The 141,310-nt window shown below is 46.3% G+C and overlaps 9 protein-coding genes and 2 long non-coding RNA genes across 25 annotated transcripts in view; 6 read left to right on the forward strand and 5 right to left on the reverse strand.

The window, feature by feature from the left end:
- The first annotated feature begins 5,770 nt into the window (after positions 1–5,770).
- Positions 5,771–16,256, forward strand: agtr1b (angiotensin II receptor, type 1b). Of its 2 annotated transcripts, XM_035530400.2 has the most exons (3): positions 5,771–6,252; positions 12,992–14,226; positions 14,380–16,256. In XM_035530400.2, the coding sequence occupies exon 2, from the start codon at positions 13,113–13,115 to the stop codon at positions 14,220–14,222; it is 1,110 nt and encodes a 369-aa protein (XP_035386293.1). In that variant the 5' UTR covers positions 5,771–6,252; positions 12,992–13,112; the 3' UTR covers positions 14,223–14,226; positions 14,380–16,256. The 2 variants fall into 2 exon arrangements, with proteins under 2 accessions (XP_035386293.1, XP_081552315.1); XM_081696189.1 differs by having other exon boundaries at positions 5,772–6,252; positions 12,992–16,256.
- Positions 16,257–16,391: 135 nt separating this feature from the next.
- On the forward strand, positions 16,392–21,938 carry cpb1 (carboxypeptidase B1 (tissue)). The gene is made up of 11 exons (XM_027021914.3): positions 16,392–16,780; positions 16,906–16,981; positions 17,421–17,545; positions 17,880–17,979; positions 18,084–18,185; positions 18,414–18,518; positions 18,750–18,860; positions 19,297–19,387; positions 19,761–19,963; positions 20,155–20,239; positions 21,636–21,938. Exons 1-11 carry the CDS (start codon positions 16,608–16,610, stop codon positions 21,821–21,823), a joined length of 1,359 nt encoding a protein of 452 aa, XP_026877715.2. The 5' UTR covers positions 16,392–16,607; the 3' UTR covers positions 21,824–21,938.
- Positions 16,708–37,049, reverse strand: LOC145651142 (uncharacterized). Its single transcript, XR_014116887.1, has 3 exons — positions 36,954–37,049; positions 17,412–17,519; positions 16,708–16,846 (listed from the first exon to the last, which is right to left on the reverse strand). It is a non-coding gene; the product is annotated as an uncharacterized LOC145651142 (long non-coding RNA).
- gyg1b (glycogenin 1b) lies at positions 23,725–39,252 on the forward strand. 3 transcript variants are annotated; one of them, XM_081696190.1, is made up of 9 exons: positions 23,725–23,883; positions 24,903–25,038; positions 28,051–28,225; positions 29,503–29,665; positions 31,883–31,981; positions 36,684–36,810; positions 37,944–38,175; positions 38,418–38,569; positions 38,982–39,252. In XM_081696190.1, the coding sequence occupies exons 1-9, from the start codon at positions 23,877–23,879 to the stop codon at positions 38,989–38,991; spliced, it is 1,101 nt and encodes a 366-aa protein (XP_081552316.1). In that variant the 5' UTR covers positions 23,725–23,876; the 3' UTR covers positions 38,992–39,252. The 3 variants fall into 3 exon arrangements, with proteins under 3 accessions (XP_081552316.1, XP_035386620.1, XP_035386621.1); XM_035530727.2 differs by lacking the exon at positions 31,883–31,981; XM_035530728.2 differs by lacking the exon at positions 31,883–31,981 and having other exon boundaries at positions 38,418–39,252.
- Positions 39,253–39,738: 486 nt separating this feature from the next.
- On the forward strand, positions 39,739–44,391 carry bdh1 (3-hydroxybutyrate dehydrogenase, type 1). Its single transcript, XM_027021908.3, has 5 exons — positions 39,739–40,024; positions 40,393–40,503; positions 41,086–41,221; positions 42,232–42,384; positions 42,841–44,391. The coding sequence occupies exons 1-5, from the start codon at positions 39,812–39,814 to the stop codon at positions 43,305–43,307; spliced, it is 1,080 nt and encodes a 359-aa protein (XP_026877709.1). The 5' UTR covers positions 39,739–39,811; the 3' UTR covers positions 43,308–44,391.
- Positions 44,392–45,374: 983 nt separating this feature from the next.
- nck1b (NCK adaptor protein 1b) lies at positions 45,375–76,061 on the reverse strand. Of its 6 annotated transcripts, none has more exons than XM_035530723.2 (5): positions 75,887–76,061; positions 60,640–60,691; positions 59,119–59,362; positions 49,101–49,813; positions 45,375–48,603 (listed from the first exon to the last, which is right to left on the reverse strand). In XM_035530723.2, the coding sequence occupies exons 3-5, from the start codon at positions 59,342–59,344 to the stop codon at positions 48,403–48,405; spliced, it is 1,140 nt and encodes a 379-aa protein (XP_035386616.1). In that variant the 5' UTR covers positions 59,345–59,362; positions 60,640–60,691; positions 75,887–76,061; the 3' UTR covers positions 45,375–48,402. The 6 variants fall into 6 exon arrangements, with proteins under 6 accessions (XP_035386616.1, XP_026877712.2, XP_035386617.1 ...); XM_027021911.3 differs by lacking the exon at positions 75,887–76,061 and adding an exon at positions 75,440–75,713; XM_035530724.2 differs by lacking the exon at positions 75,887–76,061 and adding an exon at positions 66,307–66,964.
- Positions 76,062–78,178: 2,117 nt separating this feature from the next.
- slc35g2b (solute carrier family 35 member G2b) lies at positions 78,179–81,473 on the reverse strand. The gene is made up of 2 exons (XM_027021923.3): positions 81,185–81,473; positions 78,179–79,702 (listed from the first exon to the last, which is right to left on the reverse strand). Exon 2 carries the CDS (start codon positions 79,678–79,680, stop codon positions 78,430–78,432), a length of 1,251 nt encoding a protein of 416 aa, XP_026877724.1. The 5' UTR covers positions 79,681–79,702; positions 81,185–81,473; the 3' UTR covers positions 78,179–78,429.
- Positions 81,474–93,078: 11,605 nt separating this feature from the next.
- Positions 93,079–107,009, forward strand: LOC145651238 (uncharacterized). Its single transcript, XR_014117064.1, has 3 exons — positions 93,079–93,216; positions 95,461–98,415; positions 106,299–107,009. It is a non-coding gene; the product is annotated as an uncharacterized LOC145651238 (long non-coding RNA).
- A 3,899-nt stretch (positions 107,010–110,908) lies between these two features.
- On the reverse strand, positions 110,909–115,052 carry idi1 (isopentenyl-diphosphate delta isomerase 1). Its single transcript, XM_027021924.3, has 5 exons — positions 114,606–115,052; positions 114,296–114,468; positions 114,112–114,204; positions 112,432–112,562; positions 110,909–111,736 (listed from the first exon to the last, which is right to left on the reverse strand). Exons 1-5 carry the CDS (start codon positions 114,743–114,745, stop codon positions 111,419–111,421), a joined length of 855 nt encoding a protein of 284 aa, XP_026877725.2. The 5' UTR covers positions 114,746–115,052; the 3' UTR covers positions 110,909–111,418.
- Positions 115,053–115,115: 63 nt separating this feature from the next.
- wdr37 (WD repeat domain 37) lies at positions 115,116–134,297 on the forward strand. Of its 6 annotated transcripts, XM_027021918.3 has the most exons (17): positions 115,116–115,280; positions 115,973–116,132; positions 118,453–118,562; positions 119,043–119,223; positions 121,471–121,567; positions 121,945–122,040; positions 122,365–122,429; positions 123,502–123,585; positions 125,697–125,832; positions 126,151–126,222; positions 126,418–126,462; positions 126,781–126,857; positions 127,120–127,354; positions 127,612–127,753; positions 131,745–131,879; positions 132,494–132,608; positions 132,760–134,297. In XM_027021918.3, the coding sequence occupies exons 4-17, from the start codon at positions 119,086–119,088 to the stop codon at positions 132,889–132,891; spliced, it is 1,569 nt and encodes a 522-aa protein (XP_026877719.1). In that variant the 5' UTR covers positions 115,116–115,280; positions 115,973–116,132; positions 118,453–118,562; positions 119,043–119,085; the 3' UTR covers positions 132,892–134,297. The 6 variants fall into 6 exon arrangements, with proteins under 6 accessions (XP_026877719.1, XP_026877720.1, XP_081552094.1 ...); XM_027021919.3 differs by lacking the exon at positions 118,453–118,562; XM_027021921.3 differs by lacking the exon at positions 123,502–123,585 and having other exon boundaries at positions 115,121–115,280.
- Positions 134,298–138,134: 3,837 nt separating this feature from the next.
- adarb2 (adenosine deaminase RNA specific B2 (inactive)) overlaps positions 138,135–141,310 on the reverse strand; it is a 117,354-nt gene continuing 114,178 nt past the window's right edge. For both annotated transcript variants that reach the window (XM_035531203.2, XM_081696437.1), the window contains exon 10: positions 138,135–140,801. In XM_035531203.2, coding sequence (XP_035387096.1) covers positions 140,625–140,801 — 177 coding nt within the window. In that variant the 3' untranslated portion in view covers positions 138,135–140,624. The remainder of the gene's footprint in view (positions 140,802–141,310) is intronic.

Below are 141,310 nucleotides of genomic sequence, written 5' to 3' on the forward strand. Positions count from 1 at the left end.
TCCCTGTTCCCCCTGAGCTGTCATTTTCTCTGAGGCCCTCTGGTTCTTTGGCCTCAGCTGGGCAGAGAGCCTAGCCCAAGCACTATAAGGGACGGCGGTGAGCAATGGGGCGGATATTTATTCACAGCCCCCAGCTGAGCGGTGGATTGTAGGACCAGACTGGTTTGAACAGAACATTTGCTGATAGTTCTGTACCTCAGTATAAGTGTACAGACTGCCTCATCGTGCTAAGTCAGACTGCACATTATTGTTCATCCCCTCATGACATGGGTATGTGACTCTACTGGGTCAAGGAACAGTTGACATGAAGGGAAACAGATTTGAGAAGTGATTCATTAAATGAATCTCCCCGTGTCAGAGGTAAGCTCCAGCTGAAACGTGCATGTGCAACTTCACTGACACGTTGAGTCCATTTCATAAAGTGAAAGAGGGCTAACAACATTTAGATATGTACAGGCTGCAGCTGACCACCCAAATGAAGCCAGTCAGCCTTGACACACTAAGTTTGCTTTTACAGTACACATGACGTTCTGGTAATGTGTCCATTTTGGATGAACATCAACGTTAATCGTCGTTGCAACCACAGCTAACAGGAAATGTTCATATAAACCTTGCCTACGTGATTCTCACAAAGAAATCTCTTTCTATTTGCAGTGGAATTTGAATATCTTTGTTAAATTTAGGGTTTTTTTCATAGATCACTTCACTGTGAATGTTCCCAGAATATTTTAACTGTAATGTTCTGAACACATTTTGTACAGTGTTATAATAACGCTGAAAAAAAAAACATTCAGTGAATATTACTGTGCTTATTTGCAGAATATTTGACCCGTGATCCTCTGAAAATGATGCATGACGCATTATTAATCAGGAATAAACATCCCATGAATGTTTAAAAAAAAAAGAAGAAAAAAAAACTAGCTACAAGGAATGTTTACAGATCATTTATAAGTGTTCCCATAATGTTAAAGGAACATAAAATCTTTAGCTAAGACCACAGTCATCATCGTTATTCAATCAGCCTTGTTTACAAAGGTCAAGAATTTCCCGGCAGTGTGCAAACAGCCAGAACATCACCAGGAGATCCGTTCTGCACAAAACACCACTGCAACACATTATATTTTGTTGGTAAAAAAAAGAAAAACTATTCACCAAAATTAGCCTTATGTCCCCAAAGGAACATGAAGTAGCTGTACTGCCAAACAACTGGTGACTGAGTTCCATAATCGAAATTAATTCCACATTTCGTCATAAACTGCAGAATTATTTCCATTTCGACACTCATGCCATACAAGGATAAAGCACACTGACAAAGAGGCCCAGTGGTGTCTGAAACCTGCTGTCAGGGACAGACGGACACGGAACAATATCTGATAAAAAAACGAAAACTCTGGCTTCCAAACTCAATGGTGCCTCCAGGGCCTGAAGGTAAAAGTGCTCCCTTAGGAGTTTGCTCCAGGTTCCTGGATGTTCTACATAGTGCATGCCGGCAGGTAGAATTAGTTAGTGAAATCGGCTCTGTGATTGTTACGAACACCAGGAACCACACTCATCCCCACACTGCGTATGGGATTAACTATGAAACACTGCATATGGGATTAACTATGAGACCCTGCATATGGGATTAACTATGAGACCTTGCATATGGGATTAACTATGAGACCTTGCATATGGGATTAATTATGAGACCCTGCATATAGGATTAACTATGAGACCTTGCATATGGGATTAACTATGAGACTTTACATATAGGATTAACTATGAGACCCTGCGTATAGGATTAACTATGAACTTTTGCAATCCTAACACTGTGTGATTGTTATTTGAGTTACAAACTGGAAATGCTTCTCTGTACATCTTTGAGCACGAAACCTGTAGGATTTGAGTTTGATTTGTGAGATTCAGTAAAAAATGAAGCAGCCGTGTGTCCTGTGTTTGGCGTGGACTCAGTCGTCATGTGTCTGTGGGTTTAGGAGGAAGTTCTGAGAGCTGCTCTGCTAAACATTCACATAGTGTTCTGTGTCCATGTGCTTTATCTACAACCAGATTTACTGCAGTCATTTCTACCCTCTCAGAACCCAGCAAGATGACTGGATCAGAACAGGGTGATGCTCCGATCTGTGATTCCCTTCAGAACAGGGTGATGCTCCGATCCCTGATTCCCTTCAGAACAGGGTGATGCTCCGATCCCTGATTCCCTTCAGAACAGGGTGATGCTCTGATCCGTGATTCCCTTCGGGACAGGGTGATGCTCCGATCTGTGACTCCCTTCAGAACAGGGTGATGCTCCGATCTATGACTCCCTTCGGAACAGGGTGATGCTCCGATCTGTGACTCCCTTCAGAACAGGGTGATGCTCCGATCTGTGACTCCCTTCAGAACAGGGTGATGCTCTGATCTGTGACTCCCTTCAGAACAGGGTGATACTCTGATCCGTGATTCCCTTCAGAACAGGGTGATGCTCTAATCTGTGACTCCCTTCAGAACAGGGTGATGCTCTGATCCGTGATTCCCTTCAGAACAGGGTGATGCTCTAATCTGTGACTCCCTTCAGAACAGGGTGATGCTCCGATCTGTGATTCCCTTCAGAATTCCCTTCACCCAGTTCCCCCCCCCCCCACTCCCACATCTCTCCAATAACTGTGTCCCCCTCCCCCTTCCTGATGAATCTTTTTTTAACATCTGGGGTCTGTAGTTAATTCAGAGATGAGGAGGTGCTTTTAGTACACAGAGCCAAACGTGCACTGTTCCGATCTGTGCCACAGTTGCATTAAGGGAAGCAACATAAGTCTTCCTGTCCACTGTCCACCCTTTAGACACCTTGCAGTGCCAATCTGTGACACTGATGGCCTTTTATATTGGATCATAACACTCCGAGGATGACATGATAGAAACCAGCTAAAGTAAACAGAATACGGTGACGCTGTCTCTCTGAGGATGATCACAAAATACTCCCAGAGGCAAAGTGAACAGTGTCTTACTGGCCCTGTATGAAACCGAAGACACTGTAAATATTTGGGGAACCTTGACACCAGCGTCATTACGGAGATAATGAACTGTCCTTGGTGTCTTCTGTGGCACCACTCACACGCAGCCAATAAATAATAAACCCTTCGCTCCCTGTGGAAGATTCTCACCATGGGTGTGTGAGGGCTGCAAAAAAAGGCTGATCCATCCAATCTAATCCAATCCAATCTATCCATTCCATGCATTTTAATCCATGTGATCCATAAAATTAATACAATCCATGCAATCTGAGCCATCCAATCCTGAGCATAGAGTGACAGCGATTAGTTTCGCTGTCCATACATAGTACCAGTCCCAGAACTGTGGTTCCTAGAGCTTTTCCCGGTGTCGTAGAAAATGTCACTGAAGTCTTCCATCAAGCACTTAAACCCTCCGTGTTGCTTCCGGGAGACTGTTTGAAAGACTCAGCTAAATGTGCCTGAAAGATTGAGAACACCAGTTCACAGTATCTGCTTCAAACGCAACGTTAATGGGTGCGCCAGATATCTGCCTGCATTCCTGCAGAAAGTACAAAAAGCATTTAGGGACAGACGTATTTTGATATGGAAATGTGGTATAGAGACATTCCCATTTGAAACAATACATATATATAATATTTAAAAAAGCAATATAGCAACAATACATGCAGAAGCTACAGTACACACATATAAATACAGATACATACATAGGGTAATCTTGAATGTAATAACAATACCTCTGCTTAGCCAAAGGAATTTGGTCACTGGCCCAGTGATAGGTCCAGTTGAAGGCCCAGTGGCGGGTCCACTGGAAGGCCCAGCAGAGCCTTTCCTGCTTCAAGGCAGTGATCTGCATGTGGGTTTACCTGTGCTTTGTCCTATGGATGCATACCTCTCCCACAGGTTGTGCGAAAGCGTCATGGCACCGGATGTGGCAGAGCAGTGACACGGGGCTGTTCAGAAAGATGACAAACCCTCCTCCACTTTCACTTCACGTCTCCTTATATAGTGAGCCATCCAGAGTGCTTCATGCAGTAATTGCAGAACACTGCCTTCCCTAGTTCCTGAAAAAGAGGTATGGACCTTTTAGCTTCGTACCAGCCACTTCCCACAAACTCAATAAAAGGGTATCGTAATCCTCTGTAAGGGTCTGAGATACTGACCTCAAAAACTTCTTTTCTTCATGGGAACCAAGAGAGTGGTCACACACACACGCGCGTGCGTGCACACACACATACACATGCACGCACATACGCACAACATACACATACTGCTTGGTTTCTTTGCTCGGCACGCACAAACCATCCTAAATTATCCACTTAGCCGTAGCCAGATGTGAGTGTAACCACCTTCAAGAAACTTCTTGAGCCAACCAGGAACATGAATACTGGCAAGGTAGCGCTGAACTCTGCTGAACTCTCTGTGCAGAGGTTTGACTTGGGTTTCTGAGAAGGTTCAGAAGCACATTCATGTGGAAGTTATTTCAACTGAAGCAATGAAATAAATTCATCTCAGTTAATCAACAATAGCCCAGGAAACAACTTCAAGTCTGTGAGGGGAAGACCTTCGTGTTCCAGCCTCCTATGGAAGGAAATGGACAGTGAAAGATGGAGATAGAGAAGACCTTACACTGTTTAGGATTTTGCTCAAAGATGTTTAATGAGAAAACAGGGGCGGTGTGGTCTTCTGCTGCTGTAGCCCGCGTGCTTCACAGTCTGACGTGTTTGTGATCAGAGATGTTCTTCTGCATACCTCGGTTGTAACGAGCGGTTATTTGACTTACTGTTGCCTTTCTATCAGCTCAAACCAGTCTGGTCATTCTCCTCTGACCTCTGGCATCAACAAGCCGTTTTCACCCAGAAATCTGCTGCTCACTGGATAGTTTCTCTTTTTCAGAACATTCTCTGTATACCCTCGAGATGGTTGTGTGTGAAAATCTCAGTAGATTAGCAGTTTCTGAAATACTCAGACAATTTGTTATTGTTTGGTAATGAATTTAATTTATAATTAGATAATAATTTATTTACTAATTGATAAAAAAATCTAAATATGTTTTGTGAGTGTTAGAGCTTTTTTAATCAAAGTGTGTTATTTTGGACAAAAATAATAACAACAACAACAAAAGGAAGACTTATTAAACTGTGTGTGTGTGTGTGTGTGTGTGTGTGTGTGTCTGTGTGTGTGTGTGTGTGTGTATATGTGTGTGTATATGTATGTGTGTGTGTGTGTGTGTGTGTGTGTGTGTGTGTGTGTGTGTGTGTGTGTGTGTATATGTGTGTAAATGTGTGTGTGTGCGTGTGTATATGTGTGTATATGTGTGTATATGTGTGTGTGTGTATGTGTGTGTGTGTGTGAGAGAGAGAGAGAGAGAGAGAGAGAGAGAGAGAGAACATCTTGTCCTCAGTTCTGTACTGTTCATTAAGCTTGTGTTTGTCTCGGCAGCTGTAACACAGTAGAAAAGGTCATATGTGATCCATCCCAGCACAGCAGCCTAACCCAGTGATGGTGTCAGTTCCTCAGGGGGCGAGATCATCGGAACATGATGCACCAGTGATCTAAATTCAGTTCTTCTCTTTATTCGGAAAGGAGGAGCAAGTTTAAAAATTCAATCATTTTGTTCCAGCAAATCAAGTACCCACAGATGACTGAGAGGTAGTGGCTTACTGCTATAGGCCAAGCCTACTTCCTGCGGCCATTGTGAATGCCACCAATCAGATTCACGTCAGTGGATTCCGAAGTGATTGCTCTAGATCCAGACTTCCTGGCTGAACTTCACTAGTTTCCTCTCTGTACCCCCATAGACAAAAGTTGACAATGGCAGGACTATTAATAACACCTGAGAGACAGAGGACAGTTAGAGCATGTCCTCTGTTCCAGCATTTCAGGAAGGGTGCACGAAAGAAACAAGTGACCACTGAGAGAGAAAGAGAGCGAGAGAGAGGGAGAGAGAGCAGCTGTGATGGGAGGGGTGAGTTTGTAGAGTGTGTATGATCCTTAACAGTCTGATGCCTCTGGGGAAAGTAGACTACAGTGTCTGTATGGGGTCACTGAGCTGGAGTTTCTGACTGTGTGTGTGTGTGTGTGTGTGTGTGTGTGTGTGTGTGTGTGTGTGTGTGTGTGTGTGTGTGTATATATATGTGCAAGCGTGCGTTTGTATTAAAAGTCAAACTGTGTATGTGAGTGTGACTGGTGTGTCTGTCAGCTCTAACCGCTGGACACCCACCCATCTGAGGTCCTTCCAGACGGATTCCGTAACCCTGTGCATCAGGTAGGATTTCTTCACCTTCTCAACTGTTACTTTTCACGTCAAAATATCCGATATTACCGCATTAAAATATGCAACATTACCTTATCAAAGGGTACCTGTGGATATGTTTACATTTGGTGTGGATTCGGGGGAGGGTTGTGTCATGTTAGCTCTAAGTGCCTTCCTGTAAACAAACTATATACCCTTTGTTTATTTTGATACTGAGCATCAGAACAATGACTGAACTACATGGGCGCCGGGCACATTCCCCAAACCATAAGAATACAAGAGTGAAAAAAGATGTTACAACAATGTAATATTAGACTCGACAGAACTCTCTACTCTGAACTCAATGTGATTTGTATTTTTCAGTATAACTTAGTATATTGTATATAGATGTTATTTCATAATTCAACAGGTCATTCTATCAGGATATCAAACTTTAGTTTTTGTCCTGGTAGTTGTGTGTGTGTGTGTGTGTGTGTGTGTGTGTGTGTGTGTGTGTGTGTGTGTGTGTGTGTGTGTGTGTGTGTGTGTGTATGTGTGTACACCAGCATAACATTCATGATATGCTTCATTCTAAATGCTTTCACAAACCAATATGTTCACACTAGATTCTCCCATGATTAGAATTAACGGTGTACTGGCCTTCAAACTTGGAGTGTGCGTGTGTGTGTGCGTGCGTGCGTGCGTGCGTATGCGTGCGTGCGTGCGTGCGTGTGCGTGCGTGCGTGTGTGAACGTGCGTGCGTGCGTGCGTGCGTGTGTGGGCGTGCGTGCGTGCGTGCGAGCGAGCGAGCGTGCGTGCGTGCGTGCGTGCGTGTGTGTGTGTGCGTGTGTGTGCGTGTGTGTGCGTGTGTGTGTGTGTGTGCGTGTGTGTGGGCGTGTGTGTGTGTGTGTGTGTGTGTGTGTGTGTGTGTGTGTGTGTGTGTGTGTGTGTGTGTGTGTGTGTGTAAAACACATGCTGCTGTGCTGAGCCAGTATGTTATCATCTGCGGGTTTTCATTGCTGTATAGATTAGGGTGTGTGTAAGGTATCTTTTGCCAAACTGCTGTTCCTGTAAGACTTTGTCTTCACACCTTTCATCCATCTGAGGCTCTTCCAGTGGTGTTTAAGGGAGTGAGTGTGAGAGCAAGGGAGAGAGACAGGCAGAGAGAGAGACAGGCAGAGAGAGAGACAGGCACCAGGGAGTGGACCTCATTGTTTTGAGCATATCTGAAACATGCTTGTTGCCACATTCCACAAGCTGATGCCTGTGTCTCCCTCAGAGTGCCAAAAGAGACTCCTCACTACTGAGACCAATACACACAGTAGGTTTCTCATATAGTGAGCGTCAATGTTTGTGTTGAACTCCAGTTGGCCGCTTTTATTATTTATTTCTCAGATTTCAGCAGGTCACTTGCGTGGCCTGCGGTTGATTGTTTGGGAAGAGACTGCAGAAACGCACAGTATACTGGTGCCTCTCTCTCTCTCTCTCTTTCTCTCTCGCTCTCTCTCTCTCTCTCTCTCTCTCTCTCTCTCTCTCTCTCTCCCTCCCCCCCCCCCCCCCCCCCCCCCCCTCAACTGTATATTCATGAAGCTGAGCTCTAAACTGCACCGTGGGCTTTTGCTCTGAGCTTAACGGGACATATCCCAGCTGCTCGGGAGAGAGAGCACGCATTATTTTAGCCATGGCAGAGGCGGCCTGGACGCAGCGCGTCTGCCGTCGCCGCGGGACACGCCCGTGCATAATCGCTTTTACTGCAGCCTTAGTTGTGCTGATGCCATGGGTTTCCTGCCCGCCTCTCTCACTCTGGAGCCACAGATAGGGAATTTAATGAATCATTAACTCAATCGCTGAGCACTTTTGGGTGGCTGGGCCCTTACACTGCCAGATGGTGGTGCTAGTTTTAACAACTGCTGCCCTTTGAGAGGGGAACAGATAGCTTGGTCACTGGGGAGCGAGTTTCAGAGCATCGCAACAAATTCACTCGGTGCGTCACAAGAAATCCACTGCCTCAGCTGAGGGTTCACAGTAAGGCTCTGTGGTGTTATCAGGTCCCAGAGCTGAACTGTGGAGCTGAAAGTGTGAGATTAAAGTGTTAAATATGCATTCAGGCATTTTTTGCAGCAGCAAAGATGAATTACAGAGCTTTAATGTAAGTTGACATCTGCATTAAAAACAGATTACTATGTGCTGGGGTTCGGTAGGCTACTAATTAGAATTAGACTACCTTAGGTGAGACCATAACTACTAACAGTATTTCTCAGGTGCTTAGCAACGTTGTTCATAACAGTTTCCACATTCTCTTTTGACCAGCACAGACTGCAAAACACTAACATGTCCTGTAAAACTCCTTATCCTCTCTGTAAAACTCTATACTTCAGTCAAAACAATAAATGCATGCTACAAAACTGTATAACTCACTCATACAGTAATGCAGCATTTCATTAGCAAACACATACGAGCATTCAGGAATCATTCACAGGCCAAACTTTAACTACATGCCATCAGGGATGCAGATACAAGCCTGGGCTTGGTCCCACTGTGCTATGGCTGTTTGGTTAACGTTCTTGACTAGGAAACGGAAGGTTGCCGGTTCAAGTTGCCACTGCTGGGCTCTTGAGCAAGCCCCTTAACCCTCAAATGGTATTCAGTCATAATTGTATATCTTTTGGATAAAAGTGTCATGTAAATGTAAAGGACACCTGCTGTAATTCACAATGGCTCACTACAATTACAGTTAAATTGCACAGATGCTTCAATAAAATAAAGTGAAATGTAGGAATGAAAAATAAACTTCACTGAGGGTGCAGGAATTTTACTGGGCTTCATACAATATAGTCCTGTAAAACAGGTGCATGCTCAAATGCAAAATAACCAAAATGACAAAGGTTTGCCATTAGCATTACTCTGCCTGGTCTACTCCATCTCTGACATTGGGTCCCATGTGTCAGGTTGCAGAGAACATTTTCCCTGGCAATGCAGTATGTGAGAAAGCTCCAAGCATACCTGACCCTGCCCTGGCAGTCTGGAGACATGGTTGTCTACATTGGCATTTGGTCATAGCGACGGTAATCCTGAACTTTCCATTACCAGGCAGGAAAGAATTCCTCACTAGGTTTGAGGAATGTGGAATATGGAAGTATAAAAATTCTAGACACGCGTAAACAAGCCTTAAACCAGACCCTCACTGCAGATGTGTGAAGGAATGAAACATTGTCCCGTGTGACTCCAGGATGCTGGCCGTTGCCCTGAAGAGCTCTGTTGATTGGTTCGGAGTTAGACGCATGCAGGCTGTCATAAAGCATTAAGTCAGGCCCATTCTGAGCTGCAGTCACGGTGTTGTGGTTTGAGCATGTGAATTTTGTGTCTGTTTTGGGAAAATTCATCTCAGTTAATTAAGAATGGAGACTGATGTGCGAACAATGAGAAAGTGTTCAAAGTGAGACTAGGCCGACATGAAACCATGATGGCAGACACTAGGTGGCAGCAGAGAGACGAGAAAAATCCAAGTTCAGACAATAAATCTGAATTCAAGTCGCAGCTAAAATGTTCAATGACTAAACCATTTTATAAATATTTTTCACAACCAAGAAAAAGATTATGTATCAAAAACAGAGGTCACAAGAAAAACATACTTTCATTATATTTTATCATTTCAGCAATACTAGAAAAAAAACAAACATTTTTACACTGTTAACTTTAGTACTAGTTCAAATGTTCTGTGGTCCTGGCTGGACTTTTATATTTTTACCAGTTCAGTTCTTGAGCCCTTGCAATGAGAAACCACACATTTCCAATTACTGTTTTTCTGCATTCTACAAAATAAAAAATAACAATATAAACATTATTTATTTTTAAATGCCCACATGAATTAAGGTATGTCTAATTAAATCACCTTTAGCATTTTAATGTAATTTTAATGTAAAAATTGTATAAAATCAAAAACTAAAATAACTGATTACACAAAAAGGGGAAATGGCTGATGTGTTGTTTTTCACTGCAAGGGTTTACTTAGTAAAAATGATAATAACAGTTCTGTTTATTACCATTTTTACAGTTTAAGAGAGACACTCCTATCTTAACAACACTTATAATAGTAAATTAGGCAGACATATACTAGTTGAGTTATTAAAATGTTATCAGGAACTCAGACACACCACATCAACCTATAAAATAGGTTCCTGTGTGTCATGGCCCCACCCCCACTGGGCGTGTAACTGCCAGACTGTCAATCATCCACATCAGGCCTTGAACTCCACCCCCTATACCACAGCAGGCCTTTAACCACACCCACTAAATCACAGCACCCCTTAAATCACCATACTAAACTTATTAGGTTTGAAAACATAATTGAAACATTTGAAACATTTTGGAAAAATATGAAATATGAGAGAAACTGTTGCACTGGCGTTTGCACTGCTTAGTTTTACAGTGTATGCAGTTTCGTTTTCTGGCAGTGAAAATCAAGGCACTGCTTTCTTCATTACCAAGAGTAAACAGTCTGTAGATGTCTGTAGGTCAGGTGTGAGCCCTGGACGTCTGTAGGTCAGCAGTGAGCCCTGGACGTCTGTAGGTCAGCAGTGAGCCCTGGACGTCTGACCTGGAACTCTGTAGGGCTGCTTTTCCTGAAGTCGGGATGATATTTTATCACTGGTGCTGGCACCCCAATGTTCAGCTCCTGCAACAAACAACACATCTGCAACATCTGTAACTAATACGGCTGTTTCTACTAGGCTGAGAGGCCATCTTAAAGGAATGCCTCGGCCATAAAACCAGAGAAAACAAGTTTTATTTAAAACACACACGAAACCGCTCTGCTGGAGGAAACAAGAACACACCACTGGTTAAGAGTCAAGCCCCACCACTCCCAAGTTGCCACTTAACCCACAAGTTGTGTTCAGTCATAATTGTAAGTTGCTTTGGATAAAAGTGTCAGATAAATGCCAAAAACGTAAATAAATGTAAATGTACTACTGAAGGCTAATGGTAAGAACAAGCTAAAATATAGACACCTTATACATGGCCATAGGCATAGACATTTGAATGCGACATAGACAGATGAATGATTCTGTGTCATAAGGCTCTTTGTTGTGAAATGTCTTACACTTACGTTTATGAAATGCTCTAGTTTGCCCTCGTGTGGTCAGCTGTTAATTTGAAAACAAGCACTTTTGTGTTGTGTCGGTAAGCTTACACAGTTTTCTATTGATGTGTGTGCAAAACAGCGTTTTAATTATTGCATGAATTTAATTTTACAGGAATTAAAAAGGTTTTTTGTGGTTTTGACAATAGGTAATAATAGTAATATTAATACTACTACTAAGACTAATACACCTACTGCTATTACTAGTAGTAGTAGTATTAGTAGTAGTAGTAGTAACATTTGTAAAATTTTAGAATGATAAAAATGACAGAAAACAGCAAGTATGGGAGAATGAAAGAATGAAAAACACCAAACAAAGACAAAATTTGGCAGCCAATAAATAAAGCCAAATTCAGTAAAGAAAAAGAACATTAAGACTTCACAAAACAGAGACATTTTGCGGTCATAGCAGTTAAACGTTTACTCCAGAGTTTTATGGACGAGCAAAACAATACTGTAATGGTCTTCTGGCGTCCCGATACTTTTTAATGATCTGAGAGGTAACTGGAGCCAGGCTGGCATAAAACCACAAGCACAGTTGAGCAACACACACCTTGAATGGAGCTGTTGCACTGAGTTTTAGGGGTAAGTTTTACCAGACCAGTAAATTGCTGTTTGATGATCTGAGTGATTTATTTGGAACATGTGAAACTAAATCACTCAGATCAGAGCAGGGCTAAGACAATGAAGACGTTTTAATGATGAGGGCCTTGTTTTAGTAACTTGCGGAAACCTGAAGTGACTGCTGCTGCTGTGCTAAATTTTCCACATTTCACATGACGACCTTTAGCAGGCGTCTCTGGAGCTGCGGGGCCATTTTGCGCTGCACACATGTTGGACGTTCTCACAAGTTTCCATGGCCTGCCTGAACCCCTGCTGGCCTGTTTGCTTAGGTGTGTGCTGATTACAAGTTCACATACTGCGTCCCAGCTTCCACAGAGCATGATGCGTGAAAATACTGCCTCACTCTCTTTCTCTCTCTCTCGCTCTCTCTCTCTCTCTCAGCTCAATTCTGTCTCTCTGTCTCTCTCTCTCGCTCTCTCTCTCTCTCTCTCAGCTCAATTCTGTCTCCCTCTCTCTCACTCTTTTGCTCTCTCTTAACTCAACTGTCTGTCTCTCTCTCTCTCTCTGTGTGTGTCTATGTCACCTCTGTCTAACCTCTCTCTCTCTCTCTCTCTCTCTCTCTTTCACCATGCTGAGTGCCCCCTGTAGTATGTCCTCCTCATTAGAACAGTTCATAACACTGGAAGTAAAAACCTCTCCCTCAGGCCTTTACTGCCATCTCTGCGAGGACAGCCCCTTCCGCAAGGACGCCATGTTTTTACTATTACCCCACAGTAGCTGACAGAGACATGGAAGAGCTTGGCCACGGGTTCCGGACTGCCAATCTATGATTCTTTCAAAAGGCCATTTTCAATAACGGCTGTTATGGATGCCATATCATTTTACAGACATGACATAAATGGTGGGGGCAGATGTGGAGTTGAACGTAAGGTTTTTAATGAGGAACTGCAGTCTGAGCTGCTTCCTGCCAGGGCACCGCGGGGTCGGGCTTCGTGGGCCATGACTCCAGGAACGTCATCTCCTCACCTCCGTGGCTTGACATTTATGTCGTGCTTTTTGTTTTTACAGCAGACGGTGGGGCCTCCGGATCACGGTGGGGGTCAGTCAGTCTGGAAGCCCCCCACAGATGCAGCTCATAAGATCCGATAATCCTTGAGAGGAGAGGCGGGATCTTGGACGAGGGGTTGAGATGGAGAACCTGACCACAGAGGTGAGCGAGGGCGTGCACATCACGTGTAACGCATCCGGCCGACACGACTTCATCTTCACGTTTGTGCCCGTCATCTACGCCTGCAACTTCCTGGTGGGCGTGGTGGGCAACAGCATCGTGGTGGCCGTCATCTTCCGCTTTATGAAGCTGAAGACGGTGGCCAGCGTGCTCGTGCTCAACCTGGCTGTGTCAGATCTGACCTTCCTGTTCACTTTGCCTTTGTGGGCCACGTTCACGGCCACGGGCTACCACTGGCCGTTCGGCAGCTTCCTGTGCAAGGCCAGCGGCGGCCTGGCCGTCTTCAACTTCTATGCCAGCATCTTCTTCCTCACGGCGCTGAGCGTGGACCGCTACCTGGCCGTGGTCCACCCCGTGGGCTCCAGGCGCCACCGCACGCCCCTGTGTGCCCGCGTGTCCTGTGCGCTGGTGTGGGTGGCGGCCCTGCTGCTCAGCGCGCCCGCCGCCCTCAACCGCGATGCGCACCAGGTGAAGGGCGGCGCCAACACTCTGTGCGGCGTGCTGCACGGCGGGCAGAGGCGCCACGTGCTGGTGACCTTCGCCGTGCTGAAGAGCGTGCTCGGCTTCCTCGCACCCTTCCTCATCATCGTCACCTGCTACTGCCGGATGGGCCGCGCCCTACTCGGAGCCCGGGGCGTGCCCAGGAAGAGCACCCGCGCACGGGGGGACGAGACGCTACGCATGCTGGCCGCCGCCGTGCTGGCTTTCTTTGTGTGCTGGGCCCCTCACCAGGTGGTGTACTCCATGGACCTCCTGGCCATGCTGGAGGTGGTGACAGACTGCCGCACACTTGACATCATCGACACCGCCATGCCCTTCAGCATATGCCTGGCATACTTCAACAGCTGCGTCAACCCCGTCCTCTACGGCTTCGTGGGACGCAACTTCCGGAAGAACGTCCAGCGACTGCTACGATGCGGCCCGGTGTCAGGCAGGCTTCACCCCCACACCAGCAGCAGGACCAACACTCTCTCTCAGCGAGCCTCCAAGCTCCTGCATCTGCCCAGCAGTAAGAAGAACTCCGAGCGTCGTACCAACCCACTGGAAGAGCCAAAGACCTTGCAGATTTAAACCAGTGAGATGGGTTTTGTTTTGGTTTTTTTCTGATTTTTATTTATTGGGGTCTTTTGGAAAGGATGTAGTTAAGATTGTTGTTGTTGTTGTGGTTGTTCTTGTTCTTTGCGCACTGAGTCCATTATCCAAAAAAACAAAATGTCATTTCAAACAGGACATGCAGTGTCTGCCATGTGCCGCAAACCATGGGACTACACAGAATTGCAGGACTACAAAGAACTGCGGGACTACACAGAACTGTGGGACCACACAGAACTCCTTTGGATGAAGCTGTACATGTGCTATTTCTGATGTAGATTCATGCACTTACAGTCAAACATTAGTCTTGCTGTACCTTCTCTTATCAACATTAGCACTAACAAAACGTGCTTGGCTAGCTTGTTTGCTAAAGGCCACTTTTAGCCAGCCAATGAGAAAGGCAATGTTTCTGCTACTTTCACACTTTATCCCACAGAAACAGCAAGAGCATTTTTCTCAGTTCGTGAACAGGAGCATGACAGCTGATACACACCTTCCCAAACTTTGATCTCTTGTGATCGGCTTCAAAGAGTTCAGCACCAGTGTGAATGAGCCGTTGAATTCATGACTGTCCAGAATTATCTCTGAATTTAGACCCAGTGTGTCCCTCAGAGCACAGCACATGTGTCACAGTGATCCTGTAGATCACCTGGTGTAGCTAGGACAGCAATGTGTCTGCAAACCCCACAGAACTGTCATACTGATAAATACGTTGATCTGGATAAGAGTGCCTACCAAACGATGTAAAAATGAATTATTATGACAAAAGCATTTATGGAAGTTGTGGTTAAATCATTCCTGTTCCTCCCTTAAACATGACTTAATGAAATCATTATGTGTTTTAGAACTGGATGTAGCTGACTGATCCACCAGAAGAGATTTATACGAATAGACCCAAAAGTCATTCCCAGGTCGAGAGATGTTTAGCTATGTATAGATACATTGAACATAGAGGGCAGTGGGACACATTGGCACCTTCATACAGATGACCTTGACACTCAGAATGTCCGCCATAGGTCAGAGATGTCCTCGCAAAAACACACATGCTTTCAAGACTCTGTTTACCTGACATTTAGCTTCCTTAGAGGCTAACGCACTTAAAAAGACAGCGACAGGAATTACAAACATGATAGCAGTGTAGTGGATATAGCATAAAGGTTGGTAATCTGGATATAGCATAAAGGCTGGTAACCTGGATATAGCATAAAGGCTGGTAATCCGGATAAAGCATAAAGGCTGGTAATCCGGATATAACATAAAGGCTGGTAATCCGGATATAGCATAAAGGCTGGTAATCCAGATATAGCATAAAGGTTGGTAATCTGGGTATAACATAAAGGCTGGTAATCCGGATATAGCATAAAGGCTGGTAATCCAGATATAGCATAAAGGCTGGTAACCCGGATATAGCATAAAGGCTGGTAATCCGGATATAGCATAAAGGCTGGTAATCCGGATATAGCATAAAGGCTGGTAATCCGGATATATCATAAAGGCAGGTAGTGTCTTCTCTGAAGGCTTAAAGTAGATTCTAGATATTTAATGTTCATAGAAACAGTGTAATATTTGTGATAATATGCCATAACAGTGGTCTGTAATAATTTATATCTCTGTTGTAGTAATTCATATGGGTTATTCTGCAGTTGGAGTTCCTGAACAACTTGTTCAAGAAAATTTGTTGTACACCTTTGTTTTTTAAAAGGCTATGTAAACAAAAATATAGCATTTGTATTTTGACTTTTGGAACGAACAGTTCTCCTAACATGGTTGCTATTTTTAAGAAATGTCAGAACTAATATATTTTGTGCAGGTTTGTAAAGCATTCTTAATGCTTGTTGAGCCCAACAATACCTCTGAGAAATAAATGTGGGAAAATTCATGCACATTTTATATGTATTTGAATAGAGACAAATAAATGAAGTCTCTATAAATGGATGTTTTATTATGCGGGTGGAGAGATCTGATGTTGTCCTGTTGTATTGTTATTTAATAAACGTGGAAAACTCTCATCAAGTCACAACCAGAACAGGTTGGGTTGTTCGCTCACTCACTCACTCACTCACTCACTCCTCTCTCTCTCTCTCTCTCTCTCTCTCTCTCTCTCTCTCTCTCTCTCTCTCTCTCTCTCTCTCTCTCTCTCTCTCTCTCTCTCTCTCTCTCTCTGACACATGGCCTTGGATCAAATCTCTCTCTCTCTCTCTCTCTCCCTCTCTCTCTCCCTCTCTCTCCCGCCATACCTGAATCCTCTATAATGAGAAACCTTCCTTCCTACGTTAATCATTTAAAGAGCATCATACCAATCTTTTTTTTTATTTTTTATCACAACCAGCCTGCAAACATGCACCTAAAATTGCGTTATGCCCAATGGCTGTAGCACGTGTCTGTAGAAAGACCCCCGGTGATTGGGTGAGGCCCGAGGGCCCCACGGGTTATAAAGGAGGCCCTCGGAAAGCAGCCGGTCACACTGGCACCATGAAGCTCCTTCTGTTCTTGGGACTGGCAACAGTAGCTCTCTGTGAGCTGAAGAAGTTTGAGGGGTAATTTCTCCGAATTGTCTTCTGCACCTCAAAGACACAAGTTGACATTGCCTTGAAGTAACAGTCCTGAGGGACAGAAAGCAGAGACATTATCTCTCACTGTTTGTATGTTTTTTCTCTTTCAGGGACAAAGTTTTGCGTCTGAAACCTGTGGTTGCTATGCATGTGTCATTTATTGAGGAGCTGGCTAACAGCATGGAGGTACAGTTGTCTTGCGATGGAGAACCATTTTAACGAGCTATTACTATATGCAACAGGTGTATATTTCATTACAAGGTGCTGATCTCATATCAGTTTAAAATATTCCATTTTTATTGGAGTATGTTTGAAGTGTAGGAAAACTTACAGTCACTGCTCTAAAGTCAGCAGGGAGTCATACCTCTGTCATAGAGGTAATACAAAATCTTATTACTACTAATAATAAAAAATAACTTAATTAAAGAAGACACCAGGCAAGTTCTTTTGAAATCTAAAACAACCCATATGTATTTTCTGTAGATATGTGTAACAGTTAAATAAGGTTTAACAATTACCATATAGCTTTAATCGTGTGTGTGTGTGTGTGTGTGTGTGTGTGTGTGTGTGTGTATGTGTGTGTGTGTGTGTGTGTGTGTGTGTGTGTGTCTGCTACCCATTGCAGGTAGATTTCTGGAGCCCTGACAGTGCTGACATGGTCACCGTTGGCATGGACGTTGACATTCATATTCCTGCCTCCCACGCTGACATGGCCTTCATCATGCTACAACAGAGCGACATGAAGTACAAGTAGGAGACTCTTCTACGACATCATCATCATCACCATCTTCGTCATCATAATATCGGGCAGGGTGGCTTAATAAATGTGGTAAACAGGAAAGAAACATATCACATTTATTCAAATCAACATTTATAATCGCAGAATTCTGAACATTGGCTTTCCTCTAATATCACCATGAGCAATATCACAACCATATGAAAGTTTATTTATGATGGGCTTCGTAGTTCAGTGCAGGAGGGTAACGAGCCTTCGCTGTGAGGACAGCATACCAAACGTAACGTGTCTTCTCTTTGGAACCCTACGGATGAGTTCACGGTCTGTCCTTTTTGTCCTGCACTGCAGGGTGCTGATTGACGACGTGCAGGTGGCGGTGGACACCCAGCTGGACAGTGGGATGAAGACCAGGTCCCACTCCCTCACAAAGTACAACAACTGGGACACGGTGCGGCAGCCCTGGCGTTCCCTCCGCGGTGTGCTCACGGCTCCTCCTTTGTGCTTTGCATGCGCTGCGCCTGCTTTTTGACGCCATGGTGATGTGCATTTCAGGTGCAGGGATGGATCAGCTCCATGACCTCAGCCAACCCCACCCTAATCAGCAGATTGGTCCTGGGGAGCACCTTCGAGGGCCGTGCCATGCACCTGCTCAAGGTGAGTCCGTGCCAGGGCTTAGAACAGGAACGGGGTCAACAAAAGGTCACGTCCAGTTTCACATGCCCTTCTATTCTAATACAGTGCATGGAAAATTAACGTGATAGTAAACTCCTAACCTAATAAACACATATGAATCACAAAAGCATGAAGTAGTTGCACGAGGTAGTGAAAAGATGACTCCGCTGAGCGGGTCTGGTAGTAACGCGCATGCCGACGGTCTCTCAGATCGGAAGGCGCACCGGTTCCACCAAGCCTGCTATCTTCATGGACTGTGGCATCCACGCCAGAGAATGGATCTCACCCGCGTTCTGCCAATGGTTCATCAACAAGGTATGTCCAGCCACGCCCCACGCTGCCAGACCTGGTGGCATACGCGCAGGGGTGGTCCTCAGCTGACCTGATAATGCTCCATAGCACTCTGTCCCTGCTACCTCACGCTGGTACGCAGTTATACCACAGAGAAACACACATCCAGACACACACAGACACACACGGTCCACCCTCTATTTTCCCCTCTGCTTGGCTGCGGTCCCGTACGTCCCACTGTGGTTTGCGTTACAGGCCGTGTCCACCTATGGCACTGACTCCCAGATGACCAGCCTGCTGGACACCATGGACATCTTTGTCCTGCCTGTCTTCAACATAGATGGCTATGAGCACACCTGGAAGATTGTACGTCCCCCCGTTCTGGAGATCCCTGCGCTTCACTTTCATTAACACACAAAAGACAAACTATCAGAGGGTATTCACATGGAATTCAGAGTGAACAGAATTTGTTTTGCTTTTTCACTGTTTTCACTTCTAAATGGATGCACTTTCTGTAGGCATCTCTCTCTCTCTCTCTTACTCTCTGTCTTTTTCACTCTCTCACACACACAATCATACACTCTCTCACTCACTCTCACACACACTCTCATTCTCTCCCTCTCTCTCTTTCTCTCTCTCTCCCTCTCATTCCCCCCGCCCCCCTATAGGTTAAGATGCTTTGGGAAAAGTAGACTGTAACATCCCTGAAATATCCCTGCATTGATTGTCTATTGCCAGTATGTGTGTTAAATGAGAGGTTAGGGAATGATCTAGAACATGCTGGTGTGCTGTTGTCCTGCAGGACAGGATGTGGAGGAAGACCCGTTCTCGGAGGAACGGCTCCCCTTGTGTGGGTGCCGACCCCAACAGGAACTTCGACGCTGGCTGGTGCAGTGAGTTTGATACCAGTCCACCACCATTACACACAACTAAAGATTATTTTAAAGTGCTGGATCTCACACCTGCCACTGTAATTATTTATGTGTCAGTATGTCAATAAATGTCTATTTATTAAATTCAAAGTGACAGGAATTTGACACTTTTGGACAACACGTGTGAAAAGTGGTAAATTTAAAAACTTGGACTGATGGGATGATAGAAACTGTTCACTGTTTGTTACATGAACATATGACACCGACACTGATCACTGACATATAAGGAATGTTTAGTTCAACACAGAAATATTTCCCTCTCTCTCTCTCTCTCTCTCTCTCTCTCTCTCTCTCTCTCTCTCTATCTCTCCCCCCATCTGTCTCTCTCTCCTAGCCTTGGGAGCCTCAAGCAACCCTTGCAGTGATACGTACTGTGGTGCCTCTGTTGAGTCCGAAATTGAGGTCAGGAATGTGGCGGACTTCATCCGCAAGAACAAGTCCGTCATTAAGGCTTACCTCACCATCCACTCCTACTCCCAGCTACTCCTGTTCCCCTATTCCTACAAATATGACCTGGCCGCAGACCACAACGAACTGGTACGGCTCCACACACACACACACACACACACACACACACACACAGTGAAGATTGCTGCTACAGATGAGATCCTTCCTTGGGGAATAGTCTGTGTTTCCCACAACCCTTAGCGCTCAGGAATGCACATGCAGACAGCAGCATAAGTAAATAAACAGAATGTATTTACAGAATGAGTGTGTGTGTGTTCCAGCTGCAGGTGGCAGAGGGCGCTGCTGAGACACTCCGCAGTCTGTACGGCACGCGCTACACCAGCGGCCCTGGTGCCACAACCATCTGTAAGTACCTCACACGCCTCACACTGCAGCCCTCGTACCTCACACGCCTCACACTGCAGCCCTCGTACCTCACATGCCTCACACTGCAGCCCTCGTACCTCACACACCTCACACTGCAGCCCTCGTACCTCACATACGTCACACTATAGCCCTCGTACCTCACACACCTCACACTGCAGCCCTCATACCTCACACACCTCACACTATAGCCCTCGTACCTCACACACCTCACACTGCAGCCCTCGTACCTCATACACATCACACTGCAGCCCTCGTACCTCACACACCTCACACTGCAGCCCTCGTACCTCACATACGTCACACTATAGCCCTCGTACCTCACACAACACACAGCAGCCCTTGTACCTCACACACCTCACACTGCAGCCCTTGTACCTCACACGCCTCACACTGCAGCCCTGGTACCTCACACACCTCACACTGCAGCCCTTGTACCTCACACAGCTCACACTGCAGCCCTCGTACCTCACACACCTCACACTGTAGCCCTCGTACCTCACACACCTCACACTGCAGCCCTCGTACCTCACACACCTCACACTGCAGCCCTCGTACCTCACATACGTCACACTATAGCCCTCGTACCTCACACACCTCACACTGCAGCCCTCGTACCTCATACACATCACACTGTAGCCCTCGTACCTCAGACACCTCACACTGCAGCCCTTGTACCTCACATACGTCACACTATAACCCTCGTACCTCACACCTCCCACTGCAGCCCTTGTACCTCACACACCTCACACTGTAGCCCTCATACCTCAGACACCTCACACTGCAGCCCTTGTACCTCACATACGTCACACTGTAGCCCTCGTACCTCACACACCTCACACTGCAGCCCTCATACCTCATACACATCACACTGTAGCCCTCATACCTCAGACACCTCACACTGCAGCCCTTGTACCTCACATACGTCACACTATAGCCCTCGTACCTCACACCTCCCACTGCAGCCCTTGTACCTCACACACCTCACACTGTAGCCCTCATACCTCTTATACATGATACATCACAAACTGAAGTCAGGTTTTTCAACATACAAAACAATCCCAACACTTTTCACTGGGGTATTTGGGAGACATCTAGGGGGACACACAGAAGTAACAGTTCTGCTGTCTGCAAGTTCTGAAATATAAAAATAACATATAAAGTTCAGGATGAATTCTCAGCTACATACAACTGTATGTTGTAGCAGTAGCTCTCTCTCGCTCGCTCTCTTTCTCTCTCACTCTCACACAAACACACAATCTCTCTCTCTCTCTCTCTCCCTCTCTCTCTCTCTCCCTCTCCCTCTCTCTCTCTCTCTCTCTCTCTCTCTCTCCCTCTCTCCCTCTCTCTCTCTCTCTCTCTCTCTCTCTCTCTGCAGACCCTGCTGCTGGCGGCTCCGATGACTGGGCCTACGACCTCGGCGTGAAATACTCGTACACCTTCGAGCTCCGTGACACGGGTCGCTATGGTTTCCTGCTGCCAGAGTCACAGATCCAGCCCACGTGTGAGGAGACCATGCTGGCTGTGAAGTACATCGCCGCTCATGTGCTGAAGAACCTGGTCTGAGGCAGGAACCACCCTGGACAACCAACCAGCAGCTCAGAAACCAAACCTCTCTTCTCTGATTGTAACTTATGTGGACAAGTGCGAGGGGGACGATAATAAACCCCTATTTCCTGCTTTCCGGGTGCTTTTTTTTAAAATTTGATTGAAACATATTTAGCTGTTTTTTATTTGCACTGGTACTATGCAAGTGCTCTGATGTACAATGTCTTAAAATTAGGAGAATATTAAACAAAGGGTCATAGAACACACACGCACGCACGCACACGCACACACACACACACACAAGTTACAGTTACAGATACCTTTCACAATTTCAAAATAAGAGAAATATTTCATATGTAACTCCTGCCATCCAAAGATATGTTATAAATTTGCTTTTTTTAAAGTACTGGAGCGTCAGCAGTGTGGGTATCTTCTAGTATACATAGAATAGCAGAAAGACCAGTCAAGTGATTTCAGGATTTACTACATCGACCAGAGGAAAGCAGAACACAGATCACAAACTGACAGAGATCTTCTAAGATTTACAAGCAATGTACTCAACATGAGTCATAAATGCATCCTAGTCAAAAACTACAAATTAAGATCATTTCAGTGTTGTTTCTGTATCATAAACTATCTGAGCCTGCATGAGATAAAACTTTCACAGCTTCCCTTTGTTAAGAGGAGAGAATGCAAACAGAGACGGCATTCTATACACAGAAGCGTTTCCTGGCAATCTGTTCCTTAAATAGCCCAACTGCACAATAACAGCTCACACATTTAAACCCCAATCACACAGTTCGTCAGAGCTCTGTGTAAACACTCCAGATCCTCAGAGCTCTGTGTAAACACTCCAGATCCTCAGAGCTCTCTGTAAACACTCCAGATCCTCAGATCTCTCTGTAAACACTCCAGATCCTCAGACCTCTCTGTAAACAAGCCAGATCCTCAGAGAGGAAATGGCAGTGTTTCTGTATGTTTGAATAGGTCTCTCTGGGCTGAATGAAAGGCTAGAGTGGATGAGCTAAGAGCTCACTGTGCGTCTGCCTCGTCTTTGGTCCCGTGGTCGCCCCCTAGTGTCCTGGCGCCGGTTCCAGCGAGGAGGGCCCAGAGTAGAGAAGGGACGGATGAAGGGGTCCGGCACCCTTCAGCATGGACCAGCTGCGCACTACGTGCCAGCCGGGCCGTACACGCTCCATGACTGCTCTTTTATGCGGCCGAGCACGCAAGCCACCACCAAACGCCTTCGGAACGTCGCACAGTAGTACAGAATACTAATGAACAGGGAAGCTGAGGGTGTGCACTTCTGTTAAGAACAGCATTTAGACACAATCACACTGCTGTAAACATCAATGATGTGCATAACTGTTATTACTTATTAATAAGAAAAACTACCAGACAGCTATTTGGAGTAACATGTTATGCTCCATATCACTAGCAACATAATACAGACATGAAATAGTTAATAATAAATCTAGTTAAGTCAAGGTGTCTCAGTTGGCTTGACCATGGAAAATACAATCCACTGTTATTCAATGTGATTCAGCAGACACACAGTTCTAGTACTCTAGATGGCCACTAGATGGTGTACATGTACAACTGCACCTGAAGCAGTTTGGCTAGTCCTGGTGTGTTCGTCTGCCTGCTTATAACCGCGTAACGCGTTATGCACGCGTCTGTTATACCAATAACGTGCAGACAACGCCGACGAAGATGAAGTTTATATGAGCAGCGGCACACAAGACTGAGACTAAGCCTGAAAAAAAAGAGACCTAAACCTTTAAGCGACGGTGACAACGCAGTGCTTTATATGGAGGTGACAACGCAAGCATTACGCTCAGGAGCGAATGCACCTGCCGTGTATGCACCTGCAATGTCCAGGCTCGCCTACGTCACGGCTCGGGCGCCGTGCCTTCTGTAGTGGGCGTGAGAGCGCGAGAAAGACTGTGGGTCACGTGACGCGGAGCGTGCCCATCGCGCCAGTCCGTGTTGGTATAAATGCAATACTGGACTTTCGGCTAAGTCTCTTCGAAAGGTCCGAGCTGTAAACTGGCTTTGCCTTCCCGCAAGCATGACAGGTACGTGGGAAGTGCAGTCCGCGCGCGTTGTTTCTAACTGCTGCTCTGCTTTTACACTGTGGCTTGGAGAAACCCGCATTTTGTATATCTGCTGGTTTATTTGGTGATAAAGCACCAAACAGACGGTATTGTAAGAGTCCGTCACTTCACTTTCTGCTTCGCTGTCCATGTCAGGAGTTGTAGGCGACGCGGTAGTTCCAGCAGTGCGTTACTTGCTCTTCGCTTTCGTGTCACGGGGTTAAACACAGCAACGGTCCGGGAAGCTGTGCGACCAGAAACGAGTCGGCGGCTCCACAGACGCGCTCGGTCCGGTACTGGGGGATTTATGCACGCTTGCACCTTCGCTGCAGGGATCGTCACGACTACGATGAAAAGTTAGCGGGGCAAATATTCGCGTTTAAGGCTTACTGTCAAAGCACGGAAGCGTGTGCGCGCGTCTGCGCTTCCACGATTATGTAACACGTGCGTCAAGGCGGATGCCTCAAAAAGCTGCTGTTTTACGGCTGTGCACATCTCTGGTCTGTACACAACTCCACAGTTGCGTTTACGTTTAGTTCTCAGTTTTAATATCCTATATATCATCACTATATATATATTTAAAAATCTGATAGGTCAGAAGACGGAAACTGAACTATAATGTATCTGTTTAGTCTTTAAAATAAAGGCTTTTGGTCCTTCCTACTTCAGACTGGGAAGTTCAGTAGAATTTTTGGCCTAACGTAGCATAGGCAGGGTGCCACACCTGGTGTGTTGTAAATTATCCATACATTATGCCAATGGTAGCACGACGCCTGGCACATTGGTCAGTTCCATGTGACGGGATTCGGGGCCATGTTTAATTTTCAGTAGGTCTTGGTCTGTTTTTACATCAAATAAGGAAAAAACCTGAATGTCAATGAAGAATGTGGACTTGGTTTAGCGCACTGAAACCTTATCAGTCACTTAAATATAAATATCTTAATATGCAGTGGAAAGACTTATGTTTCTGTCTTTAAAGTTAATAACCTGTTTCTCTGCAGATCAGGCATTTGTTACCTTGGCGACCACCGACAGCTATGCCAAGGGAGTGATGGTGTTGGGGAAGTCCCTGAGAAACCATAACACATCCCGAAAGTTGGTGGCACTCATCGGACCACACGTGTCAGAAACGTCCAGGTACATCAGCTCTTGCATGGCAGCCTGTTCGATTGCAGTTTAGTTACTGATCAGAATTCGCACAAAGCATCAGAGAACTGATCCTGAATCAGGTTCTAATGTGAGACTTCCTCATTCACCTTTTAAATCAGGTGTGTCCAAGAACACTACACTGTACGTCACTGAACTCTAAACTGTGCAGTGCAGGTCAGAGAACCCTGGTATAGATCATGACCCACCTCTCAGTGTGTTTGAATTGGCAGATACTAACAGGCTGCAGTGTGCTATCATGGTCTGATATGTGACCTGGTGCAGAACATGCATCCAGATGGACTGTTCTTGGGATGTCGATGGGTCAGATTTCACTAGCTAGTGCAGAGCTGTAAAGAAATGCTGCAGTTATCCAAATTCAGACAGCTTTCCCGGAGAGCCAAATGGTGACTTTGAGATTAATTACAAAAGACTGCTGACTCACTAAACAATATTATACACCAAAGGGCACTGAATTACAAAAGTCAGCTAATGTGCACTAAGGTTTAGGTTCATAGTAGTCAATAGTGTCACAACCAGTGAGGGTGTTTGTTTTGTTATTATGCAGTAGCCTAGATTGTATTTTTTTTAATCCAGTCCTCTGGCCTGGGCTTTCCTAACCTCCTGCCAGTCCACGTTTGTTCTGTTGCAGTCCCCTCACCATCCCCGAGCCTGAGGTAATCAACGGTTTAGCCGTTTGGTGTGTATGTGTTGGCAGCCCAGATATTTCGAGCATCCGGACTGGGTGGGGTTTTCCAAGGACTGGCTTCACAGACCTCTGGCCTAAATGAACAGTGGGGAAAAAAAACCCTAGAATCTTGTGTTTGCCAGAATGTATGATGTACACATGCTTGGGTCAGGGCACGCGGGGCAGCTACTGCAACAGTCAGAGCAGTGCAGGGGTAGCAATGAACGGATGGCAGTTTAGGGCAAAGTACAATCAACTGTCCGCAGTGTGTGCTGTGTTATGGACATTTACAGTGCCCACAGTCAGTAGGTCTGTAGTCATGTGACCTTTGTCACATGTCACATGACTACAGACCTACTGTAGTTTTTTTCATTTAACTTCTCAGTAATGTTTTTCCTTTGAACAATAGGTGCTTAGCTGGATATGGTGTTGACATCAGTGCACAGTATTATGAATGGGATGTCCCTGGTCTAGCATGCCCGTCCTGCGTTCACATCAGTTTGCACAGGAGTTGTGTTTGATGTCACTGGTGTCTGGCGCTGAGCAAAAGTCCATCAATAGGATTCTAGCATCCGTGTGTCTACAGTAGCACATGAAACTTCATATTGATGATAATTTCCTCCACCTGTTTGGGCTGCGTGGAATCCCTGGGGTTCATCATTGCACTGATCTTAATGCAGTTTGCCACTGCACTGTTCTTAATGCACTGAGCTTACTGAGAGGACTGCACTCATGTGCTTCTGTTTGGAACTGGGTCAGTAATGGAGGATGTAAGGCTGTAGAGAACAATGCACATGGCCAAGCGTTGATTATGTTTGTGAACTGTGCTTTCTGGGTTACGTGCTGTGGGCATCTGCGTGCTACGTGCTGTGGGCATCTGCAGAAGCGTTGCCTTTTTGAAGCTTGTCTTAAACCTCAGATCACATATTTCTTAGGGCAAAAGCAGAGATGTCCTCGAGGGGTGGACGAGTCAGAGAAATGCGAGGTGGTTGTTTTTAGCTTGTGTTTTACTGTGTTCAATGGAGAAATGGCTCTGAAAGTGCAGTGATGTTCGCAGTGCAGTCCAGACCTGATCCCAAACCAGTCCAGATTTTTGCTCTGCTTCTACTGGTATTAGGACCGACGGCTGCCAATACAGCACAACACAGTAGCTCCCGCACTGGTCTAGACAGCAGGGAGATCGAAGGACTGCGCACTTCCCTTCGGACTCACCCTTGACGACAAACTCTGTAAACGGAATAATTAATCAGGCTCCCACTGGGTGTACGTTACCGTGCCGAGCTGATTCATGAAGTTTTCCTGCTTCCTCTCGGCTCCGTGGTGAAGTTCATTTCACTTCCACAGCAATAAAGAGAAGGACGTTGGCGTCAGTTCCGTCCCCGGCCCTGTTTGCACGTGCTCGTTCACACACTGAGCTTTTAGCTCTCGTCGGTCTAGCTGCGGAGCCAGGCTTCGTCTGTGCACTCTACGGGAGAGCAGGGACACCAGCAGTCTGGTTTTCCTTCGGACGAATGCATATTCCAGTCTAAATGAATCAGTCTTATTTATGAGAAGTGAATGGTTTACAATTTATGGTCAAGAATTATAGGTTGCTAAAGCAATGTTTTGACAAGATGAAACATTGTTTGATGAGTGTTTACCTTGCTACCACATCTGATCCCTTCCTCACACACAAGGAATCGGGAACACGCAGTGTAAACCATGTTTTCTTTGAAGAGAATGCTCGGTTCTTTTTAATCCTGTTTCTCTCCAAGCTTTAGTCACTAGCAAGTTACCAGTCATGGAGGGTGCACCAAGACACGTGAAGCCAAGCACTAACTGCCCTCATCAGCAAGCATGACCACACAGATGTCTGTGATTGGCTGATGCTGCTGTGATTGACAGCGGACAGTGTAATGTCATTCCTCCCACCCAGGAGTGGCAGATTTGCTCCCTTGAGCTCCCGGGCGTGGAAGGCTGTGGCGTTATCAGGGCTCACACCAGCCAGCCTGCAAAGATGGGGAATACACCTCTGTTATGCCACTCGAGCCCAAATGCTCAGTTCACCGGATTTATTTCCTCGCCTTTTGAAGAAATGTATTGTCAAGCACTCACAAATACTTATGTAATATATTTGCAGGATGAAATATTTTGGAGTACTTGTGTTATTCATGTGTAAAGACAGGTCAGTCTGTTTCCACACTTCTCTCTTCCTGTGTGGGTGTCTGTACATGAAATCCAGGATCCCTGGTTCTCCTTGCTAATACAAAGCAGGACGCTGGCAGCAGTAGTAGTTTCGTCTGAGTCTGTCTGAGGACACCTCTCCTTTCCTGTAGGGCTGTCCTTCATAAGCTCTATGACGAGGTCAGGTTGGTGGACGTGCTGGACAGTGGAGACACAGCCCACCTTGCACTGATGAAGCGTCCGGACCTGGGGGTGACCTTCACCAAGCTGCACTGCTGGAGCCTCACACACTACTCCAAGTGTGTGTTCATGGACGCAGACACTCTGGTGAGAGACAGGGGTCTGAGCCTGCTTTCACAGTGGGTCTCAGATTTCCATCAGGTCTTCCTGAGCTAACACTTACACTCTCGTGGAGGGATATTTCAGTATTTTTCAGTCTAATGTCAAACTACTGCATCCGGAGAGCTTGACTGAATACTACAAATAGGATTTTCAATGTGTGCAGAAAGCCTGTGAACTCCACATCCACTTGTAATAAAATCATGAGAGGCAGCGTCCTGAACAAGTTCCCTAAGGTTCCATTTTAATTGTATTGTGAAACAACGATCAAATAAACAAATTTTAGATGGCCAAGTTTGGTTTGGTATCAGGTGCGAAGGGAGTAGACGTGCCCTGCTAGTAGCTCTCCAGCGCTGGAGTTACGTTTGTCAGTGTTTCAGATCCAATCAGCAAACAGGTTCGCTAGAAAAAGAGGCGTGGGCTTCAACTGACCAATCACGAGCCCAGCCAAAGCCCGGACCGCAGAGCACTGCAGCCTATCCGGCCCATTTACTGAGTTTAATGTTAAATAACGGTACCATCACAATGCCAAATGATCGACACTTTATATTGACATTTCGGAATGAGCTCTGACGGGAGTGTCTCCAGTCCTGAAAATGTAACCTCCCTCCAGAGTTTACTTCCAGCCCTGGATTAACACGTCGGGTCCAGTTTTTCTCAGTATTAGGGGCAGGTGTGTTGGATTAGGGTTGGACGTTACCCCTGCTGGGTGACAGATTTCCAGGACTGGACCCGTGTAATATTTAATTCTGATGTTAAGAACTCTGGAACACTGACGCAAGGCGCGAGACCCTGATCCACGGGGCTTGATGATTCCTCCATCAGCTCTTTGTCAGGACATGCCAGAGATTCTTGTGCTGGGTTGTGTTCTTCACCGAGGCTGAGGAGATTCTTGTACTGAAGCGTGTTCTCTGGAAGTCAGCCAGGTTTTCTTCTGCTCTATATAATGAAAATATTTGCTGTGGAATGAACGGCTTTAAAACCAGGTGGCAACTCGGTGCTAAACTCCATATCAGGAGGTTTAACTCTGTGATCTGCCATGCAGGGAACCGCCATGCACTCTGACTGCCATCATGGACTTGGAAAATACTTTGAATGACATTTGTGTAATGCATATTACAATATTATAACAATATTCTTTTATAAAATAGACACAAAACATTACCACTACTGGGTAAAATTAGTAGCTACAGTTCTATTTATATAATTGTGTATTGTCCTGTCTCTGTGCTCTAATGTGAGGTGGTGTGATGCTGTGTGCTCAGGTGCTGGCCAATGTGGATGAGCTGTTTGACAGAGAGGAGCTCTCTGCAGCTCCAGACCCCGGCTGGCCCGACTGCTTCAACTCGGGAGTGTTTGTGTTCAGGCCCTCCGAAGACACCTACAGCAAACTGCTGCAATACTGCACGGAACATGGCAGCTTTGACGGCAAGTGATCCTGTCTGCTTGTGTGTCTGCGTGTGCAGGTGAAATAAACACCCTGCTGCCAGGGGACAGATCATTGTTCTCTCAGTAATCACAAAGCTAGGTCAGCAGTTGTGTGGTTGGTTTACATGCAATTCCATATGGGCGGATTACATTCAGTTCCATATGGGTAGATCACATTCAGTTCCATATGGGTGGAACACATTCAGTTCCGTATGCGTGGAACACATTCAGTTCCGTATGCGTGGAACACATTCAGTTCCGTATGGGTGGATCAAGGTCAGTTCCGTATGGGTGGATTACAATTCAGTTCCGTATGGGTGGATCACATTCAGTTCCGTATGGGTGGATCAAGGTCAGTTCCGTATGGGTGGATCACATTCAGTTCTGTATGGATGGATCACATTCAGTTCCAAATGGGTGGATTACATTCAAGAATGAATAAAACGATTGTCTTATATATTAATACTTTGCTGCTCAGGACAAACTTTAGGCTTTATTCTGAGACTTCCAAGTGTCCCAGATTTTGTACTGGTGCCACTTGTATAAAAGCACTCTGTGCCAGTGGCACTGGGCTTGACTATGGGTCTGTTATGGTTGTGACATTCTGTAGTGAACATGCACCACTCCTGGCATTACGTTTGCAACGTGGAACAGACCAGGTCTCTCTCGTACAGCCCCTGAGCTGTGTTACTCAGCGAAGGCTCATCGTTTGCGTTGTGGGCATGTGCGTGCGTGTACGTGTAACTTTCTCAAGATTTGATTTCAGACCAACTCTGCAGGATCCACGGTCCAAGCCCTAGGTGTGAAGCCCCCGCTTTTGACACCGCACGGCACACTGGTCCAATTCTTTTGTTATTTATGTTCTCCGCCTTTGACTTGCACTTCAATTTCTAACAACAGTTGATCACACGGCTTGTACGGCTGTTGTACTTTTCGGGCCGTTAAAGCAGACCGGCTGGTTCTGGCATAACGAGCTGGGTGTGCTGTACCGAGAGGACGTTTATCCACCAGACTCTTCCCACCCACTCCTGTGGAAAACCTCCGCGGCAGAGAACATCACGCTCTGTCCTTCTTTTCAGAAGAAGGCAGGTGAAATGACCCCACCCCATTCCCATCTGGCCCAGTGATCACCTAAAACTGTGTTTCTAAAGCCGTGTTTCTGTCCCTGAGGGCGTGACACAGTCCTCTCTGCACACAGGGAACTTGGCACGGGGACGTCCGCACACAAAAAGCCCTTTCAGGGAAGTGACTCGCTCTCTGGCTTTTCAGAGCGGAGGGGCTTTTTAAATGTGGTCACCCCATTAAGGAGGAACTCTGTTTCAGGCGGTTACTTTAAAGAAAGCTGCTGGTGCCAGGAGAGAGCCAAACGTGTGTGCTTTCCAGTCGACCGAGCTGTTAGAAGGTTTTCATGTATCCTGTCATCTGTAATCAGTCCCAAGGCGCAGCGACTCAGAGAATAACCGTCAGCACGACTAATGGCGATTTAGTTCATTACTCCCGAGCAGGAGCTTTCAGCACGATAAGACAACGGATCCGTTCTCGTACTTATAAGGCCGTGAGCTTGAATGGGTTCTTCCAGGAGTCCGTCGGTTTACTGCCGACTGCGAGGCTGCACGGAGGGAGTCGGAATGCTGGGAAGGAAATGCGTCTTGCTTGCATCCCGACACCTGCTCCGTGATATCATTCCCATGTGGTCTGGGATTAAGCTTAATGGTGTCTGTCGCTGTTGTAAGTGAATGCTACAGCAGTCCAGATCGTTGTTAGCTGGGATCACGGAGGAATTTTGTTTGCCGTGTTTGGGCCCTGGATGCAGTAGGGACATGTCCTGTAAAGTATCCCGTAACATATCCTGTTCCCATGAAATCAGACAAAACGGTCTGATGGCATGTGATCTGTGACAGACAGATCCTGCTAAAAATAAACTGTGTGTGTCTGTGTGTGTGCGCGCTGCTGTCTGGAAAAAACTTTTAATTCGATGGATTCACCAGAGCCACAGAGGTCACATGACTACAGACCTACTGACTGTGGGCACTGTAAATGTCCATAACACAGCACACACTGCGGACAGTTGATTGTACTTTGCCCTAAACTTCCATCCGTTCATTGCTACCCCTACACTGCTCTGACTTGCAGTAGCTGCCCCGCGTGCCCTGACCCAAGCATGTGTACATCATACATTCTGGCAAACACAAGTTTTTTCATTCCTACTCCCTGCAGGAGAAGGAGCGGGGCATCTGTCCATCTGCCCTCCCTGCACCCCCGACTGGCGCCCACAACGCCATGATGCAGTGCCAGGGTACACTGGCAGGTGGCGAGGTGCATTCTTACCGGTTACTGCTCGTGGGGGGCAGACTGCTGATGGCATGCCTGTTATAAACCATGACTGACACACTGGGGAACTGCAGGTGTTACTAATTTGCTTAGCGATGGATATGCACTGCTACAGTCCTGTTAAATATGTATTCCTCTTAATTATGCTTGTTTGCCAGTCTAATGTGATCTATTCTCTAGGTAGATGAAGGTCTTTACTCCAGCTTGGAGTTGAAACCTTGTGCAAGTGAACTGTGTACACTTGAAATGTGGTACACTTGAATGAGAGCACTTGGTCTTGAATGAGTGCACTTGGCCTTTAAGAATGCACTTGGGTTCGTAGCTACAGACATTGAGGTCTCCTAGTGCCAATTATGGCCCTGTTGACCTTTTAGTTGCATTTTTTCTTTGTGTACATGTCTAAATGCGGATGTGTTTGTGTGCTTGTATATGTGCGCAACTGCACGTGCGTACCCGTGTCTATGCACGTGCGTGTATTTGTGCCTTTCACTGAATGCACTGCAGAGGTCGAACATCAGCCTCACCTCTTTGAAGTGCATGTGGACTTGTATGCAGCCCTTTTTAGGTGTGGGACCGATGTCTCCATTTTTGAATGATTCCAGTAAGGTACTTCCAAACAGACCGACAGACTAGCCCTGTGGCATAATTTCGCTGTAGTTGTGGGAGTTCCAACATGGCCAGTCGTGGGTGAAAGTTAGTGAGGACTAAAGGACTAATGAGGAATAGTGGGAAACATTAAACCAATGGACAATCAAGAAATACAACTAAAACAGCGCAGATACACTTTTGTCTCTGATATCATAACAGAATCATCCAAAATCTGTGTTCGCTTATATAAATGTCCATCATTCTGCAGTAATAATATCCAGAATATCAGACTGGCAGTATGTACCTTCCTGTAACTTCCTGTAAACTGAGGAAGTAAGGTTACACCCATCAGTGCACAAACAAGAACTCCGTTGTTTTGTGATTAATCGTAAAATCCGCGGGCACGGCGACACTCTGGTAAAAGCTGTAAATGACATTTCAAATACTGATTCAGGCAAAATATCAGCACTGGCGTTACTTGGCCTTAGTGGTGGGTTTGTGACTGTGGACTCATGAAAATGGGGTAGGGCTGTGTGAAACTGTTCTCAGCTTGCTTAAACCCTGGCTGGAAGCTATTTTGTCACTGTGGCCATTACAGCAAATGGCCTTGACATGTGGGGTCTCCCAGGGATCAATTTTTGTGCCCCTCTCCCATTAGGCACCCTGCAAGATCACAAAACCATCTATCAGATCAACACAACAGGGTTGCCTAGCAACTATTGTCACATAGATCCCCCACGTACATGCATAAAGCATATTGGCGTCTCAAGGAGTTAGCAAGAACCAAATCACACTTATCTCCAAAATCTTGCCAATGTTAAGATTCCGTTTCCAGAGAAGACCCAGACACATCCCTGCCTTTGTGTCCAGCTGGCCAGTGCGCTGTGCTGATCTCCTGACCAACCTGCCCCTGATGACCACTGGACAGCTGCAGCTGCCGCGACAACGATAAGGTGGGAAAAGCGAAGTGAGATTACCCCAATTCTCAGGTCGCGGCGCTGGCTTCCAGTCTGATACAGGATTGGTTTCAAAGTGTTACTACTTGTTTGTAGATCATTAAATGATTCGGGACCCAAATACCTCTATGAACTCCTAGCACCTTATAGGCCTCTTGGATTAATGAGGACTGCACAATGACTAGGGCCCAGAATTAGAATTCATTATAGTTATTTTTTATTTCTCTTCATTACTTTTACCTTACCTTTACCATTCCCTCCATCTTATTTTATATGACTGTTTTAATTTTCTATTCTTCTAAGCTTTAGCTACTCGGATATTCGTCTTTGTGCAACACAAATGAACATGCCCTGAATTGGCCTGGTTTGGCCTGGCTTGGCTTGGACTGGTTTGGCCTGGCTTGGTCTGCCTTGGCTTGGCTTGGCTTGGCTTGGTTTGGCCTGGCTTGGCCGGGCTCAGTTACGCAAGCCCGAGTTGACGGGTGGGCAGAACTACACGCGCGCACCCAGCAACTCCCTTCCTGCCTGCCAAGCTTGTGGTGAGTTGAATGAAGGCTTTCTCAACATGACCTTTGCTTGAAACAATGGGTTTGGGGACCATGGTAACCAAGGCCATCTGGTGGTGCAGCCAGTAACGTATCTAGTAGTCCAAGCAGATTAGCATTAGATTTAGCAGCGGATTTGATTACTTTTGGCACATGCAAGACCACACCCACATATGAAAAACAAAAACCACATAAAAAATACCACCAACCATATTGCACAACGGCACAGTATTGCTCATGTTTCACACACACCACAGAGTCACACTGTTTGCTTGTCCAGAATGCAGCAGCGCGACTGGTCTTCAATCTTAAGAAGTTCACACGTTACTCCACTGCTGCGCTCCCTGCATTGGCTCCCTGTAGCTGCACGCATCAGATTTAAAACCTTGATGCTTGCCTACAAAGCCAAAAATGGACCAGCCCCTTCATACCTGAGGTCAAAGGTCAAAGCCGGATCTGTATCTCGAGTACTTCGAACCTCAAGTACGGCTCGGCTTGAAATACCTTGCTTCAGGTCTCATGGACGATAAGCATCAAGACTATTTTCTGTTCTGGCTCAAAGATGGTGGAATGAACTCCCGCTTGCTGTCTGGACAGCAGAGTCCCGTGCAGTCTTCAAACGCAGACTGAAGAATCATCTATTTGCAGAATATTTAAAGGACAAATTAGTCCTTATTGTCCATATTGACTGACTAAATTAATACTTATTGTAGGTTACTGATTCTGTTGTTTAACAAACTCTAGCACTTATTGTTTATAGCACTTATCATTGTTTAAGATAGACCTATTTTGCACTTCTAGGTATCAGCATTCATCCCTGTATTCTACACTATTCTAGTTCATTGGTATGTTTAATTCTGTACTTGGATATATTCTATGAGTAAACGACAAAGCACTTTTGTAAATCGATCTGGATAAGAGCGTCTGCTAAATTCCGTAAATGTAAATGTTTGCGAGGCCTGATTATTTACAATCGTAATGAAATTGGCACAAAGCAGCGTTTGAATCGGATGGTAGAGACAGGGGTGCTACACCTTATACTTTCTGCCTTCGGGGCGGATACTGAGGACAAAGGACAAGTTGGGTCTCACACCATTTATTTATTTATTCAGAGATAGATTGGAGGGATGTCGGCTCCTTTCTCCCCTATAATCTTCGCGGCACTCTTAAGTATTAAGGGAGGCAAACTGAGATTTTAACTGTAATGAAAGACCATATCATCCTGTATCCTGTGTCCAATAACTGACCAAGCTCTCTAAAGCTTCCTGATAAAACAGAAACATGTTTCTGACCAATCCCCTACAGCCATACGTTTCTGACCAATCCTGTACACCCATATGTTTCTGACCAATAGTCTGGAACATACATTTATCTGGAAACACATGTTGGGAATCTATCATCAGTATGGACACGTAGGAATATGTAAGAACACAGCCGATCAGTAGGAAAGACCCTGGGATCAATTACAAACTGCTGGGATTTTTATTTATTTATTTTGTTTTGGTTTGTTTGTTTTTGTTTTTTTGGTCACATATAAAATGAGTTGGTGTCAGACCTCTGGACAAAGTTTGCTATTTCAGAAAGATGATCTAATGTGCCAGAATCTTCGTACAGAGGCCTTCAAACGACCTCGCCATCAGAGAACTTCACGCGTTCACCCAAATACAGAGTAAGAAGAATGGGGAAATCTGTCCCCTGCTGACTGATTTAGGGTCAGAGAAGGTCAGGGTCAGGCCGCCTCATCTTTACATGCTGGGTGACTAGTCAACAAAGAATCATACCAATCAATAATTCCAGGGCAGACGTGCAGTTTCTCCATTAATAGGCTAATGGCTGTTAGACGCAGAGCTAAAATCAATTGAAAGTGAATGTGCATTAACTTTGGCGTCTTCTTGGTGCTTCAGAATAAGATGGGTGATGGTTTCAATAGCGTCTTCAGTGCCTCACCCCTCGCTCTAAAAGAACTGAAGTGGATTTAGCCATGACTTTTCCCAGCTTTGAGTATGGATACCATGTATTTTTCTAAACACTTCATTGCAACAAGTCCAAAATCATTAGTGGCACCTGGACAAGATTTCGTCAGAATTAGGGTAATGACGGTATGCACGTCTGATGACTGTTGGAAACACAGAGCTGGGGTGAAGTCCCCTGCACAGTACTTCAGTACTAAAGCAGAGATCCCATCTGGCACCAGGAACATTTGGGTGCACACCTGATGGTGCGCATCCTGTGTCTGTCTGTCTGTGGGTGTGTGTGTAAGAGCCCAAGCTGGTTTTGAAGGGTGTTACAGGTGAGTCGTGCCCCACCTGTTGTAACAGGTGCGCCAGGCACTGTGCTGGCCTTGAACCAAGAACTGTCAGCTCCCTCACCCCTGTAAACACACCGTCAGACGAGGCCGTTTCTGTAGACCAGCGGAGCGCTGCGAAGTCATGGGCAAAATTGCGACAGCAAACGAACGGGTTTGGGCTGTGACCGAAGGGAGCCGTCTCCTTTTGACACTCAGCACACATATTTAGTTTTAACAGCGAGGGCTCGTTATCTCTCACGACGGCAGGCATGAGGGCCCGAGTTGTTGAGCCACTTCTATCTGCTCTGCAGGAGGGGATCAGGGAGTGCTCAACAGCTTCTTCCGTGGCTGGGCAACAGAAGACATCGGAAAACACCTCCCTTTTATCTACAACATGAGCAGCATAGCGCTCTACACGTACCTTCCTGCGTTTAAACAGTAAGTAGCGCACCGTGCCTTTAGGTTCACAACTAAAACCCCAGCCAGGAATAAATGGTGGGATGTTGTTTGTTTGTTTTATTTCCTCAGTACTTGTGTGGGTTTACTGTCTGTACACTGCAGTCTGGTGCAGCTGTGCTTACCGTGTGCTTTCAGCAGTCCCTCACTGGAACTTTCAACAGCATGAAGAAAGCCTCATTTCTCACACGCTTCATGTTGCTGTCGCTACCACAGAGGTGCCCACAGGACGCGGCTCTCAGCGAAGTAACAGGATACGTGGGTCACATGCACGTTGCCCCATGACACTGTGGCGTCATCGTGTGGGCTGCACACACACGCGTACACGTGCACGCGCACACACACACACACGTGCAGGCACACACACAGGGTGGGAGACACCATTCAGGGCTTGAATGTCTAGTGCATAGCCTTGACTCCGCCAGACTAAAATAGAGATGGTTATTTCGGGACCTCAGCTCACTCGTCGTGTGTTGAGCACAGGTATGGTATGGCCACATCACACAGCAAGACCCTTGCTCGGCCCCGGAGAGATGATTACGGGCTTACGCTAAAGTCCGTTTCCAAAACAGAATCATTATCCTGTTCTCTCCAGGGCCTCTCAGGTCAAACATGGATTAGAACGTCCACAACACACGTCACCACTGTTCTTACATGACGATGGTTCCAGCTTTAGACCTCTGTAGTCAACACTTTGAAACTGTGTCCTGGAGTTTGACTCTGTGTCTGTATGTGTTGGCCACAAATTAATTAACGATCTTTCAAAAGAACTTCCAGCATGTAGCAGATGGCAGCCTGATGAACAGATGTGCGCCCTGTGCGTCATTAATGTGGTTGAGAAGAGAGGTCAAGCCGTTGGGCTACACCTTTTCCCACCATGGCCTGGACAAATGAAAAGACAGCTATAGACTCAGTCCTGCCCACTTTAGCATGCGTGTTCAGTGCAAGAGACTTTCTTCTTGCATGCGGTGTGTGTGTGTGTGTGTGTGTGTGTGTGTGTGTGTGTGTGTGTGTGTGTGTGTGTGTGTGTGTGTGTGTGTGTGTGTGTGTGGCTGATCAGAAGGAGAAGTCTCCTTCATGTAGAAGTGAGCACCCTGGTCATGTCTTCCTCACAGGTATGGTTCAAATGCCAAGGTGGTGCACTTCCTGGGGAAGACCAAACCCTGGAGCTACACGTACGACCCCAAGAAGAGGGCGCTGAAGGGCAGCGTGGAGGAGGCCTCCTCCCACCCCAGTTTCCTCCTGGAGTGGTGGAGCATCTACAGCAGCTGTGTGGTGCCAATGCTGCACCACGAGCACGGAGACCAGCCCTTCTACTCCGGCTGCGCCGGCAGCTCCGGCTGCGATGTGAGCGGATGAACCACTAGGGGTCACACTTTCAAACCGACGTGTTTTGTATTGGTTTCATGCAATCCAAGCATGCGGTTTTCAGCCTTGGTGTTACTGGGGGTGGGGGTGGGGGGGGGGGATTGATGATAAATCCCAGAGTCTGTGAGTGAGTGTAACACTACACACCACACATATGGCTGCCGGTTGTCTTGTCCTGCCCTGGCCTGCTGTTGATGTTGCACTGCTCTGTCCCCCACCAGGAGGAGACGCTGCCGCCGCTCGTCCCGGCTGCTCTCCCTGCGCCTCCGCTCTCCTCGGCAGAGCGAAAACAGCGCTGGGAGCAAGGCCAGGCCGACTACATGGGAATAGACGCTTTTGCCAACATCGAAAAAAAGCTCACCGCTTTCCTTAAGTAAGGACTGGAGGGAGTGCTGAAGGTGTTATGGGGGTTTACAGAGTGAGAGGTTTGAAGCGTGCGCAGAAATAATCGCTGCATTGAGGTTGTGAGTGAGTTTCCCTTTAGCTATGCAAAACTGTCACTGCACAGTGTAACAAACACCCCACCCCAAACTCTCAGATTGTTCATACGCTGTCAAACTGGCCTTCACTATGAACCAACACTCCTTACCAAAAAAAAAAAAAATGTAATAAAATAAGCAACAGGGCTCGCGCCGTGCTGCGTGCCCCGTCATGCTGTGGCAGCACACAGGAAGCATGCTTTTTAAATAAATAAATAAATAAAAATGTTAACAACTTTTGCATTTTTTGGTTGTCTGCTTGCCAGGTTTTGTTTTGTTTTTTCTGCTGAACCTATTCGTTTACAGGCGGTGGTAACTGCCCAGTGTGACTGGACGCACGTACAGTATTAGGAGACCTCATGTCTCGTGACAGCCAACGCCTGTCCCGTCTGCTCGCGCAGTGTGATAGTCTGAAGTGCACATTTACGTCCCCCTATCACCTTCTCATGCACGTGCCGTGTCTGTGGTGCCGCTCCGTGTTCACGCGACCAACAGGTGCCCTACGCTATTCTCATTTAACATCACTTTCTGTCTTACTTTTTTCACCTGTAAAATAAAGTTTGTTGAAATAATTAAACGTTGTGCTTCGTCTGTAACGTGAATTCACACAAATCCATTAGCCAGTGTAGTATATGGTGGGGCTACAAAAAAAAACAAAAAAACGCACAACACGAGGAGGGTTTGCAAAGACTTACCCAAACGCCACAGTGTAAGTAAAGGAAGCACGAGCACAACAGCGCAAATAATGAAGGGTTCGCGCCTTCTTTAGGCGCGGTCTGCTACCCTGATCTTACAGTGCCTCTTAGTGGACATCTTAAAAGATGTAGTTTTGATATTTTATCATTGTATTGTTTTTTGTTGTTTGAGAATGTTCCTCATTTGTATTTAGATGTGTAAATGTAGATGTAAATAATTGCGCTTTGCAACCATGACACCTCAGACGTCCGCGGCGCCGGTGCAGCTTCTTAATGAAACGCACGACTGGTTATGCTATCCGATACCGTCGGGTTAACAAATATATCGCGCAGTTGTGTTACTTCTGCTTACTCGTCGAGGACTGGCAGCCTTCCCTATTCACGGCGCCGGTGAGGTCAGAGTTAAAGCCAGCCTCCGCAATCTGACAACGCGTTCGCAAGATGGCTTCGCTGCCAGTCGTTAGAGCGGCAGTACTCGTCGCTTTTTCAGGCTTTTTGACCCTAATTTTGGGTTTCGGGCTCCCGGTTGCCCTCAACTTCGTCACCCAAGCCTTCGGCCTCTCCGAAGCGAGCGGGACTGAGTGCATCGTGGCGGTATATGCAGTGTTTGTCGTGTATATAGCAATGCCTCGACTACCCCGCGGGTCTGTCAAGGTAGGTTTGCGCCTCTCTACCTCTGCATTCACACGGCAGAGACGCGCGTGTGAATGCACATCACATCAGATCGGGATTCGTGTTTCTAATTCCGCGCAGACCTCAGTGCGACGGTTCAAGAAAGTTGTCTATAGTTGTAGGATTTGCTTGTAGCCAGTAAAGTCCTCATTTAATTGCACTGTAAGATTTAAACAGAAGAACAACCTCTCCTGTACTTTCCGCCGCGCATGACTCCGGGACTGCTCACGTGCGGTTTCGGTCGGCGTCTAAGCCGCGACCCTTCAACCTCAACACCTCTCCGGTGTTCAGATGCATGGGAGGTGGTGCAGGCTCCTCAGGGGTCACACCGCCCACACGTCCCGTTGCAGGTGGAGGGAAAGGCGGTGTTCGTTACCGGATGTGACCGAGGGTTTGGGCACGCGTTGGCCAAGCACCTCCACCGGCTCGGCTTCACCGTGTTCGCAGGTTGTCTCTCCAAGGTAAAGTGTTATCCTGCAGTCGCACATCCGTTTTTTCTGGGGTTAAACGGTTATGTCTTCCCGTTGCATGTCTGAATTTAGGGAAGAAGTGTGGGGTAGTAGGTGAAAATGATTTAACAAACCCTTACGCAAAATCCTTTCGTAAAACTGCTTTTTAACTGCTTTTTACACAGTGGCACAAACTTTCACTATAGATCTCTCAGGGAAAGTGGTATTGAAAAAAATACCTTTATAGCCAATAGGGTAGTGAATTATCCCAATAAACGTCGTCTTGAAGTCACTTGATCTCTTTTTTTTTTTTTTAAAGTCACTTCTCATACAGAGGCAGAGTCCTGTATATTTCAGTATTGGTTTATTTATTTATGTTTACTGTCCTAAGACCTTGATTCAAGTACTTAAAGTGTATGATAGTTAGCTGGTGAACTGAATCAGCACCGAGGACTCTTGGCAGTACAGGGGAGGGTCCAGATTACCAGGGTCAGAGCTGGACACATGCTGTTACTGCCCTGTGCGGGGTGGGGTTGAGCGCGCAGCAGGACGGCGGTGGTGAGTATGAGCGCACGCCCTTCCCTGTGCCCCCAGGTGGGTGAGGGGGCAGCGGAGCTGGAGAACATGCACTCGGACACGCTGAAGGTGGTGCAGCTGGACGTGTGCAGCGAGGACCAGGTCTCCCAAGCGGTGGAGTTCATCAGGGCTAACCTGGCCGACCCGGAGAAAGGTGAGCTTGCTCTCGTCCGCAGCCTCGTATGGGCGATACGGTTTCCTGACTGTTGAATTCATGGGCATGTGTCAGTATGGTTTATGGGTCACTGGGGTTGCTATGACGACACTTGGCAGTTGGTTTCACAAGCCATTGCACTTGACTGGATTGCAATAAGACTCGTTTCTTCTTCTCTGTCATGTTCTCTCTAAGCACTAGCCTATGTAAAAGCACACTATAAAGTGTTTCCCTGAGTATTAGTCATTGGAGTGTTAATCTGAGATGTTACATTCATGGCATTTAGCTGTTGCTTTTATCCAAAATGACTTGCATGTACAACTTGCGCAATTGAGGGTTAAGCGTCTTGCTCAGGGGCCCAACAGTGGTAACTTGGCAGTGGTGGGGCTTGAACTGGCAACCTTCCAATTATGAGTCAAGTACCTTCACCACTGTGTTGACCATTGCTGATCAACTCCAGAAAAACAAAGATGGTGTTTTCTCTCTGTCACCTCCTGGATAGATTCAATAGTATTCCCAAAACCTTCTCGGCTCTCTGCTCATGAGCTTGACTAGGTAAAATTGATTGAACAAACCTCTATCACACAGCCACTGTGTCACGTATTTAAAACCGCCTTAACCAACAACTGAGAAGTCATATAACGACAGTAATGTATAACTACATTTAACTGCTACTTCACATTAAGAAATATAATGAAATGAAGACTGTTTCCTATCTAACACTTTAAAAGGTCCTGTTTTTATTTAGCATGCTACATTTGTATCCTACGTTTGCTGTTTTTCTTTTCTTGGTGGAGAAGGACGTCTGTGCACACGTGTGTGTGTGTGTGTATATATAAACCTGTACGGTTACAAGCTCTCGGTACTGTGTTGTCCGTGTAGTGGGATCGCTTGTAAATAGAGGTAGCGTGGAGGTCTGGAGTGGACCACTGGAGGCAGTGGAGGCTATATGTGGTGTGAGCCATGTCGGCTGGCTGACTGGTCCTCGCTGATGTCACTTCCTCGGGCAGGTCTGTGGGCTGTGGTGAACAACGCCGGGGTGTCTACATTTGGGGAGGTGGAGTTCACAAGCATGGACACCTACAAGCAGGTGTCTGAGGTCAACCTGTGGGGCACCATCCGAGTAACCAAATCCCTCCTCCCTCTCATCCGCAGAGCTGAAGGTGAGGGGCGCTGACTGCAGACCACCCTGGGGCTTTACAGAAGCCTCAGAGCTGATGTTTTCATTAGTGTCAGATTAGCCCTTTGTGATGGTTTTGCTTTGTCAGTCTTTTCCTCCGAAGCAGAAGGATGTTTGTCAGAGTATGTTAACTAAGCCCATGGACAGCGACGTCATCCTTTAGGTTTGCAGACTAATCTAAGTAAACCCCTGCTAGAGCAACCATTACAGTGCACCTTCACTTTGCAGCTTGTACATTTGAACGATTGGCCATCCCTGTTCAGATGTCTGGATGCTGATCTCAGCCCCTAACGAACCGTGTATGGCATTTACAGTCTTAGATACTCGTATCCATAGCGACGTGTGTACATCTATCAGTAGGAGAGTGTGTACTTCGTGACCCGGGTGTTGGCACCCTGCTTTGGCTATGGGAGCACATGTTGTGTCCGCTGTGTTTCAGGGCGTGTAGTGAACATAGCCAGCATGTACGGAAGAATGGGGAATGCCTTGCGTTCTCCTTACTGCATCTCCAAGTTCGGCGTGGAGGCCTTCTCCGATTGTCTCCGGTACGAGATGAAGAACTGGGGTGTTAAGGTGTCCGTCATCGAGCCGGGGAACTTCATCGTGGCCACGGGCATCATGACGCGCGACACCGTGGCCACCACGGCGGAGAAACTGTGGAAGGAAGCGCCCCCTGGTGTGCAGGAGGACTACGGCAAGGCGCACTTTGAGCAGCACATGGCTCTGATGCGCTCCTACTGCAACAGCGGCCAGCGTGACATCACACCCGTCCTGGAGGACATCACGGACGCCCTCACGTCCAAGCGGCCATACACGCGCTACAACCCCACGGAGCCCCATTGGTGGATTCGGATGCAGGTCATGACCCATCTCCCAGCTGCTCTCTCTGATAGGCTATATTTCTGATAAGGTAGCCGCCCTCCTCCTCCCACCGGGGCATGAACAGTTCATCGTGTCAGTCTTCGCCACAATTTCGCTTTCCGTGCTTAAGATGCCGCAATAATTGGCGTATTTCTGCCATCGTTCGGTGCACTGACATCAAATAATTCCCCGTCATAAACGCTGTTTCAAAGGCAGTGGACACTAATAAACCACAGCAGAGTCTGGTGTGTGCTGCAGTGTTAGCGCGCCGACCAGTTTAACGTTCCTACTGTACGCAACATGACATCCCACAGATGGCACCTACTGGTCTCCTCTTCTAGTGCAGTGCAGAGTCACTGTGTGCTGGAACGTGCGCAGTCTTAGCCAGTATCAGTTAGTAAACTCACCTCTGTTATTAGTTAAATTGATCATAATTATCATTTCTTTTTATTGTACATTCTTTATTCTAATCACTTCAGCAAGACTGCACATTCTTTTTTAAAAAAAAAAATCATGTTTAAGCCCAAAGTCAGAGTTTCACACCTAATTATCAGGCTGATAAAAGCTGTACTCTGTTTATACGTGCTCATAACATTCACTGCAGATCAGAAGTTCGGAATCAATATGAACATAACACTACACACAACACCGCACAAAATAAAAGGGTTTTAAATCATTTGAATGAGTTTTACTCACATTTTCTTTCCTAAAAATCTTCCATCTGCACTGACAGGCCGACACCTTCAGGGTACCCTCGGTGAAGTTTCAGCTGACGCGTTATGATTCTGTCACAATGCTTTTCCCACCAATTGCTCGTCTTCCCAGCAAGTAAGAGATCCAACGTCTGCATAGGTGTGTTGGCTGGTCTGTGCGTTTCTCTCCTGTCACATGCTGAGCTTTCAGTCACGTTTTAGTATTTGGGTAACAAATGGCTGTAAAGTGGATCAAAATGACCTCCATATTGCTTTTGGTGTAGATCCTTTTATAAATTCTTGTTATTTTTGACGTGTGCTTTTATTTTATTGCTTGCTTGGAAGGAGCCTCCTCACTTATATTTGGGATGAAAATAATGCAACTCCTCAAATTCTTAAGATTTGAACTTTTTCTCAATAAAAGTAGTTTGTGAAAATATTGAGTTCACTTTTTTAAATGCTGCGTACCTGGGAAGTTCGTCTCGTCTTCACTTGCACTCATCTTCCCGTCCTATAGAGGGCAGACTTGGGCCACTAAGAGCAGCCCTAGTCCTCCGATCTGGGCCACTGCAGGCACAAAATGTTACTTGGAATAAATATTTAATATATTTAATATCTTGTCTAAGATCATCCAGTTGATCGAGTTCTCCACTGGATTCTTACCAGTTGGCCACAATAGTATTCTGCGGAGATTTTCAAATATGCAGTTAGCTGGATGTTTACATTTTTTTAATAAGATGATTACTCAAGATAAAAAAATGAAGCAGTCACCAGCTGAGACAAACACAGAGATTAACTAGTGACAGACTGCCACCTCGGTGCCTCAGCCTTCAATATCCGTCATGCCTGTTGGGTGTTAATTATAAATATTCTACAACCCCCCACCCCCTCCTTAAGGAAGACAGTGTCCTCTGTAAGGCTGCAGAAAGCATCCAGGTTTTGGTTTATATGAAAAGATCATTAGAACACAAGTGTTTGAAATAGTGTGAGTAACAGTCCTCTGTATGAGTATATACTCCACCAGGTGAAGATCACTGCCCGGTCTACTTTAACATCACAATAGGTGTGGAAAAATCTCTAGATCATGTCTGTGTATACTAAATTATGATAATTTTGTTAATGTTTAATAATTTGAAAATGATGGATTCAAAAACATTCTTAAAATAATGAAACAGGTCTAGAAAGCCTGTGGTGAAGCTGTGCTGAGCTCAGACTTGTTTTTTATATTATAGTAAATCACTCAAAATGTACAGAGGAATGCTGATTGTAGAAGAGCCTGATATATCCTACATTTACATTTAGAAAGCGAGATTGAGTCAGGATAAACGTTTTGCGTCTGGTTTTAGCGACGACGGGGACACCCGTGCTCGTTATTTCTCTCACCCTGTAGTTTCTCCGTGTACGAGACAGAGAGCAGCACTGGTTTACACACTTTATTACTTCCTTTGAACAGTCTAATAAAGTTCTGTTAGATAGGAAAAGGACTCTTAGTTCCACGTAGATAGTGAGCATATGTACAGTCATTTTCACAGCATCGTCTGGCCCAGAGCTCTGTCTCTTTTTTTCCTCTGTTTGACAAAGCAAGTACAGGTTGCCCCTCCCCACAGGCTCATGGTAAGTAATAATTAATCTGTGACATGCTTAAGGTTAGAAAATACATGAAGGCAAGTCATTCCCACGTGAGCCATCAAAATTCACAGGGTTCTTTTGTTAGTGACTCTTTACAGTAATACTGCCGATCCAGGGAACGTTTGGCTTTTCCACCCTGATGGACGCAGTTCCCGGGAGACCCGTTTCTAGACACGCCTTCTTACTCAGACACCTGGGCACACGGTCATCGAGTCGCGAAATACGAGGGCTGTTCTAGGCCTGCACGGACAGGAGGAAACCCCCTAGTCAGCAGGACAGGGCTTCCCACACCTGGTCTTCGTGTATCCCACCGTGAACTCTGGGAGCAGGGTTAGGAAAGCCTGCACAAGTATGGCAACCAAAAATCTTTCCCTAGATGAGCAGTATTACCATGTGGTGTGTGACGACAGCACGGTTGGGTAAAAGGAAATGTCTGGGTCGGTGGTGGCATAACAGGTCACCTTTATACCTGCTGCTGGTTCCCATAACAACAGGGATGGATCAACAGGGAACCTGGCCACATTTAAAGGGAAGAGCAAAACTAAGCACACCAGGAAAGGAGAGAGCGAGAGAGAGACAGACAGTGACTACATCTTAATTTCCTCAATGAATCGGCCACACAATCACCTACAAGGCTGCAGTCACTCTATACGTGACCATTTTAGAGGCCAGGTGAGAGTTCATGTGTCCAGTAGAGACTATTCAAGAATCAAATCTAGTAAATATTACACCATTACATGTCCTTTTTTGCTCCTGTTGCCAAAGACATTTAAGAAAAAAAAACTGGCAAGGTCTCAATAACGTCTGCTAAATGTAAATCACAATACAGCTCAGTCACACAAATGACACCTGCCCGTTAGAGCACGGAACTGATTAATCATCCCCATTATAAATGTAAACCTTGAATTATCTAAATGATGTACTGTACAGTCAGCCTGCTCAAAACAAAAAAGTGCAGACATGAACCTACAGAGTAACAGCCCACCACGCTGAGGGCACACAGCTGCACGGTTAAGGTCGCTTCTCGCTAGACAAAGAAAGAACGAACCAGGGGTGAGCTGTACATAAGCATATCACAGCGGCACATCAACACAAGGCACAGCACGCAGGTCGCGCTGAACGTCTGAAGTGCGCAGGCTGCCGTTACCCCGCCGCACGACGTCGGATTTACGCAAATGCAAAGCAGTACTCAAATAGAGAAGGCAAGGCCGGGCGGGAGAGACGCTGTGCGCCACGCCGAACGTAAAACCTTTGGTTTGGGTAGCATCGACCGCGTGCTGCCTTCTTCCTGCTCCTTTATCGTGTTTTAAGGAGCAGGCCATCTGCTTTGAACACACTCCAGGGACTCCAGGACCGGCCAGGGTGTTGTCCACACGCTTCTCCGTCCACAGCGCCGTGCCTGTTTTTCGCTCTTGAAAGATATTGCAGATTGGATTTCACTGTAAACCTTCACAGTCACCCGTGACTCACTACTCTGCTTAGCTGTGTGTGCGCGTTTTTCCATACACCCCCTTGAAAAACCCCACCACGCTCTCTCGCCCCAGTTTAGCCCCCAGCTGGGGAAGTCATCAGTGAAGGCTAATGTCCAACCCTCAGCATCCTGGTCCCTGTCCAATAGCACCCCCTGCAGGAGGCATCCCACTGCCTCCTGATACCTCCCCCCATGTAAATGTTTTCCGTTTTTAGCCAAAAGAAAAAAGTTTCACCTGTGCCCGTGTGCCCACCTAGCTGAGCTGAGTTCCAGCACAAAACATCTCCTTCCAGTCAGCTTCCACATGATCCCTGACCACATGCAGCTGTCCGTCACACGAGGGCCGAGTAACTCCGGCGGACACCCGGCATCCTCGCTGCTACTCGTGTGACCCACAGACATCCTTCATGCCAGCTTGACCGCAAACCGCAATACTCCCACACGGCCCACGCCACACACAAAGGTGGATTACTGCTGAAGGACTTCTGAGTCCAGCAGAGTATCTGATACCCCACCCAGTCAGGACCTGTGTCCGCATGGCTGGCTGTGCACCAACCAGTACAGGGAAACGAGCACATGCAAATGTCACAAGCAAATGTTACAGTGAGACCATGTGGCTGATCCCAGTTCGGTCTCACTGCTGGACACGAGAAAAGGTTTGAGTTTCTATTAACATCAGTCAGTGTCTGATGGCTCTCGGCACACAGGACTTTAACCCGTCTAGACTGATAAGGAAGCAGTCATCACTGCTGAAAGAATAGACCTTTTGAATACAGAACGGTTCCCTCAGCAACGCGCCTGGCATTCCGTGTCGATGCAGCCTCTTCATCGTGATAAGCTGTTTGCAAATATCAAAACAACCGCTCGGCCTCGGGTCAGATTCATACAGGCGGCCGGGGCTCGGAGTGACGTTCACTACACCCTTGCTAATAAATAAGCTTTGGTCACCCACTGTGATCGAGTTAGAAAAGGTTAGCTCAGCTCCCTGTGACGAGAGACTGCATGAAACTCTGGAAATGTGCGATGCAGTTTCGCCATCTTGAAATTAAAAGGACACGGTTACCAAAAGAAATGAATATATGTGTATCGACAGAAGAAAGCCTAGTTATAACTAATACATATCGACATGAAGTACATCACCTATGCCCTAAACAGAATCATAGCTTTGATACGTGGAAGTGTCCGAACATCTCCGAGCATGAAAATGGGAGTCCATACTTCGTTTCCCCACCCCGACCCTCCCCTTCCCTTTCTCTCCGGTGTCGGAATGCTATTTTTTACCCCCCTCCCCACCCCATCTCTCAGTCCTGGAGCAGTTGTGGCACTACGGGCAGGGCAGTGGTCTGGATCAGGAGGCGGGGAGTGCCTTGACCAGGTAAAGTTTGTCGCCCTGCTCGCCAGTGAAGATGGGCGCCTTTTTGTAGTGCTCCACCAGCTCCTCCATGGAGCTGAACTTGCGCTGTCCGATGCAGTACAGGTCGTCCTTCATCTGAACCTTGAAATGCTTGTTTTTGGTCTGGGCCTTGAGGGATATGGAGAAGTCGTTAGGCTGCAAAGGGAGACAATGGCATGGAGAGGTTATGGCCAACCAGTGGACCCCAGACAACCGCTTCCTTCATCTTTCTCTCATCTTATGTAGTTAATGTTCTCTTTTAAGTGATCTGTAGTTACAGCCTTATACACAGTACATTAGTCCATACAGTGTGGAAGTGGTAGCTCAGTGGTGAAGGTACTTGACTAGTAAACAGAAGCTTGCCAGTTCAAACCCCACCACCAAGTTGCGCCTTTTTGGCCCTTGAGCAAGACCCTTAATCCTCAATTGCTCAAGTTGTGTTCAGTCATGAACGCAAGTCGAGTTGGATAAGAGTGTCCGCTAAATACCATAAATGTAAATGTGCACAATACCAATATTGCAGTATTGGGTGGGGATGGGGGATGTGCATACCCCTGGTCCAGGAGCAGCTTGGGCTAGAACAACAATACTGATACAATACAATACTCTGTTTTCTCTCAACACTCCCCAAAAGCTGTCCAGATGTTACTCACCGAGGACTCGCTATCTCTGATGAGGAAGTCTCCCTCGGTGCCTCTCTGGTTGAGGGCCACTTCCGCCTGGTGCCGGGTCACCTTGCCGTAGTACCACTCCTTCCCAGCAAAGCGCCCACTGGCTGAGGGCTCTATGTAGTCGCAGTCGGGCGTTGGCGGGCCCGCCCCACCCACGGGGCTCTGCGCCTCCTGCAGCACGGCCACGTAGTTCTTGGGCACCAGGCCGACCTGCCCATCCGCTTTGCGGCACTTCCACCACTCGGGGTCGTTGTCCGGCTTCTCTAGCACGTCCATCACCTCGCCCTTGTCGAAGTTCAGCTCCTCGTCGTTGGCCGAGCTGAAGGGGTAGAGGGCCTGCACTGCGTGGAGCACCCGCCCACCGTTCGCGCCCTGCACCACCGCCGCCAGCTTCTCGGGCAGGCCCGCCGCGTCCCCGCCGACGCCGCCATCCTCCGTCACGTAGTTGGAGGGGAACCACCCGGAGCGGCCGCCGAAGCTGCCCCGCCACCAGCCGTCGCTGCACTTCTCCATGACGATAACCCGGGTGCCCTTGACCAGGGACAGCTCGTCCTCCCGCTCAGCCGTGTAGTTGAACTTCACGAGCGCCGGCAAGTTCAGGTCATACAGGCGCTCGCCGTTGTCCGCATAGAAGTCCGCATCCGGGCTCGACGCCGTCTCCCGCATTCCGGTTTTCCGCTTCACCTTCCCGATCCCTGTGGACACACACCAAGATGAACTTGTTAGTCGCAAGCCGCCATTCCGAGCTGAAGCCTGGACGTTAGCGTTCGTGACATCAGAGTGTATTCATGTGTGTGTAAGAACCACTGAGGAACCCAGATGCTGTCCCACACGGCCCCTTAAAGGCCCGGGCAGGAACTGCTCCAACTTAAATGCAATTTACTAGTATTTCAAATCTCACTACTAATCTGTTCATCATTTTCCATCCAGTGGGCAAACTGCAGGCTAGCCATGGGGCTGGTGAGGGAGTTCGCTCTGGTTTTAACGTACATGGATCTTGTGTCTGTGCAGCTTGGTCAAAGACCTGCATTAAGAGCAACACACTCCTTGCCAAACTTAATGCCAAAAGAATTATTTTACATATTAAGGAACACAAATATCATGTAGTACAATCACTGCATTCTACTAGTTTCTAGACGGCTTTAGAAGCCGCAGTAAAGCACTGCACTCTGAAGCCTGGCGCACGCTGCACGTGCAGGTACCGGACTGCGGCAGGAGTGGGGAGACCACAGTCACGGCAACCTTCATACATGACTGATCTGCACACTTCAATACTCCCGAGTGGTGCATCAGCACGCTGTTTAGTACTCCTCAGTGGTATATACTTGCATTCTTTTCGCGTTCTTACATCTTAATGAACCTTCAATGCATATCCCACAATTAGCAAATAAGCATGTGCTTCTGACCAAAAGGACAGGAATCATCCGCAAGCACGGCAGGGGCTGTATTGACAAGGCTAAGATGACTAACTGTGGGTGAAAGCCTCTGTGGTAACTTAGCATGACGTCATGGCCAGTGAGAGCTGGGCTTTAACCCAGTCAGAGTCCTCTGTCCATGTAACGATCCCCACCACGTCAGGAGCCATGTAGCATCTCCCGTTCACCCAGTTCACAGTCCTGCACAGGTACAGTAAAACCAACCAAACGCTTCAGAATCAACACGCTCCCACTGCCAAAACATCACTCCTGTCAACGCGCAACACACCGCACGGTCCAGGAAAATCTGCGTTGGTGTGGACACGCCCGGGTTCAGAAGCGTCTATGTCTGTGTGGACACGCCGGGGTTCAGGAGCAGGGGGTGGACGTCACTCCCTGTGCACTTATGCCATTCTTGTGGGATTCACCTCTGAAAACGAAAGCTATTGTGGTTGGTTACAAGCTTGGGCAGGCAGGATGTGAGTGGAGGAGGGACTTGTTCAAACACACACGCCTGTGCTCCTGGCTGAGTTACATACACACTGGGCCTGATCTAGAGCTAGCCTGTGCTCATTACACAATCAGTACACACGCTGGCTCTGCAGGTGAATGAAGTCTGTGTGAAGGCATTCATATAATATTTTTGCATCAGTTGAGCACACAGACAAGGCAATGACACTCCCACCGCCCAGATAGAGAGAGAAAGATGTGCACAAACACGCACAAACACACACACACACACACACAGCTTCTCCATCATAAGCATAGAATGATATTTAGTGTAAACAGCCACCTCTATGCAGGCCAAAGTGTAAACAACCACCTCTAAAAAGTGTTACTAATTGTTGTTGCTGTCCCACCCTCCAATCAGAGCCAGATGCATCTAATTTTATTACTGCCACATTGTGAATTTCACTAGGAATCTCTCTCACAAAGCATGTCACTGGAATGCTCACCACACCCAGGGTCATGCTTTTGTTTGGAAAGACAGAGTGCACACAGAGAGAGAGAGAGAGAGAGAGAGAGAGAGAGAGAGAGAGAGAGAGAGAGAGAGAGGCAGAATGGAGGAAGAGCATATGAACATATGCAGGGGAGGTTCTCTGGTGACTCAGCGTTCCATCATCTTACGAGCTCCAGGCCAAGAGGCGTGACTCGCTGGATTACAGGGGCAGCGTCGCACAGGATCCCCACGCTGCCACAACGGCGGGCTTGGCAGGAGCGAGAGTGGCATTACTGTGAAGGAATGTCCACTTGGTGCAAGACTGGAGGGGGAAATTGAACACACTCTTCACCCCCTTCCCATCAGGGCGCAGTCTTACGGAGCACCTACCCTTCCATCTGACGGGAGCCGCTACCTCGTGCGGGATCCCAGTTTCCGACAACTACCACTTTAACATCCTCTGTTCTATTACTTTGTCTTTTATAGTTTACCATAATGCATTAATCAATAATGCATGTTTGTATAAACATTATTCTCCTGTTTGCCTGATTTTTTTTGTTGTTTTTGTCTTTATAACGTAAAGCACTTTCTAAACGTTTTTTTAAAAAGGTGCTATAAAAATGCACTACCTTTATGTCTCAAAGAAACGTTATTATATTGTAATAATTTAATATCAAACACCCATCTCTCCATGGCAACCAGCAACAAAGTCAAAAGCTGGATTTTTATGTGCCTGATATGAGTGCAGCGTTGACTTCATGACATGGGATTGGCTACCTTCCCATATGGATCCTGCCTTAGTCACCGACATGCCTCCAGGTGCTTGAGTAAGGAGCTCCACCTACACCAGACCAGTAACTCACCAGTCCATAACACCACCCCCCTCTACTAAGGACAGAAGCTCTGAGGATGGAGAAGAGAAGAAAACGGAGGTGTTGCGTGGGGTCCACTGGCCATCGGAGCCAGTCCCCTTCACATTCCTGAACAGAGGACAGTCGTGGAAGTCCGTCCCACTGCAGGACTGGGCTTGCGAACGTTCCTCGCCATCTTTCTGTTCAGTCACGACATTCGGAGTCCTGCACCACGCTGCGGGAACTTCCCCTCCATGTCAGGGCCTTTCCTCCTAACGAAACATGGCTGACCGCTTGCCTCCTCTGTCCCCCACAGAGGGGTACCAAAGGGGTCTGCTCCTACACGGCCAGGGCTTTATGTACACACTGTACCAATGGTGGAACTCGGAGGGCTCGGAGAGCCACAGTCGCTGCGGCTGAGCAAAACGTCGATGTGAAATAAGTAACATACAGAATTGTAGAGGGAAGAATGATGCCACCAGCAGGCGCGTGAGCAGAGCTGGCCATGCGGAGCCCTGGAGTTTGGGTGGAGCAGTGGGAGGAAAAACCAACCAAATAATACGCTAACACAGAGTTTCGGAGAAGCAGTGTGAAAAGTGCCCCAGTGCTTGTGGCAGGCTGAGAACATGCAGAAATGCAGCCTTTCAACCACAGTCCTGCGAGACATGAGCAGACTTACAGTGCAACCACCGGAAGCCAGGCAGTGCTGCTCAGTTTGGTTCCCTCAAGTGACCGATGAACTGACAAAACTGTCTGCATTTACTCGCCGAACCCTACCGGCATTCGCTCCCCCTCAGGCCTAGGGAAGGGGTCCTCGGACGGGGTGGGCAGGCTCTCGCCGGCGCGCGGCCCACGTCTCCTACAACATGAGTCTTTCGGGGTCATCAAGGGGCCGAAAGACGAGGCCAGAGAGCGGCATAGCACGTCGGCTCGTGTTCTGCCGGTATCGGATAAGCACGAGGAAAGCTGGAGACTGATCCACGGTCGGCGTTCGTAACCGTAAGAGCAGGGCAAGGTCGTCGCCTCCTTTACCCCGAGCCCACTGGAGGGGCTCTCCACGTCCATGACACTTGCACAGAAGCTGGAGTCGCCTCAGAGCAACAGCCATCTCTGCCTCTTACACAATCGTCTGGCTAACGGGGCTCAGCTGAAGATCTCAAAAAAAGAGGAAGAGAGCCAACAACCGAGAGGGAGGGATAGGGAGGGAGGAAGTGAGAGTGAGGCAGGGGAGCGGGGGAGAGAGAGAGAGAGGAAACTGTAAATATAACACTTGGATACATCTGAAAGAAGGGGGAAACCCCCCTATTTCTCAGTGTCTGTGTGTGTCACTGCTCACAGTAATCCTGGCAGATCTTGTGGCGCCTTCTTTGAGAGAGAGAGAGAGAGGGAGAAAAAGGAAGAAAAAAGAGAGAGAGAGGGAGGTGTGGTGCGGGAAGTGGAGAGAGACGTATGGACAAACGGATAGACTGACTGACGCTCAGACATTTGTGAATCAATAGTCCCAGTTTCCTCACTTCCTCTCTTGCTAGCTCAAAGGAACTGGGGAGAAATCTGACTCAAATTAGACAACTTCCTCTCTGAGCAGAGGCCAGAGGACAGGAAGAGAGAAGAGCGTGTCACTGTCTCTTCAGGTCCACATCAAACTGCTTTGGAGGTTCCAATTCACCAATAAGAATAATGACCTCATACATACAGTTCACCAACACTGTTATCACCAAGCAAGTACATTTCTTAACATTAAACATGATTCCTGTGTAAGGAAAACAAATAATAATAATAATAATACTCATATATACAACAGTTTACTAATAATAATAATATTTTCATACGTTAACATACAAATAATGGTGTTGAAAAACAAATCAGCTAACACAGAAACCATGCAATAACAATGTTGACAGTGAATCCAAGTGAAAGGCCGCGAGCTCTTTAAAAGCGCGCATGAGCGAGACCGCGTGGGCCGACTCGAGCGCGGAAACAACTCGATTATCGCGCTCCGCCGTGAGCTCTCCCGGTGGAGACGCGGGTGCAGCAGCCGTACACAATGCACGCAGTGTTCGGCCTCCACGAGCCCCCCGCCTCACGTGCGGCTGCACCTTCAGCCTGCTGCTACCAAAGATGCACACGGTGCACAGCCGCGGTCCGTAACGTTTGGTCGGTGTGTTTGAACTTTAGTTTCGAGCGCCGTGTCCGGAACAGAGGGAGTAAGCGGAGATGCTCGCGTCGGTGAGGAAGAGTAGGGCTGGGCTCTCTTCACACACGAGCTGATTACGGCGGGTGAGTGAGAGCGAAGCAATTACAGGCTTTCCACGGGAGCTTAGCTCAGCCCTGCCCTGCCAGACACGCAGTCTCTCTGCCTCTAGCGCACGCGCACGCACGCGCACACACACACACACACACACACACGACTCCAAAAAGCTGCGAAGAAACTTTTCCTTCCACCCACAGCTAACAAGGCTGGTCTAACCCGGCTCGAAACGGACTCACTTAGTCCTCACACTTCGGCACAGCTCGCATAAAGCCGCTCTAACTAGAGCGTTAAAAAATAAACCAAAAACACAGCGGAGACGGAGACGGAGACGGGAAAACGCACGCACGCACACTGACATGTTCCCACCCAACTGAGAGTGGCAGAAAAGCCTTACAGAACCTGCTAATCCCTCCCGACAACCTACAACTCCTCTGGTGAAATATTCGCACAAGGACGAGATCTCGTGTGAGAAGCGAATGAAACAAAGCGGAAAGTGTAGAGGGGGGAAACTCACGGAAGAAATGCTTGAAAAGGTTAGCCATGTCCATTCTGGCCTCTCCCGGCGAGCGCCCCTCAGCTGCTGGGAACTTATTCCATGTGAGACGCCCACCACTGAGCTCACAATCAGACTCCCCGCCCATGTGACTGCGCTCAGCCAATCACACGTGGCCTTGCTTTAGCCGGGCTAACAGCTTGTTTTATATACACACACACACACACACACACACACACAGAGAGAGTTGTAGTTCTGTAAATGATGAGCTGGCTAAATCTTAGCTCCAAGCCTCGTTAAACCCAACAGTTGTTTTGTCACCGTGACTCACAGTATTGAGTTATATGATTCAGTGTGTTTAGAAGAACCAGCTTTACGGTCACGAAACGCAAAGAACAATAGAGAAAACAAAGAATGAGTAAACTACAGTCACAGACACACACACACACCAGGGATACTACTCTTATTTCTGCATGATATAATTTGAACGTGAGGGCTTTTCTGACCCTGAATCACCACTGAAGATATGAGTGGTATTTGGAAATAAAGCTCCACAACATCTCCACACAGCTGGAGTCCCCACTGGTGGTGATAACAAGGTTTCAAATGAGGTGCTTACAAAAATCACCAGTTGTTTCTGTTTCTTCTTTCACTCTTTCTTCTTTAGTAGTTTGGTATAATTTTGTTTTTTTTTTAAAGAGAGAACAAAAACAGTTACTCAAACACCAAACAAGAAAACTGAATTTTTCAGTTCTGCTGGATATTCGCGTGTTGAGCGATGTGACATTCTGCGATCATTACGAACAGATCAGAAATCCACCACAGATACGGTGAACTTGACGAGAAGACTTTAGTTCAGCTGGTCTAAAGATCCAAAGTGCTTCTTCTAAATAAGTGTACGTGGACGTGCGTGTGCGCGTTTAACCGAGTTAGGACAGAAGGGAAGGAAGAGGAAGAGGGTGAGAGATGGAGAGAGAGAAAGAAACAGAGAGAGTGAAGGAGACAGTAGAGTAATAGCTGTATTTATTTCCAGGTGACATCTTCGGAGGCTCACCGAGCTGTTCTAAGAGTCCCTGTGTGAAAGTCTACATGCTGACATCAGCATGTCACCCACACACACCTGCATATTAACAAGGGCACATACAGGTGAGTGGCCAAGACTCGCTGACCCTGCAGGAGAAGCATGCGCGCACGCACACACGCGTGCATGCAGGTACGCACATACACAGCCCTAGATACACACTCCCGCATGCACACGCTCACGTTCACACTCACACTCACACACACACACACGCCATTAAACAAGTTCTACAGATGTTGCTGTTGGCAGGTTGTTTTGTAACCAACAATAAGAGCTTCACGACGCCTCAAGCCAAGCACACTCACATCCCCCACATGCCACCTTGGTTTTGATTCTACACCTCATACTTCACTGGCCCTTTTCCTGTTATCTCAGCTCACTGCTACTGGCCACCTCTAACCTCACTCACCCAGAGCGGGACTGCCCATACATGCTGTACAGCCAGCTGGTTAGATAGATAGATAAATAGATAGTTAACTTTCTATCGGTTTATTTATTGCAAAAGTGTTTATTTGTTTGAAGCCACACATTTAGGACCTAGAAAGGTGATCTTATGAACAAACTTCATGTAATCTTGACCACACCAGCTACAACCACGCAAAGGGGGACATCGAATTTTTTAGGCTGTTTGTGCAAAACCCTTAATGTGGCTTACTCTGAAAAGCACAAAGCACGCCTTCGCACAAACGCAGGTTCAGCGCTGTGACAAATGAAAGCCGTTTCTGTGAAGCACTCCCATCACCCTGCATTGGAAACCCTGAACCCGGGCGACAGTGGTCAGCCTGTGAGCGCTCCGATCTCATCTCCGCTTGAAAGCAGAGTTGTGATGGCCAGATGTCCAGCACACATTACTGTGTGTGTGTGTGGGGGGGACAGCCGTGAGATGTTCTCTGGGATGAAGACTTCCACTCTCCAGCAGGGGAACGGATGGTCACGTCATCATGTCCACTAGCTTCACGTTACATCTTTTAGTCTCTCTCTCTCGCGCTCCCTCTTAATTGAAGCTGCTATACACTGCATGGGATTTTACTCAGATTTCTGCCTGGTGCAGCCTGGAAACACCTGCACAAACAAAATATTTTGTCCTTGTTTGTGTGCGCGCATGTGAAATTGATTTTGACAAAGCTATTCATGATAATACATTAAGCTAGCTGAGCAAATCTGTTAAATGTATCCAGACAAGCACAACGTAGTTGTTAATGAGGAGTCAAGAAAACCAATTGCGAAATATTCAAGCACTACAGAAACATCATAATAATAACAGCAACAACTTCTGTTGTAAGTGTGTTAATCACTGAACTAAGTAAAAGCTCAGTGAAGTAACAGAACATTTAATTCCTCCATCAGGCGACCCAATCGCTACTAATGAGACAGCCAACTCTCATTACATTCCCCCAGAGACCAAGACAATGGATACAGTCCTCTATTAAACATACTGGAATTACACTAAGCAGAGAGAGAACCAGAATCACGACTGGAGCCGTGAAAGAGAAAGATCCGGAATCACGAACGGAGCCATGCAAGAGAAAGATCCGGAATCACGTAGCCAGTCTAACAGGCCGAGTGTGTGGCTTATTTACTAACATACTTATAAGCAGAGTAGCCTGGCCAATATGCCAAAAAAAACATGTCAGTACTATAGATAATCATAGTACAGCCACTGTGTGCGTGTGTGTGTTCAAATTACTGACCTTAACAAAACTGTGACCATGATTATCGCTCAAAGGAAGGGTGCAATGTTTTGTCTTTAACAAATGAATAAATAAATTAATGAATCAATCCACATATATTTATAGCTTCCTTCTAGAATGCACATAATAGTAGTATACTGCAAAAGCACCAGCTGTTTCTAAAATAAATATATAAATATCCTAAAAAAATGTATCTAAAAGTCACTTACCAATGTGAAGGTCATTGGTGGAAAAGTCGGAATAAGCCATACAGTAAAAACACCAAAACAAAAATCTAGACTGATAAACCAGTGTCCAATTTCCTTAGTGTGCACAAATAAAGGATTTCTCAAAGAGGTCCCACAGCCTTGCGGAACACACTGGAAACACAGTGCTCGCAGTCAGCTCCAGCATCCGACTGACTTCAGATAATAATCAGATTATTCAGTCCTAAATTAATTCTCTTCCAGACCTGCGCACCCATCAAGTCTTCCTTAACCCGCAGTCAATGCGGAAATCTATAATTAGCCTCTGATATATTCGCAAGCCCAGAGTCCTGTTCCTCCTATATACACTCATCATTCCAGCTCAGTTTCCTCTCTCTACATTTTGCAGGTTGCATTTATCAAAGGTTCACACTTTACTGATCCAATGCCCTCTTAAGTTGCTCTTAAGGTTTTCTTGCAGCAGTCGAAGTTGACCCCACCCCCCCAGTGCCACTGACCCCAGCGCCCCTGCGTTGCTGGCAATAAACACACTTGGCCAAGTCAACACAAAGCTTGTTTCCAAGCTTTAAATTGGGGATAAGCGACAGATAAGTGACAGCATCCGTTTCAGTTCAGAGCTACTTAACGGCAGCATTCAAACAGCAAACTGATGAGCAGAAACACGTTCAGTACCAAATCCCACCGTGTGTGACCATATCTAAAGCCATCATGCATTGTCCTTACCCACAGTGAGATAATGAACACAAGCTTCAGTGTAGAGGCAATCAACCCTGCAGTCCTGTCAGGAAATGAAGCTTTCTGACACCTATCTATATTAGATGATGACTTCCTGTTTTGCTTTTAAGACACATTGTGGTCAAAACCACACAAGCAGAGGAAATAAGAAGAAAAAAAAACTGACCTACCTACCTACCCACACACACACACACACACACACACACACACCACCCAACAAGCAGTGCACAAAAGCGTCTTCTCTGCAAGAGCAGTAAATCTAACTTCGTGTCTGGGCTGGTTGGAGACACCAGAACGCCGAGAGCATGCCTTTCCGGGCTGAGCGGTAAGTCCTCACCTAGCGTGTCTTTCAGGTTCTTGACAATGGAGGCCTTCCTGGCGCTGTTCTTCCTCTCCACGTAATTGGACGGTACAAATCCGGTCTTGTTGGTGGCGTTGCGCACACGCCACCAGGACTTGGAGTCATCCAGGAGCCAGAGACGCTCATTCTTCTTGATGTCCAGCTCCTGGTCCTGCTGCGCCATGTAGTCAAATTTGGCAATGACAATCACCTCTTCCGCCATCTTGGACTCTTTTCAGCGCTGAGACGGAGAGGATGAGATGAAGAGATGGGTTGAAAATCAGGACCCTTTTCAGGTGTGGAATTACACAACAGTTGGGCATGTAAACATGGAAATGGAGATTTTAAAAATCTTAAATAAAACAAAAACAATGACATCAATAATAAAAACAATGTGTCATCACTTCCTAGCTCCAAGTCAAGGTTTCCACCACATCCACTATCAAAAGGAAAGGTGCATGTAACAACTAATTTTTTTCATTAAAAATAAACATTTAATTAATTAAATGCACATGGAGGATAAAGATGTATTCCTTTGAATGCCCTCCAACAGCTGAGGTGATCTTAGCATTAATTATGCTTTTGGGAAGCTGGGTCCTGTCTGTAGGTAGTGTAAACCCTCTAAAGACATGGTGTTTAAACTGAGACCTCCCATGTTAACTGAGATCGCACACCCCAACTGAGACGTGGACTAGCCGAGACCGTACATCCCAACTGAGACGCGGACTAAATGAGACGGCACATCCCAGCCGAGACGCGGACTAACTGTGACGGCACATCCTAGACCTCATGTTTTGAACAAAACGAGTAGTTGTCTTTCTAAGTATCGAGGTAGTGTTCAGGGAGACAGTATTCATGCACTGGTTCGGAGAGCTCAGGCTGAATAAATCTATACTGTGGACGTGCAGGACAGAGTACCTGACACCAGAAACATCGGGCACTGGATCTAAAATCACAACAGGACTCATGCAAGAACTACTCGTATACGTTCTTCAGCTCTTAAAAATCACACAAACAATTCAAGATAACTTGGCACCTTTACCAGTTTCCTCAAACTCAAAATATTGTGTAACGGACTGGACGTATTTTGACAGACTGAAGATATTTATGGTTTTAAAATATAAACTGAATTACACATCATGTGTCGTGTTTCATTAATCCAAAGGAGCATGTATGGGGTCGTGTGAACCAACATTACCAAAAAGAAAAAAATATATATATTTTTAAAGCCACACGAGGAATTTAAGATAAGAACCTGAAAGGGTTCCTGCAGTACATTAGTCAGGAGCCATTTGTGGCGGTTGGGTGTGAACCACTAGAGTCTCAGGGTGTGGATGTAGGTGTAGGAAGCACGGACAGACCCATGGGGCCCCAGCCAGCACCCCTGATCAGCTGCGTGGATCACCCACGCGAGCCACCTTCATCTGCAGACGTTTCACTGCTTATGCCCTGAGGAAGAGCTGGGAGGAGAGTTCCTCTTCTCTAAAGAGAAGCAGACCACACAGAGTAAACGCTTACCCGTGCTGCATCAAAGCTGCCAGCTCCAAAATTGGTGCACCTCAATGGAGACCTGAAAGAGGATAAATAACACCGAATTAGAAACTGTTCTGGAATATTCAAATGACACCCCCCCCCCCTCCAAAAGGACCATGAAATAATACAAATCTGTGTTGGAGTTCAAAAATATTCACTGCTTTCATGGTGCCTCTGAACACCCGCAGACAAAAAAAAAAAAAAAAGCAAAAGTGACTCCACATTTATGCCCCCCATTAGCTGGGATAAGTAAGCGCCTACGCCATTGTTTTAGGGGTCCACGGACGCCACCATACAGTTTACAGTCAACCGAGTGATCTGCAAATGATCTCTGTACAGTGAATGAGAGGTTCCACTTCCTCTCCGATAACAGCCAGCAATTGTCCATTGTCCTAAAGCTGAAGTCAGGAAGATGGCAGAGGAAAAGAACAGTCCCGTCCTGGAGCAGGTTGGCTTTGGGACAGAGCGAGGACTAGGGAGATCTGAGGACATTAGCAGTTCAGTCCTGGTATGTCATAACACACACATGCAACACACAACCAAGCCCAGTTAGGAAGGTCTGGGAAAGAGCCTAGGGTCTAGGGAGGTCTAGCGTTTTTAGGTTTTACATCTTCTGAGCATCAGTTTACCCTACTATCACTCACTGGAAACTAATCACCAAGTTCCTTGCCCTGTATGAGAAATATAGATTGTAAACACAATAGCTCTATTAAGACCTCTTAAGACTGTTATCACATGACCTAAGTTGTCTTTACATCCTGATAACGATCACTAAAACAGATGCTGTGAGACAGAAACATGACTGAGTGACTGTCCAGGGCTCTACATTTTTAGTTGTTAAGCTGTACTAACCAATCTGGAAACTTCTCTACAATGAGTCGGTTCTTCCTGTCTGTCAATTACTTTACCCGTGTGTGCAGCACACAGAGGGGAAGGCTCAGCACCCCGTGCATGTGTTTGGACGTAGGGGCTTTGGACAAATGTTGGAAAGAAGGGTGTGGTAGTGGAGGAAATGGTGGCAAGGACTGTAAATTCAATTACAGGAGTTAAAAATAGACCTGTAAGCAGATTAGCACACATCACAAACACCACAGATTGTCTGTATGTAGAACTAAATGATTCCCTTTGCTTGACCACGGGATGGTATGTGATCCCCTGGCTGAGACCTAATGACCCAACATTATACAGCTCAGGACGTCCCTTAGGAATCACCCTACATCTTTATCTGCCCTGCCCTCCATGTGTTATCCTGCCTCAGAAGCTCCAGTGCCAAAACCATGACGACACCACAAAACGTGCGCCAGAGAGAGCTTCTCAAAAGGCCAGCAGCATCGCCACTCAGCATGCGGAGGCCATGAGGTCACCCGGTTCACTGCTGCATGATGGGATACCACTCTCCACATCAGGCTCAAAACAACGCAGAGACGTCACGTGAGGCCATAAACAACTCTGACACGTACCAGATGTGACCAGGAGGGCAGGAACCATCCTGGGGAAAACCAGTGCGGATGAGCGCGGAGCATGGCCTGCATGGCACCTGCCCCGCTCAGCTAGCACCCGCTCACTGTGTGGGGCTGCGGCTATACACCCCCCCCCCCCAAACATTTTTAAAAATCTGTTTTCTTCCACACCCTACACTTATGTAAAACAATCCAATGACATCTTATTCATCCACACTTAAAGAGTTCTCATACTGGCAAAACTGCGCACAATCACGATCACGAACATGCAAGTTTGGTTGGGGTTCTCACAGCAATAACCTTTTTCCATACGATTATGCAGTCACAAATAATCCTGTGGCACACAGTACTACTGGGGTTAATAAACACACATTCTATAAACAAATGGCATGTTTTACTTGAAAAAATAATCAGAGCCTTAGAAACATTACTTATTTTCCATTTATTTCCCTTGAACATAACATACATATTTTATACACACACACACACACACACACACACACACACACACACACAAACAATAATAATAAAAATAATATTTACTCTCTCGTTCAACAATGTCTACACAGAACAGAAGCAAAAACAACTACAGGCTTTAACAACGAATAAGACAAAACATGAACTCTCATGACATTTATGGCGTGAGCACCGAACAGCTGAACGGGAAAACGGAAGTTACGCGCGGCGTTAATAACGTTGCTAATGGCGAGCACGTGCACAGGTGTGTTCTGACATACGCACACGTCACTGAGAGTCAGGTAGCTTCCGCTGTCCACCCGATACACTTGCCCAGTCATTGTCGCACATTTTGACATGCATTTCACCTGCAGTTTGCCCAGTTTTTGTGTCGTTGTTTTTTTAAACGTCACCACACTAACGGGACTCCGCGCGGCACTGATCTGCACGTGCGCGGCCACGTCACGGAGACAGCCAGACCGTGTCGGATCCGGTCTGCTCGCGCCCAACGTGCTGCACAGTCCTGTCAAAAACATATCACACAAAATAGTTCATATAATCTCGTAAAAATAGTCTGTTTAATTAAGTGATCTATTCGTTCATTTTAGTTACACCACTATACAAATCAATATACAATAATTTTTTAAAAATAAGCCTTTTTTTTTTTCTTTGTGTAAAGGCATAAATAAAACTACTTTATATGGGGTTTCTAGTTTATGCATTTATTATTGTTATTGCTATTACTATTATTATTATTTTTTATACAGTCATTTTAAATTGCAGGCTACTGCAAAACCCCATGACAGAAAGAATAAAGGGATAGTCACCGTGATCAGACCGTGTTGAAGTCCCACGTCCACTCGCCTCGTTCCGTTCCATTTTCCGAGGCCGCAGCGCTGGGACCGCAAACTCCAAGAGCGCCATCTGTGTTTTCCCTTTGCCCTGCGGTCCGTTCAAGCTGATAAACGGAGATGATGACTGCACCCGTTTACCGTTATCTCCATCTCTGCAGAAATTGCGGAGCGTTCATTCTCAACCCGCTGGCACTCTCGGAGCGCCAGCAATGTGTGCAGCAGTGTAACGTTCTGAGGAAACTTGTTTCAAGACATTTGTACGAATTTCCAGTCAGATGTGATAAAGAGACGTTCAAGGACATACATGGTCCTCTCTCCCCCCCTCTCTCTCAGACACACACGCATTTATTTATTTATATTTATGTGTAACAGCCACATCTGTTGTGAATCACTAGCTGTCAATAGCAGGATGTGTGCATCTTGTTGAACCTGGTTAAGTTTGGAATGGCTGTTGCTTCCCTCCAGGTAGCTCGTACTGGCAGTCAAATGTTTGCATCGGGACTGCTGCTTTTTTGATGGTTGTATGTTGATTTTGTTTCTTTTGTTTTTTTGTATATTGTATATTGGTGTAACTAACAGCACCATTTCTTTAGCGAAATATTCGGGAACGGCTCGTGTGCACACTTTCCAGCACGTATCTGCCCTTGTAGATTCTGTGGTATGTTGTTCTATAAAATAGCCTGCTAGGCTCACAGGTACTGCACGCTATCCTCTCTCCGCCAGTGTATGACATCAACATATTATTAATATTAATTATTATTAACATTTACATATTAGAACCCTCTGCGATATCGGTATCACAAAAAGGTAAAGTACTGCGATAACCGTTAATGAACAATATATCGTGTCGCCCTTAGGGCAACAGGATTCGAGCAGTACTGTGTCCTGCTGATAAGTCTCAGAGCATGGACACTGATCCAGTCCTGCATGTGTAAAAGATTTTATGCAGCACTACAGGATAAAACCTGACCTGATGTTAGCTCCCTGACTCAACAAGTCAACTTGAGTCAATCTGTAAATATGAGTGTGGCTTCCTCCAGAGTTTTACGATGACCGTAGCTTAAAAAGCGTCGTGGATGAGTTTGATTTGCCGGAGATGTTTGAACACTCGGATGCGCACACACACACACACACACACACACACACACACAGCGACTCTCAGACACTTGCATACTGCACAAATCTCAAGATGCATTCTGAAAAAATTAAAACTGAGCATAAATATCTGACTGTCTTTCAAGTGGGGATCTCGTTACTCTCTGTAACACAAATGACATCAAACCCTGGGAAACGATTCCTCAAAAACAGTCTCATAAATAAAACTGCTCTAACGTTAAAGTTCATCTTGGCAGGGTGTTGGCATCCCACTAAAATGTGTGTGTGTGTGTTTTAGTTCTAAACTAGGCAAGCACACAGGCACACACATGCTGGAATGCAAGGCTTTCATGTGCTTCTGATGTGGATTTGGCATACCTCTGTCTCTGTTAGTCTCCACTAATTTAATTTAATGAACACTGGGAGGCAACACTAACAACTTTGCTGCTGAGTCTGCTGAGAAACAATGAGCTTACTTGCTCTGCGCGTGCACACACACGCGCAGACAGAGAACGAGAGTAGAAACATTCCCACATCAGGTCAGCACACCCCTCACTCCAGAAGAGTCCCGCACCCTCTTCTCTCTCCACCTCAGACAACATTCTGCTCCATTTTGTGTGAGACTGAATGTGTAAACAGGCAGGCATACACACTCCAAAGTTTGAGTCCAGCTTAGCACTCAAGTAGCATCCATTTATGATGAGCCCACAGCCAGAGCACTTGTTCTGGGGGAGAGACAGCAGCTTCCAGGACAAAGCTGGGGGCCGCCTGTCCCGGATCTGTTGATTCCCTGCCGCCTCCTGCTACGGATCACCATCCAACGTGGAAAAGAAGGAAAAACAGAGAACAGAGACGTATGGAGAGAGCAGAGGGTAGTGCGGGTTTTCAGCGCCGTTCTGCGGGAGTGCTCTCCTGCTGTACGTGAGAGCTTGTTTGCTTTTTACACAAGCAGCTGACATTACGCTGTGACACGCGTTACTATTTAAGGACATCACGAGTAAGCGCTGTTGTAAATATGCGTTTAGAAAGAAGAGAGATGGAGATGCACTCATTTCCTGTGCAGCCTACCTCCCACCACCAGCTGCATTAAAGCCCCACCGTCACACCTCCGCCTGCCACATTCACCGGACATGCAAAAAAAAAAAAGGGTAGTGTGGAGGTGGAGGTGAAGGGCCCCCCCGTGGAAGCGCCCATTACTGTGATTCACTAACCAATGACACGGTCAGCAGTAAAGTAGTAAACACTCTTGCAGTTTTTTTTTTGGCAGGCGGGGCTAGCAGAGCCCCGCCCACAGGAATAGGGTCGGGATGAGCAGAGCCCTTAAACAATTCCCCCAAATCTACAAGCGTCATAATATCCAACATGCCTGACAACATCCTGAGAGAAAGACAGTGCTGGAGGCAGGCAGACCTCTGCGGGCCCAAGATGTCATGGCAAAGTGGGCGGAGCACCAGACACCTGTGCTAACTTTATGAAGTAGGTCACACGTTTAGCGGAGAAAGCGTGCGTTTCCCGCCCAGCAACGTACCAACAGTCAACTGTGTCCCACATAAGAGGCAGAACCACGCTCAGATTAAACAAACAAACAAGAGAAACAAATCAAGAAGAGCGGAACACACACCAAAACGGCTTTTTTGACGTAATATACACTTCTGTGACGGTGTTACACCAGGCTCTGACCCTCCCTTCCACTCCCCAGCCCAGCTCAGCAGCAGCGAGTGACGCGCGCACACACTCACACACACACACACACACACACACACACACACACACACACACACCCCTACCTCATCTGAGGGCCACTATGGTCAGGTTCCAGTCAGGGCTCAGGGATCAGCTGGTGACATCACGTCCACAACGCTGCCCCTGGACTGAGACACACTACACCACAGTCCAGCTCCAGCACCTACACCCTGCTGAACCTACACCCTGCTGCTCTCCACCCAAAGATGAACTGCTGCCCTCTCAAATGGAACGTTTTTCCGGCACGCACGCACATGCACACACACACAAACAGGAAGAAGCATTGCTTTTGCAAATTGAAACAATCAAGATCTACATCTGCATCATCGTGTTGCAATCTTCACCGCAACAATTCCCATCCTCTCACACACATTGTTAGCGGCTTCCGCCAGTCTCTTACGGTGCTAGGGGGGGGTCTGAAAGAGAAAGTGAGAAGTGCACAGAATGAGAGAGAGAGAGTGCAAGAGGGAGTGACAGAGTGAGACAGAGAAGGGAAAATCAAGCATGCAAGAGAAAGACATGCACAAGCATGAGAGTGTATAACTGGAACAAAGAGAGAGAGCAAGATGAGGAAATGAAAGAGAATGAGAGAGAGGGAGATAAAGTGTGTGTGTGTGTGTGCAGGCACATGTAAGAGCCCTCTTTTGGGACGCCTGTCAAACCTTTTTTTAATACAGCAATATACAGCCACACAGGGCTTGACTGCAAAACAATCCATCCATCCATTCTCTAAAAAAAAAACCAGATTAATGTACATCCAGTCATAACCTGCTGATCCCCTAACGCCCCCCCCCAGGAGTGTGAACACAAGCTCCCTGTCCTGTCACCGTCTCCATCCTTTCCAGTGAAAGCAGTCGATATCTTTAACTAATAACCTTGGCCATGAATAACTGATTTCAGGGGACTCCAAATGAAGACAAAAACCAGGCCATCCTGGTCAGCACTGCCGTGTCCTTGGAAGACAGCCTGACAAATGCAACCTTTAGCAATAACCACTTAAAAAACAGGTAAAGACAGCCTGTTTGAATGCAGGAACATTAAACAAAATGACCCCGACACACCTTGGGAAGGACAGAGCCCAACTCCTTCCCATTAAAGGCTATTAGTAAAATATGAGAGGACGTAAGGCAGAGGAAGGTGCATCTCTCTCCCACACTGGGACTCAATCGGCAAGCGACAGTCACCAAGTCCAGGAGACGTAGTGGAATGCTTTCACACGCGCGCGCGCACACACACACACACACACACACACACACTTTGATCTAGAGAAGGGTCACACTGAAGTATTTCTCCAAGCTGCTAACTTTCATAGACAGAAGGAGCCTAAAAGTTTTCTGGAAAGCTGAAGTGTAGTGACAACCTTCCTACTACACTGTATTGCCAAAAGCATTCCCTCACCCATCCAAATCATGGAATTCAGGTGTTCCAATCACTTCCATGGCCACAGGTGTATAAAACCAAGCACCTAGGCATGCAGGCTGCTTCTACAAACATTTGGGAAAGAATGGATCACTCTCAGGAGCTCAGTGCATTCCAGCGTGGCACCGTGATGGGATGCCACCTGTGCAACAAGTCCAGTCGTGAAATTTCCTCGCTACTAAATATTCCACAGTCAACTGTCAGTAGTATTATAACAAAGTGGAAGCGATTGGGAAGGACAGCAACTGAGCTGGTAGGCAACGTGGTAGACAACGTAAAATGACAGAGTGGGATCAGCGGATGCTGAGGCACACAGTGCGCAGAGGTCGGCAACTTTCTGTAGAGTCAATCGCTACAGACCTCCAAACTTCATGTGGCCTTCAGATTAGCTCAAGAAAAGTGCATAGAGAGCTTCATGCAATGGGTTTCCATAGCCGAGCAGCTGCATACAAACATCACCAAGCACAATGCAAAGCGTCGGATGCAGTGGTGTAAAGCACGCCACCACTGGACTCTAGAGCAGTGGAGACATGTTCTCTGGAGCAATGAATCATGTTTCTCTGTCTGGCAATCCGATGGATGAGTCTGGGTTTGGCAGTTGCCAGGAGAACGGGACTCTGACTGCATTGTGCCAAGTGTAAAGTTAAGTTTGGTGGAGGGGGGATTATGGTGTGGGGTTGTTTTTCAGGATTTGGACTCAGCCCCTTAGATCCAGGGAAAGGAACTGCTAATGCTTCGGCATACCAAGACATTTTGGACAATTTCATGCTCCCAACTTTGTGGGAACAGTTTGGGGATGGCCACTTCTTGTTCCAACATGGAACAGTGCACAAAGCAAGGTCCATAGACATGGATGAGTGAGTTTGGTGTGGAAGAACTTGACTAGCCTGCACAGAGTCCTGACCTCAAACCAACAAAACACCTCTGGGATGAATTAGAGCGGAGACTGCGATCCAGGTCTACACGTCCAACATCAGTGTCTGACTTCACAAATGTGCTTCTGGAAGAATTGTAAAAAAAAATTAAAAATTTCCATATACACACTCCTGAACCTTGTGGAAAGCCTTCCCAGTAGAGTTGAAACTGCTATAGTTGCAAAGGTTGGGCCGACATCATGTTAAACCCCATGGATTAAGATTGGGATGTCACTCAAGTTCATATGCATGTGAAGGCAATACAGTGCATTTTGAATATTAACTGGTGACCCCCACTGATTGGCTAGCATAATCTGTTGTAGCAGCGACACTCCCACTTTCACCTACATGTGGAGCTCCTACCACTTCCTAATACACATAATCCCACCCCTTCACCCCATATGTGGCAGGATTTCACTTACAAAGCCCCAGTGTCTGATTAGAACAGAACTTTGTCACTGACTATATGAGTGCCTTAATGAGTGCCCTAACGAGTGCTTTAATTAGTGCCTTAACAAGTTTAATGAGTGCACAAAAAATCAATGCCAAAAGGCAGGAGTGACGCAGACAACCATGACCAGACGTCTCATGGACATGCTTGTAACCAGAGGGACATTCCCACACGCAACGCCGCCAGTGACGAGGGGAGGGAAGGAAACTTCACACTTCCACCACTTACACCAGGGGCTCACGCTTATCTCACATTTCATCATCATACTGGAGCTGGTCAGCCACTTGTGAGAGCAGCAGAAAACAGAGTCGTGTCATTCCATGTCAGTTCCATCACCCTCCCAATGATCTGGGAGTGGGAGCAGGAATCGTTCCGGTTCAGGCACAGAGCAGGACTGAGGGGGGTGGGGCCTGGGGTGTCCTGAGAAAGGCTGGCCCCAGCAAATCCATGCTATAACACAATGACACATGCGGCACCACCGATCTGTCCCACTCAGCTCTGGCGGCCGGTGGCCTTTATCAACACGTCTGGACACCGTGACATTTACGCCGTCATAACTGACATCTCTGCCCACACCCGTCGGCTGGGTTTTAGCGCCAGATAAGGATGACCTTAAAACTACCAACAAGCAAGCAACGTGTAGGGCAGATAAACCCAGCACGCCTGTGAGGAGACATGGTTGACTCCTTTAGTCAGAAAGCTGTGCTAGCGGGGCCTGTGCTAGGCACTGCTGGCCTGTTATTCTTTGGCCCGGTTACATAGTGAGAGACCATCTGAGATCTGAAATCAGTACATGCAAAACAGCCTCAGAGCCAACAGAAGGAAGGGAGGGATTGGGCTTGTACTGAAAAAAACAAGAAACAGAGAAACAGAACAGAGACAGATGAGCCTAAAAAGAAGATCCAGTGAAGGACAGATCCACAGAGACAGAGAGAGAGAGAGAGAGAGAGAGAGAGAGAGAGAGATGAGACTTACTGAGACACTAAGCCAGCACCAGTTCCATTCCAGTAACTTTAATTACAGCTCTGTGTGCTCAGAAGCATACAAGATCAGCCATCGTACGCAGCGGACGGATCTGCTTCCTGCCGCTGGTGCGTTCTCTTTACAACTCACACAGGATGCTCACGAGCGGACCACGGAAAAACGGCCGGAAGAAAAGTCTGATTAACATATTACAGCTAAGGGACAACAATTTGAATGCGCGTTATTCTGGTACTGTACGGGCACAGACCGATGTTCCCAGAACGCCCACAGCTCCAGTAGTTCACCCACGTTCACACTGCACTGATTACAGTACGAGATGTCGGGATTTTAAAAGATGTCCACGAAAAAATGGCCAGGTCCATGTGGACACTCTGTACAGAAGCCGCCCTCACCATGGCTTATCAAACAGATAATCAAAGCAGGCAGGTAAAATGACAAGGAACCGAAAGCACGTAGGCCACTCGAAACAGAAGGCGTGACTCGCCCAGGCTCCGCCCACACTGACATTCCAGCGCACCCACCTCAGGGTGGAGCACAGCGACCACCAGGGGGCAGCACGCAGGGGCATGCAGATCGTGACACACAGAAAAGCAGGGTTTGGAGAGGGGAGACAAGGAGCACTGGGAAGAAAGAGCGAAACGGAAACGTTTTGCTCATCGTCATGAACGAACAGTAAAGCACGCACACTCGCACGCACGCACCCTTCTGGTCAAACCTATGAACTACTACAACTACTACACATGTTTCATCATACAGGTGTCCTAAAGGCACAACACAGGGTGGAAAACGAACACTGACAAAAAAGGAAAATTCCTCACAGACACCAGTGGTAAGTGACGACAGACACAGGAAGGCAAGTCCTGCCATGTTCCGACTCCTGGAACAAGACAGTCAACCTGTACCATTAATGCCCAAGACCGACATCAAACAGAACCTCAATATTGCAGCAAGCTGCCTCGGTAAATGTGAGGCCGTATGGAAATATGGTAATCAATTAGGAAATAAATGCAGGGAAATGACTACTGGACTACAGAACTCTACATCGAGGTGCTGTAGTCGCATCCTAATTAGCATAAAGTTAAAATAATACACGGCAATATACAGAACGAAAACAAAGTTACACAAAAACTCACTGCAGGCATGAAATAAATGAGAATGAAACAGAGATGACAAAAACACTAGTTCTTTGTAGCCAAAAATAACCAGAACCATAGAGATGACAGCAACTGTAAAACTGGGCAGTAGTGCACAGTGCCGGGGCAATGTGTGAAACATGACAACGCAGGGTGTGTAGCTCTCAGAAGACAAAAAGAAAAAAAACCACTCCAGTTAGAAAGCCCAAGACTGACATGTAAACCAAATTCAGTGCAGAAAGAGGAACAGAGAAAGTAAAAAAAAAAAAAAAAAGTTTTTATCTTCCACAAGACCATCATCAAGAGATTTTCCATCAGGCTACTTATTAAAGCCCACAGGAAGATTCAGTGTTTCGGAAAAACGGTTTTTTACATTAGTAACACTGCTAACGCTGCGTTCTCAGGCCACACTGACGTCCAACCAAGCCTCTCTCATGCTCACCTATAGTCCAACAGCAGGATTAACACCACAGCCCAAAAATAGCCCCCCTTCTCCTCTCCGCCCGCGGCCCCCCTGCCTCCGTCTTCTGAGTGTCTGACTTTGCACTCATGCTTGCTCGAGTAAACTCACGAAAAGGTTTTAAAAAAAAAAGAAAGAAAAAAAAAAACCCCACCTCAGCCAGCAAACATCATTAATGAGAAACAGAGAAGTGAAAGCAGTACTGGGTTAGGTTAGGCTGATATATGACCAATACAACAGTTCCTTAAAACCACACTATTTTGGTTTCATACTTTTCTTCCCACTTCAGGATGTGTTAATATTACAACGGTGCCTTCGCACTCCACACTGTAACATCAAACCCTCCACCGGCATCTAGAAGAGGCCGGGGTGTCCTTTGAGACGCACGGTTTCAGCATCATCTCCCAGAACCACAGCAAAACCACATCTCAGTTCAGTCACAGCCCAGATAACCACGAAGGACTCCGAGCCTCGGCACAGCTGGGAACATCGGTCCGCTGCTTGTGGAGGAAGAGAAAGAGAAATAAGACTAGAGAGAGAGCCACGTCAGAGTGGAGTCCTGTTCAACAGTGCTGGGGGGGGGGGGGGGGGGGGGGGGGGGGGGGGGAAGTGGACAGGGTCACTGGAGCAGGCCTGCAGATTTTACATTAAGCAAGATTTGTGAGGCAGCAAGACACTGGAAAGCCTGGAAATTTGGAGCAAGGACATCAGTTAAATAAGTGCCATTTCTGATTTTTTCCAAGCACAGTTATCCACATAAGAAAGCAAAGAAAGAAAATAAGAAGAAAAAGGAGGTGAGAAACTGGTTACTGTAAACCTGTATGTGTGCGTGAGTGAGTGTGCGTGTGTCCGTTCCCCCTTGACGGAAATGGAGTGTATAACTAGCTGATCTCAGCCTTCTGCTTCCTCTAGACCCCTGCAAGCCACCAGATCCACAGCCTCAAACAAAATGTCGCCCCCTCTCTCTCTCTCTCACCTTAATGAGAGGTTGTGGAGAGACTTGTCAGCATGGCAATAATTACAGAAACTACGGTATTCACCAGCTGAAACAGGCCCCCAACCCCCACAGAGCTCAGGTTAGCATGTGCACACACACACACACACACCATATAATTTAAAAAAAACACCTTTAGAAGCAGTCAGCCCTCTTCATGTATGTAAAACTGCCTGAGAGTGAGTATTGTGTTAATAAGACGACTGAATGGAATCAAACAACACCAGTGTCTTCTCACCCCTGTAATTCAGATCATAGTCAGAGACCAGTCCAAACTGCCCCAGGCACACAGAGGCCAGTCCAAACTGCCCCAGTTACACAGAGGCCAGTCCAAACTACTCCAGTCATACTCACGTCAGCACAACAGCCATAATTCACGAGCTCAAAAACACAGGGAACTTAAAGGTTTCCTTTTTAAAAAATGAATGCAAACCTTCTAATAAATAAATGTTCCTGGCAAACGCATTTCACACACAGGCCAAACTTTTAAAGTTCGAACACAATAAATAATTTTAAATGAACAAATAAATAAATGACATCATTAGGTAACCAAATAACCCCCCATACATGTTACAGAGCCTGCTACTGTCGGAAACAAACAGTCTGTCTCGTCTGCCTCGAGTTTGTTTTTAGCTGCCGTTACTGACAGTTTGTCCAGCCAACAGCTACACGAAGCTCTGTGGCTTTCCAAAAAATGTAAAGTATCCTAAAGTAAAATGTTTTACATCATTTTTCAATTTGTGGAGGTTTTGTGGAACCGACCACAAGAAAAGACAGATGGTTCCAACGGAAATCAGATGAGTTTAAGTCATCCACTAGTGCAACGTTTTTAAAAAGCCTGGATGTCATTTCACTTTATTGCTTGACGCTCTGAATGTCAATTCACGTTGTGGTTGTTTTGAGTTTTATATTTTATCCGCACTGAAAGACCCTCGAGTGCAAGACAGTTCCAAGCCACCACCTACAGGACACTGTGTGAAACCCTGCAGTGCATCTGCCATAGACATTTCTAAATGTCACATGCTCTTACTCACTTAACCATTATTAAACCTTATTAAGCATTATTAACAGGTGTACTAACATACTACATGTTCCTCATGAACTACAGCCCTTTTCCAAAATGTGCCTTGTTTTCCTGGTAGGTGTACCACCTGGACACACAGCATCCACCTGGCCCATATGCAGTCGACTCATTTTAGAGAAGGGAATATCACATCAGGATTAAGAAGGTGAATTAATTAGGTAATATCATTAAGATGCAAGCTTCTGATTGGCTAGTGTTACTGAACCACGAGTTCCTGACTGGGTAGTGTTATTGAACCAAGCTCCTGATTGGCTTCTTAAGAGCATCTGGGTCAGAGGGTATGTAGACTACAGCAGGGAGTAGACCATATTGCTATACAACAGACAATCCATATGTCTGTAGTTTTATTTCTGATGTTTACCAACAATACACAAATAGCTTATGCAAAAACAAAAAACAAAACCTTGTGTTTTACGCAGGTTTAAAAAAACTCCACTATGACACCTCTGGTGGTTAATCATCTCTACTCGTCTAAATCTCTATTTTGGTCTAAATCTCTTGTACGGTGTTCCTGGATGGACTGACAATATTCCAATACGCTTTTAAAAAAACGTGTATTATGAAGAAATCAACTGAAATAATTCAAACAATCACCCAACCCCTGGAGTACAGCCCTTCTGCTCTCACTCGTCAGGGAGGTTGACGGAGCTTCTCCCTCCGTGTAGACAAAGGACGAGGTGCAAACCACCTTGGGTGTAGAATAGTCCCATCAGCAGTCTCCACCTGCGCCTCAGAGCAAGCGCATCACTATCCTCCACCCACGCAGACACCATGACAGGCCAGACAACTACAGCAACAGGACCTGGGTGTGACCGACCCATAAATCCATACATAAATGTCTACACACTGTGTACGCTGACCTCCTGGTTGGCAGGCAACATACCCTGCACCGTTTTGGCTTCCTGAGAAGGACTGTTTAAAATGACAGAGGGGAATAATGGGACAATAAGGGGAGGTTTTTGAGGAGCTGGCCTGGAGCCTGGCGACCAACCACAATCACCCCACGGTCCCCTGGCATCTCTGCCATGCAAAACACTTCTGCGTATGGGTCTCCAGTCAAATTCTTTCCAGTTAATCGCTTAAACGAGCACAGACAGCAGAAATTCAAAAATGTTTTCTCCACAGAGTCAAGCTTTTAAAGAATTCAGTCATTTAACCGTTTTATCATCTTAAAAACACTTTTCATTATGATTTTCAGCTCTTCCGCAGCCTGGGTGCTTTTCTCAAGAAAACACACAGAGGTTCTATGGTTTATTTTCCTTTGTTCACATTAATTAGTCACAGTTTCTTTCATGCTACATTTAGCTGCTTACATCAGCTAACTGGTTTGCTAAAACAGTCCCCAATTTAGTGGGAGTGTCACTAAAACTGTACAGGGACTTTAAAGAGCGACCTCATGCAGTCATTTTAAGAACAGTTCTGCAATGGTAGATGCAGTTCTCACATGTTTTGATGAAGTCTAAGACTTGGTACAGCCAGTAACAGAAGGTCTGTAATCCAGAGTGCCCATGTAAATACAGGCTACTGAGCCAACACTAGATGCACTTGGCTTGGCCTGATTTGAAGCTTTTCTGCCCAATAACAGCTATTAACCGTTTTTCCACACACTGAAAACTTGTCCCACCAGACCTTCTCCTGATCACGGTATATTTTAAAAGGAAAGAAACCATCCAAACGCATTTGAACATTGATTAAAAGGGCAGAAGCTCAGTTGACCGACGATTTCAGGCGACCTTACCGAAAAACTCCTTCAGTCGGGGAGCTAGACACAGCCTCCACTCAGGAAATATCCTCTCCTCGCCCACGTCCTGAACGTTTTCTAACCAGAATAATAAACTGCAAACGGGAGGCTAACATAATGCCGCGCCGGCGTTACCGGAACCGTTAAATCCCGGCCAGGTTGATTACAGGTTAGCCGGTTAGCATTCCCTTCATTCAGGCTAACGCTAGCTAACCACGCTACCAGGCCGGCGACATTGTTTTTTCGGATTTCCAAACATTAAATAAATTATTGAATAAATAATGCAATCCTGTCACGCATATTCACATCGTTAAAGCCGTTTCAGTCGCTTGTTTTCCCTTGGCTTCAGAGCCATAGAGATGGCTTGTAGCATTAGCGTTATTTAGCCGTTCATTTGAGACTAGTGAGGGCTAAGCTAGCTAGCTAAAACCTAATAAACCTTACCTGCAGTTAATGGGTCCACACACTAGTCTTCTGCTTTAGTCCTGTGATCTGTTATTTGAAACATAGCGTCCGACTGAGAAGTAGAAGATTTATCTATGTGTGGAGCTATAGCTGAATATAGACCGCTACAGTACTAAGCGCATCATCGTTGCTCTTTGTGGGCTGGTTTTCCAGTATCTATCCAGCGTGAGGACTCCACCTTCATCTCTACCTCAAACTAAATCTCCATCTCCACCTCCGACGTGTTTTCACACGAAAAGTTATCCTTCCTTCTTTGAAGTTGTTTGGTATCTTTAAACCAGCTCACTTTCCCGTGTTTTCTAATGTTTTAGAGTCATAAAATACATAACAAAGATAAAATACGATTATAGAATCTTTTAGTCCTTTCATATTTAATAGGGGTTTCATTATGTAATGACTAAATATATGACTTACAATCATAATTAAAACTGCCAAACCTGAACCTGTTTAGGTCAGGCAAAAGCAGTAATGTTTTTAGATAATAGGTTTTCTCTGTTCTCTACATATTATACATGGTATTATTACCACCACTACCAAAAAGATCTGTTAAAAATACTTTAAAATATTTTGCATAGAAATAGCACATATTATGCATACTAGCTTTATAATAGCTAGATTTAATATAATATATAATTATGAAAGAAGATTTGGAAAAGATGTAGAAAGTTTAGTCAACAGTGGTTGCAGTAGTAATCGGAGCATATATATAAAGTGTATGTTTTTGTGCATCACATAGCTTTAGGATCATAGCCTATACAATTATGCATATGGGTATGAACATTATAATACTACTCAATTTGTATTCTTTAGGAATAGATAGAAATATGAGTCTAAAGAGACCTCACGTTCCCAGCTATAATGTAGTGTTATGATCATCCTAACTTTTAGAGATGCAATTTATTATTGCTAGTCTTTATGGAAACAAAAAAAATACAAACAAAAAAAACATCTAAATGAGGTTTGTGGAGCAATGAACCATTTAACAGATCCACTTGTTTCTCGTTCAATTAGTTTCGGCTGCGTCCATTTACAAATCTCCCACGTGACGCCGCACGCGCGCCTCTGGTCCACAGCCGAACGGAGAGAGCTGCGTGAGGCACTTCAGGATGCAGTGTGTTTCCTGCACGAGCAGATGGAGCCACTGCACCCTCCTCTTCCCACACACGACTCCTCCGTTAGAACCGGCCACGCGCGGTGGAAAGTGTGCAGACGAAATGCACCGTTTCAGCGGTGATTTAGCTTTAGATAGATATTTACTCGCGCGTTTGTTCTATATGCAGACGACGGTCTTGAATATAAAAGGATGAGAAGCCACAAACTGCTGCTGTGCAGATCTCCCCTGCTGCAAACACACCGAGCGTGCTTTTGATCATATTGCAATGATTTATAAAGATATAGAGCCTGTCTATAAAGCGCCATCTGGTGGAGTTTGTGGAGAAGACGTTCAGTTAACCCCTTTACTCACCGGCCGTTTTAATTACATTATCGCGTAATAAACAGACTATACACGCTTCCGAATTCACGATGCGTGTTTTCTGTGGTTTCACTCGTCACATTAGAGCTCTTAAACGCTGTATCGTATCGACTGAGAAGGGTGATTACAGAAGCTGTGGTCGCGTTGCGAATAACCCGTTTTTAATCACGCAGGAAGCAGGCAATATACAAAACAGCAAACAGCAGTAAGAAAAAAACAGTATGAGCTTGCCCGCGGGATGTCAGCCAGCATTTTACTGCAACGTGCACAAATATGCCGCAAGATGCAGCAGACCATGCAGTACATACGCGCGAGAACAGCATGGACCACCTGTACGGTCCCGCCTCCATCTCTGTCTCATTTTTCTACTATCTGTATTAGCATAAAGGTCTTCAACACGAGAAATATAAAGCCCTCCTCCTCCCCATCTCGTGCCACACACTTATTGGTTTTCCCTCGTGGCCTCACGCTGCGATCGCAGTGACGCGCGTGCTCTGGCAGCCGGGACAAGGAAAATCGATGTTAATTTAGGGTCTTTTTTTGTTCTCGCGTGATTTATAAATATGCACGAGCCTCTGTTGAAAGAATTTTTTTTTTTGCCATTAGGTCACCAAGGCCAACCGAATAAAACAGGAAAAATCAATCTGGAGACCTTTATTGGGATGTAGAACCTGGTCTTCTAGAGATTACTGTGTGTGCGTGTCTGGCTACATGTTTTATGTCTTGAGAACAGCTTGTCCTGAAGTGGAAGGACTGTTACATCTCATACCAGTGGAAAAATCGAAGCTGTCAGAGGGACGCACTTGTTGATTCATTTTTTTTTTTTTATTATTTCACACATCAACATTTAGCAAAGACATTATACCATTGACACTCTTTAAAAGACACTATACAAAATAAATAGATGAATATTAAGAGATTCATCGATTGCACATTTGATGAAATGGGGTTTGGTTTGGCAAACACTGTACAAAGACGAAACAGGCACACACACACACACACACACACACAGTCACATACACAAAGATAAGCGCATACACACAGATACTCATTTGATTGGCGAGTCTAGGATCTCTTGGTAATCCTGCCGTATGGCCCTGCCGACCCAGTAGAGCTTGACGCCAGCAAGGACAAAGACGCTGACCATGATGACTAGCGCACCGAAGACATCGTAGGCGGAGGGAACCATGCGTAGCACCACCAGCTGCAGAAACATGGCCACGACGATCTCCAGGTGCTGCACAGTGCTGACAAGGGCTGGGTGGAACCGGTTCAGGGCGTAGTAGACGCCCAGGAAGGCCACGGTGGAGCAGATGCAGATGCCGGCCAGGTAGCCCCATGTCTCGCCGTCCAGGGGAATTATGGGCTCCTGCATTACGAACATGGTGGAGGCCCCCCACGCTGTCCCTGTCCAGCCGAACGTGAACAGCGCCGTCCACATGCTGACGCGCTCTTTGATGGCCCGGTACACGATCATGGAGAGCGCAGCGGTCAGTCCCGCTACGACGGTCATGGTGTAGCCGAAGGCCTCTTTCCAGAAGCCCACGGCCGACTTCTCCTCGCCGGCGACGTTGGGGATCATGACCAGGCACATGCCGAAGAGGCTGCCCACCACGGTGACGACGTCCGTGTAGGTGAGGCGCTCTTCCACCAGCAGAAAGGCCAGCACGGCGCTGAAGACCGTGGTGGTCGCCCGCCACGTGACCGTGCCGTTGCTGGGCGGAACGATGGCGAAGGAGGTGTAGGCGCACGTGATGGAGATGACATTGCACACGCCGTAGAAGAACAGGCGCAAGCGGTAGCCCTCCGGACCGAACGGCGGCTCCTTGTGGTAGAGGACCACCAGGATGGACAGCACCTGGATCACGGAGCGGATGAAGATGAGCTCCAGGGATGGGACCTTGGAGCGGTCGGCCGCCAGGCGCGTGATCAGGGCCACGCAGCCGTGGGCGACGGCCGCGGCGAACAGCGCCCCCCAGGTGACCCGCGACGCCAGCACTGATGCTTCTCCGAAACTGGCCAGCTGGCTCCCCACGCCTTTCTCCCTCTGCTCTCCTGCCGACCGAGGACGCGTCTCCATCGTCCCAAACAAAGTCCTCCCACGCCCGGTGTCCGACACCAGCCTCTTGCTGGGGTTGTTGTCCACGAAGGAGCCAAAATCCTCAAAAGAGGGCGCGTCATCATAGCCCTCATCGCCTGGCTGGGGGAAGTGTGTGGCATATTTTACTGTAACTGTGTTGGGGTGGATTTTGACCCGCTTCTTTGACCCATACTGCTGGCTGGACAGAGACGGATCCATATTTCTTACCTCAGTTATGGAACTGCAAACCAAAACCAAGACACCATTTAGTGGTAGTAGTAACTAAAAGGCCCAACAGTGTACAGATGCATCCGCATTTTCCTAAAACAAACGTACTGACACATTCGAGATTTTTTTATTCTTCAGCATCTTATTTTTAGCCCAAGGTTACACAAGGAAGCGGTGCAAACGCAGTTTCATTTCCAATTTACACAATTTCAACTTCACTGAAGTTGAAATGTCAGCATATTTTTGGTACAAGTAAGTACGGAGGATTTCTCAAATTCCGATAAAATGCTTCATAATTCATAACTCACTGCTTCGGTGTTCTTTTTTATCAGGTGTGTGTGTGTGTGTTCACGCGTGTTTGTTTCCATGTGCAAAGCAATTTCTCCCACTATTTCTATATTTAAGCACAGCCAGGCCTGGATAAGGCATACAGTGCGGCGATCTTAATTCAATGCGACAGCGCAGGAATTATGTAACGGAAGGGAACTGGAAGTGCTACCAGGAGAACCCTGAGAAACGACATGCTCGCTAGCATTTGGGGGACGATCGCGTCATCGTTTTGAATAGTCCACATGGAAAACGCAGTGACTAAAATGAAAAACATTCACTGATCGGTCGAGGCTGTGAGAGGCAGGTTTCCGGATGTAATAGGCTACCGGCTACGCTTTTGTGTTGTCCGAGCGGGCTGGGTCTGTGGTAGGCTCTTCAACGTAAACTCTGCCCCCTACCACCAGGGGGCGGCAAAACCATCCACGAATGTTTCAAAAACAAACCAGGTTGTTTCTTGAGGCTATATCTTCACTAATAGCAGTGTATGTTCCCTAGCAGACATTGTTAGGTGTGGAGACCGAGGAAAAATATATATTAAAAAAACATATATATATATATAATGTATAAACTGCGGAAGGCATACGCAAACACTCCTCAGTTTCTCTCCTCGAACTGGGTTGAATGAACGAACTGTACACTGCGTCTCTCATGTCAAAAGTGAGCCACCAGAAGATACACTTGGCTTTATTTTAAAAACGAGAACGCAGTTTTCCCGAAGAGCAGAGAAATTACTAATAATTAGAGAATTGGGCTTCTTCCATCAGAAATATGCAAAAGGAATACACTATCCTGTATCCTGTTTTCAAATGACGTTACAGTCAGTTATTTTTAAGGAAATCGTAGACCGATGTGGTTCATTATTTCAATATATAAGGATCGTACTGGAAATACAATATTTTCCACCATATAGATACTAGTCCTAGATTGACTGGAAACCTGTGCATCAAATTTTAAATTACTTTTTCCTTCCATTGTACCACGTCATATAACTGTGCGTAATGGTGCAAATCTTGGTTTGTTTTACACTGTTACCTAAATTATTTGTGCTCTCAAACCCATCTGTGGAACACGTCATGCACCCCCTCGTGCGAAATATGTTCGTGCGGTTCGATGTTGCCAATAATTTTTTTTTAAATCGGAAATCCAAAAGTCGCCGATCACTCACCTGGCACTTCTGAAACGCGAGGACCTCAGAGCCCGTGAAGAAGGACGCGACCCGTGGCTTCAGGAGATAGGTCCCCCATCCTGTCCTACGGCGGATGCGGCGAACGTCTCCGAGACGCTACGCCTCTCAGTGGTGGCTTTTTCTGGGGTACGAGAGCGAGAGAAGGGGGCGCATTCCTCGCTCATTCCCCGGATCAAATTCAGTGTTTTACAGCGCGTACGTGGATGTGAACTTCATCGTCCTCATCATCATCATCATCATCATCATCATCATCATCGTCATCATCGTCATCATCCCTCGAGCTGGTCTCGTAAAAACGTGGTTAAGAAAGATTTCTTTGCCTAATCATATCTCTCTTGAGTTCTTATAAAATTTATTACAATAATACTTTCAGTATTTTCATATTAAATATGTTTCAAATCTGGTAAAGGAACATGGATGCTTTTCACTTTGGCATGGATGGAACTGTACCAAGAACAAGTTGTTCATAGCGCACAGCTGGGTCAGCTGTCATGTCTTGTCTCACTCTGGACATCGGGGGTTTATCCTGAACCTCTACATCACAGAAACCGAATCAGACTCAGAATGAATCTGATTCAAAAGGAAAGATGTCTCACTCTGGAGGCCTTTAATTTAAATTACCCCTCTCGCTCTCTCTCGCTCTCTCTCGCTCTCTCTCTCTCTCTCTCTCTCTCTCTCTCTCTCTCTCTATATATATATATATATATATATATATATATATGTCTATCACTCTCACTTTCTCTGTTTTTCTCTCTGTCACTCTTACTCTCTGTCTCTGTCGCTGTCTCTCTCTCTCTCTCTCTCTCTCTCTTTCTCTCTCTCTCTCTCTCTCTCTCTCTCTCTTTCTTTCTTTGTGTCTGGAGCCTTTTTGGATTGATGACCAATCTTAGTAGATAAGGCAGGCAGGTGAGCGAGAGTAAGGCAGACAGAAGAAGGCTGGTCCTCCCAGATGGTTCATACCCTGGAAAAGCAAACCCTGAGATCCTCATGCCTCAGTCAACTCTCCCAAATGCCAAGCTCCACAACACTGTTTTAATCTCAGTGGAAGCCATCTTCAGCAGGTTTTTTTTTTTTTTTTTCAATTTCACAGGTCATTATGGCAGGGTTTCCCTTGCTGCACTTATTGATCAGGCCCATTTATTGATTGCTGTTGTGATACCAGCTCAATTGAAATAAACCTGTGTGCACGCAAGGTTAGGGCCAAATGCACAAAACGGCCATCGTAACTGTGTAAACGCAGATAAAACTCTGTGAAATCAACTTGAAGAGGAGTCAAGACAGCATGTACATTTCCAGGAGGTTTTCTGTCCCCAGAGAAGATGGGTCTGTCCAGGCACAGAGCTGCAGCCTCGCACGTGTGAGTGTATCCCTGGACTCTGGCCATCTGCTTGCCTCAAGCTGGGGAGTGTGAGCAGAGGTGAGGGTTACAGCCCAGACGCAGTGCAGGCTCAACCACCAGCAGGCACGAGTAGAGTGTTGGCGGCATTATCAGCTGAAAAGGCCCAGTGAGCGCACATTTTCCTGCTATTTCTGCAGTCTGTAGACACGATGCCTTTGACTTTCCCAGATGCTACTAACATCCAGTCACCAAAGTTCAAGTTCTTTTGGAATTCAAGTATACAAGCCTGGCCTGAGTGCTGTGCGTTCATAATAAATCTGAACACAGGCTCTGCCTTCAGCTTTCACACCACAGTCAAAAAGCTTTGCTGGCCAAAACCTGGTGAAAGGGATAGAGAAGCAAATAGGAGGTCACATCAAGTTAGCTCTGGCCCAACAGCAACCATAATTGGGTGCTTCTAATAAACAAGCCTGGTTTTGGTACAAAAACATAATTATAACATGGATAAGTAGCATGCTGCCTGTTTGCTCCAGTGAACATCAAAGTTTGATAGTACTAATGCTAGGGCACCATGATCGATAGAGCCAAGGTTTGCTTTCTGGAAACATTCACATATGAAAAGACCAAGGATCAATATTTGGACGGGGAAATGGCCTCAGTTGCTATGGAAACCGTAACCATTACCACCACCGCCACCACCAACGAGACCTGTGCACCCTGTGCAGTTATCAGCAGAGCCTCGGAAACGCTTGGACAAACCAGAACAGGGTCAACGACCTGCTGAGTGTTTCAAAATTAAAAGCTACATTTTTCAAAAATAAACTCTTTTAAAAAAAAGCTCGTTCAAACCGACAACTCATGAGCTACTTTGTAATAACCCGCTGAGGTAATATTTCAAATATCGTCAGTGCCAGCGCTGCTAAATCCAGAGATTTGCGACGATGCATATATCTCTGAACAGCAGGAGGCACACCACCGGTAAATTGCCCTGATGCAGAGAGAAGCTGCTCGGATGTGCCAGTGATGAGAGATCTGCTCAGTCTGCTCAGTCAGGCCATGTGTGGCTCTGTTCTCTGACGTGTTCCCTCCCAGGGCTCACCAACACAATGCTGGCACATACACCTCAGCGTTGTGCGGCTCTCGGGAGAGTGAGAAGTGGCTGAGACTTAAAAGGGGAAAAGGGCAGAGCGTGAGAAACACGGAGCATAACCACAAGCATGGCCTATGGTTTCTGAACAATCAGACCGAAAATTAAAACCAGTGACCTATTAGAAAGATTTAATCCCAGCTATTTTCAAGGGCGTAGAGGGCTACACTTGCTAGGGACCCCAAGTCCTGTGGCTGTACCCTCAAACACTTCACCCTGAGCACCAGGGCTCCCCTCTCAACTGGTGAGGAACAGCTTTCTTTTCATTAAAGCATCCAGATAAAACAAAGCAGCTCCTCTTCTCAGCTAAGTGTGTGAGGGAGCTGTCAAAGCAACTGTCTAGCGATGCCTCGCGATGCCACACAATGCCTAGTGAGGCCTCACCATGCCTAGCGATGACTCATGATGCCTCACGATGTGACGTCTGGTTAGCAGAGAAGGGAGAGTGTGCAACAAGAATTTAAAAATGAAAAAGGGCAGCATTCGTGGTAGCTCAGTGGTCAAGGTACTTGACCAATAATCAGAAGGTTGCCAGTTCATGCCCCACCAATTACCCCTTTTGGGCCCCTGAGCAAGATCCTTAACCCTCAATTACTCAAGTTGTGTTCAGTCAGAATTGTAAGTTGTTTTGGATAAAAATTTCAGCCAAATGCTATAAATGTAAATTTCAACAGAAGTGAGAAATACTATAACAGGACTATAAACAGAATAAAAGACCTTTAACACAGCTCATTTGACATCCGACATGACGAGATGCTGTCAAAAATGAGTATTTAAGCGATAAAAAAAAATTGCTCAGAAATTGTTCTTCCTTGCAGCTCTTTTTTTCCAGCGCTGCACCACGGGATCATCTCTCAGTGAGCACTCGAGGGGACTGTTGTGTGGCACGGCGTAATACACAAGCCTTAGTCACACTCTAAATATCATAACCACTCTGCTACTCTGTTTTCATTTGTCACACAATGAGGTTGCACTAGGACTTCCCGTTTCTCTCTTTTTATAGTCTATATGTCTCTCTCTCTCTCTCTCTCTCTCTCTCTCTCTCTCTCTCTCTCTCTCTCTCTCTCTCTCTCCACCGCACACACATTTGTCTAGTAAACTCAACCATGTCCCTTACAGAAGATTGAAACCTGAAAGACATTTGTGGTTTCTCTCATGTGTTTCCCACACCATCTCCAGAAACATGTACTCGACAAACCCAGGAGTACATTTCTGAGAAAATTGATTTCGTCCTCCAACAGCAGTGACCTGGAATCCAGGACAACAACAGAAACACAGAACCCAGGACAACAACAGAAACGTAGAACCCAGGACAACAACAGAAACGTAGAACCCAGGACAACAACAGAAATGCAGAACCCAGGACAACAACAGTAACGCAGAACCCAGGACAACAACAGTAACGCAGAACCCAGGACAACAACAGAAACGTAGAACCCAGGACAACAACAGAAACGCAGAACCCAGGACAACAACAGAAACGTAGAACCCAGGACAACAACAGTAACGCAGAACCCAGGACAACAACAGAAACGCAGAACCCAGGACAACAACAGTAACGCAGAACCCAGGACAACAACAGAAACGCAGAACCCAGGACAACAACAGTAACGCAGAACCCAGGACAACAACAGAAACGCAGAACCCAGGACAACAACAGAAACGTAGAACCCAGGACAACAACAGAAACGCAGAACCCAGGACAACAACAGAAACGTAGAACCCAGGACAACAACAGAAACGCAGAACCCAGGGCAACAACAGTAACGCAGAACCCAGGACAACAACAGAAAACTACAGCAGAGAACAAAACATACTGGTTTCCCTAAAATCCCATGGACATGATAGACCTGTATTTCTTATCAGCTGCTTTGTGATAATATTTGTTATTATAATTATTGTTATTATAACCACTATATAAATTGAATTTTACGATAAGAGTAGAAGGAGGGAGCTGGATCCCAGGCGCAAACATTTGCTTTAGTTCTGTGTCCAACTAGACAGCAGCGTGCATACAAACGTGTCTTATATACCCGTTTTGACTGGTGTAAAACTGAGTAAACATATTCAAATAATGACAGGGTTGTGTTATGAGTCATATAGTGTAATAGGAAATCATTTCAGTGTTTTGCTTAACAGTATTAATTCTGCTGATCTTTGGTATCGTTTTAGTGTGCTGGAGCATTACTCCATATCTGTCCATCTCTCTCTCACTCTCTCTCTCTCTCTCTCCCTCTCTCTCTCTCTCTCTCTCTCTCTCTCTCTCTCTCTCTCTCATGCTGGACCTTGTACACACACACACTCTATGTACTTCTGCACTTCACCCACCTGAGGACTGAGTCATGTGGGCTTCTAATGCTCAGTCATTAAGAACACTGTTCACTCTGCTCACTCTGTTCACTCTTTTCACTGAGATCACGGTGTTCACTCTGCTTGCTCTGTTCACTCTTTATATCCTGTTTGGATCCTGGTGAAAAAGTAATGAAAGACTGTTGTATATGAATACCCTCAGTCACACACATTATGTCGTTTTGTTTTAGAAAAGTCAAGGAAGGATCCTGTATCTTGTTTTTTATGATCTGACAGTGATCAGTGCTGATCAGCACTGAAAAATATTTTAAGTGTTCTCAGAGGGCACACAGGTAAGAATTATACTGTCTTGTTCCTCGCACAGATCTAGCCAGTGAGTGTGTTCTCCACACAGATCTAGCTAGTGTGTGTGTTCTCCACACAGATCTAGCCAGTGTGTGTGTTCTCCACACAGATCTAGCTAGTGAGTGTGTTCTCCACACAGATCTAGCTAGTGTGTGTGTTCTCCACACAGATCTAGCCAGTGTGTGTGTTCTCCACACAGATCTAGCTAGTGTGTGTGTTCTCCACACAGATCTAGCCAGTGTGTGTGTTCTCCACACAGATCTAGCTAGTGAGTGTGTTCTCCACACAGATCTAGCTAGTGTGTGTGTTCTCCACACAGATCTAGCTAGTGTGTGTGTTCTCCACACAGATCTAGCCAGTGTGTGTGTTCTCCACACAGATCTAGCTAGTGAGTGTGTTCTCCACACAGATCTAGCCAGTGAGTGTGTTCTCCACACAGATCTAGCCAGTGTGTGTGTTCTCCACACAGATCTAGCCAGTGAGTGTGTTCTCCACACAGATCTAGCCAGTGAGTGTGTTCTCCACACAGATCTAGCCAGTGTGTGTTTTCTCCACACAGATCTAGCTAGTAAGTGTGTTCTCCACACAGATCTAGCCAGTGAGTGTGTTCTCCACACAGATCTAGCCAGTGTGTGTGTTCTCCACACAGATCTAGCCAGTGTGTGTGTTCTCCACACAGATCTAGCTAGTGAGTGTGTTCTCCACACAGATCTAGCCAGTGTGTGTGTTCTCCACACAGATCTAGCCAGTGTGTGTGTTCTCCACACAGATCTAGCCAGTGTGTGTGTTCTCCACACAGATCTAGCTAGTGAGTGTGTTCTCCACACAGATCTAGCTAGTGTGTGTGTTCTCCACACAGATCTAGCCAGTGTGTGTGTTCTCCACACAGATCTAGCCAGTGAGTGTGTTCTCCACACAGATCTAGCCAGTGTGTGTGTTCTCCACACAGATCTAGCTAGTGTGTGTGTTCTCCACACAGATCTAGCTAGTGTGTGTGTTCTCCACACAGATCTAGCCAGTGTGTTTGTTCACACAGATCTAGCTAGTGTGTTTGTTCACACAGATCTAGCTAGTGTGTGTGTTCTCCACACAGATCTAGCCAGTGTGTGTGTTCTCCACACAGATCTAGCCAGTGTGTGTGTTCTCCACACAGATCTAGCTAGTGTGTGTGTTCTCCACACAGATCTAGCCAGTGAGTGTGTTCGCACAGATCTAGCCAGTGTCTGTTCTATGTGACAGACACTCCTGAAGTATTGCTTTCATCTTTACCTTATCAGCTTCCATTAGTCCTAAACAAAATCACAACCTGAAATTCCCTGTCATTGGACACTCCCCTCAGGATCTGCAGCAGTGATCAACTCTGATAAGGTCAAGTCTGTAACGTGCATGTGATCTCGGGAGAGTCTGTATGTCCGAACTGTCAAGCTGTATAAATAAAGGCACGTATTATGTTTATGCTGTAGTGTCTCACATCAAGTGCCTTTAAGGTTCACCTGTGGAGTGGATGCACGCTATGAAGTGATCAGCCAGCGTGTACAGGATGTGTTTATCTAAAAGAAATGATGCCTGTCTGCTCCGAGTCTGACAGTAGCCACCAGGGCTCATAATCAGACACTAGCTGAAATTAGGAGTCCAGATATGTTGAGGTTTGATTTTTCCAGTATCTGAGTAAGGACTGGTCAGAGTTTGAACCAATTACAAACTTATACAGGTTTCAAAGTTTCCTACAGAATTGTGAAAGGACATGCAAACTTTTAGGCATGAAGAGAATACTGAGTGAAAGTAAATTTCATTACGTATGAATAAGGCAGTGGCTTTTACAACATACCTTCTTTGGTACAAAACCAACAGTCTCCAACAGCTAATGAGGAGGTAAATTATCAAACACTGCAGTGGTAGTGTTCAAAGAATCAATGCGCCACGATGAGTGAGACAGGGCACTGTGCCGTTTCCTCAGTAACCAGTGTGCAATCTTCCCTTTCCATTAGCCTTTGATGGGAAACAGAGCTGTGCGTGAAGCAGCTCCCTGTTGTCTCACCTGCTCAACACTGTATCATTGTCCTCTGCCTTTTTAGTTCTCCAGCTCTGGATGTGACTGCAGTTCTGCAGAGTGAGCTAGTGCTCGCCAGCCATGTGAGTGTCCTCCCCACTACACACGCAGAGTGATACTACTGCTACTACCACTATTGCTACTACTATTACTACTACTACTACCACTACTATTAACCCTACTGATGGGGGTTTAGCCCATGCAACACCATGCAACTGCTACTCAAGGGAATGAGTGCAGTTATGCATCAACTGCATGCATAAATAAATGGGCAGCCATTTTTGTAGTGGGTTGTGGTTTTGAACGGCAGTAACCAGAGAGATGGATTTTCAATACGCATGAGACACTCTGGATGAGCCTGGAAAACAGCTATTAATCAGACACTTAGCACATGCACATTTATCGCGGCCTTTTCATCTGTGATACATCCAAACAGCACTGCAGTCACTGCAACAGGAAGGCACTCAGAGCTTGTCATTCTGTCAGCCTGAGAGCTGCTCTCTGAGAGTTCTTGCTCTGCTTCGCGATGTGAGATTCCTGAGATTGGTTTAAACCTGTGTCCTGCGGTGAGAGGTGACTGGTCTCATGAGTAGTGGTGACCTGTAGTTTTCTTGGCCCACCCTGAAACCTCCCAATCATAAACCATGTGTTTTACAGACTGCTTACTGGGTTATCATAACTCACACTGAGCTTATGTGTCACCAGACGGAGATAGCTGAGCAGAACAACATGTACGCACGGATGGGTGATATCATGTATGCAGGGATGGGTGATACCACATATGCAGGGATGGGTGATACCAAATACGCAGGGATGGGTGACACCACATACACAGGGATGGTGGTACCACATACACAGGGAAGGGTGGTACCATGTAGGCGGGGATGGATGGTACCGCACGCATAAGGGTGGGTGGTAGCACATATGCAGGGATGGGTGATACCAAATACGCAGGGAAGGGTGGTACCATGTAGGCAGGGATGGGTGGTGCCATATATGCAGGGATGGATGGTACCGCATGCATAAGGGTGGGTGGTACCAAATATGCAGGAAAGGGTGGTACCACGTGTGCATGGACGGGTGGTACCATGTATGCAGAGGTGGGTGATACCACATATTCAGAGGTGGATTGTACTGTGAGCTGGTGTTTGCTGGCACAGTGACTTTCTTGTTTCATGTGTGACTGTGTTAGATGTTGACAGAAACTCAAAACCTTAAAAATAGATAGAGCTTCAAATCCACCATGTAGACATAATGAACTGGTTAATTGATACATCCATAATCGATTTAGCATGACTAAATTAGAGAGCAGCTCGCTGCTTACCGAATAGACAGCAAAAGGTCTGCATGTGTTTCATTAATTTAAGAGAGAATGTCATTGTTCTATCAGTGAAATCTATACCTGTCATCACCTTCTCTACTATGTACATTTGGCCCACATGGAAAGACCAGAAGGGTCACCAGTCACTGAGGCAGCACCATTATGGACTGGATTAGCTTTCCATCTTTAATCACTGTGGCTCCACGTTGAGTTAAAACGATTCTTCTATAGGGTGAACCAATGGCCTGTGGTGTAGTAAAACTGGATTTCTCTCATAGTAGGATGACTAAATTCTGCTTCATAGTGACAGTCAGAATAACTGAAGACCACCAGCAGGATATCTCAGGATGGCAGAGACAAAGGGGCAGAGCTTTGGTAACAGCCTTCGGAACTCGGTGACATCACAGAGACTTGGTGACAGCGTTCGGAGCTCCGTGACATCACACAGCCTTTGTGATAGCGTTCAGCATTCTGGGACATCACAGAGCCTTTGGGACAGTGTTCGGCATTCTGTGACTGCCTTTGTGACCGTTCGGAGATGTGATTTCACAATGTCTTTGTGACAGCGTTCGGAGCTCGTTGATGTCACAGAGCCTTGGTACACGTGAGAAGCCATGTGGCATGTTGACATCCTTCTAACAGGGGCTTGAGAGGTTACGAGCCTTCTAGGAGTCCTCAGTAACAGACTGACCACAAAAATTGCTCTTATGACCTGAGTAGCTGACAGTTTATTACCTTTGCTCAGATGCAGCTCTTAACCACTGAGGTGTGCTTCTGTAAAGTACACAGTGTCCAGGGCACAACATAGTCCTGCATCACTAACTGACTGCTGTCTCAGGGCCAGCTCGTTAGCCATTATACTTAACAGCTCCACTCCAATGATCCTTGTAGCTCACAGACTCGAAGAAAGAAGTAATAACAGCTTGAAAACACCAAATATAATGTGAGTGATGTGATGTTAATGTGACTCTCAGCATTACACTACACGAGGCTCTCACAAACTTCAGATCAGCCTTGTTTGATTTACGCGGCGCGTGGGAACAACAGACGTCGTCTCGACACGAGCATCAGAAGGACCAGGACTAGACCCCTAATGAGCATGGCTATGATGAACTACCTTTAGGCATAAGGAAGAAATCAGACTCAGGACAGAAATGTGTTCTCTTCTGAGTGTCACTGCATAACAGCAGTAGTAGCAGTACTAAAGCAGTACTAAATGGAAACAGAAATGAAAAAGAAATGATGTGAACAATAATTTTTGGAGGTAATGATATCCTAGTGCATTATGATACTGCCTGCAAATGAATAATACAGTAGTATGTGAGTTGCAGATCCAGTGGGTCCCGAAGGAGGAACCCCAGCAATGCCACTGTCACGACATCCGAGGTAGCATGCCGCCGTCTCACGCGGGCAGCCAATCACGTGGCAGGTGCATGGCTCTGAGATGTAACAGATTGTTAAGTGTGCCTAGACTCTGTGCTAGCGCCCAGCTGACATGTAGAAATCCCCGCGCTGGTGAATCCTGAGGGTTGAAACCCCACTGAATCCTCCATGACGAACATGGCGTGGCCTTTATTTCCTGTGGCGTGATGATTTCATGCTTCGACCCTGTGCGGTTTATAAAGGCCCGGCTGATTGGCCCACGGTGTTTATGAGTGTGTCTGGGCCTGCAGCCGTGGAAACACAATGGGGATGCCGATGGCAGAGATGCCATTTAGGGGCAGCTACAGAGAGGTCAGTACTCAGAGAGCACTGCCTTAATTTCATTAACATGTTGACTCACTGAAACAAAGAGTGAATTGCTTATCATCAATCTGCAAAAAGGCCAAAGTATTTCTCTCTTATGAAGGAAAGTTCCTCCGTTGGCACGCGGATATTATTGCAACGAGTCACTCAGTTTCCATAGTGTGTGACAACATGGCTGTCAAAAGTCTTCTTTAAAAAGGTGTTGTGTTGCTTTCATTCCTCATACTTCAGGTTTCGCAGTACGTTCTATATTAATAATTTATTACCACTGATGATGCCTGTTAATTCAACATAATTATGAAGACGTTAACTTGAGATTTTAAAAGCTTACAGAAGAGGTTCTGATTTTATGTGCTCATTACGTATTGGACCAAGGCCCAGACAGCTTGAGGAGTGCAGTAAGGATTTATTACAGGTGCTGATCTATAGTTCAGGTATTAGTCTGAACCAGTCTCTCACTGGTCAGATATGCGGTCCTGGCTCCTGACCCCGCAGGGCCCGCTCACTGTGCCTTAAGCACTGCCACCCCACACCCCACCGTGTAGCGAGGGGGCATCAGCGCTTTCCGGAATAAGAAAAGAGCCGTGGTGCGCAGGGCGCCCACCTGTGGCTGAACTCCGTTACTGCAGGCATGTCTGACTGACGTGTGTGTTGACTGTGATGTGATGTGATGGACAGAGAGGAGACTCAGGCCAGCCGTATATGGGCGAAACCAGACTCCCTTAAAGCTCAGTGCACCCGGGCTACTTCTGAGCACACTCATCGTGCTGTAGCTTTAAGGTGGGTGTGGCTTATTCGTGGCGGTCAGGACACAGCTCAAAGACAGGGTTAATAGGACACTCGTCTCATTTCTGTCCACTTTGTGGGCATCATTTACGGTGACCTTTAGGTCGGTGTTCATGCTGGAAGAATTCAAGGGCTAAAACGTGAGAGTCGTGTTTAAAGGATTAGCAGAGCGGTCGTGGACCACAACACAGGATTCCCGTTGAATGTTGGCACTGCATCAGTATTTACTGTGATGCTGTACTCTATTTATTGATTTAGCCAGTTTTGGGAGCTGAGGCAGTGCTCCATGGAGAGCAATGAAGTCTAGCACATTCCTCCAGCTACCGAGTCATCTTTATTTGCTACAGTCGCTCAAGCGTTGTGAATCGCACTCTCGTATTTTATCTTTTTCCAGCGTTCCTTCACAGGTTTTGCTTTTTTGTTTTTTAATGAAGGAAGGAAACACTCAGTTAAAAATGTTATAAGTGAGTCACTAACTGTTCAATTGTCATGCGCAGAACTCCAGAACCCCAACAGAAGCCCTGCAGATGACCCATTTGCACCCTTGAAACAGAACCCGGCACCGCTCATACGACAGACCAGATCCAGATGGCAGCAGGTGCAGCATGTTACCACGATACCTCTTTTCCACACCATAGTAAATACTATAAAACTGACCACATCTCAGGATGTAGCCTGTGCAGCCCATACATTTTCAAATGACTGTGATCCACAGACAGAACCAGGACCAGAGCATTTAGCGGGCACGTCTCCTGACGAGCTGCAGCGCAGTCAAAGGTATAGGCAGGTAATGGCATGCCAGCCGGTGGTGCAGTGAGCACTGGGAGAGGCAGCTACAAGATGGGAGCGATTAGCATGCGTGCTCATCTTCGTCTCTCTTTGTAAACTCAGACGTGCAGCTGTGAAGTGGTTTTGAAATCTCCCGAGCGGGACTTTAGCAGAGATGATATTCACGGCCGGCAATAGGGTGAGTGTGTGCGGTTCCGAATGGAACGTGACGGGATGTTTATTTGCTCAGGGTCATAATGGGATCCGTGCGGTCGGCCACGGCCCCGCAGAGACGAACAGATGGCTGCGTGACGGAGGTGTGTGTGCGCGCGTGCGTGTGTGCGCGGGGTTGACGGAGGGAGGGAGCGAGGGAAGGAAAGAAGCAAAGGTGGAGACTGGGAGAGAGAGTGAGCGAAAATGAGACAGAGAGCATGACAGAGGGGAGAGATAGAGAGCTGTTAAACAGACTGAGAGAGAGAGTGAGAGAAAATGAGACAGAGAGCATGACAGAGGGGAGAGATAGAGAGCTGTTAAACTGAGACTGAGAGAGAGAGAGAGAGAATTGAGACAGAGAGCATGACAGAGGGGAGAAATAGAGAGCTGTTAAACTGGGACTGAGAGAGTGAGAAAAAATGAGAGACAAGGCGTGAAAGAGAAACAGAGAGGCAGAGAGAGAGGGAGATGCCAATAGATATATACATATATTAAACTGGGGAGAAGATGGCGCTCTCTCACTGGGCCGCACTATTTTGCGAGTCCATTGGTTCTCTGGAAGTCTGTGGCTAATGTAGGTGTCCAGCCAAAGCCTGTTTAATTCCAGAGACTTTGGCAGCATTCGTGTGGAACGTGGGAGAATGTGGCTGCCATTATGACCTTTTATTGTTGCTCTTATTAAACCTGTTAACCTGCACAAAAAAAGCGCTAACAAACATTCACGACATGGCAAACCTTTGTACAAATAGCAGCACAATCCCACTACTGTTTTCACAGTTTAGCAGCCAATTCCCAGTGCAGCCTAACTCTTCTTTAATCTACAGCACACACTGAATAATACAATTATAATTATAATTATAAACTTCTGCAGTTAATGTTGTATCCTGAAGTCAGTGTAGAGTAGTGGAGTAAGGGCTGGAGTTCTGACCACACTGATTGGCTGTTTTCATGAGTAGGTGTAAGAGATGGAGTTCTGACCACACTGATTGGCTGTTTTCATGAGTAGGTGTAAGAGATGGAGTTCTGACCACACTGATTGGCTGTTTTCATGAGTAAGTGTAAGAGATGGAGTTCTGACCACACTGATTGGCTGTTTTCATGAGTAGGTGTAAGGGCTGGAGTTTTGACCACACTGATTGGCTGTTTTCATGAGTAGGTGTAAGAGATGGAGTTCTGACCACACTGATTGGCTGTTTTCATGAGTAGGTGTAAGGGCTGGAGTTTTGACCACACTGATTGGCTGTTTTCATGAGTAGGTGTAAGAGATGGAGTTCTGACCACACTGATTGGCTGTTTTCATGAGTAGGTGTAAGAGATGGAGTTCTGACCACACTGATTGGCTGTTTTCATGAGTAGCTGTAAGAGATGGAGTTCTGACCACACTGATTGGCTGTTTTCATGAGTAGGTGTAAGAGATGGAGTTCTGACCACACTGATTGGCTGTTTTCATGAGTAGGTGTAAGAGATGGAGTTCTGACCACACTGATTGGCTGCTTTCATGAGTAGGTGTAAGAGATGGAGTTCTGACCACACTGATTGGCTCCTTTCATGAGTAGGTGTAATATTAATTTATATAGTAAATGCACTTGTAAATACTCTTCATGCAGACACTTATGAGTACAGCAAAACCCAATGCATGCATTTATATATATACATACACAAAATATCCACACATTGCATGTTTTTATGTGTGTGTATGGTTTTGTTTATTTTGTTTTTTGTTATTGTTTGTGCGTTTTTAAACAGGTTGGTAATAAAAAAAAGGCCACTGTGCAGAAGAAAGACAACCCACTATCAGTCAACTCACTTCTGAGAACATAGACCTGACCAGTATAGATCTGTACCTGTAAGTACAGCTGTAGAGCAGGTGCACCTTGTGACCTGGCAGCTCGGCTTTCAGGATCTGCCGTCTATTTTACAGGTCATGTGTTATTCTCTAATGCTGAATTTGCATGCATGCTGGCGGCTGCTACTTCAGGGCACTTCTGCCATTCACAGCATGTGGCAAAGCTGGGATTCAAACCTGGATTCTAATACTGATGTGAAAACAAACTGCGATGCTGTGTACCGAAACCGTCTACAGGATTTGATTAATTATAGGATTTATTCATTACTCCAGGCTTAATTAATCTTCTTAATCTAGCCAATATGAGGCATCTGTGTATGAACCAGCCTTTATTCAGAGTCTCCCAATGCTAAGCTATGATGATACATGCTGTCATTCTTACAGGCATCTCACCCAGACCAAGTGTGTGACAGCTGGTTGATTTAAACCACAATGACAGACATCAGTCAGCCCGAAAGATCAGATGAGGAAAGTCACTGTTTGAGGAGAAATCCATCATCATGTGCAGAGCAGTTTGTTTTGATGCAAATAGAAGCGGCACAATGCGATGAGTGGGAGAAACGATGAGAACCAACGTCCTCACGGCATGGTGAGACCTAGCTGTGGTCCGGTTGATCTGACATCCTCGTGGCCTGGTGAGACACAGCCGTGGACCGACATCCTCACAGACCAGTGAGACTCAGCTGTGATCCAATGTCCAAATAAAAAGAAAATGAGAGCATAGTTATATTGATCAGGATTGATAAGAATATTGGAAAGGATATAAGTTACAGGCAAACACTGATCTTTGTGCTGTTATCACTCCTACTGACAGTTCTGCAGACAGGAACAAAGCCTTCTGTTGTCTTGCGCCGAGCTGAACAGAGTGTGTGTGGAACTCTCCTCCAGAATACGACGGTGGTTTCTAGCTGGTTTATATATCGACCTATTTGTTCACTCCCCGCTGGGACGTCACAGACTCTGACCAACAGCTTCATTGTGTTTTCGATTCCACCTGCTCATATACACCGTAGCCGCCTGCACTGAGACTGGAGGTTGGACACTGAGTGTCCCCGTGTGCCATAATGACAGTGGATTTATTGGAGAGTGCGTGGTGGGCCCCAGCACAACTGATCACCAGGGCTGACTCACCTCATTCCATTTATCGGTAAACATCACCTGTGTCTGGAAGGAGCGGGTGATTCTGAGAATGGTGAGAGTATTTCTCCCTCCTGCATCTCTGCAGACTGACACGGAGCAGGAGGAAGAGGCTATGAGCAGGTCTGTATCCAGGTCTGTATCCAGGTCTGTATCCAGGTCTATATCCAGGTCTGTATCCGAGTCTGTATCCGGGTCTGTATCCGGGTCTATATCCAGGTTTGTATCAGGGTCTGTAGCTGGGTCTGTATCCAGGTCTTTATCCATGTCTTTATCCAGGTCTATATCCAGGTCTCTATCCAGGTCTTTATCCAGGTCTATATCTAGGCACACATGAACAGGAAGCGCTTTAATAATGGCCTTCCACTGCACAGCTGACAGCTTTATACTCCCATGCTGTCCAATTTTCCCCGCCGCGCATTCAGTATGGCACAACTCCTAGGGAGCCTCCGATTCCATGGGCGATGTTATTATCTCTGCACTCACAAGAAAGAACATTTCCCCAATTTTCTTAGTTTCTCTTTGTAGACTGAAGATAAAAAGCAAAGCAGGATATAAAAGACGCGTGTATGTGTGGTTGGCTGAGGGAGATGGACGTGCACGTGTGTGAAACAATAGGTAACTGCACCGGGTGAATGAGGAAGATGGGTTGGGTATCCCACTGATTTGGAAGCACATGCATTATATAAACCTTTAAAGAAAGTTCTCACAGTGCCAGCACATTTTAATAGAAAACAGAGGAGAAGACTGTCTTGTCTCCCTTGTTTCTGGCAGTGGGCGCCTAGGCCAGTCAGCCTGAAGGAGACTTATTTTGTGGCACAACCCACAGAACAGTGCCCGGTTTTACTGGAGTTGCTCACCACAGCCCCATTTTCATGACTCAAAGCGAGGGAACTTTTAACCTCTCCAATTACCTTAAGAACTATTCTTCACAAGCTTTCCGACATCATTGCAACAAATCAAAGTCAAATCTCAGCGTATGCTGGGCTAGGTCATTAAGCCTATTACTGATTGGCTACTGACCATTGATTGGCATTTGGTGAGTGCCAATCACACTCAGCTGTAATATGGAACAATCTGCAGGAGCAGATGGATGCACAGAGTGTTTGGCTTCCTGCCGAGGGAAGGGATTGTGGGATTTGCCCTGGGGCCATTAAAAATCCGATGACATAAAATGTCAGAGGCCCTGCAGAAGTACCCCAAGAACGTCCTTCGGGTAATTATGCGTTCAGAGAAAGGAGAGCTGCAGTCCCAGAGCCTAGCTGCAGAAATGTGTGGAGAATCGACAGCTGTAGAAGGCAGGCCCTTTCTGAAGGGCGTCTGGGGAGTAGGGTGTCTGTGAGGCAGGCAGCAGAGCAATCCTGTCCCCCTCCCACCCACCAGGCCTGAATGTGAGATCACAGCCTCACACTCACCGGTGGTATGGCGGATGCAGGAGGTGGAGGCCCTGCCTGAGATCTGTCACCCGGAGAGCCTCACCCACAGGCTTCTACCCTGCCATGAACATATGCACAACACACACACACTCACTCACTTGCATGAACACATATACACAAAAATGCACACACACACTTACACAACACACATACACTCACATCATGCACATGCACACTATTCACATGCTAATGAAAAGTGGCGTGGGTTAACTAAACACGGTGTTCAGTGCGCGGCCTAGAGTCCTACTCCTATAAGCCTTCACAAAGAGAACCCTTATTAAACTGTTGAAAGGACTGGAAACTAGCCATTTTCATGGCAGATTATAAAAAGATTACTATGGCGAAAGATTTCTATGGCAACCGTTAAAGGGCTAGTTGAAGACACTGAAAGGCCACATTTCCAGCTTTACCTCAAGATGACAACCAAGGTTATGGGCTCTGTGTTGTATTACTGTAACCAAACTGCTTGTTTACACAAACACACCAAACCAAACACAGCGAGTGCTGAAAAAAACGCCTGACGCAGTTTTAAAGAGGCAGATGCAGAATTCAAGTCCTCTCCCTTCGTCCTCCCTGCCTCCGGTTACATGTTCCTGAGGTCTTCAGCAGCTGTCTTGGAGCAGATGCCACCAGCTTCCTCCCTGCGTTTAAAGGAAGGAGAGACGTGTCTGATCTTATCTTTGACGGCAGACGGCCCCTGAATGACTGCCGGGTGGATTCCTGCTATCCAGCATCCTTGGATTAAATCGAGACACAAGACCCAACGGTAAGCGTCACATTATTCCTGCTAACAAAGAGAAGTAAATGGCCTCTTTGCTTGGCTTCTTTCTGCGTATTGCACATAACGAATTTGGGCATCACAGTAACATCTCCAGCATTTTAAAGCTCTCGTGCTTTCCACAGAATGCTGCCTTTTGTCCTCTTTCTATCATTTTTTATTTTGCCTTCATTTTTGCATTTTTTTCCTGCTGCCACAGTTGCAGAATCTGTTAATGCATTTCTTCATTTCTACTTCCTGTTCATGTGAGCTACACATCGACACTCTTATCAACAAATAAACCAAATGTACGCACACGATATCATGCAGAAATGTGATGCAATAATAATTGCGTTATTTTGTGTCATAATGTAAATTTGTGTTCGGAGTGTTTTAACTGCAATAATTATGTCTTAAATGAAAACCGCTCCATAAAAGCTAATAATGATACTATTGCTGTGTTGCACCACTACTCGGAAATACGGCCACGTCCCCAGCCACGCGGCCGCTACCAGACGACCCACAGCGCGTGGAGGGTGGATGGAAACCTCCGGTATAGATCATCTCCAATCTGCTCTGAGCGTGAGCACGAAGCGACTCACAGCTGAGCATGTGGGGAGAAAACCGCAGTCTCGTTATGTTCAATTATTCCCAGCCACGTGCCAGTGGAGACACATGTTCTCCCGTGAGGCCTGTCACGGGCTCGCTCGTTTGTATGGAGGGTGATCAACCTCCGCGCGCCTGACCCAGCTGGCGACCTCCTCCAGGGCAGTGCAGCACAGGCAGACAGTGGCTCATGTTCACTGCTGGCTTTCTGTCCATGAGTCAAACCGTGGCAGCTTCTTCTCCGAGTCCTGTTGCGGTTTGCAGCCGGTGGCTCTGTAAGCCAGTAACAGAGAGAGAGAGAGAGAGAGAGAGAGAGAGAGAGAGAGAGAGAGAGAGAGAGAGAGAGAGAGAGAGAAGCATCGTGCCAACCCGTCACAGAGAAACATAAAGGAACACGAAAAATCAGAGCGGATCACAGCAACTCTATCTCTCTTCTGCAAAATGCAGGGCAACTGCTTTGTGAGCACCAAGGGCGGCAGGTGAGCAGGGAAAAAGCCGCCCTTCTGTGTGTGCTGTGCAGTAAACCCACAATGCCTCTGTCTCAGAAACACACCTCATCCCCTCTCCCTGCAGCACGCGTGTCCAGAACCTTCCAGAAGCACCAAATCTCATGTCCTGAGCTCTACAAGAGGTGGGAGTGGGGGGCATGCTTTTAAGATGGTCAACACACACACACACACACACACGTTGTGGTCTTAGGAGAAAGCTTAGGAGAGGCTTATGCTTATTGCCGAATTGACTCACACTTTGTCTTCCTGGAAGTGAGGATTTGAAAATGCACAGCCATATGTAAATTTCAGCAGTAATAACACATGCTAACACACACACACACACACACACACACACACACACACACACACACCCATCACAGTGTGCAGTCCTTTCAGACTGGTGTGCTCCAGTCGCTTATTCACAGAACTCCTAACACTGGGTGGTGTCTGAAATTACAGCACTACGCTGTGCTCTTCTCCCAGGCTGTCACCAGTAGCAGCGATGCTCGGCTTTTTCACTGCAGGTGCCAAACTGAGAAAACCCCAACCCCCTCCCCGCATCAACCTCACACACACCCACACATGCACACAATCTCATCTCACAATCTCATCTAACCCCTCTCTACTACATACACGGCTGACTGCAGAACCTCCGGAGCACAGTGATGTGGTCCATCACAGAGATGGGGATCTGTCCTTAGCCTGCCAAATCCCTATCCCAGCTGTCTCTCCCAGCATGGAGCTGGCACCCTGCTAAACCGACAGGGTGCAAAATGAAGCCAGGTGGACGATGGCGCATCAATAGCCACCAACGGGCATTCCGAGAATCCGTGAGCAGGGAGCGCCTGTAGCGACGTGGCCACGGCCGGGGTGACGCTGTTCTTAGCACCTCCTTCCTGTTTGGGGGTGAACACAGAGTGTGCCGTGCCTGTGAATGGCGGAGGCAGCCGCCTCGATAACGTCACAGATGAGACACCCAGGGAGAGACAGCAAGAGTGAATAATTACTACAAAATTATAGTGGGGCGCAGAAAGAGAATCTACAGGGAGCTATCATACCGAACCCAGGCCCTGAGCAGAACTAGCTAACAGTGCAGCGATTCCACAGTACACTCCCCTACACTCTATCTATCTATCTATCTATCTATCTATCTATGTCACTCTAGCTAATAGTGCAGCGATTCCACAGTACACTCCCCTACACTCTATCTATCTATCTATCTATCTATCTATCTATCTATCTATCTATCTATCTATCTATCTATCTATCTATCTATCTATCTATCTATCTATCTATCTATCTATCTATCTGTCTATGTCACTCTAGCTAATAGTGCAGCGATTCCACAATACACTCCCCTACACTCTATCTATCTATCTATCTATCTATCTATCTATGTCACTCTAGCTAATAGTGCAGCGATTCCACAGTACACTCCCCTACACTCTATCTATCTATCTATCTATCTATCTATCTATCTATCTATCTATCTATCTATCTATCTATCTATCTATCTATCTATCTATCTATCTATCTGTCTATGTCACTCTAGCTAATAGTGCAGCGATTCCACAATACACTCCCCTACACTCTATCTATCTATATCTATCTATCTATCTATCTATCTATCTATCTATCTATCTATCTATCTATCTATCTATCTATCTATCTATCTATCTATCTATCTATCTATCTATCTATCTATCTATGTCACTCTAGCTAATAGTGCAGCGATTCCACAGTACACTCCCCTACACTCTATCTATCTATCTATCTATCTATCTATCTATCTATCTATCTATCTATCTATCTATCTATCTATCTATCTATCTATCTATCTATCTATCTATGTCACTCTTTTTCTGTCTCTCTCTGGAAGACTTTCTTTCTGTCTTTATCACTGTCTGTCTTTTTATAGCTCTGTCTGTCTCTCTCTGTCTGACTCTGTCTGTCTCTCTCTGTCTATCTCTCTCTGTCTGTCTCTTTTGTTCTCTCTATCTGTGTCTCAAAATCTCTCGTGCACTCTCTTTCTCTTTTTTATTGAATTTCTTTTCTATTTTTCAGTCTCAAACACACACACACACACACACACACACACACACACACACACAGACAACGTACAGCATGTTGGGCTAGGATGCAGGTGCTCAGGGCAGATTTGGTCCCAGGTTTTGTATCCAGTGCTGTGAGCTCCTCTGGGCATGTGGAGAAGGACCCCACTGGCTCCCTGTAATCCCCCCAGGCTGAGTGTGTGGCAGGTGACAGTCAGATTGGAGGTGCTGAGCACAGCACACGCATACGCACGCACACACAGAAGAAAAGACACAGTGCCGGTGCTACCCCAGGAAAATCTGACCATGGGCATTTAAGACTAAATTCAAAAGGGAATCTTTCCCCCTAACTCTTGATGACTAACAGTGCAGAATCATAAAACTCATTATAAGCTTAAAAACAATGCCTTCCTATTGTAGCAATAAATATAATTTGGTTTAATGAGCTCCCACGGCAACCGGAATACTTTATTTTGTCCATACATAATGTCTTCTTACAACATGGATAACACTGTTAACTACACTACTGTAAACTGAGAAATGTACAATTCCTCCACAGAAGAACTCAACCAAACTCCTGGACTTTGGTGCTATGACAGATATAAAAATAGACACGTTCCACAGCGTAGGGGAGGTTTGTTTTTTTGGACCTACAGTCGCTATAACGGATCACAGCAGTGCTGTCTATGTCGCCGGCGCATTAATGCGTGAAGCCGAAGTCCTACTCAGGGTTCGTAATGCTAAATACTCCAATCGTCTGTCTGTAGCGGAGGCTGAAAGATGCTACAGGTCATAGTAAGCACTGCAGACACTGACTGCTTATCTCTGCATTATTGTCTCCAAAGCATGTATACAGTTTTTGTAGCTTTTTGCGGGGAGTAAACACCAGTGGTTGAGTAGATTAATGTTATGTTAATGTTATGTTAATGCAATTTAATATGCATAGTGGCCTCTTCAGGATTCCTGCAAACCTTAATTAATGAGACAGAGGTGTGTTCATAAGGTGAGATGTTTGACTGATTTTATGTCTGTGTGAAATCACTTTAACACAAACAAGGAAGTGATGAACCTGTGTGGGATTCCGTTATTCCATATCCACAGTTGGGAATGGTAGAGCACAGGAGTGTCACAAGAAGGTAAAAGAAGACCACAGCAAAACTAAAGAGTCCTAGCAAAAGGGCAGGAGAACACAAACTAAACACACAAGAAAACTGACACATAAGCACGTAACATACATAAGAGTGCCTGAGTATGTGCACCAGACCATGAAAGCTGACCTAAAACACATGGAAACAGGAGCACGTGTGAAAGCACAGGACACAACAAAAACAAGCGGCACATGGCTAGGGAGAAAAACTAGATCAGGGTCGATACCACAGAGGGGAAAGACTAACAAAGAAGCCTAGAACAAAACTAACAACTACAAATGACTCACTGGGCACAAGGGCAGAGTGAAACAAACTAACAGGGGAAACTGAGGAGACTCTGACGGTGTGGGGACGCCAGACGGGAAAAACGCTTCTCGGTTTTGGAGGTTATGGTTATGGTGTGGGTTGGGTGTAGGTACAAATCTATTCAACCATTACATAAATCAGTAGAAATACCCCACAAAGATAGTATTAACAAGACTATGTGCATGTGTATGTGTAAGTGCATTTGTGTGTGCGTGTGCATGTGCACCTGTGTGTATATGTGGGCATTTGCGTGTATGTGTGAGTGTGCATTGTGTATGTGTGTGCATGAAAGTGTAACTTGTCAGACAACCAGGAAGGAAGTTGAACATTCCCTGAGAAAACGTTCTGTTGATCTAACGCAATGAACAAACGTCACCTGAGAGCAGAATTAAACTCATATTAATTCAATAAAGAGACATATTTGCCTGTCTGATAAAATTCTCTGCATGTCCTAGGATTTATAATGGAATTCTTCCTCCTGACTGATGACAGCACTAGGTTTTTCTATAGCAACCTGAAAACCACCAGTGGCAAATAGAACATTAACTGTTGTAAAATAGTGAGTGGCTACCACTGGAGACTCTGCAGTTAACACTGGACACTGTAGTTACCACTGGACAGTGGGCAGTTATCACTGGTGATGGATGCTAGTGGAGGTCAGTTAGCCCTGCTAACTTATGTTATCACTGGAGACTGTAGTTATCACTGGAAACTCTGAGGTTATCACTGGACACTGTAGTTTTCACTAGACACTCTGGAGACTCTGTAGTTTTCACTGTACACTGTACACTGCAGTTATAACTGTACAATGCGCAGTGACGTTATCCCTGGACACTCTGAGGTTGTCACTGGACACTCTGAGGTTATCACTCAAAACTCTGCAGTTATCACCCAAGACTATGCAGTGTTACCACCAAACTCAAACTCACCAAACACATAAGCTGACATCTCTTCAGATGTTTCTGTGAAGATACGGTGCTTGTATCACCTTCAGCAGGCTTATAGAAACCACCCTAACTTAATTCTGGAAACTCACTCCATAAAGGAGTAGAAACAACCTATTTTTCAATTTCAATGCAGGATTGGATTCCAATAGATGTCTGAGTGCCTCTGGAGAAGACAGTAAACAGGACGTGCTGTAGATTCTGCCTGGTGCCCTGGGGAGTTATTTTAAAAGAGTGTTCTCCAACTCCACCATGATGGAATTATTGGTACACCACCCCCTCGTCACAAACAGGAAAATTAAAATAGTCCGCAAAACCTAAACTGGATATTATGCACAACGCAGTGTAATCAGGCTACTATGGAGACAAGTGAAACATTTTAACACAAGTGTTAAAATGATTAATCTATCTCATTGTTCTGAGAATAAAGCTCTCTCCCACAACAGTTAACAGTTGGAATGCTGTAGAGTATGTGAACTCCAGGCTATAGTGCTATTGTTAGCACATTTGTTAGCCTGCAGCTACTGGGCCCTGTGCTGGTGTTGAACAAGATAAGGATGAACATGACCCTGAAATGCCTTCATTTATATCCATCAGCAGCATGTGCGAGGCAGGTATAGCTGGCCAAGCCATCGAGCACAAATAGAAGCGAAACGCTTTCCTGCAGAAAAACAAAATAACAAAAAAAATCCACAAAGTGATGCAGACAGTAGCTGGGTCAGCTAGCCCTGCTTGATATTCTTCTCTTCTTCATCTGGACATGTTGCGCTTGTGTAGACAATACTCTTAGACAGACCTGAGAAGGAATTGAACAGACCTGAGAAAGAAGTGAGGTTGAATTTTCAGTAGCAGTCCTAAACTGGTTTGGGTCATATCTGTATGGCAGGAACCAGTGTACTGAAATAGGCAAATAAGTACTTTGATCTGCCCTCTTTTATTCGATTTATATAAACTCCCCCTTAGCCAAATTTTCCTTGACCAAGGACCATTGTACCACAGCTATACAGATGATACACAGGTTTATCTGGCTCTCTCACAAATAATTATGGTCCCACCGACTCACGATGACAGTGCTAAAACTTCCTGCAGCTGGATAAAGATAAAACTGAAGTGATTTCATTTGGAAATAAAGATGAGACATGTGGACTTGTTGTCTTTCTGGCCTTTAGAGCCTGTAAATCAAAGGGACTGGTTCATGACCTTGGCTTTCTAATGGAAGGTTTTTAGCTGCCGCATCAAAGCAATTGCCAAATCAGCTTCTTATCATCTCAAAAGTACTAACAGAATTAGAGCTGTCATGTTCAAACAAAACCTGGAGAGACTCATCCAATCCTTTCAGTTTCTGCAGGTTTGATTACTGTAATGGACTCCTTACAGATCCTCCCAAAAAGTTGATTCAAAACTCTGCAGCTGCCAGTTCTCGTCAGAGTGGAACGGAATAAAACAGTTCGATTCTTAAGTCCTCAAACTGCCTCCTGGTAATTTACAGAGTTTATAAATCACTAAATGGTTCAGGGTCAATGTTTCTATCTGACATGGTCAAGCAATACAATCCTAGCAGGCCTCTTAGATTACTCGGACACATTTACACTCATCTAACCCAGGACTAGGAATTCTCAGAACATGATATAGACTTCCATTCTTTACTTTATCTTATTATTTATTTAGTTCTTCATTGCTTGTTTTGTTCGTGTTGTGGTGTCTGGTGTTGGCCAGAGTCTTGGTTGGCCGTATGAGTCTTGGTTCCTCTCCAGGTTTCTTCCTTGTGGTCTTTGGGAGTGTTTTCATGCCACTGTCACCTTTGTCTTGCTCACTGGGGGCTTGGACTCCGACATCTCTAAAGCTGTTTTGTGACGATGGCTAAAGTAAAAAGGACAATATAAATAAATCTGACTTCGACCCGAGACTAAAGACCTACATAGTCGATGTAGCTGTCAGCTAGGCCCTAGATGCTGTTGCTAGCTCTAAGGGACAGTTTTGCACTGCTGTTTTCCAGTTTGAATTTTATGCACTTTATATCTTTTATTAAATCTTACTTATTTTAAGTCAACTTTTTAAAACTTATTTTGAGTCCACCCTGCCCCTCCTGTCTCAGAAATCCAGCTGCTCCCACTGTGTAAAAGGTTATACAGGCACTTGCACATTCATTTATGGTGATATTTTCCTCAATTACAGGTGGTATTATCTGATGGTCCTTGTGTGAGACTCTTTCTGGAAAAAGAACTGAAACTGTTTATCTTTGATTTATGACTTCTGCTGGGTACTATAAAGTGTTGTTATGCATCAGAAAATATTGCTGTTAGATAGATATTTTGATTGTGTATGTCTCATTCTGTCTCACTGCAGGTACAGGCATGAGAGGACATTATCGAGACATTTCAGCCATTTACAGTTGTCCTGGACCATTTCATGGTTCTCATAGTCACTCAGCTACCTCACTGCCAGACGTTTATGTATAGGAGCTCTCTACACATACACCCTCTCTCTCACACACACACACACACACAGGCATGCACACAAACACACACGAATACAACACACAACACACACACACACACACATCCTCTCGCCTTCACTAACGAGTCTCTAAGTGCCAAACTCCCTGCTGTAGAAATGCCAGTCGTCAGCGGTCTTTGGGCTGGTGGGTCCTACTCCCTCCTTCAGGCAGGAGCGAGTACTGCCAGCAGGGGCTCAGGTTTGTGTGCATACTCAGGCTGATGCATTTGGAGGGGGATTGTTTTCCATGTCTAACTGAGGAGGAAGTGCTGTATTGTTTGAGTTGTGTTGCACCTGCGTGGGCGTGAGCAGGTTTGCATAGGCAGATGTGTGTGGATGAGCGTAAAAATGTCAGTGTCGTTCTGTTGCACATGAATGTCATGTATTAAACATGCTTTTCAATGTAAAAATTTACAGAAGTGTAAACTAAAGCGTAAACTCCATAATGATTCATCATGTTTGTAAAAGTTGTGTTTCATCCAGTTTGGGGGAATGTGCTTGACGTTGCAATTTGTGAGTCCAACCGACTATTTGAGTTGACATAATTGCAAAATAATAAATGGGCAGTTTCTGTCTCTCTCAAATTATTCAGGCATGCAACTTTTGAACTTATAAAGTAACTAGACAAATGTACTGAAGTCAGAAATAACTTCTAAAGAATTCTAGGTGTCTGAAAGGATAAATAACCACAAAATAAGCAGAAATAAGTAAGTAGAGTACTGGAGTAGTTTTATACTTTATGTTACTCTAAACAACAAAGTATAAATGTCAGTATTCATGGAAATCAACCATTCAAGCCCACAGCACCTTTTTCAGTAGTTACCACTGAGCCCCAACACTACCACACCTGGTGTGCTGAACACTGATATGTGTGTGTGGAGGAGGTTAAAGAGGATTAGAACAAATGTGAGCAGGAGCAGGTGTGTGTGTGTGTGTGTGTGTGTGTGTGTGTGCACAAGCATGAAATGGAAAACTTGCTAAAATAAATCTACTCTGGGGGAAGCATATGAACACAGCCTTCAAAGCAATACCATTATCATGCTCCACACAGCAGTGCTTATCGCAGTGGAAATGCTTCTCGAGCGAAGCATGGCAGACACCTCCAGCACCAAAGCCTTTCTGGGTTGACTCTGTGCTGGCTTCTCTCCACGTCTGCTATTTTAGTATTATTATTATTATTATTATTATTATTATTATTATTAATAATAATAATAAGATTATTATTATTATTATTATTAGGATTCTCTCTGGCCACTACGTCAGCTTCTGCATGTCTTCTGGTCTCCTCTCAGTCATGATTTGTGTTGATGAAGCCACTTCTGTAAAGAGAAGGGGGCAGGAAGCAGGTCAGAGCCCACCGGAGGTCAGGCTGGAGCAGCTCGTGACTTGCCAAGGTAAACAAGCAAGACATTTGTTTAGTCTATACCCCTCCACAGAGACAGCGATCAGCCTCAAAGAATGAGTGAGACCTACGAGGTCATCATAGTGTGCTCGCTGGCCATATGTGGAATCTGACAAACACAGCTAAAGGTAACACAACGACAAACACAGCCAAAGGTAACACAACGACAAACACAGTCAAAGGTAACACAACAACAAACACAGCCAAATGTAACACAACAACAAACACAGCCAAAGGTAACACAATGACAACACAGCCAAAGGTAACACAACAACAAACACAGCCAAAGATAATACAATGACTAACACAGCCAAAGGTAATACAATAACAACACAGTCAAAGGTAACACAACAACAAATACAGTCAAAGGTAATACAATAACAAACACAGAGAAATACAATGATACATTAGAAGATCTGGATAGAATCTCAGGACAGAATACCAGGATAAAACTTCAGGACAGAACACGAGGATGGGATATTAGGATCAAACATCAGGATATAAAAGACAACAGGACCATGGGTCAGTTTACTTGCTGTGGAACAATGCCTGTGCAAAAACCTGAAGGTAGGACACAGGAGAGGAGGAGGATGAGTTTCTGATGAGATTTGTGGAGCTTTTGTGGAGCTCCAGCCTCTGCCTTGTCCCTGGGATGTTGGAGCAGAAAGCTGAATCCGAACCATGTCGCAGTAGCCTCTGTACTTCTGAAGCTTCAGAGAGGAACACCGGAAGGTCCTTTACACACCGCTCTCTACTGTAACCCTGGGATGGTGTACTCACTGCTGTTACACCACATATATGTGCTGTAGCAGTCTGCTCTGTGGTACTGTGTGATGTCTCGAATGCATATCACATACAGTTCATTTGGAGTTACTGTACCTTCCTATTTTATAAAAGGGATACTTTACAGAAATCCCATTGGGACATTTATTTTTGCAGAACTGAGAGGTGACCAACTCAAGGAGGCAGAAGACAGCTATTTTCAGAAGAGCAAGAGATGGAAATTATCACTATGGTCATAAGCAACGATATCATTTGCTTGCTTGAGATACAAAGGAGGGATGTTGAGGATCAGGGAATATTCCAAGGCAATATTCCAAGCGGCCAGACTCTTAACAACTGGCTGCATTGTCCGAGCATGAAAGAGGCCCAGTGTGCTCTCTTCTAAAAGAACATTGAGTCAAAGACCAGTGCTCGGAATATGTAAAATATGTTTTTTCATATTGCATCGAGTATTTGAGTATGGTTGTGTATTTCAGCAATATATACTGTAATGCAGGCTATATGATGCCCCACGTTCATATACGATTCGCATGTATTGTGTTTCAGTGGTCATTTATTGTAATGTTTCATCTCTTTCGCAGAGAATTTTTTAAACTGATGCCAGAGACTCCCCATGACCTTACATTTGTTGTTAAAGCAGGATTTAATCTTCCCAAAATGGGGGGGGGGGGGGGGGGGGGGGGGTAATTAGCTACCAGGCAACCAGGCCTTTGTTAATTGGATACCCCTGTAATTCCTATATGACCATCTCTGAAACTGTGGATAGAAGCATTATATTGATTCATTTCTACATTTTCTTTACCCATGTCATCTTATCTAGTCTCATGTCATCTCATCTAGTCTCAGCACATCTCAATTTCCTCATTGTGTTCCCTCGGTGGTTTTGTCATCTTTTATTCACAATTCATTGAACAGAAGCTCCTTTGGACGGAAAGCAGCTCTGGACTGATGGGAGGTCAGTGACTCAATTCTAATGACCAGCACTAAACTGCACAGGCATCCCTCCGCACTGCCAAAACTGGCACAAGACAGGAGTCCTGCCAAAAAGAGGCAAAGAATTACAAAAAATAAAAAATAAAAAATCTAAGTGAAAAACAAGATTTGAAACAGATATTTGCATTTATGTCTCAACATTGGGCTCCCGTGTAAAGAGGTCGAGATGTTGTGGTTGAAAGTGTGCTGCAAATTTCTCCTGCTGAAAGTAGGCTGTAGTGAAGTGTATTAAAAATGGTGGTGCATAGAGGTGGAACACAGGAACAAATGTAGCATGACATGTGAAGCACCGAGGGAGAGAACCGCCTGATCCCTTTTGTTCCCCTGTGCTGCAGTTGTGCGAAATGCAAGTGGTCTTTGACCATAATGCGCCCCCTCGTGGTCGGATTAAGAAGCTCTCATCCGTCTGCCGTGCCCCTCGGCTGCGCCCATCCCCCCAACGCGAACGCTCGGCCTGAATAATTGAAGCAGATTGGTCTTCATATCGCTGCTGTGGGGTTTTTGATGAGATCTGCTAGACCCCTGTCAGAGAGCTCATGTGCATGCAGTCGTGTACAGGAGACCGTTATCTTGGGACCCCAAAGCAGGCTGAAGAACTGGACTCAGAGGTGAACCAGGCCTGCAGCAGAAATGGTTTGTGAATGCATGATATAATTCTGTGTTTTAACGGAGAGGGGTGCATGCACGCTAGCCACTAATGCTCCCTATATACAGTGATTCTTCTGTTCAGACACCGTGTTTTTTGTTTGTTTTTTTGTTTTTTTAGCAACATCCAAGTCTGCACTGAGTCTGTGCAGTGGGGTCCGTTTCGCTCAACCAAACGCTGATCTGATAAGCCTCCTTCACGCCGCACGCACGCATACCTTTCCTTGCTAACTACAAGGAAACCAGCTCAGGCAGAACCGTACAAGGAAAGCGCTCATTTAATGCTACTGTCGGAGCTGATTTAAACCTGCTTTGGCTAAACATAGCTCAAATGAGGAACAGGACACCTCTGAAAATTCCATTTAAGGCTCCATATTCCCGGAATAATGACGCATGGCCTTCTAGTTACAGCTTTACAGTCTGTGCTGACATCTGGTGGCCGCTGTGGTGAAGTTCAGCTTTTAACAACTTCACGAGTAGAAATACTTGGAGATTTAAAGTAGCAGTAGCACTGGGTTAGTTATGATTGCCATCGGGTATCAGAAGTGGAACTGGGTGTTTATGGCTGCATTATTCTTCATTAAATTTACCCAGAGTAGAAAGTTCCCCAACACAGCAGCAATAATGACAAAGAAAAGGTAATCAATGCCTTTATTTCATCTGCAAAAGTATGTAAAAACCTACCCCCAAAACAAAAACCATAACTCTAAACAATATAATCAAAACCCATGACAACCTCATCAGCTCCTGCACAGAAGGGGTTCCCACAAGGGGGGGGTGGTGAAGTGTGTTTTCAGAGACCAGAGAAAGTCCTAAAACAACTGAAGAATTGGTAATTGTTACCACAATTGGCCAACATGTTTATAGAGTTCCATGCCAACAAAAATAATAAAATTCTTCATTCATATCATATGCTGACTAAGTCAGAGGTTTAGCGAATGACCTAGCTGTGTCCATGAATGTGGGTTCATATTCCCAGTCAGAACAGTGCGTCTTCACCTTTAAGGGTTCTTTGCCCCACCCAAACATTCAGCCAAGACCGGCTGAATCAACCCGGCGAGTCCGTAAACTCAGAACCGTGCCGGTAGATACGACGCGCAAGACCCGGGCCGGGGAGCGGACCTCTGAAGCGCGTGCCCCGAGGGCCTCACATGCGATGAATGTGCGTGTGATCCATGAATTTCTTCAGGTCCTGCAGGTTGTCCCACCAGTCGAAGAGGAAGGTGTCGGCAATGAGGCTGAACCAGGGCGTGATCTGCACCTCACCCCTCAGTGCCTCCGCTAGCACCTCCCTCAGCTCCTCCTTGGAGACGTAGCGGTGACTCTTCACCTCGTTGGGGTCTGGCTGCAGCTCCACGTCCTTCTGCAGGAACAGGATGTAATCAATCTCATGCTCCCCCCAGACGCCGTCCGATTGGGCCTTATAGTGGATGCGGGTCAAATAGGTCATCTCCTCTGGGGTCACCTAGCAACAGAGCAACACAGCGTGAGCCCATCATAGGCCAGCAGCCTAGAAATATGCAGATTAGACAAAAGAGACGACTGTTACGTGGTTTTAAAATCCCCCCTATAAACCTTAGAGTGAATAATGATATATAATAAAAATCCAATGTTGAATATATAATAATGTATGTATGTGAAGTCACAGTAGTATATTTCACCAAATGACCAAAAAAAAAAAAATTCAAATAGACAGACATGGACAGAGTTCATGTATGGGGTGAAAATTGAATGAATGAATGAATGAATGAATAAATAAATAAATAAATAAATAAATTAATTAATTACACACACACACACACACACACACACACACACACACACACAGATTTGGATTCAACATTATGTTCTTTGAATGAAGAGATCTTGACTCCATGATGGGATTTTAGATACAACGTTCCACAAAGCTCCCTTATGCTGAGCTTGCTAAACTCTGTTCAGTACACAGGCAACATCTTTACCCCAATCAGGTCATACAGTATGGCATTCGTTGCTTACACAAGTAAACCACAGTCATGCTGGTCACAAATTAGTTGTTCGTATTATGTGCATGTCTGTGCAAGGGGTGTGGTTTTGATGCAAATCTACAGGTCACATGACCAGTAAGCTGTCATGGGCTGATGAGGTCACAGCCGGGTTGATCCCACACCCACACAATACCTGGTCCATGGGGATGCCCAGTTCCGCCTGCAGCCTTCTTTGGGCGGCGCGCTTGACCCCAAGGGCACTGTTCTCCTCCAGCTCCCTGGGGCAGTGCAGGGGGTGACTGCAGCAGGTGTTGGTAAAGCATCCTGCCCACAAACACAGCAGCAAACCCCTGCATTAGTTTGAGGGACTCCGGCAAACATCCAACCACTGCTCGGGGAAACCGTGGCAGCAGAGCAACGAGCAGGACACATTTACAGAGATGGAAAATGGAAATGCTTGAAAAATAAAAAACCCAACACCACCATCAGCTATATAGGACCAGCAAGGGCGTTAACGGTCTCCTAAACCCTGCATAATCTCCGATGAGCTTGGCCTCATGCTCAGTTCTTAGACCAAGGATTTTCTCTGCATGGATGCTGTTACTTTTCTCTGCAGTTATCAGTTGGTTAGCATCTTTGAGTGCTTTCAGCTGACTGCACTTGTATTTAATGGTCAGTAGTGACCGCAAATCTGATTTTCGTATTAAATGCAAAGTTTCACTTTGAGCAGATATGTTATTTTTGAATCAGTGTTTCACTTTTGCCAAAAAGAAATTCACTTCAGGGAGTTAAGATTGAGTTTTTGGATTAAGAAAAGGTAAATGGATTTGAGGATAAAACACCAACACAGATTACTTTGACAAACAGCGACAGGCCAACAGTCAATAGACTTCCAGAAAACATAACCAATTATTCCAATTATATTTCAGGATACATTTTCAGAGTTACTGACTGGGAGCAGGCCACCAACTCTACAGCAACGAAGGGACAGACCTGCTGATTCTGTGAAGGGTGTGAGCGGCTCAAACGCAGGACACGCAGGACACGCACCGACAAGCAAGCGCACAGACTCTAATCAATCACTAACTAGTGATAGCATCCACGACCAAAGCCCGTGGCCTGTGACGCTTAGAACACACGGGCCACTCATGCGGAGTACTGCTGTAATGTTGTCTTCTTTTCAGCACAAGGTCGACTTGCCGGTCCAGGCACCAGGCTAGTTAGGACAAGATCCTTTAGGCACAGTGCTGACAAAATTAGGACTGCCTCATTTCTGTTACCATCTTCATTATTCTTGCATGTTTGTTACTTAAACTAATGAGGTCCTGTTTATTTAGAGTCTGTACTCACAGAAAGATGGTCTGAAAAGTGTGTAATTTATCCAAGCGTCATACGCCGAGTGGAGGTCTGAGAGTCTAGGTACTCTTTTGTTGAAGGGCAGGTGTAGTTAGCCAGCACTCCTGCAGGTACACGGTGCAAGATCACCACACTCACTTTTTAAGCCTCCAGCTTTGCCACTTTGGAGATGCGTCACTGAACGCTCAAACCGGTTCATCTGTCCTCCAAAAGGGACTTGAAGAAACTCAGATTTATACAGTTAACTACTTACCTATACATTATCTAGTCATATACATGTCAGCATCATATGATCCGTTCATTTAAATGCCGAGTACACCCGCCAGGAACAGCAACTATTGCTGGCGTTTGTTAATGCACAAGTGTACCGCAAACACATAGCTAGTCATCCTCCAAACTTCGATCTCTTTTGGGAAGCTAGAAGCAGATAATTCAAAACAAATCCAACAAACCCGGTCGACATGACGGCTACAGTCGCCATGACGGTACTTGGTCCGGACACAGGAGGCGATCTTACCGGGGAACGTGATCTTGGCATCCGAGCGCTGTTGCAAGAGCAGCTTTTCTTCACTGTTAAACAGGAACACGCTGAAAGCCCGATGCAGCAGTCCTTCCAACACACACACACAGTTATCAGTTATTAATCCAGGCGCTACACTGACCATCCCTGAACCGCTAGGGGCGTTTCGTCGGCGGGCTACCGTTGTTGATGTTGGAGTTGAGGTGACAGTTCTTCTTGCTGTCAGCCCCGGTTTCCCTGTCGCCCTCGTCCACTAGGATGCACATCTCCGCGAGCAGCTGGACCTGCTTGTCGTCCAGGTTGTCCGTGTTTACGCCCGGCATGGTTGTCCACCCGCGCAGACCTCCGGCCTCGCTGCGGAAGAATCGGGAGCGTTAAAAACGGAGCAAACGCTTCTGTGTGCAGGGTCGACAAGCGGCTACGGCACTAACCTAACGCTACCACATTATAATCTATCTGAACCGACACCGCATACAACACCACGACATTACCTCGCAAGACCTCTCCAAACCGGCGAGTGGCGGCCAGGAGCGGATCTTAACGAGGAGACACGTGGCTTTATTGACGTCGCAGCCTTGTGGCTCACGGCCCGCAGCCCCGCCCACGGCCCCGCCCACAGCGCGCGCGCCATGACGGGACGAAATATGGAGACCAATCAAACGAGGCGCGCGCACGAACACGCCACCGGACCACTTCGCTCGCGGAGGAGGAGATCTAACGCGCAAGATCCGCGCAAACGTTTACACATAACACGCGTGAATGTAAAAGGCTGGTTATCACTGTCTGACGACGTTCGCTTTCGTTAAGGTAGCTCAAGCAGCTCTTGTCCGTGGCCAATTTAGCAACGCTTAAAAAGAAACGTCCTCAAAGAAAAGACTCGTCTCCGCCTACGTTTGACGCACACTCTGTACTGTCGATGTATTGGTTAAAAAAAGCAACAAAAAAAGCAGCTGCCCCTGTTCATATGCAGTAACAAGTTTAAAAGGTCTAGAGATATTCCATTATACCGCTTTTTTATGTGGTATTCAAAATGTCTTTTAGGGCGTTTTAATTACTGAAAAAGACCGAAATAAATATTACGATTATACAGTTCTCAGCTGCAACTGAAGGTCAAAACAGGTCCCAGAATTCGCTTCTCTGAAATCAGTTTAAGAGTTCAATAAAAGGTAAAGGTTTTTTTAATTTGTTTTTTACACTGCATAGCACTTCAAGTTTGGAATGTTAAGAAATGTTAATGAATATTAAGATAGTGAATATTTATTCTAGTACGTAACAAGTATTTGTTTCCTTCCATTTGTTAATATCAGGTCAGACTTGTCTTAAATGCAACACAAGGGGCATCATCATTTGCTCATTTCTCATTTTTTACTGTTTTCATTAAGCATGCACACTGCATTCTAGAAAAGAAAGAATTTGTTGTTTGGGGTGTGGGACGGCAGTGAATGACATGTTAGCTAGATTTTTCTTATTTTGTATTCGGTCCGTCGACATTATCTTAGATTAGATTAACACCCCTATACACCCGGCCCATTGCCTCGTTTTCGAACATTATAGCCACCTTATCGTCATTTCAGGATTTTACATCACTGATGAAAAGGCTTTCATATTTATATTATCAGTGATTCTTATTGTTAACTGAGTTTTACACCATGATAAAATCGCTCTCTAGTAGGGCAATACAAATATTAAATTAAGCAAAATTCCCTTTTTAACATTTCCAAAAATCGCCCTTGAATTGCAGAACACCTTTGACAATAGTATGACTAGGTGTTGCATAACACTTGCAGGCAGGAAGGAGACTTTTATTCTAAAGACAAGCATCACGCTTATGAGTCTTATCGTGTCGGACTTCACGTAGGAGCCTAGGAGCTTCAAGCTAGTTGTCTCGTTCAGCCGACATTGGGGTCATTTTGGGAGATTACAGTGGTGTACCAAACCGTCTGGAAGATGCTGATCGCTGTATTGACGCGCCATCACGTACTCAGCGAATGAAAAACATCAATCTTGATTCTTAAAATGTAAGTATTTGAACTGAACCGGCTGCCTAGCGTTGGCGAGTTGTTTTTATATGATAGGATGGTTAGCTAGGCTAGCTAACGCTAGGTTAGCTAAATTGGCTAGGTGGCTAACTTAACCTGCCAGGCCAGTCCCCACCTGGTAGACAGACCGGGCTAAATAAACATAACGTAGGTTAGCTAAATAGCTAGGTTAATTATCTGCCCGGGCTAAATAATCATAACCTAGGTTAGCCAATTAACTAGGTTAGTTATCTGTCCGGGCTGAATAAACATAACCTAGGTTAGCCAGTTAGCTAGGTTAGTTATCTGTCCGGGCTGAATAAACATAACCTAGGTTAGCCAGTTAGCCAGGTTAGTTATCTGTCCGGGCTGAATAAACATAACCTAGGTTAGCCAGTTAGCCAGGTTAGTTATCTGTCCGGGCTGAATAAACATAACCTAGGTTAGCCAGTTAGCCAGGTTAGTTATCTGTCCGGGCTGAATAAACATAACCTAGGTTAGCCAGTTAGCCAGGTTAGTTATCTGTCCGGGCTGAATAAACATAACCTAGGTTAGCCAGTTAGCCAGGTTAGTTATCTGTCCGGGCTGAATAAACATAACCTAGGTTAGCCAGTTAGCCAGGTTAGTTATCTGTCCGGGCTGAATAAACATAACCTAGGTTAGCCAGTTAGCCAGGTTAGTTATCTGTCCGGGCTGAATAAACATAACCTAGGTTAGCCAGTTAGCCAGGTTAGTTATCTGTCCGGGCTGAATAAACATAACCTAGGTTAGCCAGTTAGCCAGGTTAGTTATCTGTCCGGGCTGAATAAACATAACCTAGGTTAGCCAGTTAGCCAGGTTAGTTATCTGTCCGGGCTGAATAAACATAACCTAGGTTAGCCAGTTAGCCAGGTTAGTTATCTGTCCGGGCTGAATAAACATAACCTAGGTTAGCCAGTTAGCCAGGTTAGTTATCTGTCCGGGCTGAATAAACATAACCTAGGTTAGCCAGTTAGCCAGGTTAGTTATCTGTCCGGGCTGAATAAACATAACCTAGGTTAGCCAGTTAGCCAGGTTAGTTATCTGTCCGGGCTGAATAAACATAACCTAGGTTAGCCAGGTTAGTTATCTGTCCGGGCTGAATAAACATAACCTAGGTTAGCCAGGTTAGTTATCTGTCCGGGCTGAATAAACATAACCTAGGTTAGCCAGGTTAGTTATCTGTCCGGGCTGAATAAACATAACCTAGGTTAGCCAGTTAGCCAGGTTAGTTATCTGTCCGGGCTGAATAAACATAACCTAGGTTAGCCAGGTTAGTTATCTGTCCGGGCTGAATAAACATAACCTAGGTTAGTTAGCTACCTGGGCTAAATAATCATAACCTAGGTTAGCCAGTTAGCTAGGTTAATTATCTGCCCGGGCTAAATAATCATAACCTAGGTTAGCCAATTAACTAGGTTAGTTATCTGTCCGGGCTGAATAAACATAACCTAGGTTAGCCAGTTAGCTAGGTTAGTTATCTGCCCAGGCTGAATAAACATAACCTAGGTTAGTTATCTACCTGGGTTAAATAAACATAACCTAGGTTAGCTAATAAGCTAGGTTAGTTATCTGTCCGGGCTAAATAAACATAACCTAGGTTAGCCAGTTAGCTAGGTTAGTTATCTGCCCGGGCTGAATAAACATAACCTAGGTTAGTTATCTACCTGGGCTAAATAAACATAACCTAGGTTAGCTAATAAGCTAGGTTAGTTATCTACCCGGGCTAAGTAAACATAAGCTAGGTTAGCTAGTTAGCTATCTACCCGGGCTAAATAAACATAACCCAGGTTAGCCGTGCCGTGCTACCTGACCTTGGTCTCATCGTAAGGCAGACAGGATGAAAACTTTCCCTCCGTGTGTTTTGAGTGGGCGATGTAGACATGACTGTGTCAAATCGCAGGTTACCTAGCGTTGGCTAGCTATTTTAACCAACGGCTCCTAGCCACACACACACACCGCTAGCTAACCCTGGCTTATTAAAACCAGGAAACCTGTGATGCCTATAAGGTAGAAAATGACTGTTTTGACTCTCTTTCTCTGGGCTCTGGGGCCCTGCACCTGAATGAACTATTAAATAAGAAATGTCTCATTAACTCAACGTTGGCCAGCTCGGTCACAACTGAGGCACAGCGTACTAATGTCATAACCCAGCTCATCTCTCGCCACTTGTATGGCGTTCTTTTGAGCCGTGTCCCTGCCGTGTGTTTGAGCTTTGATCTGTGTGTGTGTGTTTGGAAATGCTGCCTAACAACTTGTGTCGACAGCATTTACTTTCTCATTTGTTCATTCGTCTCTTTAGATGCTCGGGTCATTCTTTTCTGCATCGTGTTGAGATCCACGTACGCCTTTACACGATCGTCCTGAGGATGTGTCTGCTTTCTTTATCGTTCGCTGCGCCTCATTGTCCTGGTATTTTTATTTTTTTTTATTTTTGCATGCAGTCTATTCACTGTCATTTTATAATATAAACGTTTCATGAATGCTTGAGCCTACATTTAACCCGCTAGTTTTCCATTATTAGTGAGGAATCTAATATGAATTGTTTGGGGGGGGGGCACTTCCCCTGTGACTATATTGTGTGGCTAGTTGTCACTATCAGGTTTAACCTCAGACTCTCAGCAGTAACCTTCTTTCTGCAAAATTATGTCCTTATGTATGATAACACGCTTGTGCAAACTTGGTTAAACTTGTGGCTGTTAGTGATGAAATGCACCTGCTCCTATTCTGAAGACTGCAGTGTAATATGCTCCATTGGCTGCATTACATAGCCAAACGATTTTATTGCTATACTACTCCAATTTAGAAGCACAGGGGTGTTCTTTCCTCCGGGAGAAGAGCGCGTTTTCTGCAGTAGTAGGCGTGGCCAACCCCTCCTGTGCACTTCCTCAGTTCCAGGTGGGACGAGCACAGTGGGACGTCACTGAGGGACGTGATGCCTGTTGAGAGCGGAAATAGCGTAGCTGCCCGTCAAGCCAAGCAGAAGCGCAAGTCACACAGCCTCTCCATCCGGAGGACGAACAGCACGGAACAAGAGCGTCCGGCTGGCCACAGAGACATGCTGGAGGGACAGGCGAGTAGGCATCTGCTCGGGCCTTCTCTCTCTCGCTCTCTCTCTCGCTCTCTCGCTGTCTTACTCAGATTTGTCTCTCATCTCTTGCTATGATACATTGATATTCATTTTTCAGTGCATAGAAATGTTTGTGTATGAGAGAGTGAGAATCTAAGGGATTCGCGCTCATGCACTTTTACAGTGCAGAGGTGTGTGTGTGTGAGAGAGAAAATCTTGAGTGTGTCGTTTCTTTAAGTGAGAACACGGTGCATTGACTTGCTGCGCTGGTGAGGACTGCTATTTTTGCTGCAGCGCACGCTCATGTATGTTATCTGATGATGTCATAGGATAATTATATCTGAATATGTCACAGCCGAAGTGGCTAAAGTCACTTTCTGTTTTGCTCACAAGCCCTTGTTTGCCATGTAGTTTTTTTCCCCGGGTGGCAATCGGCATAGGGCAGTTTTGGTCTTCTGAGGTGTGATATAGCTCGTGGTGTCTTTTCCAGCTGGGGCTTGGCTGAAATGTCAGAGAAACCCCAGAAAGGCACACCTGCGACCAGCCAACACCTCCTTGTGTTGGTGGATCAGAAATTACAGCCAGGATCTTTCCTTCAAGAGCTCAGCTCTCAACAGTCACAGTCTCTCTACCCAGAGGCAAACCCCATCGCAGAGCTACAGTTAGCGTTTTTTGTTAATAAGTACTTCCTCTGTCAATGGAGGTCCATTCCTGAGTTCTGAGCTCCAGATGCCTTGACAGCTGAACCTGGTGTTATCAGAGGACATTCCCTACGCAAACACAGGCTGCTACACCAATAAAAGAGCCATTAAACATGCTATGGTAAACATTTCAGCTTGTGCAGTTCTGGCTTTAGAAATCTGTCTCAAAGTCACAACCAGTCTGACTATCAAGCCCTGTGGTTTTTGTAGCTGTCACCTTTGTGCAGAAAAGTTGAGGGTTTAAAGTTTTTAAATTATTGTTGTTGTTGCTGTTCTGACCCCTGTGGAGTGTTGCTGCCTTTTCTGTTTGATAATCCCTCTCATTAGTGCAGTACGTCCATATCTGCCAGAGCGTCGTTGTTGGAACGTCTCATCAAGTTTTAATGAAGGGCGCGCTTTAGTGCTGGGGTGGGTGGACTGTTCCGTTGGCTGGCTCTCTGGACGACATGTTGGCTCGCGGTTGATTGACAGACCCATTTGTAAGCTGTTCGTGGGGATTATGTTACACCTCCTTTCCTTCTCGCACCGCTGCCATTATATGCAGTTGCCATGGTGACCTCTGTTTTTTAGGATCGAGCAGCTTTATGGCAGTAGGGGGCTGCTCATTGTTTGCTAATGTATTTTATTTATTTATTTATTTAACTTTATTCCTCTTAGTGTGTGCGCGTGAGTCAGAGTTATTGTGTGCATATGGCAGTGAAGGGTGTTTAGTTTTTGTGTTGTTGCGCGTTCTTTGCTCTCTCTAGCGAGTGCGTGAGCACGTGTTTGTGTGCGTGTTTGACCTGCAGAGTTCTTTCTCCTCCTCCGAACTGGTTTTACTATGAGAGACTGTGTAAGCAGAAGCCCCGTAGCATGTTCCCACTACATGCCTTTCACATGGCTAGTTTTCAGCGTGCTGATATCGCGTCTCTGGACACTGCTCGCTCTCCGGAATTTTAGGTAGGTTGGTTGCTGCTGGGGTGGAAACTCACCAAGCCCTGAGAAAGTTCTGGTTGTTCTTTTTCTGTGTTCAAATTACTAACGTGATCGTGCATCCTTTCAGCCAAGTCTGCATGTAGTAGATCACTTACTTGAAGCTTAAAGCAGAGCCACGTGCTGTTATACACTTACCAAACAGGAATGTTTAATGTTGGGTAAGAGCAGGCAGTACAGTCATTTCTTAACTCTTGTAGCAGGTTTATTTAAAGAAGGAAGGAAGCCTTAATGCTTACTGCTATTTTATAGTAAACATGCAAAATGTACAGGAATACAGGCTTCACCGTACGGGCGTACAGGCTACACTATACAGGCGGTGTAATGGTGGAGTGGGTTTGTGGGCTAAGGTCTGTGCTCTTTGAAGGTGGAGTGGGTTTGTGGTGGCTGAGGTCTCTGTTCTGTGAGGGTGGGGTGGGTTTGTGGGTGGTGGCCTGCTCTGTGCAGGTGGAGTGGGTTTGGGTGCTAAGGTCTGTGCTCTGTGAAGGTGGAGTGGGTTTGTGGGTGGAGGTCTGTGTGCTATGTGAGGGTAGGGTGGGTTTGTGGTGGCTGAGGTCTTCTCTTTCCCTTCCTGCAGGACTCCAGGTTGCCCATGCCTCTGAGGAGCAACTTGCTGGATTTGTTTGGACAGATCGAACGCGAGTTTGAGAATCTCTACCTTGAAAACCTTGAACGTAAGTTAAAGAAAATCTGGAGTTGGAGATGCAACTGAACGTGTGTTTGTTAAACGGCCTTGATCTGAAACCTGAGAACATCCGCGTTTGTGTGTCGCACGTGCGTGTACACGCTTTAGCGTTTCCCTGAGTGCAAACCTCGCTCAGGTCTGGTTCACTGCCAGGATTTATAGCTCCACACTGAGCTCACTGTTGATCTTTTTTAAATTGGCTCTGGTTTTAAGGCCATGGTAAAGTTGCTCTTTGATTGTGAACTTAAGGAGACCAAAGCGTGAATGCAGAGGTGTTGTTTTTTTAAATCAGAGTTCTGTCCAACACCCTGGTCTGCTTAGTGGGGTCTTAACCTGATAGTAATGGCTCCCATTCTGACTGTGCAGTGAGGAGAGAAATCGAGTCTCTGAATGAACGTTTGGCAGGTGAAGGCCAGACCGTCGATGGAGGGGATCTGGGCAAAGGAGCCCTGAAGACTAAAGGTATGGTGGCTAATGTACACTGAAGACTGACAATGTGGTAGAACTAGGCCTGGTTTGGGGGTATGCTTCGGCAAGGTTTGGGGGTAGGTCTGGGTATTGGGCCTCAGAGGGTTTCAGATAGATGTCAGACTACAGGTTTTAGCAAAATTTAACTCTGAGGTAATGGAGCATTTTCTGTTGGCATGTACTTAAAATGCTTAATTTTATTGGCCCTTTTCAAGAGAATAGTTTACAAAGTGTAATCGTGTGTGTCTACCTATAATATCATGAGCTAACGCCTATTTTGTCCCTAATTGATTGTCGTTGTTTGTCTTGTGTACATAGCCAGTCACAGCACAAGCCAGCTGTCCCAGAAACTGAAGACCACTTACAAAGCTTCCACCAGCAAGGTACAGGGACCCCTGACGGAGCTGTTGTAGCTACAGTGGGCTAACAATGCTAATCTCTGTGTGCTGGCTCTGAGTCCTATACTAACTGTCTGCTTGCCACTTCATCTGACAGATTAGCTTGGTCCTTAGCTGGGAAACAAATCTCATTTGTACACAGCTGGATCAGTGCGAGGACGTAAACCACATCTTTATGTGCCAAACAGTGTCATGTCACGGCACCCGAGCGGTGTTCGGTACAGTCCCAATGTGCCGATCTGTCTGGGCTCTGCCTGTTGGCTACCTGTGTTGTGACGGCGAAGGGTGAACGCAAAGAAACACGGTTGAAGCAGAGTGAAGAACAATTAAGATGGTGACTCGGTGGTTAAGGTACTAGTGTTCAGAAGGTTGCTGGTTCATGCTCCTCCACCACCAGGTTGCCACTTCTGGGTCCCTGAGCATGACCCTTAACCCTTGACTGCTCAAGTCATAATTGTAAGTCGCTTTGGATAAAGGTGTCAGCTAAATGTCGTAAAGGTAAATACCTGAGCCATAATCTGTTCCTGTGTGTAGTGTATGAGCAATTGCAGCAGGCAATTGCCTGTTCATGAGAAAGAACAGAGTAAACGTTTTGAACCTCAACACAATGCAAATGGAGGGCAGTTTGATGGCGACACGCTCCCGGTGCGCTAACCACGGCGCAGGCGCACAGATGCGGCAGTGTTTCGCCACCCTTCCAGGCTTTGCACTGGTAGCTTTAGCTCAGAGCACTTTGGCTTTGGTAACGTGTGTTTTAACGCTGTTACGTAACACCAGAAAAGTAAACAGTTATGTATGGCAGTTATTCTACGTTTGTTAAAAAAAAAAATGTAAAAAATGGCAGAAGCAATATGTCGTGGGACTGTTGCGCTTTTGACTGAGCTGTCATTTCGGAGGGATTGCTTTTTTATAACACGTTTTTTTTCCACTGTATATAAAAATAGCATCCCATAGTTAGCTGTGGTATCAGTGTCCCACTGCGTCGAGAGATTTTATACCCTGCCTGTGGTTCCAGTGGACTCAAACTCTTCTCTTCTCCCGCTCTCACTGACTGTAGCGTTCAAATTCTTTCCACGGCAAAGTAGGCGGACCTCGCAACTTCAATGTGGGGAACTGGGAATTGTGGGGTGGAGATTCATGGGTAATTTCCTTAACTTCTCCTCCTCTGTGTGCCAGAATGCATGAACTGTTCCATCAAGGGGTTGGGAGGGTTAGTGGCTCGCTGGACTGCTGTGCTTCTAAATCGTCATACAGAACTAATTCACAGTGTCCCCGCTGGATTTTTCCATTGCCTTCTCTCTTGTAGACACTGTCAATTGTGGGCGAGTAAAGATTATTCTTAATAATATTAAGAATTGAGTCACCTGGTATAGTTGCTAATGAGTTGGACAGAAGTTACTTTTCAGTCTACGGTTCAGACAGGGCCTCCTGTATTCTGTCCCAAGCCCACGAGCAAACAGGTCTTCGTTCTTACCCGCTGACCACAAGTCTGAGACCCCCTGTTGAATAGTTCTGTGTCGTGGCATCCCTCTTTTCTAGAAAAAGGACGTTTTCAATGACATGCACCTTGCAAAAATATGATTTTCTTTTACCAAACGAAAATCATCTGGTGTTTTCATTGCCTCTTGAGCGGTCCATGTCGAAGGTGCCATCACTGTTTCCTCCAGTCCATCGCTAATGAGTTTAAATAGGTGCTTAATAAGCTCTGGACCAAACCGAAACCATTTTGTACGATTCTAAATTTGAGATTAGTCATCTGTAACTGCGACTCACATTGAGATTAGAGTTAATCTGGCTTCCCACCAAAGGGCGGTAAGGGGACGTGCTCTCCTCCTCTGTGTGCACGTCCGAGGTCGACGCCAGCCTCTGACGGTGTTGCCGCGTTCCACATGGACTGTAAAGAGCGGCAGAAAGACTAGGACCTGTTTGATGTCATTGATGTACCAGTCCCTTAACCAGCTCCTAGAGATCCGAAACCAGTATAGATGCCAAAAATATGCCAATGATATGCTAATGATATGTTAATTCAGTGTTAATGGCACCTCCTGGTTTGAGCATGCCCAGCTCACAGTGCGGCTTTTGGACTCGCTCCCTAACTGAGACATTATGAACACGGAGAGTAGGTGGATGAGGCCAATCAAAGCAGATTATTATTACGATGATGATGATTTCCTTACTCAGAGGACTCATGTTTAATATTAAAAATGTGAGTGCTAAAGCTTGGTAGTAATGTCATTTCAGCCAAGCAGTCTTGAGTAGGCGTGTGGAGGAGGACCTTGAATTCTACCTTACGTTCTGAAGCATGACATGGTGGGGTGTCGTGTCGTGTAGTGAGGGATGTCCCGTGGCCCCCAGCTGTGCGTTTGACATCGCTGAGAGGGGTTGAATATCTGGGTTCGCCCAAGGCAGCTAGACCATGCCGCCGTCTCCGCACGGCCCAGCAGTTGGCATCGGTCGTCTCTCTAATCAGGCACGCCCTATCGGGGGGGGGTCATCATGAGGTTTGTTGCTAATCCCTGCTGAACCAACTTTGACTCAAAATATTAGGGACAAGATTTACCTAAAAAGAGTCATATTTTAAATGAAAACTTTATGAATCAATGTCCTTTAGTATCAAACCTGCTTCTCTCTCCTCATGCGGGACTTAGTGTTCAGGTCTATTTTTAATCTTCGTACTGTTTGTACAGCCTCTCTGCAGTCACGTCACGAAAAGCCTTTTCACTCTGTGTTTCACATAATGTACATGGACTGAGTGTGTGTTTGTGGGCTGCAGTCTCTGCTGAGTGTGTGTGTGTGTGTGTGTGTGTGTGTGTGTGTGTGTGTGTGTGTGTGTAGCTCAGGCTGTGCTGAACGGGGGCGGTTTGTTATATTTGCGCTCTAGTTTTGTGTTGCCTCCCGTTTGCCTTCCTGTTTTTATTTAAGTGCTCGCAAACCCGATCTCGGAGGCCTGGTCCTAGACGGAGGTGAGCGCCTCCCACAGGCCCGCGTGTGTCTGAACTCAGAGCAGACACACGCATGCTGAATCCGCTGCTTTAGTGTGAGCACGCATAGCGTGTGTGTTAGACGAGGAGACATTTTGACAGCCTTGTTTTGGTTCGCTAAGTCGCCTCTGAGCTTCTGCGCTGCTTCCTCTAGCTCCGTGTGTGTGAGTGTGTGTGAGTGTGTGTGAGTGTGTGTGTGTGTGTGTGTGTGTGTGTGTGTGTGTGTGTGTGTCCGTGGTATGCTCTCATTCTCATCCTATCCGTCCCCCAGATCGTATCCAGTTTCAAAGCCACCACGTCACGGGCTGTTTGCCAGCTGGTGAAGGAGTACGTGGGCCACAGAGATGGCTTATGGGACCTGAGTGTGACCAGGACGCAGCCACTCGTCCTGGGCACCGCCTCGGCGGGTACCAGCCCCACACCCACTGCCAAACGCCGTTAACTGTAGCGGATGTTATCTTAATGACGTACTGTTGCCTTTGGGTCTCACATTACAGTCAAAGTGGAGTATGGCTAAATGAATGCTCACTGAACTCTTCACACACTGTTTTTATTCAGTGCATTTGCTGAAATTGTCTTCGAATAAGAAATGGTGGGGTTAGTGCCCTAGAACAGTTTAAGATCCGTGATCTGCTCAGCACTCACATGAATGACAATGGGAAACGTCTATAAAAGGCCAGAACAAAACAAACAAGCGGTGTGTGTGTGGATGTGTCCTTCGATAGACCACTGCGCCATGCTTTGGAGCATCGAGACAGGGAAGTGTCTTCTGAAGTATGCGGGCCATGCTGGATCAGGTGAGTGTGGGCTGCTGTAGGACATGTCCTGTTCGCTGTGGTCCAATCCCCCTCACACATGCACGCGCAGGTCTGTCTCCGTCGTACTTTCCTCCAAACCCGGCGCTCACGCAACATTGACTCATTTGAAAACATTGAAATTTTTGCAATTGACCAATGGTTCCTGAAGGTTTTATTTTCTTTTTCTTGTTGCAGTGAACTCGATCAAGTTCCACCCCACCGAGCAGATGGCCCTGACAGGTTGGTGTGCCAGGCCAGTGCGGGGCTTTTAATGGGCGCCTCTCCTGCTTTGTGTTAGTCGAAGCTTTCTGAACATGCTCTGAAATCACGTTTTCCTGTCATTATCCTAAAAGTAGGGCCCCTTGACCCCATGTCTTATTTCTACATTCGCTCGCTCTCTCTCTCTCACATGAGGTCTTTGCACGTTTGTCCCTCTTCGGCAGTATTCTACGGCTACCGTTATGCTTACTGAATATTTTTTGGTTTTGTCTTTTATTACAATGACTGTCACACTCTGTCCTCTTTGTTATTGTGTGTGTGTGTGTGTGTGTGAGATAGCGTCTGGCGACCAGACGGCTCATATCTGGCGCTACATGGTGCAGCTGCCTCTGCCTCAGCCGCTGGCCGACACCAGTGTGAGTGTCCTGCCTCACCTCAGAGTCAGAGTTCCACGTAGACCTCCCTACATCTCCGTCTGTTTTTCTTTCTCATACCTTTCCGTCCGCTCCATCCTCCGACGTTCCTCCTTCCGGTCCTGGCCGAGTCATTAATGCAGTCACATAAACGCACTCTCACATTAAACAATAGACCCTCAGTAAATATAGCTGTAGTCACGTTGTCGAGTGTGCGTGTGTGTGAGCTGACCGAGACTGCGTGGGTGACTGACCGCCTCCGCAGGCCTCGCAGGACGACGACGTGGATTTCTCCGACAAGGACGAGGCCGAGGGGGAGGCAGATGGGCCGAGCGAGTGCCCCACCGTGCGCGTGGCCAGCACTACCCTCAAGAGCCACCAGGGGGTGGTCATCGCTGCCGACTGGCTGGTCGGCGGGAAGCAGGTGGTCACCGCGTCCTGGGACCGGGCTGCCAACCTGTACGACGTCGAGACCTCCGAACTCGTGCACACCCTCACAGGTACCAGCGTACTGAAGCTACATTGAAGTTGATTTGAATAATAATAATAATAATAATAATAATAAAACAGTTTTTATTTCTGTAACATCTTTTTCTGAGCCAAGGTTTTCTTAAGCAAAATAAAAGGCAAAAAAAAACCAGACAACTTGCAATGTCCCTCGTTTTGACTTAATAGAAAGGGTTTGGGTGCTACACTGATGTCTTGTCTAGTAGTGGTGTGTGTGTGTGTGTGTGTGTGTGTGTGCGTGCGCGCACAGGTCACGATCAGGAGCTGACCCACTGCTGCACCCACCCAACCCAGCGGCTGGTGGTGACCTCATCCCGTGACACCACCTTCCGGCTGTGGGACTTCAGAGACCCCTCCATCCACTCAGTCAACGTCTTCCAGGGTCACACCGAGTGAGTGTCTGTACCTCCGCTAGACCACAACGTACCTGTAGGTGTCCCAGGGCAGCAGGGTCCACAACCTTCAGCAGGTTCTATCTTGTGGTGGTCTTTTGTAATGCGTTGGGCTTCCCAGCAGGAATGTATGTCTTTAAATGTAAATGCAAAATAATGTCATATGGCTAAAAGAATGGCAAGCGTGTCCACTGTTTTAAAGCCTGATGTTTGTCCATCCTTTTCTGCACTCTGTATGCTAACAGAATATCAGAAGCCAAGCTGTTTGTCTTAAATTTATGACTGTAGCGATGAGCATGGTTTCAGTCTTTGATGATGATAACCAATACTTGCCAACCATGCCATCAACCCTTTTAGACATGGTCTTATCTTGCAGTCTCACTAATTGCCACCAGGTGGCACTGTAGCCTCTAACATGCTAAATAGCAAAGTCCTAAACCCAAACGCACTTTCCTCCTCCTAATGCGCACCAGTGAGAAGTGAAGAGGCTTGGCAGAGCCTTGTGTAATTTAGTGGCAGTACTCAGGCTGATGGCAGCAAACCGCTCCCTTATCATTGCTGCCTCTGTAATCCCTCGTACTAGGTAATCTGACTCGTCCCTGCCTCTGTAATCCCTCGTGCTAGGTAATCTGACTCGTCCCTGACTCTGTAATCCCTCGTGCTAGGTAATCTGACTCGTCCCTGCCTCTGTAATCCCTCGTGCTAGGTAATCTGACTCGTCCCTGACTCTGTAATCCCTCGTGCTAGGTAATCTGACTCGTCCCTGCCTCTGTAATCCCTCGTGCTAGGTAATCTGACTCGTCCCTGACTCTGTAATCCCTCGTGCTAGGTAATCTCAGTCCTCATCACTACATTTTGTAATCCCTCGTGCAGGGTAATTTGGTTTCGGTGACCAGTAAAAACTCCATTTTAGCTTCTTGCGCACAAATGTGGATCCGTCTGCTCCTGTGGTTCGCTGTTTTTATGATGAGTGCTTATCCAGGGCGTAGGGCGTGCATGGGGGCTCGGGTGTAGGGCGTGCATGGGGGCTCGGGCGTAGGGCGTGCATGGGGGCTCGGGCGTAGGGCGTGCATGGGGGCTCGGGCGTAGGGCGTGCATGGGGGCTCGGGCGTAGGGCGTGCATGGGGGCTCGGGCGTAGGGCGTGCATGGGGGCTCGGGCGTAGGGCGTGCATGGGGGCTAGGGAGTGAAATGGGGGCTAGGGCGTAGGGAGTGAATGAGTTGAAAGAGTGATTTCACCATCGCTGCTGGGAGTCGGCATGCTGTGATGAAATCGCGGCTGCTGGACTCGAGTGTGTACATCACACATCGTGTTGGTAGTAAGTGACGATGTCGTAATGGGTGCATTGTCTACTGAAATATAGAGTACTCACCGTTTAGTGTATTGTCTGGCCCAAAGTGATATTTGGATATGATTTTCTGAGCAGGGTGTCAGGTTTGCTTTTGAGACATGTTGCCGTGGTAATGTGTCGGTTAGCTGTAGTCTGCAGTAGCATGTCGGCTTCTGCTGATGGAGTTGAGGGTCATGTGATTTCCAGGATGGGGGTGTAAGAACAGGGGAGCAGAAGCAGATTTGTGTGTAAGAATGCTGACATTTTGTTGGTGGATGAAGTGCTGTGTAACAGTGTGGATGTTTTGTGTGTGCTAGAGGAAGAGAGGTAGTGTTGATTCACGTTCTTAAGGAGGTGCGTGCATGCATGTGTGCATGCATGTATGTATGTGAGAGGGAGAGTTGTTCAGGTTCTGTGTGTGTGTGTGTGAGGGGTAGGAGTAGCTCTGTCAGCATGGCTTCATGCTTGACTGCTCAGGGACCACAAGATGAATGAGCCCTTCTGTGCACTAGTTACTCGCTGAAGACCTCCTTGAGACCACATTCTCTCTCTCTCTCATACACACATGCTCACATTCTCACACACACGCTCTTACACACTTCCTGATTGTATATTCAGCCACAGAATTGCCTTGCAATTTTAAGCACCGTTTATAGATATCAAGTATCTACATATTTCTGTTTAAGTTTTCTTGGCCTTGGTGTTCTCATCTGGAACAGTTGTCACTGTTTAGCACACGCGTCCGGTCACAGGTGGCCGTGTTCCTCTGCGTCCTCTTTGTTTGCTCCAAGCCCTCCTCTCTGTGTTATGCACCGCACAAAGCTCTGGCTTTGGAAGTTTTGCGTGTAGTTTGCGCTGCGTGTGCCACGTGTCGGCTCGCTTGCAGAGGGCTGTGCGTCTGGAGGCCTGGGGAAGCGCGTCAGAGCAGATGGGGCTTCACTGGGAGCAGCTGTGCTTCACTTCTGTTGCATCGTGTGTGTGTGTGTGTGTGTGTGTGTGTGTGTGTGTGTGTGTGTGTGTGCGCTTTCACGTATGCACCCAGAGGAAACGGCACACTCGGATAGCTTGAGGGACTGGTTCGGATATAGGAGCTGCAAGGGGAGTGTGGCTGCATGTGTGTCAGTGTCAATGAATGCAGTGTGCCCAGAGGTGATTATGGGTAATGTAGTCTGACAGTGTGGTGACACTCAAAAGGACGCCGGTCCGGTGTGCTCGGACCAGTGCGTATCGCCTCCTAATCAGGTGTTATTAGCGCCCTGCACGAGAGACGTGACGGCACCACCTGCACAACTACACGCAGCTACGCTGCCAAAATGCTACACGCGACTACACCACCCGCACGCTACACACAACTCTATACCCAACTACATACTGTGCGCCACATTCTTTATTGGACCCATGCACTACACCACCCAGTGCTTCACCCACAAACTAAACACAACTCCCTTCAGCGCACACAACCCACAACGTGACCAGTGAGCTGCAAACAGCCCTCTTCACCAACCACAAAGCCTCCTGCTACACCGCCCGCACACACACACACACACACACACCACCCGTCACGCCATCCTTTTGGCAAATGCTGTATCCAAGTGAAATATGTAGCCCATATTCTTATTTAAATGATATTCCTAATCTGCATGGACCTTTTGTCCTCGCACCTTACACCAGTGAGGTTGCCGTGGCAACGCCCTGTGTTCTGAAACTGAGGAGGAGCTCAAGTGAGCTATTCTGGACTGTTGGCTGAGGCTCGTACAATCAGCACGTTCTGTATCTTTTTATTACCGCTGTGACCCTCTACAACCCCCCCCCCCCACCCACACACACACACTCCTTCTCCTAATGAGTCTCGACCTTGCTTGTCTGTGGCCCCAGGGGTGACGGAACATTTTTTCGAAATATCGTCCGAGTTCTAATGGGATGTTAATCGAGCTTTTATCTGTCCGCTACCGCCCCCCACCCTGGCCCTGCTCTCCTGCGGTGAGGCACCATGTCAGAAAGTGTTTCCACGCTCCGCTTTCGACGAGAGCCGCGACACCGCGAGCCAGGCACTGCCATTAGCAGCAGCTCAGCCATTCCTGGACCCTCTAACACTGCAGAATTTAGCCCTAATTAAACCTTAATATCATGTCAATTCAAATTAGCCAGGCCAGCAGCTAGCAGGCCAGCCAGCGCGGTCCCCGCTAATCTTAATCAGTGTGCACAACAGAGAACCTCTTCGACCCCCTTCCCCTCTTCAAGAACAGGAATATCAGAAGAGACAGAAAGATGTAGTGAGCGATGCTTGAGTTCAGAAGTGTCTGGTCCATTAAATTACCGCGGTTGAGGTTTAGGGAGGTTGTGGGGGCTCCGGTGTGCTGGAACATTTCTTGTCTGCTCATTCTCACTGGTCCTGTATCTCACCACCTGCACAGTCAGTAACCTGAGCTGTGGGCATGTCCCTTAAGTACTTGTTTGCTCTGTAGAGAAACAGGAAGGGCATCCGTACACACGCAGATCGACGCAATTATCACAGTAAGGAGAGAATGATTGTCCCCCAAATACAGCTATTTACATTGTTCTAGAAACAGGCCTTTTTGTATCCAGGTGAAGGCGCTCTCTTAGTGTGACGGTCTGGAGCTACCTCTCCAAATAAACACGTTGTTGTTGTTGTTTTTACAGCACCGTGACATCGGCTGTGTTCACGGTGGGAGACAACGTCGTGTCGGGCAGCGATGATCGCACCGTCAAGGTGTGGGACCTGAAGAACATGCGGTCGCCCATAGCGACCATACGCACCGACTCGGCCGTCAACAGGTAAGGGGGCGGAGCAATGACTGCAGCGTTTCTGAACCACACCAGACTTCCCGTTCCTGTGTGTAAGCTTTGGACGTTATTTACAGTTCAACAGTATTCGGATATTCAGATGGTGCCCCCAAAAATGTCCTTTCCAGATTTGATAGCGCGTCTTTGCACTGCTCCTGATAGGATGGAAGTTTGAGTCCCAGCTGTGCCAGGCGCTGCTAGTGTCTGGGTTTCTGCCAAATGGAAATTGGCTTTATTCCCTTGTTGGCCAGCAGGGGACGTGCACTGTGCTGTGGACAGTGGCAAGCTGCACATCTCGTAGGGACGCACATGCGGTCCTTTACGCTGGCGGACGGTGACACTGTTATGTTATGGGAAACGGGCGTACAGCAGTGGGAACAAACTTACCAAAGTGTGAGGAACATTTTTTTTTAGAGGAGATAATAATCAATAACAGATAGGCTAGTCGCCCACTTTTGTGACCTTTTGTGCCCTGGGTCGTTCTGTGTGTGTAACTTCATCCCTTGCTGATGACCTGTGTGTGTGTGCGTGCGTGTGTGACCTCGTCCCTCACTGGTGACCTGTTGTTCTAAGTGTGGATAACCTGGTCTCTCCCTGATGTGTAGGATAAGTGTGTCTGCCAACCAAAGAATCATCGCTCTGCCACACGACAACAGGCAGGTCAGGCTGTTTGACATGACCGGGGTACGACTGGCCCGCCTCCCCCGTAGTAACAGACAGGTGGGTAGCGACACCCTCTGCCCTAGCCTCCTCTCCCCTATACCTTTAAGGCAGCACATGTCTGTAATGGCTGCTGTGCGTTTGTGTTGTGTCCAGGGGTATTTTAGCTTTAAAATGGTTTTTGATATCTTCTAACTGCGTGTGTGTCCAGGGCCATCGGCGAATGGTGTGCTGCTCTTCCTGGAATGAGGAAAACCAGACGTGTAACCTGTTCACCTGCGGCTTTGACCGCCAGGCCATCGGATGGAACATCAACATCCCTGCACTGCTGCAGGAGAAGTGAACACACACACGAACACACACACACGCGCTCTCTCTCTCTCTCTCTCTCATGCTGTACAAAGACATGCTTGCACAAAGCTAAAGGAGGCACATCTCTGCGCACACGCTCTCTCATATGCTGTACAAAGACACACTTGCACAAAGCTAAAGAAGGCACATCTCTGTGCACACACACGCCCTGCGTGTCATGCTATTTGTGTGTGATTTTTATGCCAGTGCTTCTTTGCCTTTGGTCTCTTGATCAGAATTGTTTGTTTGTTTGTTTGTTTTAAATAGCCGTTAGTCCTCCAGGGAGGTGGCTTGGTTAGGCGCGCTACCTCCAACAGACGATCCGCTCCCGGAGCTCGCCGGTCCGCACCGCCGTGCCGTGTCCTTATTCTAGACGATCAGTTCCATGTTGCCGTTTCAGTGGGATTTTTCTCTCATGGTGTCAGTAGTTTCTCTCATAGACCCAGGGTGGGAGGAAGTGGGAGGAGCTATGGCCCGGGCTGGGAGGGGCATGGGCCCTGGCGCTTTGGGTGTTGCTGACATACTTGCATTCGGTTCATAACCTTGATTTGTGTATTTTGTCTAATTTTCCAGGGGGGTCTGTGTATATATGAAACTTTTTTTTTTTAATTGTTTGCAATCACCATTTTAGATATTTTTGCATTTTGAAAAGTCCAGCTTTGCTTGATGTGCTATTAAATATAGAACCGTATATGTGAAAGGACAGTTGGCAGTCATTCTGTAAAATGAGCCCTTTTCGCCTGACAGGCAGTGCTTCTTAGTTCGTCTGCACGGGCAAGAAAGACATGTCTGAGCCTCTGATTTAAGACACGATCCCGTCGTGACCGCTGTATAAATTTGATTTTTCACACGTGAATAATATAAATGTGAACGTGATGAGGCAGTTTGTGAGTATGGTTGACAGTGTTTATAGCCCTAATACTTCTCAAGTCCTGTGGTGTCTGTGTTAAAGGGTTTAATTTGATTTCAAGGACCTTTTTTTTTTTAATGTCTCATAGAACAGATCCATTTGGATCACCTGTTGGTCAGAAGAATGGACCAGATGCATCAAATTGAAACATTTCTTCTCTTGCTGTTGTCTTTAGCCAAAATATTTCAGCAGTGACTAGATTAGACATTATGGAACGAATTGAGTACTAGGCCAGATGAGCCATGCTAGTTTAACCGGGCATCTGTTTAACTCGCCTCTGGGTTCTTTGTCATTTTCACCACAGCAGAACTAAAACAAGGAGAAGTTCAGGCAGTTGCCTAAATAAAGTGTTAAAGCCACTTTAATACTAAAGTGTTGGGGCCGATAGGCGGAGGAGACTGTTGCATCCGTTTCAAAAGAACCTTTAAAGGTAGTATATAACTGACTGAGGTCTGTATGTAAATAAATGTCCTTTACAAAACCTGAAAGCTTGTGTGTCTGTGTTTCCTTAAGAGGTTTAACCCCCCAGGGACCTTTCTCATTGCCATTTACGGGGAGAACGGCTGCTGATGTCATCGTGTGGGGTACTAGCCGTAATGGGGAAGATCCCCACCTCGCTCTAGGATCCATGGCCCATATTACAGGAAACGCTGTGCTGTGCTGTGCTGAGCATTACAGTGCTAATGGTTTTACAGTGTATTCAGAGTTCAAGAGGGCACAAATATTACCTCGTGTGGCTGTGCCTTGATGATCTTAAATGATAAAAGTAGATGTATTAAAAAAGATTCCCACAAAAAGGATGTAAACATGTTAACACAAACGTGAACAGTTGTGTTTAAAAAAAGAAAAATAACTTGTGTGGGAGGGAGAAATGGACCAAACCGTATGCATGGAGTCTGGGTGTGGACAGCTGGGGGAGGCGATGGAAGTCATTACTGAAGAAAGCCCCGTCACTGTATGGCTGGAGTCTGCAGACAGCACCCCAGTGACCCGGCTGAAATGGGGGATTAAGGTTTTATGGACAGATGTGACAAAAATGGAGGGTTTTGGCCACATTTCAAAACACAGTTTATAGCACTAATGTAATGCTGCCCTTGTCTGGGCGAGGCCCATCACAACGGTGAGGTCAGGGCAGGGGAGGACCCCGCGTGTGCTGGGGGTGCATGTCTTCAGCAGGGCTGCGGTGTCGAAGCTTAAAGGACGGGTGGACAGCTCAAAAGACGGAGGTGTGAGACCACCTGCTTTAGTCTGCTAAAGGACTTCAGCTGCCCCTTTCAGCAGGACAGCGATCCAAGCACGAGGCCACAGCGACACGGGCGTGGTTACACAGTGAAGGGTTTAGTCAAAGTCGAGGTCTCAATCCAACGGACAAGCAAATTGAAAATTTCACAAGCATCATTCAACCAAGCGAAACAACAAATCTGCCAGGAAGAATGTGTGCAAATCGCTCACAGTGGGCAAAGCTGGTGGAATCCTGCCCTCAAGACTTTATTTGCAGCAAATGGAGGTTCTGTCAAACACTGCTCTGAAAGAACACTTAAAGGGCACTTTATTTTTATTTTTTAAACATCTACTGTGACACAATGAAGTTTGCCTTGCAGTATGAATCATGTCTGGTACAATGTCATCCGTTATCCAGACAACTGTAGATTTAAGGGGTTAAATATTTCTCCAAAGGTGCTATAAGATGAGCAAGATTTAGTCAGTTGAGTTCTGGGTTATCTGTGTTAAGTCATTTTCTTGGCAGTGAGGAGAGAAGCGTTGGGCCCCGAGTCACCAGGCGACTACACGGTAGCGGATGATGGGACCAGCTCACAGATCACGGTGGTTATGAAAGAGTTTCTTCACAGAAGCTACAGACTGATGTGCCTCAGCAGAATGTATAGAGGTAATTAGAAGTTTAAGAGATGTGTGATGCCCATCTTATGCTGTGTAATGTGTACTCTATAAATAACTCTATATTGTGAAAAAATGCATGCTAAATGCATGTTAAATATAAGATTGTAAATTGGAGTCTTATAAAATATCTTCAGATTAAATAAAGATATTAATTCGATGATAATGTATATAGTTTTGGAGCGACTTTATTTCATTTGATAATTTTTTTAAATAAATGAAGTTGATAATGAAATCATGTATATTAATGTTTAGCTTTATTGTATTTTTAATTTATTGCAGATACCGGTCCCAGTATCAAACTCTGATAAAACTCTTGAAACAATGTTAGTCTAAGATAGATGGTGTAAAGGTATAATGGCATTTTTCCCAATCTGTTTACACTTATATTTGATCACCACACCTGAAGTGTGTCAGATGAGCATGTGTACATGGTGTCAGTGTGAAAAAGGATTTTATAGTCTCCAGCAGGAGACCAGCAGAAGGTGCAGTTTTTTAAACAACTATATTTACTGAGTTCAGTGATACTGAATGCTGTGCGTAGCGACGCGGTCTCATGTGAGAGTTCAGCATCTGTCTGCACTGTTAAAGCTGCTTCACGGGGGAACCTTTCCGCTTCTGCGTCCAGACACGTGTGTGAGATTATAATGTTGCGCCTCTGGGAGGTCACCTGTTGATATCAGACCTGGTGATATCACTGGTCTGCCCTTCACCAGCGTGGCCCCTTTAATTAATGGGCAAGTGTCTGCTAACTATTAAAGTCACTAGGACCGAGCAGTTGATCCTGAAAACACCCATGTGCCATAGAAGACGTCAGATTTAATTTCATATCATATAAGAAAAATAAAAAATAACTAAATATGCAAATGAAAGAATTTGTGATTTGCTCACTGGGCTTTTTCTCATGAGTCATCTTTGTGTAGACGATGTTAACATCCATGTTGACATGTAACTGCCTTTACAGCTAATGTCCTTCATTGGCCCCTGTGCTATGACCTCACGGAGCACTTCAACTTTCCCAGGCACAGCAAAGGGCCATCTCTTCAGTCATAGCACCTTCTAACCTCTGGGGTGTAGTGTGCTTTATCTCAGGTCACAAAGCTGTTCTGTTTGAGCTGTCCGTTTACTTTTGCTCAAAGAGACATTGTGCATGACAAGGTAATGACCAGGTTGGACCTGCTTCCCATTCCTGAGGGAACATCAGTCCCTGAAGCTCTGGAGTCTTATGACGTTTCCACTGCACTGAATTGGCGTGCCTGTCAAAATGTGAGATGTGATGGTCTGAGCAGTCCTAAGTGTTCTGGTATCCTGACCCTGGTTTATTCCTGAGCTGCTGTGTTCTGGTATCCTGACCCTGGTTTATTCCTGAGCTATGGTATTCTGGGATCCTGACCCTGGTTTATTCCTGAGCTGCTGTGTTCTGGTATCCTGACCCTGGTTTATTCCTGAGCTATGGTATTCTGGGAGCCTGACCCTGGTTTATTCCTGAGCTGCTGTGTTCTGGTATCCTGACCCTGGTTTATTCCTGAGCTATGGTATTCTGGGATCCTGACCCTGGTTTATTCCTGAGCTGTGGTGTTCTGGTATCCTGACCCTGGTTTATTCCTGAGCTATGGTATTCTGGGATCCTGACCCTGGTTTATTCCTGAGCTGTGGTGTTCTGGTATCCTGACCCTGGTTTATTCCTGAGCTATGGTATTCTGGGATCCTGACCCTGGTTTATTCCTGAGCTGTGGTGTTCTGGGATCCTGACCCTGGTTTATGCCTGAGCTGTGGTATTCTGGTATCCTGACCCTGGCTTATGCCTGAGCTGTGGTGTTCTGGTATCCTGACCCTGGTTTATTCCTGAGCTGTGGTGTTCTGGGATCCTGACCCTGGTTTATTCCTGAGCTGCTGTGCTCTTGTATCCTGACCCTGGTTTATTCCTGAGCTGCTGTGCTCTTGTATCCTGACCCTGGTTTATTCCTGAGCTGCTGTGCTCTTGTATCCTGACCCTGGTTTATTCCTGAGCTGCTGTGCTCTTGTATCCTGTCCCTGGTTTATTCCTGAGCTGCTGTGCTCTTGTATCCTGACCTGGGTTTATTCCTGAGCTGCTGTGCTCTTGTATCCTGACCTGGGTTTATTCCTGAGTTGCTGTGCTCTTGTATCCTGACCCTGGTTTATTCCTGAGCTGCTGTGTTCCGGTATCCTGACCCGGGTTTATTCCTGAGCTGCTGTGTTCTGCTATCCTGACCCTGGTTCATTCCTGAGCTGCTGTGTTCCGATATCCTGACCCTGGTTTATTCCTGAGCTGTGGTGTTCTGGGATCCTGACACCAGTTAGAGTTCTGACAGTCCATAAACTTGCTTATATTAACTCTATATATAAACTTCTGACCTTAAGGTGGTCAAACAAGCAGGAGACAAATACTTGAAGCCTGTTTGAGTTTATGTTGTTTTTATTCACATAAACATTCACCTTTAAAGTACAACTTAAGTGCAATTTACAGACTTTAGCAGCATGTAATTGTAGTTTTTAAATTTACATCTTATTTAGACATCTCGTTTATTTTTCCCTTTGTTTGTACAAAGTTTACAAAATGTACAGTCAATATTACAGTATTGCCCGTGGACCATGTCTACTACTGACACGCCTGCTTTCACTTTGTCCGTTAGAAATCTCATCAGCGTGACGTAGCTGGAAAAAGACGCAAGATGCTCAACCTGTTAAGAGTAGGAAAATGGACATTTCAATGGACAAAATGTCAACAATGTCCACAAGAGACAGCCCAGACCTTTAGTTTTTTCAGAGAAAATCATGTTTATGAAGGCAGGCTGACATTTCTGAATGCTAATATTACTGTAAAGCTAATGTGCTGTATAACTAACCAGTACTGACACTGGAAATGGGCTAGTTCTCAGACTGGGAGAGGAAGAGAGCCCCAGTGTGTCTAGACTCCATGGTAATGACATGAAGACCCGCTGGACCCCCTGCACACGTTACCCTTCATGATGCCTGTTGAGAGGATTTGTGCAGAACATGATGTTGGCTCCTTACACACTAACTGTTCACGCCTGGGAAGACACAGAGGACGGTCTCCAAACCAACCTGCCGTGTAGCAATGTCTGCCTACCAAACGTTACTCTCCTGTTACTCTCAAATTCAGGGAACACTAAGGGTGGCAAAAACCGTGATCTATGCATCTTTCAGGATTGTTTTTATAACATTTCTAGAGACAACGGAAGAAAAGGTGAAAATTAACATTCGTCACCACTAGGTGTCGCTGTTACAGCCTTCATAGTATTTTAAAGGGTTTTGGTAAAGGTTAAAAATGAACCTAAAGTGAACACAACATACTCCTGATAGCTGCGGGTGGGGCACCACGTGAGCTAAAAGCAGAACTATGATCTCAACGAAGGCAACAAACCTGCGTTCCTGTCCACCGTAGAGGTCCGCCGTGAGCCTGTGACACTACGGGTCCCAGTGTACTCTAACTGGGAAAGGTGGCTCAAAACCAGATTAGCCAATGATAAAAACTGACCAAAAGAAGTTGAGGTAAGAGCCGTTTCCTCTGGGGTCCAGGTGAGGTGCAACAGAGCCTGGTGCCACCATGCAAACATCAAAGTATTACAAAGGATCCCCATGTCCAAAAGAATAAACACGAGTACTTCAGAAAACAAAACTTGTGTTAAAAGCTAATCACTGCCTGTCACAGCCTGGCTACCTCTCAGATCCCTGACAGCAACGTAGAAAATGCATGTTATTCATGTTCCCTGTGCTGTGTTAGCTACTGGACAGATGATGAATGGGTCTTTGAGAAAATGGAGAGAATAACAACAAAAAAAAAAACTATCACAGTGAAAGACAGTATTGAGATTCAATGTTTGTTTTTGTTTTTCCCTCCTAAAAACCCTCCCTGGTACTATAGAACTCGCATGCTAAACTTCAGAGGTGCACATAGAGGAGGGAAAAACATCAAGATCCAGAATACCTGACTGCAATCTACATGCTGACTTTGTTTGTCCAGGTTAAACAGGGGCCATTACCAAACGCCATTCAGGGCACATAAATTAAACCATGAACCGACACCTCAACAACCCTAGGCCTTGCGCAACATCTGTCCAACAACACTGGTGTCCTTTCTTCCAAATGACGTGGGGGGGGTGTTGTGTGGGGGGTATAATCCTCACCCTCCCTGTAAATACACAGTGGTAGCAAGTAACAGAAAAACAGCATGTCACCTGTGAAGTGGGTCGGGGGAAAGGTTTTTAAGGCCCTTACTCTGCTAGCCTGCCATGCCAAGCCCTCTGCAGAGAGCCGGTGTATCTTAATGGCACCATTTATGTTACCTTGTCACCATTACCGCCTTTCCCTGATTCATATTCCCTGCGCTGCACACTGAAAAGGGTGTGAATTAACCTGTCTGTGCAATGTCAAACCCTCCATCACCCACTTTTTTTTGGTGGAATCATTACATAGAATGACAGAGAGAGCGCGAGAGAGCGAGAGAGAGAGAGAGAGCGAGAGCGCATCATTCTGACAAGGCTCTTAATTGGACAGTGTGCAAGAACTCTCTGCTGGGGCCAACCATCCGGAAACAGGCAAGTGATGACAAGATGGCTGTTGCTTTTCACTTTGGTGAAGGTGAACACACACACACACACACACACACACACACACACACACACACTTTTTAGACTAGTGTGACGGTGATCAGAAAAAGGGGACTGTAGTTTGGGAGTGTAAGGTTGTAAGAATCATTGCCATTCGAGGTGCCCCTGGCCCCCTTTTGGGGGGGCTGGTTGCCACCATTCATCAGGGCCATGTTGCCCCGAGCGTAACGGGTAGGCTGCCTCGCCTTGCAGAGTGCAGGTTAGGATATCGACTTCTGCGGTCTGCTCCAGCCAATCTCATGTGGGCTCTCATGGTCTGGCGCAGCGTCACGCGGTGGGCAGGAAGTGCTCCTGCTCGGGCGGTTTGCGCACCCAGGGCCCCAGGCCTGCGTCCTGCAGAACACGCAGCCAGTGCTCCTTCACAGTCTGGTAGGAGGCAGCGGCCTGCTTAGCTTCGCTATACATCAAAGGCGCGTCTCTCGAACCCAGGCCTCTCACTACCAGCTGCAGAACGATAGAGAGAGAGAGAAAAACAAAACGAATGAGGCGGCACAAACAGGGAACTTCAACAGCTGTGTAATCTCCCCATTTAAATTTCACAAGCAATTGAACATTCTCTGAGCTTTTGTGCGTTTCTTTTGTCGTGTGTTCATTCACTCACACACACACACACACACACAAAGAGAACAAGATAGAAGTTGCGCAGCAGATGAAGAGGAGCGAAGAAAAGTAAAGTTTCTTTGGAGATTAGTGTGTGTGCTCTAGCGTTTCTGACTGCCACGAGCAGCGGCTGGAGTGTCTTTTCCCAGGATTCCCAGCTCCGCCATCATTGCTCTTTAACTGCCGCCATTTGGCGGAACAGCCGGAGCCCGTCCGTACATTCCCGTGATGGGGTCTCGTTCCCCCTCAGTTATTCTTTTCTAGAAAGTGAAATTCATTTGCGATGCGGGAAGGTGGCGCTGCTCTCTGCTACAAAACGCTGTGGCCTTGGCATTCTCGCCGTCCTAGGTTGC

The sequence above is a fragment of the Electrophorus electricus genome, chromosome 14 (assembly GCF_041902795.1).
Source record: "Electrophorus electricus isolate QZ-2024a chromosome 14, ASM4190279v1, whole genome shotgun sequence".
Lineage (NCBI taxonomy): Eukaryota > Metazoa > Chordata > Actinopteri > Gymnotiformes > Gymnotidae > Electrophorus > Electrophorus electricus.

Excerpts from the sequence above, each read along its gene's own strand:
- wdr37 (XM_027021918.3), top strand. The coding sequence starts at position 119,086 with ATGCCTGTTGAGAGCGGAAATAGCGTAGCTGCCCGTCAAGCCAAGCAG. Across the intron at positions 122,041-122,364 it reads AGGAGCCCTGAAGACTAAAG|CCAGTCACAGCACAAGCCAG; the intron begins GTATGGTGGCTA and ends TTGTGTACATAG. Across the intron at positions 126,463-126,780 it reads CGAGCAGATGGCCCTGACAG|CGTCTGGCGACCAGACGGCT; the intron begins GTTGGTGTGCCA and ends TGTGTGAGATAG.
- cpb1 (XM_027021914.3), top strand. The coding sequence starts at position 16,608 with ATGGCTGTAGCACGTGTCTGTAGAAAGACCCCCGGTGATTGGGTGAGG. Across the intron at positions 18,186-18,413 it reads GTGCCATGCACCTGCTCAAG|ATCGGAAGGCGCACCGGTTC; the intron begins GTGAGTCCGTGC and ends ACGGTCTCTCAG. Across the intron at positions 19,388-19,760 it reads CTTCGACGCTGGCTGGTGCA|CCTTGGGAGCCTCAAGCAAC; the intron begins GTGAGTTTGATA and ends TCTCTCTCCTAG.
- idi1 (XM_027021924.3), bottom strand. The coding sequence starts at position 114,745 with ATGGCGCGCGCGCTGTGGGCGGGGCCGTGGGCGGGGCTGCGGGCCGTG. Across the intron at positions 114,469-114,605 it reads GTTTGGAGAGGTCTTGCGAG|CGAGGCCGGAGGTCTGCGCG; the intron begins GTAATGTCGTGG and ends ATTCTTCCGCAG. Across the intron at positions 111,737-112,431 it reads TGGGCATCCCCATGGACCAG|GTGACCCCAGAGGAGATGAC; the intron begins GTATTGTGTGGG and ends CTCTGTTGCTAG.
- bdh1 (XM_027021908.3), top strand. The coding sequence starts at position 39,812 with ATGGCTTCGCTGCCAGTCGTTAGAGCGGCAGTACTCGTCGCTTTTTCA. Across the intron at positions 40,025-40,392 it reads TACCCCGCGGGTCTGTCAAG|GTGGAGGGAAAGGCGGTGTT; the intron begins GTAGGTTTGCGC and ends GTCCCGTTGCAG. Across the intron at positions 40,504-41,085 it reads TCGCAGGTTGTCTCTCCAAG|GTGGGTGAGGGGGCAGCGGA; the intron begins GTAAAGTGTTAT and ends CTGTGCCCCCAG.
- slc35g2b (XM_027021923.3), bottom strand. The coding sequence starts at position 79,680 with ATGGATCCGTCTCTGTCCAGCCAGCAGTATGGGTCAAAGAAGCGGGTC.
- gyg1b (XM_081696190.1), top strand. Across the intron at positions 25,039-28,050 it reads CACGTGTCAGAAACGTCCAG|GGCTGTCCTTCATAAGCTCT; the intron begins GTACATCAGCTC and ends CCTTTCCTGTAG. Across the intron at positions 36,811-37,943 it reads TACCTTCCTGCGTTTAAACA|GTATGGTTCAAATGCCAAGG; the intron begins GTAAGTAGCGCA and ends TCTTCCTCACAG.
- nck1b (XM_035530723.2), bottom strand. The coding sequence starts at position 59,344 with ATGGCGGAAGAGGTGATTGTCATTGCCAAATTTGACTACATGGCGCAG. Across the intron at positions 49,814-59,118 it reads GAACCTGAAAGACACGCTAG|GGATCGGGAAGGTGAAGCGG; the intron begins GTGAGGACTTAC and ends GTGTGTCCACAG. Across the intron at positions 48,604-49,100 it reads TCAGAGATAGCGAGTCCTCG|CCTAACGACTTCTCCATATC; the intron begins GTGAGTAACATC and ends CTCCCTTTGCAG.
- agtr1b (XM_035530400.2), top strand. The coding sequence starts at position 13,113 with ATGGAGAACCTGACCACAGAGGTGAGCGAGGGCGTGCACATCACGTGT.